The following is a 121896-nucleotide window of genomic DNA, read 5'->3' as shown; positions in this document are numbered from 1 at the left end:
AAGCAGCCCCAGGACTTGCGTGGGTCCGCGTCCCCTTCCTGGGTGGCACTGATGTCTCTTCATCTCAGCAGAGTCAGTTTTTCACCTCCTGACCCTCCTTGGTAGTAGGCAGCACATCAGAGCTGGGTTTCCAGCCAAGCACGGGGCATGTGAGCCTCACTGCTCTGCCAACCCCCCCAGACATCCCCTCATGTCTTCCAGCTTCCCTTACGGTGTGGGACCAGTGAGTTTGGCAGATGCACCAGCCAGGACATGTGGGCACGGGCAGCCTGGCATCACAGACAGGAGCAAGGAGGTCAGGAAAATGCATGTGTGCTTTATTCATGGATATGTTTGAATATTGACATGTACAGAAGAGATAAGTACAGGTTATACCCCAGTAGTATAGGCAGACATCAACCATCCTCCCCTACGTGTACGTGTGCACTCACACGCACACTTTAGCATCACCATGCTACCTGTGGGGTTATTGCTCCAGCATTGGCTCCCCACTGCAGTGTCTCCCTCCCTCCTCATGTTTCTGCTTTGATGACGATGTGGTATTTGTACATACACAATATTTCACTGGCTTTCAGGACTGCCAAACCACTGGGAACGGTGTTGAGTAGCCAAAAAGTATAGAGTTTGGTGGCTACAGAAATTTTAGCTGGTTCTTCTTTTCTTTTCTTTTTTTTTTTTTTTTCTTTTCTTTTCCCATGCCTCTTCTTTGTGCTTATAAAAGTCCCCGTGTATGGAGTAATTCCTAAAAAAATTGTCTCCCTTTCTCTCTCTTGGCTCGGTCAGTCCTTTGCCTTTACAAGCAGCTGCTATGACTTTGGTGGTTAGTCAAGAGACTTAAAAATGAAGATCCGTTGTTCACTTCACAGAGTTCTACAGAGATGAAATTACGTCAAAAAAAATTACTGACTTTTCACAAGGGAAAAGAAACGGCCTTTGCACGCATGTGTTTGTGAGTGGGGAAGAATGTAATTAAGTTTCCTTCTTCCAAAAGGTCTGCTCAAAAGCCATCCTTTTTTTGCAAAGTTTGATTTGTGAACAGGCTTGGAAGGAGAATTGACATTAAATATTGGCAAAAAGTGTGAAATGATCAGGAAAAAGTCATGCAGGTTTGGGGATTTTTTTTTTTTTTAATTCTGTGTAATATGATTGCCCATCCCAAACTCTCAGCCCTTTTCTGCTAGGCAAGAGGCTCACTGCTCTGTGCCTTACTCACTTCATTTCAAAGCATCCCCAGACCACAGGAAACCCCCGGGAGTGCAGGACATGGCCTGGGACAGTGCTTGAAGGATGCTGTATCCAAAGTCACAACACAGGACAACTGAGGGTCTCGTTGGCCTGTGATGCTTAGAGACAACTAACAACCTGAGGAGTCTTTAAAGCAAGACAGAAATCCATGGGAGATGATGATGTGTCTCACTGTAATTTTAAAAAATCATTTAAGATAAATCTGCCAGAAAGTGTAAACAGACCACTGGTCCTGCTGTGGGAGACAGGAATGTGCTAGGTAACCTCTGGAGGTCTCCTCCATCCCCTCTGGTCTATGAGTAGGATTCTCCACATCTATTTTTCATAGCATACCAGTCCTAAGGGAGAGCTGAAGTGGGGTTGCCAGTCATCATGACCACCTAGAAAAAGTCTATCTCTGCGGGCTGTCAATCAGAGAAGGAAATGGCAAAGTGACATGTCAACATCACCGCCAGTGAGCTTTAAGAGCCACAGGAGTGGAGCCATGAAGGACTGCAGGAGTGGGTACTCCTGGAAAGCAGCTGATACTTGATGCCCACCCTACGCAGAGACTCAGCCCGTGCAAGATCAAAGGCTGGTGGAGACAGGTTTGCCAGGGCTGGATGTATAGAAGAGCAGGGCGTGACTAGAGGACTTGAAAGGGAAGTGGCAGAAGAAGGCAATTCACAGCAGGACCTCATGATGTCGAGGTAGTTCCTTGCCTTTGAAGGGCTGAGCATCAGGGTTTAATCCCTTCCTCGCCTGTGGCTCAGATGACACAAGTTTTGCAGAGTTGCAGGTAGTGGTTGAGTTGCTTGTGATGGCTCCACGGTCTCTCAGAGGACACCGATGTGATGTCCTGGATAAAGGGGAGATGTTCACAGCAACTCGGGGCACGGCTGTGGCACTTTGAAGGGAGGGAAGAGACTTTCCTGCCTGTAGTGCTACCTCCCTGCCTGCTTTTCTGATCCGGGTGAGCCTCTTGGCAGCGAAGCTCTCACAGGCAAGTTTCAGTTCAGAGTGTGACCTGGCACTCTGCGCACAGCACTTGGATCTTGGCATGTTCCTTTGCACAGCCCTGGATTAGGACAACCAGGTACTACAGCCCCGAGGACCTCAAGGAGCAGAACTTTGCATAGGATGCAGCCAGGAGGATTTCTGTGCATGTCTTACACATCCACAGGTGTTCAACTGAAAACAAGAGTGGTTTCATATTGGACCCAAACCCAAGGAAGTTGCTGCAGTTTCTCAGCAACATCTAAAGCAATAAACAATGGAAGGTGTTCCGCAGGGAATGGGAATAAAAAGCACTGGACTCTGCTGCATCAGCTGCTGCTAAGCCTTTCTACAGATCCAAATGCTAAGGAACTAACAATGTTCCTTGGAGGAACACAAAACAAGAAATAAATAGTCTGCTTCAAAGCCCAGGCCTAAATAGGGAGAATCTGAAGCTATTCCTGTGCCTCCTGTGGCAGTCAACCTGGGTAGGCATTTATCGTGGGAAATTTTCTCACCCTTCCTTAGCATCTTCTTTCTTGGCTTGATCTAGTGAGGGGTTCAGTCTCCCAAGAAGTCAGGGGGAGTCCTCAGCTCACCTCCTCGAGGGAAGACCCCCAAATGCTCAGGTAGCCCAAGGTCACGCATCTACCCCTCTGTGCCCAAGAGAGCAGAGAGATATTTGTCCTCATCCTCCAGCTGGGCTCTGGTTGCAGCTCAGTCACTTCATCAGCCTTTGCTTAAATGACCTCTTGGCTGAGTAAATAGGACTTGGCAGAAGGCAATGTCCTTCATGTGCTAGCCTGCACACAAGCAATTGCCTCTGCCAGCTCTTCAAGGAGGGGAACCATAGCAATCCACTCCCTACCCATGACATGATTCATGACTTGGCCTTTCCACAAATTGGCTGGATATTTATGTCCCCAGGGTGGTATCCAGCAAACCTTTTCTATCTTATCTCTTCCTAGGGAAACTAATGAAATCCCCTGTCTGAAGACCCTCTACCTCTCTGTGAGACTGGCAAATGCACAGGTAGCATGTGAGAGTGGGTTGCATTGGGCTCACATCGAGTCCTGCCCATGGGCTCACACATTCATCCCTCATGGAGACAGGTTAGCTTGGAGTGGGACAACATTGGCCTCTGGTTGTTTGGACGTGACAAAAAAATACCTACCCCAAACACTTTACTGGACCAGTGAATAGAGATGCTTGGGTTGGGACACGAAGAAAGCCAGCTGTAAACAAAACGCAACACACGTGTTTCTTCCTGAACACCATCAATACATGACACGTTTCCCTAAAAAGGAGGGCCCGAGGGGTAGGTGACAGCTTGGAGATGCATGCTGGTCGCACACTGGCGATGGTTTCAAGCGGGTGGATAATCCCACCAGCCAGTTCGTAGCGTGGTTATTTGGTCCTGCCCAGAGGTGCTTCAAGATCCTCTCCGGTGAATAAAACCAACCACCTTCTCACCAATGCTCTGGTTTCTTCCATCTGAACCAGGTGGGCTGCCCTTCAGGTCCTGAGCAACCCTGGAGACAGTCTGAACTCCACATCGCTTTATGTGTCCTGTCAAGAGCCCCGCAACCTGGGTCAGGGCTTCAGGAAGCCTCCTGACAGCTCATCCATCAAAAGGCTTTCCCCTCTTGGCTGGGGCAGGCAAAAGCATTTCCTTTGCAGGTCTTATTTCTTGGCTCAACTCTTTCCTTCACCTTTTCCAAGGGAATTGTCCATAGTTCTGACCTCATCTGCAGAGAGCTGGAGAGACAACCACCAAGCTGTGGGGCGGAAAGGTGGCCAGGACCAAGAATGAGCCCATTGTCGATGATGCTGATTGTATAAAATCAAATAAATTGGCAGACGGATGAGGAGGAGGAAGGGATGCCCACGCACTCACGTCTCCTTCCCATCTCCTCCCTCCTTCCCCCCCCCCCCCCCTCCCCGAAAAGTTACTGGTCTGATTGTTTTGTAAAGAAACCAACACAAAGAGAGTCTCTGCCTGGCGTGTGCCCGCCCTGCTTCACATCACGAAGAGGCTCAGCACAGCAAGAGCAGGGAGAAGCCACATCTGCAGCGGAGAGGCTGCCCAGCGGGAGGGAGCTGCTGAGCTGGAGGTCCCTGATGACAGACGAGTGGAGCCCCGCAGGAGCCTCTCCTCTCCAGCCACCTGCAAGAGAAAGGAGACAGCACGGGGTGAGGCGTGGGGTTGTTCCCCACCTTGGTCCCTCTGAGGATTTAGGATTTGGGGACTGTGAAGCCCTCCTGTGTGTGTATATGTGCAGCAGGAGCCAGGGCTGGTCTCAACAGCTCAGGTCTAGCCTGGAAGTGAGCTCAGCTCTGTTGGAGATGTGGTGGTGAAGGTGGTGGTAGCATTGTGGTGTGCAGCATGGTCACCTCATGAGCACAGCACTGGGTGTGCAGCCCACAGGTTTGGACACTGGTTGGAGGTGTCTTTGTGGGTGTCTGGATGCCCACTCTGGTCAATGGAGATCCATGCAGCTTATGGAGCCACTGCTGGACAGAGGCTTGACATGGTGGCATCTGCGGGTGGAGATGTCCCCTGGATGTTGAATACATCTCCATTGGTGGACATTTCACCAAGCAGCATCTGGGAGCCAGGTGGCTTCCTCCAAAATCCAGTCCATGTGTTTATGCGTCTGAGCTGAAAGGCTGAGAGAGTTGGGATTGCTCAGCCTGGAGAAGGCTCCAGGGAGACCTTCTAGCAGCTTTACAGTACTTAAAGGCAGCTCCAGGAAAGGTGGGGAAGAACTCTTTATCAGGGAGTATAGGGATACGATGAGGGGTAATGGTTTTAAAATGAAAGAGGGTAGATTTAGATTAGATATAAGGAAGAAATTCATTATTGTGAGAGTGGTGAGACACTGGACCAGGTTGCCCAGAGAGGTTCCCTTCCTGGTAGGGTTCAAGGCCAGGTTGGATGAGGCTTTGGGCAACCTGGACTAGTGGAAGGTGTCCCTGCCCATGGCAGGGGGGTTGGGACTAGATGATCTTTAGGGTCCCTTCCCACCCAAACCAGTCTATGATTCTATGCTATGACTGACTCTCACCCTGGGTGCCAGCCCTTTGCAGACAAACTTCACCCTTCTTTTACAGTGCATTGACACCTATGTCTGAAAATTTGCTCACTAGAGACCTCTATTTGCATTAGTTGGTAACTGAGATAATTAAGAGCCGAGGCTCTGCACTGCTATGAAGATGGGAAGCAGATGGACTAATTGGTCCATCATACCTTTCCTCCTGAAATCCAGGGGCACCAACCTCATTAGACATAGAACAGGATCTGGATCTGAAGTTGAGTCTAAAGTCAAGACCCAGCTCACTGGTTTCTCTTGCAGTGTCGTCAGGGACCATGCTCCAGTAGCACTCACAGAGGGATGTGCTGCTGTCACGTGGAGGTGGGTGATGTGGTAGGGCCATCCCTTACTGCAGGTGCTTTCTCCAGCTTCCCACTTACTGGTGGCCGCAGTAGTTGGATGTCTGGGCTGGACTGTCAGTAATAAGGGAGGTTCACAGCTTCTCCATCACTTCCAAGATAAAGTTCTCAGTTCAAGGTCTGGACCTCAGGCCACTACTCGGATTGCACTAAGGTCTGGGGAACATAATCTAGAAGTAAATCTTCCAAATCTCCTGGATGCAGAGTTTATGGCCTGATGAAATTATGCCTGTGCATGGCCCCCAATGTCCTGAAAAGCAGTGAGGGAAGCTAAAGCCACATTTATGCACCTCCTAACTTGCTGCTCTGTGAAAACAGAGTGGAGGGAGGTGAATCAGATGTTTTCCCAGAAAAAGAAACAGGGAAGAGGCTTAAAAAAGCGTGTGTGGAAGCTTGCTGAAGGTATCGGCCAGCCCAGTGCAAAGCCCACGCTCAGTCCTTGGAGTCTAGTTAACTGACAGCTTCTGTTACCTGAACACTCAGCAAAACAGGGTCACTGTTAATTATTCAGTAATAAAATACTTCAATCTAAAAATTATTCTGGTACATGGCATATCAAGGTCTTTTTTTTTTTTATTTTAAAAATAAAATATTTAATGCCTACTACTGCCATCATCAGTAAATTAATTTGTTATTCGTTTTAAAGTCATTTCAGTTTAATATTATTTTGATACTAACAATTTGCTGATGACTAGAACCTTTCATCTGAAATTTTCTGACGCTTAGCAAACCTTAGTCAGTAAAGCCTCTACATTGTGACCTCCAGGATCCTCATCTAACAAGGGCAGAACCTGTGTCCCAGGCAGCTGAAATGTTTGTCTGAAGCTGTGTGGCTGCCCTGCATGAGGGTGAGGAGCCAAACCAGTGGTCCTGGCTCCCCTTTTACACTCTTGAAAAACTCATGAATTTCCCAGTACTTTTAAAAAACCCCATATCTCTCTGTAGCACCTATGAAAGAAAAGACAAGGTGACCAACAGGCAGGAGGGCAGAGTCAGGGATAGGAGCATGTTGCCCTGCGCTTGATGTTGGGGAAGAGTATGTCAGGGCATGAAGAGGAGGGTGAATCAGGGACTCCAGGAGGTGGAGGGGAGGTTGGATGTCTGCACGTAGCTGAAATGACACAGATGGAAGAGGGACCTGAGGTGAGGAGGGCTGGAGAGCATGGAGGAGGTATAGACACGGCCAAGAACCTCTTAGGTCAGGGTCAGCCTTCTCTTACCTTGGTGGGCTGGAGGTGCTCGAAGATGTTGTCTCTGAGTGTCGCCACGGCTCTGTTGGCATTTCGCTCCTGCTTGTACATCTGTGTGGTGGGGGGAATGGATGGGGCCACAGCTGCATTCAGGTAGGTCCCATTGCCAAAGGCCAGAATGGCATTTTCTTTGTGTGGGAAAGAGATGGAAAAAAGTGTTGTCAGGGCAGTATCTCCAAGGGAAAACACACGCATCCCTTCTCCAGCCTCCTTTGACTTCATCACCCAAATACATGCCTGAGGGTCTTCAGACCTCCTTTGTTGAAAGCACAGGGAGCTGGACACCTATAGACTCTTGAGAACCAGGGCATCTTCATACTCTCATTCACAAGAAGCCTCACCAGCTTGCGGGCGATGCTGCTGGAGCAGCAATGTGCCAGGTGATACTTACGGAGACAGATATTGTCAGTGAAGAGATGCAGAAAGCTTTCACACTCTTCCTGCCGGTTGCCGCTGGCATTGCACGTGCACCAGGGAGCTATGCTGGAAGTTGAGTTGTCAATGTAGTTGGGTGTGATGGGGCTGCCTGTTGGGAAGGATGGGTAAGTGTTACTGCCAGGCTGGTACTTCAAGAAGGGACAGTGATTTCCCACCTTGCTGCTCTCTTGGGTTGCTGTGCTTACAGCTTCAGCTGAGCCCCTCCGTGATGGCAGCACGAGAAAAACTGTGAAGTGCTGGTGTTACAGGTCTGGTTTGCTCCCAGGGAGGAGAAGAGGGGCAGTTGCAACCCTTTTGTTTACCCCACGACCACCAAAGCCTTCAGCCAATTAAAACATTCTATCAGTCCAAGGAATGGGCAGTTCATGGGAACTCAGGTTCGCTAATAACATTCAAAAACTTTATGTGAATGTGTGTAAAAGTTTTCCATGCTGTCATTTGTCAAGCCAAATTCAATCTCTGGAATGGTCAGAGATAACAAAGGAAGGATTAAACCAGAATGAAATCTTGACCCTGTCAAGCTGTCAATCTATCCCATCCATCAGGATGGACCAAGTCCAATGGACACTGGCACTTCTCCTTGGACTCTGTATGTACTTGTGCTAATTACTGCCAGCTGCATCTCTGCAACATCAAAAAAACCCAGTTTGACACTCTCTGAAGTCATCAAGATGGCAGTGGATGGTATTTTCCAGCGGCATCTCTGGTGGTGGCACCAGGGAACCCCTGGCAGAGCATATGTCCTGGAATGGCCAATCTATTTCCACTGGAGAGAGAAGTTGGGATCTTGCAGCAGCTCATGGAGCATGGTTCTTCTCCCTCTTCTGAAGCTATCCTGAAGTTAATCCATGCTCACAGCTTAGGCTCTTTCTCTAGTCCCTGCAGAAAGCCCAGCATCTCCCTGAGATCCCAGTCTCAGCTCTCCACCTGACTGTCCTCACAGCTTTCAGCTGGCCAGAGTAGATGTTTTCCACCCAGAGGAGATATTTCCCACCCAGAGGAGATGTTTCCCACCCAGAGAAGATATTTCCCACCCAGAGGGTGGGAGAGAGACCGGCCAAAGGATGCAGCCTCTCACCTATGATCCCTGTGTAGGCCAGCAGACAGGCAGCGTAGCTGTCCCGCCGGCAACCGCTCGCAGCCTGCGGGGACGGCTGGCAATTAAACTGGAACTCTGCATAGCGTGACCTGATGGAGTGAGAGCACAAAATGGGACATGTCAGCACAGATACTCGGGGCAAAAAGGGACATAATAACACACTGGTGGTGGTTACAGAAGGGAACACATTTGGAAAATCCTTTGCTGCTGTAGGTGTTGCTGAACCAGTGTGAATGAATGTCATTTTATACTCTCCTGGCCTCCGCACCCCAACAAACCCTGAAGAAGGTTTTATCCCTTTGAGATGAGACATGAATAGGTGTTGTAGTTAATGTTTTACAGGCTTCCTTTGGGACTGCAAGAAAGGGCCAGTCTTGGAAGAAATGTTTGTTTTCTGATGTATGAAGCTGTTTTTTAAGAGAAGAACTGTTGCAGATAGCGAGGGAATTCATTCTGTGTTGCCATTATCCGATTCTTGGGTAATAACTTCCCCTAGAGACCTACTGCCTTCATTTTGGGGCTGATTTGCTGGAAGACAGAATCACTCTGGTCCAGTTTCTCTCTCTTCAAAGACTGTGCTTAAATGTAGACAAGCTCAACTTCAGATTAGGGGAAATGCCCAAAGGCTCAGGCATGAAATTCTCTAACCAGGGCTGCTGCCACATCCTCTGCTTCTCAGGAGAAGATGGGACTCTGTGGTACAAGATGTGCGTGACATACAGCTCTCACCACAGAACTCTGTGCCTTCATTTTCACATTGTCTAGATCAACGCACCGAACCAAAGCACGTAGCACAAAGGAGCTTTGAGTCACACACTGGGCTTGTTGGGACTGTCTGGGCCATGCAGGGAAGTAGGTGCATCATTCAGACAGACTGCCAAATTGCTTTTTGCATGTGGCTCCCCTGCTAGCTTGGTTGGATAAACTCTGTAAATCATGCTGCCAAGCAGATATTTGCCAACTAATTCTTTAGGGATGAGTCAGTTGTTGGCACATAGGCATCTAGTGGTGCTTGGACATTGTAAGATCTCTAAGACATCCACATGGGGCTTTCAGGTAAGACCTAGGACCTACTGGAGGTTCAGATTCATCTAGACAGGCATCCCATGGCCAGGTGAAAAGGCATCTCACATGGCATTTGAACTGCTTAGCAAACTCAAGCAAGCACTAGCACTGTCAACACTTGAAGGCAAGGCCCTTTAGATACCAACCTGCAGTGACTGATCTGTGAACTGGGTACCTCAAATGTTTGCTCTGCCTGGGCAATCTCAGAAAAACTGAGCACGTTGCTCCTCCCAGACAGCCTCTCTCGTCCAGACATTTTGTCGGTGCTCCTGGTCAGTGTCAGCACTCCAACTCATGCTTTCCTGCCCGCTTCTCTCCTCCTCCCCACTCTTCTCCTTTTTTTTCTTTTCTTTGTTCCCATATTTGCCCCATACCAACCCCTTTCTCCTGTGCCATGGCCAGGCAAACTCTTCTTGCCCAAATTTTTGCTGCATTTTTAAGGGGAGGGAGGTGATTGCAGGTTTTGTACTATTCATGTCAGTAGAGCCCACCCCTCCAAGCTGGGAAATTCAAGGGGTTACAGCTGTGGAGAAGCTGCAGGAGGACTAAGCAGTGCGGGCAGGTTTAGCCATGGAGTATTTTCCTCTATTTCTTTAAAGTGCCGTGATTTGTTACTGGCTCTCCTTTTGGTTTCTGCTCTGCTAGCTTTGACCGGGTCACACATCAACCCCTTGCTCCTGCTGTGTCTCTAGAGGATGTTTTATATTATATATTGAGACACCAAGGAATCAGATAATTAACAGCTGTGCTGCTTGCAGGAAATGGTTTCCAGCCTCCTGGGAAGGAACACTCTCCCCTTTGAACCTCTTGTTCCCCCCTGGGCCCACTTGTCTTGTTAGGGAGAGGGCAGTACCCCTCCTTTTCAGATTCCCTCAGTAGCTGAGGGAAACCTGAGCAAGAGCTGGTGTGGCTCAGGGGATTTGCATCTTTCAGGGTCAGCTTCAGATGTATAGCTCAGTTGTTCTCCCTCATCCACATTTCTGGGGTGTACAGGGGTGAGGTTATTAGTATCAGTCCATCTGTCCAAGAGGATACTTCTGCTCTCACCTCCCTTCGTGAAAAGACATAATTTTTTTATTGTAATTTAAAGATGATGTGCTGGTAGGAGATGGCTGCTGGAAGTTCAGCTCAGGAAGTCCCAAAGCCCACAATAATTAGAGGCTGGGACAATACACAAAAATGTGTCCTACACTTGCTCTCGTGTTCTTCTCCAGGTGTCTGCTCATGGCCACAGCTGCACACAGGACACTGGGCTGGGATCACCACGTTTGGTGCTGTACGACTGTTGCTACATCTCCTACTAACTGATGGGCTCCTCTCCTGAGAGCTGTATGTGGATTAACCCTCTGGAATATCAAAGACTTTTTGAGAAACAGAGGGGTGAAAATAGTACAGCTGAGGGAAAAACTCTTAAGGAGCATGCCTGTGAGTGTGCATGTTGGGATGGGTCTGTGCATGGGCGCATACATGAGGCTTAAATGGAAATGGAGCAGCAAACCACCCTGGCCACATACTGTGTGGTGGATCTGGAGGGAGAACTGTGACTCTGAGACTCCTACTGCAATCACTAGAACATCTGGGCTTGCGGCAGAAGGGTATATTTTTCATATATATGATTAATTTTTCTAATTAAAAAAGAAAGACATGGGTTTAAGGTATCTACAAGTGTCTGCGACTGTTAGGATATCCTGGGTGCTCCTGTAGGATGCTCTGGGCTGGGGGAGATAGACAGTGAGGAGATTAGTGCAAGTAGCTGCAAGCACCCCACACATCCCTGCTTGGCTTGCACCTTCCTGGAACTATTTCCATAGCAGGTTTTTCTTTACAATCAAAGCCAAAAACCCATAGAAAAGGTCTGAAAAACTCCAGCACAAACATCTCAAATCTTCTCCTGTGTTAGCACCTTCTGTATAGAGTATGAGACAAGGACATGGGTCATGGGAAGGAGCCACTCTGGCAATGGCCTGTGTTGGTGGGTTGTGGTGGGATGGGTGCCTCCAGACAGCACCTTTCAGGTGAGTGACTTGGCTTTGGTCACCAGTGGATGAGCCTTAGGCTTGACCAAGGGACAGATCTCCATGTTGGCCACCCCGGTGCATGAACATTACCTGCAGACGTAGTTTTCCCGGCAGGAGTCCAGAGGCGCCAGGCAGTTGGGCTTCTCCTTGGACTCGTAGGAGCAGGCAGGAACGATGGTCTGCCGCCGGCGTTCGGCACAGGCTGTGTCATCGCAGGGGCAGAAGAGCAGCTCATGGGTGTACTCAGGTGGCACACGGTCAAAGAACTTGCGCAGAGCCTTGTGGCACTTGGAGCGGTTGCAGGTGTCGGCCCGGGCCAGACGCCGGATGCAGAAGGAGACGTACTCCGTCCGCAGCCGCTGGCACATCTCGTCCACGTTGCAGGCTTTGGCGGCATCCAGACACCGGTTCACCTGGGTCACCTCGTTCTCAGACCCTGCGGGGTGGTGGGAGATGCTGATGGGGTTTTACATTGACCTCCCTGCCAGCGGCACCACCCTGTGCTGAGACCTTCATCCCCATCCTGCTTCCATCCATGGCCACCTCAGTGAGACCACCACCCATCCGGGAAGGCTTTGGCAGGGCTGAAGTCTGCATTTGCTCTCTGTGTCCTGTCAGGATCAAATCCCCTTTCCCTACTCACCTTTCTCAAGAGGTGCCACAGCCACACAACAAACCTCACACCCCAGAGCCTGCTCCACCAAGCTCCTACATTTAATATAATGAAGCTTTTCTCTACCCTGGGCATCTCATAACACTTTACCAATGTGAATTAACCAACCTGGGGCCTGGGAAGACAACAGTTGTTAGAAAGTGCATCTACTTATGGCCATGACTGGATCCACCAGTGTGATGGGATCTCTTCTAATGGACCTTCTTTTTTCCAAAACGTTGCTCAAGATCAAGCACTGAGTCAGTGGCAAAGCTGGGTCTCCTGATACATGGGTGGCCTGCACTAACCTTTGCACCTCAGACTCTCTACTGCACGCAATGAGTTTCCTCAGGCCTCCGGAGGGTCAATCTTGGCTTTGGCAGCAGCTGTGCTATGTTCATCCCAGGACCTGTCTAGCTATGTGAGAGCTGTCTGGGTCTCAAAGCACCACAAAAGTGCTCTGGCTTTCCCCATTCAGACCAGTCCTGCCCAGCATGCCCATGTCCTAAGCAACAACAGTGCCTTCACAAGATGGGGATCAGAGCTACCATCCAGCCTGATGCCCCTCGGACCTTGATTCTGCCTGTGTGTGAGCTCATGTGGGTCTTTCCCCACACCTTTCGTAAGGTCACCCTTCACTGGTTTCAGTGAAATCACTTCAAATTTCCATCCTCTTAAAGAAGAGGGGAAAGAAAGTCCCAGATTAGCAGCCCTGGTGGAAGAGCTGGGGTGTGCTGGAGGAAAACTTGCAGCAGGGGAAACAACCAGGAAAATAAAGCACAAAAAATGTGGGGATGGATTAGAAACACAGTCTTCGGTACACAAATAAGGGTCTCACGAGTTTACATGCCAACAACCTCCTCCGAAAATGTGGGGAATAGGTAAGAGGGAAAGGTATTTGTATAATGCTGCTTTTAGGGCTCCTTCAAAGATGGGTGGGGCTCTGTTTTATAGAGGGGGGAAATGCTACAGAATCCCTGGTAAGAGTCGGTAGAGACTTTAGGCTCTGTCTGATCGGACAGATAAGATGAGGGTCCTCCAAGCGTGAGAGAGAAAATGAATTTGAAGCCGTTTTTCACCTCTCTGAATTAAGCCCATGACCTGAAGCACACCAGAAGGACTTTCACCCCAGCAGAGCAGGATATTTTCACAGAGAAATAATCCCCAGAATGATAAATTTCCAATGCAGAGTCAAGCCCTATCTTTGGCCAGGAGTTAAAACCAGCCAGTCAGTGCTGACAAGTGTTAAAACATTGACAGTCTCTCTGAGCACTTCAGAACTGCCCTCCTTCATTTTCACTGACATTATCAGATGGTCCTTCTCTGAGCATTTATTTTTCCTTTCCTGTTGTTCCCGCTGCTTACGGTGAGCTGGAAGTCAAATTCCAAGTTTTGCAGTTATTTTATGATGGGTGAAGCATTTGCTTGGTGTGTTCCCACCATGCAGGTACTTCCCTTTAAAAATGCCCAGAGATGAATATTGTTAGAGCGCTGTTTTACACTGGGGAGCTGTCAGCAAATGTGTAGGAAACAGTTACTTGGAATGGTTTCATCACCCATTCAGCTAATGAATCACAGGGAACACACTAGCTTTTCTCCTCTTCCCATGCAACAACAGAGAATGTGCTTTTTAAATCACCACTACAATTAGAGTGGAGGGATATAATTCCATTTGTACAGTTTTAATAGTGGCCATATATTGTTTATGTAAAATTGGGTTAAAAATATCTGTTACTCTGAGTTGGCATAGAGTCATGGTGATGTCTTATGTTTCAACAAGTTCTTGGGAATTTTTTCTTTTTTTTGGGTAGATTTGAAAGAGGGTGTTTTGGAAATGCTGACTGTATGATCCTGGGCCCTGGACAAGCATGGGGTGGCAGGTCATAAGTTATGTTATAGAAAGTGTTGATCAGTATAAATAGCTAAAAAAAAGGTTAAACCAAGAAACTTCATGTCCCTAGATGGATGTTGAGTCCTTTCGTACACATCCCTGCTGCTCTGGGCCCATTTGCTTTGCTGCCAAACTGGTTTCAGTCTGCTTTAAAAACCTGGCAATGCGTTAACCATGCATAAAAATCCCCAACCCTACATTTCACCATGCTCTGAAGAGCCCTGTAGGACTTTCAGCAAAAGGGGAAAAACTCTAGTAAAGAAGGCCATGACCCAGCAAACAGCTTTCTGCATGCTTCACTTTCCATGTTCAAATCAGTCAAGTGGAGTCAATAAGAAGATGTGAGGTCACAGAGCACCCCCCCTTCCCCTCACTGCTCAGATTGTCAAGGGCTGATGGGTTAATTTGCTCCTGGACATTTTCACCTAACAAGTGGCTCGCCATCGTGGGGACCGCAGACATCCGTCGGCTGCAGAGACCTTCCTCTCCTTCCTCGCTTGGGTGCACTCCAGCTGTGGATGGCACCCCAGAGTCAGTGCACATTTGGAAAGAGCTGCAACAAGATTGCTGGTTTGGCACATCTGCCAGAAACACATGGGGAGTACATAACCTGCTCTCAGATGGGAAGTTTGGTAAAAAAAAATGACCATCGGTAAAGCTTCCCCATGGCTGTGGTTCTTAAGCAGAGTCAAACACTGTGGTGGCAGCTGTGCTGTTGGTGATGGATGGCTTAATAGCTACTGCACTGACCTTTTAACTGCTGAGCCGGGGGTTCATGCCCTCGGGGGGGTTAAGAGGTGCTGGGCAGCTCTGCTCATGTTATTAAGCGGATTACATGATGCAGAGCAGAACATGGGTCTGAGTCCTGGGGTTGCCCTCAGGGCATGGGGTTAAAGGCTGTGACTGGGATCAACCAGTAGGTTGGGTTATTGATCTTTTTGCCTGCAGAGTTTGACCCTGTGACTGATGTGGATGCACATTCTCATACCTGACGATACCTGAGCAGTCCCTGCTCGGCAGGGTGTCTGCATGGCACAGGTCATCCACCTGCTAAGGAGAATCAGCCCACCTGTGATGGCTCATTGGAAGAGGCCTTCCTACCATGTCCCTCAGTCCCAGCCCTTCAATATGGACATGAAAAAGCCAAAGAACAAAAAAATCAAAAGTGCTTCTTTCTAGGACATGTTCTTCTACCAACAGTCTAGCACCAGAATCATAAGCAGCTCCTTGGAAAAATGATTGCAAGATCTCAGCAATGCTTTCTGAAGAGACCATAAGAGACCACAGAGGACTGCCTTGTCCATAGAGCTTGATCCCACAGCCAGTTCCCCCCTGTTTGAACCTATCAGTGTAAGAGTATCTTCCCACCCACCTACCTGCGGTGATGGATGCCAGCCGGACGTAATCAAAGCCTCTGATGAATGGCTCATAAGGGGAACTCTCCAGTACATTCATGCCTGGATTGAAAAGAAAAGTTAGTGAGAAGGCAACTGAGGGATGTCCAAGACATACAAGGTTCAAGAGACGCAGTTCAAGTTTGCTTGGTGAGCCCAAGGGGACATGTGCTCTAAAGTAATAATAAAATACTTAGTCACTCAGGAACTGATGTATGGCCATATTCTTAAAGAAGGGAACGGGATGTAACCAGCTTTTAAAAATATTTGACAAATTTGGAGTAGGACAGCCTCTTGGGGACCCGTTGAGTTGCAACCCTCTATAGCTCAAATCTTGGGCTCCTTTACACGGATTGCCACTGAGGACACCAGACTGCAGCACAGGTTATTGCTCATGGGCAGAGTTCAGACCACCAGCTCCCTAAATACATGGGGTTTCCATTACCGTTCTTGCTATTTCCTATATGTCCCTGTCTCTGTCAATGGTCCTCACCTGTTTCTAGGACACAGCCAGGGCTGTGCAGAGGTCTGTGTGTGTGACAACACGCACCCCCCCCTCATATTTATTAACACCTCTCCCCTTCTCCTTGCCAACAGCCCTTTCTTACTTGGCATAGAGCTAATGACCCACAATTCTCACAGAAACTTCCTCTCTTCATTTTTAAGTTGCTGGGAAGCTAATTGTATTCAATCGGTGCTTCCCTTTCATCCGCTCAATGGTCTGTAATGCCCCGTCATCCTGATGGATACCACAGAATATTATTGAAGCAAACAGCTCAGTATCATTTTTTTTTTTTTTATTAGACATTTAGATGGATATGGACAGCAGCAGCAGATGTACTGGCTGGGATAAAAGGACTATCAAACCTCATGCTCCGGGCATATGCTGATCACCAGCTGCGGTCAGGAAGAAATGGCTCCCAGGGTACCCAGCCCTGTGCAATTACCACAGGTGCATTACAAGGCAGCTTTACACCTTCATTGAAATATCTTGCATCGTTACTGACTGGAGAGGGGCCCATTTGTATGTTCCAGCGTAGCAGTTTTATGTCCTGATGATATAGCACCTTATCAGAGAATTGTTATCGGGTTGTCATCATGTTATTGTGTCTCCAAATGGGAAGGTGGCTAAACACAGGCACGCTCAAGAGAAGCTGAGTAAATAGTATGCTTTGTAAATTCCCTGAGCACACACTTTCACAATTGATTTTATAAGAGGGCTTCTAGGAAGCTTTTTACAGCCTCCTGGGTATGTATGACTGAGAGACAAAGCTCTACACGGAGCATGTGGATTGGCCTCCTTTCTCAGTCAATTAAACATGTGTAAGGACTCTGAAACATGACTATTATGAAGTATATTTCCCCGGGGAAATTAAGGTGAGGAAATCAAAGGTTTGGGAGCGTGAATCTGCATTACAAGTGAAGTCTGCTTGAAAAAATGTGGGGCTCAGGACATGACATAAGAGAAATAGGGCAGAGTCTTGGCAGTCTCTGATAACAGCCCTCTCACAGTCATCCCTAGGATGGAGGCCCAAGCCCCTGGGCAGGAAAGTCATCCAAGCTGGCCATCCAGCACCCATCTCCTACTCTGCATCTGGAGACCCGCGCCTGCCCCCTGCCTGCTCCCAGCACTGCCTGCCATCCTCTCACTGCTCTTTCAGCAGTGATCCCAGAGCTAGAAGCCCTCCCAACACCACTGTCCTGCAAAACCACGTCACAGATGAACCGTGTCCAAAACTTGAGGCCACAAAGTTCAGCCGGGAAGGAGTTGCAATGCAGGCTGTTAAGATGAATGGAGAGGCTGGATTGCCACCTCTTCCCCAGGCTTCACTTCAATGCAAACAAGTTCTCCTGGCAAGTAATTATGGGAAAGATTGGATCCTGGAGGGTGCTGAGCTCTCTTATTTCCCCAGTCAGTTCATAGCACCATGCTCTGCACCTTGCAAGCTGTCGCACCTGAAATCTTTCCAGGAACTTGATGAAGCAGTTCCCATTCTGGCAAGCCTGTGTATTATAGTCTCCATCCTCTTTGTTTTGCTTGGCCTTTTGGCCTGTGTTATCACCCCTGTACCTTTCCTTTCAGCTTTCAGCCAGTGGTGTTTTATTAATCTATTTCACAGCCTATGCCTGGAAGGTTCTGTTTTATTCTCCGTTTTAATTTTCATGGTGCATAAAATACTCACCAGCCTGACAAGGAAGAGTTATGGCCACTGAGGTGCACTTTTATGATGACTCTTAAAAAACGTCAAAATCCAAACTTACTAAATACTGGCTCTGAGAACACTCTAAATTCCAACTTGATATCACCAGCCCCAAATCTTCACTAACCCAAAGACACTGGTGCATTTGAGAGCCTCCAAGGGAGTGATTTTTTTTAAGTTCATGCTGGTTTTTCCTCAATGCCCATGATTTGTATAGTGTTTCTGTAATATCCATGGCTTTCATGGTCTTGGCTAGCATACTTAGATACAAAACTTACCATGTGTTTCCCCAGCAAAAGATCTCAAGGTATACTGGGAACATCGTGAAAAAGAAGCCAGGTTAAAAAAAAGGAAGAAAGTGTCTTAGGTTTCAAGGTTGCTTTCCCCAAAATGCCATTGCTGTGGGGGTCAGTAGGCCTTGAGAGGGAATGGAATACTACAGGAGTGACTTTTTTGGCAGCCACTTTGGTGCTGGGGAGCTCTGCAGAAAGCCCCATCAGTAATTCCCTTTTAGGAAGATCATCAGAGATGATCTTCCCTGCTCAACTGACCTTCCATCAGCGTGTGGTGGATGCTCCAGTAGACACTCAAGCAATGCTTCTCCTTTTTCATGCCTCGCTTGCACTTGCAGCCGTACAGCTGGCTGGAGAGCAGGGCCGTCACGGTGCTCCGGCACTGGTTCTTGGCATCGGGGCCCAGTTTGTTGGCTCCATTGCCTGCGATGCATTGCCGGAGGGTCCTGAATTTGGCGCTGCAGATGGGGTCGTTGGTACAGGACTCACCTGCTTGAAGGCAGTCCCTGCTTGAGCTGACAGCTTCCGCCATACCTTCTGCAAGAAAACCAGAGAAGTGGGAAATTAATTGTGTCGCCCATGAGCTGGATCAGTCTGGGATGTCCATCTTCACATGAGAGATGGAAATCCCTTTCATCATCCTCCAGTCTACCAGCAATGACCCTCCTTCGGAAATCTTTAAGCGGCCAGATCCCTCTGCAACAGGTCAACTGGAGAGTTTAAATACTCAGGTTTGCCACTCTACTCATGGAGTGCCCACATGATGGGGAACACTGGCTGCTCGAGTGTGCTACAGCACTGCTCAGCAATGTTGCAGGGGAACAGGGGTGGGTGAAAGGAAGTGGGAGGGATGGTAAGGAGACAAGACACAACCTGAGAGTCAACACCTCAACCCAACCCTCTCTTTCATATTGCTGGGCCACCAGCAGCAGCTGAGGAGCCAGAAGGAGAAGTCACCTCTCTCCTGGAGACCTGTTTTGTCCTGATTTGAGAGAGTGACCCTGGACAGGGTCAGCCTGGAGCCAGGATTATATGTGGCAGAAACTCATCCAAGCTTGCTCTTTTCTGCTTGGAGCACAAAAACCTTTTTAAACCCTTTGGTCCCCCAGGTCTCTCTCTCATTTCTGCCCTCCAAAGTTAACAGCAGCCCAACACTATGAAGACCCCAGTCTGTCCTCCTTGCACATGATTTAACTCTGCCTACACCTCCCTGAAGCTATAAACAGCTTTGTGTGTGCTGTTTTGACATGGAGTCAGCACACATGTGTCTCTAGAATTGGCCCTTGTTCACTGTCACCACCTCCCCAGGTCTCCCACTGTTTTATCTTGGCTTTTTCCAAGCTTCTGTAAATTGTCCTCAGATACCACTGATAAATTAGTTTAGCAGGGCTCAGTGGTCCTGTGCCCCCATGGGCTGGAACTAATTCCATGCTATTAAATGCATTTCCCCTCTAAAGCAGGCTGGCCACATCCACACTGACTCCTGGGGATGTGCTCACCCTGAGGCTCATGGCTGCATCACTGCACCCTGGCAATGGCAGGGCCAGAGGCTCAGCAATGCTCAGCAGGACGTGGTGGCACCCAAGTGATGGAGAGGAGATTGGAGGGGGGGTGTCAAGACAAGGCAAATCACACTCTTTCCAGTTGGTGTGATGCTCTGGAGCATGTTGACTTAGGTCAGGCATGACTGCACTGTGGCTTGGGGCAGTGATGAAGAAGGAAGCCTGGTTTATGAAGGGGAGAATCAATCCTTGTGCCTATAACATAATGTCAGATCCTGCTGTACCATAAAAACAGAAACTGTTGTCATGACCTTGAAGAAGGACATCTCAAATCCTTCCCAAAGGAACTCCTTGTCCCTAACATAACTTGTCTCCCTTTGGATAGGAACCAGAAGGACAAGGACACCTTACCCCTCACAAGATTGATAAGGTGGGGGCACCTTCTGGTTTTTGAGCCCCTCCATGGTCTGTTCCTGGTGAGACCCAACTCAGACAATATTAGAAAATCCTCTCTCCTGAGAAGAATATGGGGCCCTGATTTCCATCTCTGAGGACTTCATGAGATCTCCTCTCTCTCCAAGAGTCTATTGATCTCTCCATAAAGTCCCTTTTTCTTCCTTCTACCTGCTACCTCTTCTGCCCTGAATTTCTGCACCAGTCTCTGCTGCTCTCCCAGTTCAGCACTTGAGCCCAGTATATCCATTTCTCTCCCTCAGCTGTTGCTGGGTGTTTGCGAAGAAGGAGCTGCTTCTGTTGCTCTTGATTAGAGTAAAAGGTAGCAGCTGGAGTTCAGATATTTCAATTATGTTTATTACAAACTTTGGGTGAACCCACCAGGAGGTTTCCTCCTGAAATATCCCAATGGCATCTCAAATGCAAAACTTTTCATCAAACTCCAGACTATTTCAAAGTGCCTCATGGCCAACGTCAACCTTTCAGTTATTTCAAGTCTCACAACACCTCAAATTTGAGTTCTTCTACCCCTGATTTATTCATAGAGCTGGTTTATTTAGCACTCAAGGCTTGTTTGGATCTGCCAAATGCGGAGAGAGAAATTATTTCCAACACGCAGGAAACTCTGCCTTGGGCTATCATATCTTGAAGAACTCAAAACACAAGGAACTAGTTTCCTTGAAATATCATTTGGTCTGCAATTTCACTGGGATCCATAAAATGAGCCAGAGCTGCTCATAGTCGCTGCTTTCAGACACCATTGAATTTTCCATGCACATATCTGAGCAGAATCCAAGAAGAAGAAAAAAGTGTCTGACTTATTTTACCCTGGCTTTCTCCAAAAGATCTCTTCTGGACGAGGATAAAACATGGCAGGTTTTATTCTAGAAGAGATGACTTTGTCAGTGTCATGTCAGCTGCTAGAAAAGTAGGTTAAAATAGAAATTATGACCCTCCTTCCCCCTCTCTGCTACATGAATTGCAGAAGATACTCCCCAGGATGGTTATAAACACAGCCAACCTGTAAAAGCTGTAAAACACTTTGGGATCCTGCTTTAAATAAATCAAGCAGATTGACCATTTGAGAAATTTTTCTGCAAAATTTTAAGTAAATATATCCTCAAGCTGAGACTTGCTTCATAGAACAAAGGCCAGGGGTGAATATTTACAGCCCAAGCCCAAAGCATAAAACACCCCCATTCAGACTTTATGACAGAGGTGCTTGAAGTGGAGCGTCACGAATGACCCATTCCATAATCATGTCACTTAAAAACCAAATCATTCAGGGGCTTTTATTGTTAGCGATGTCTTTGCAACTGAGACAACATAACACCACGTTTTCCTCTTCACACTACCCCTGAGAGAGTAATTTTATGCAACATTAAGAGGGCGCCTCTTAGGGGAAAAAAAAAATATCTGTGGCTTATAAAATAGATGGTGCTTCCTAACAGGCAGGGACAAAAGCAAAATCAGGTCTTTTCTCCCAAAGATGGAGTGGCCTTTCTGGTTTTGCCTTCAAAAATAGTGCCTTGTGGACTTTCCACTATGAGATTTTCCTCCACCTCTGCCCCTGACTGACCAGGGGCTTTGTGATACACACCCAGTTGTGCATGGCTCGGGCTTTCCGTGCCTCTGCTTTTCTAATAGCAGACCTTCCAGCTCCCTCTGCTCTCTTTAAAAGGCCATTTGTCTGGATTTTTATTCCTTGCTTGCTGCTAATTTCACGCTGTTTACGGTGGGCAGATGGAGTAATGAGTTTATTTTCACATCCTGTTTGTAGCTATGCTCCACATCTGTTTCTGTTCTTGCTTACCTCAGTGACACTTACATAAAGCTACTCCTAATGTGTAGGAGTAAGAGAAAAATCTGGCTCTTCCCATTGCCTTAACAGACCCTCGGTTCTTCTTATACAGGTATCTCAACGTGCACTTTGTTGAACAAGGAGGTCTGACTGTCTTCCAAGGAGACCATTTCCTTCACTGAGGGAATGAAGCTGTGCCTGGGGTACAGAAGTGTGAAGGGTGACCCTATGTGGTCTGGAAATGGGGAGCAAAATGCCTGGGGAGCACCAACACGGGGCCCTGCCACTCTGTCTTTCTGGTCCAACCAACTTCAGCTGTTTTAGGAGGAACCACATTGTTTGTTATGGTGCTGTTTAACCTGGGGCTTGGGGATACGACCCCCTCCCTTCCAGTTTTTGTATGTATTAGATGTGAATCCTTTTACACCCCTGATTCACACACAGTCCTAGGGAGTGATGAATGCTGTTATTATTTCCATGACAAGCTGTTGACTCCAGAACATTTGGTGTTTGCTTTTACAATATATGTTGCTAAGAGAATAACCACCCAAAATCTCTAACAAAACAACAACAGGAGTGGTTTATTACCCCTTTAGGTTAGGTGGACACCTTTTACATAATTCTTCCTAAATCGGGCCTGCCAAATCTTGCACAATAACTACAAGTATGTTGCAGAAGGCTCCTGCCTCTCACCCCTCTCAAGCTCCGGCTGGATCTCCTGTGCTCACACATCCTCTAAGATGTGGGTTCCCTTCTGCTCTGCCACCTCATGTTCTTGCTGTGTTTCAGAGGTCTTCTGCTGATCAGACATATCACATGCAACATGTCAGGGCATGTGAGAGCCTGTTCCTCTACAAACCTTGTTTTGCCTGCAAAGGTGGATAGCTCTCTTCATGTCAGAGCCAGTCTTCCAGCCAGAACATAAGCCATGGGAACAGCTGGGAGAGGACAATACAAAGTGTATTTGCATCCTGCAAGAACTGGGGTCTAAATCTGAAGTGGGCACCCGACCATCCCTCTGTGTTCAGCTGGGAAAAATGGCCATCATTGGGCAATCTTAAGACCCTGGATCAAATTAAATCTTCAGGATAAATGTTGGTGATTGTTGATAGGCAACTGCCTGATATCCAGAAACTTTCAACTTACCCAGAGATGTCAGAAATAAGTTGTTACACACAGTTTTCTGGAGTGAAAAATGATGGGAAAGGGAGGCTGTAAGAAATATTCCTACTATTTCTCAAATATTCATAAACCAATAGTGATGCATGACTGGGGCCAGGTGGCTGATGCAGGCTGTCGCTGCTAAACCTTGTTTAGACTATGTTCTCACTCATGATTTTACAGCCAAGTGCTCAGGATCACCTAAGGAACAAGCCCTTGTATACAGCTCAAACTTCATTTCCCATTTACTGTTGAAATAGCCGCAGCATGTGCAGAGCTGCCCCAGTAAACACCTCTGCCATACCAATGGTCCTTCCCCAAAACCTGCTTGAGAACAGCCCTCCCAGGAGATCCCACACACCTCATCCAGAACTCATAGCTGTCATCTGGACTTTGTAGTGCCCAGCAATCCCCTCCGGGATGCTGTTCTTCAGGCAAGGGAAAGTTTCCTTCCTTTCCCTCTTTCTTGACCTGAGCTCAGTGCATGCTCAGTGCTCCAACACCACGAGCACTTTGAGGGCTGGCTCACCGTTTTGCTGGATTAGGTCAGAGAAGCTCATGTGAAGAGGATAACACCATTCATTGTGATCAGCCCTCTGTGGACTTAGATGGTTTTACAAACATAACACACACAATACGAAATCCCACAGTGCAAACTGATCTTCTTTTGCTATCGATTCTTCCCAGTCAGCACTGGGCAAATGGGGGGGGTGGGGGGTGGGGGGTGGGGGGTGGAATTTGCTGAGAACACATCAGGAATGTAATGTCTGAGGGTGTCAAAGCAATACTGGAAAGTTCAGACCAAAAACATGCTGCATGTCTTGAGCAGGCATTAAGTCTGTGCTGCCTGACTCTTTGTACCTACAGCTCTGACCTTTTCCCCCTTACTTTCAGGTTATAAACAATATTTAGCCTGTATTTGCTCAGTGCCTTCAAGCAGGACTTTACAGTCACTGGGGAAATAATGCAAATAAATACAACAACATTCACTAAATATTTCATTCTCCTCTAATAGCTGATCCACATAGAAGATAATTTACTCATTGTATGGAATAAAAACCAGAAGAAACCACACTCCTCTGATCTGTCTTCCTGCTTATCGTAGACTAATACCTGACACCTAAATAGCTTCAGAGAAGCCTGAAAACTTGAGATGTCCTGTAGGTCAAGATTCCTGCTGTGACAGGACTTTTGTGAAGCAAACCACCCCACCTGTCCTTTGACACGATGGCTCTACGCAAGTCAGATGATGTACAAAAGTTTTTAGTGGGCTATGCTCTGCCCTGTGAGAACTTACACTGCAAAATGGGAGGGAAAAGTGATGGCCATAAGTGTTAAATGAAAGCCAAAGAGGGCTCACTGAGTCAGGTTTTAGACATCTGCTGAGACGAACTCAATAATCCCCAAGTTGTCTTCGACAGCCCTTCTCATCTGTAGCTCTCTTAGCCATTTGCCAAGGAGGCAAGAGTCACTCTGACGTTGATGAAGCCTGAAAAGATGAAGCGATTTATTTGTCCCCCACCAAGTCAATGTCTAGAACCTGGCTGGAAAAAAAAAAATCATGGGCTGGGGCATTAGTTGTTGGATTGTGTCTGCAAACTTCAAGTTGGAAGAAAAACTGAAGCCCTCTGGGTGTCTGTGGTTTGGTGAAGATACATCATGCCTCCGTTATCCTTAAGGAGAAAAGAATTCTTTATGAAAACTCTCGTGATAATTTGGGGTGAAGTTTCCCTAGATATCATTACAGTCCTACACTAACACATCCTTTTGGACAAGGCTTCAGCCTTTGTTTTCTAAAGATGCCTCTGGAATGTCAAATCCTGCTGGACTGACTCAGCCAGACTAACCACCGAATCAGCTATAAAAAATATTCTTATGAAAGTAAGATGCAAATCAAACCATCACGCTCTCTGCATGACCCGGTTGCCAATAGTTGTGTACCTATTCCGAGTAAGATTAATCCATCTGACCGGAAAGAAAGATTCAAACTTTTGAGCACCCATGAAGCCTCAAACTGGGTACACACTATTCTGAAATCTGTACTCTGAAACTCATATCGTATAACAAGATATGAGTTTTGGCAGTGGATGAGATCCATGTCACATTCGTTGCTTGCCAAAATTTGGGCACACCATGATATTGATATATCAGGGAGCTTCAGTCCCTGATTTCTGGTGTAACAGAGGTGCTTCCCCCATCCCAAAGCTAACCAATTATACCACCAACAGGAGACAGTGGTTAGTGGGGCTTGTGATTACTAGGATCTTAACACGGGTGCCTAAAAATAAGCATCCCATCCTCTGGGATAACTTGAGGGTCTCTGGATATTAGCTCCTGGTCTGTGAAGATAAGAACACTTCTAGCAGAGAGCTGTAAGGACGACTGTATTAAAGACTGTGAGGTCTCAAGGGCTAGAGGTGATCTCTAAGTACTTAAAATAGATACATGTAAGACCACAAGTTCCACCGAAGTTTGACTTTAAAATGTCCTGGCCATGTGATAGAGACATAAAGATTCTCTGCTGAGGCACAGCGAAGTAAATTTAGACCCAAGACGGCTCCTTTTTAGGTCTAGCTCTGTCTGGGTCCACTCAATCACACCACCTTGTCTTCTTTCACCTTTCTGCCCTCTCAAGTTCCTTGTCCAGAGATCTCCTTATGTGCTGGACAGGGCTCAGACATACCCTTATTCACTCAAAAGATGATGGTGAATAAAGGCTTCAATTGCATGACTTCCTGTGGCTTCAGGTGTGGTATTTGACTGTCATATGCTGTAGAAAGCCAGTCCCAAGGAAGGTGACTCAATAAGAATATCGAGGATTCTTGATATTCAGAATTATCTTTACTCTTTTTATTGGGTTGATCCCAAGAAGACATCATGAGCATCCTGTCGCTAAGAGAGGAATCTATTATGCATTTTCCTGCAGAGACATGGCACAGTGAAGCGGTGTAATTGGTCATGGCTGCAAAGTGGGAAGCATACAGGTTTCCTGCATCCCTTGGAAAACCTTAATCTCATCTTTTCAGAGGGAAAGGAAGAGAGAGCCTTTGCATGCACGTGCATGTGCGAGTGTGTGTGTGTGTGTAGGGAGGGTTGTGGCAAATGCAGTGAGTGCTGTTCATGCCTAGCATTTATTTAGTCAAAAATACAGCTGATGGGAACATATATGGACTTTACAGCCGAGGCAATAAGTGTATTGCTTTGAATGTGTATTTATTGCTGGCATTTTAAAGCAACTCTTACTGGCATATCAAAATACTTCGAATGAAAGCTGCCACTGAAAGAGGAGTCATTATCACTTCAAATGGTGCTGCATTTGGATGAACTGAGAGCAATATAAAAAGGATCACAATCATCAGTAATGCTCCACATGCGGGTGACTTCTGTTTGCCCTGTCCGGTGCTGTGACATTTTCTCTTCCTCTTCGATGTCCTTGAGAAGAATGTGCGACACATCAGAGCTCTCCACTGCAACAGTGAAAGCAGTAGTCCTGGTCTTTATCTAAGCAAGTTCTGGCTATAGCAGCCCCAAAGATAGAAGTCCAGCCCCCACTGGAGGGAGGAAGGATGTTTTTAAGCATGTGCCACCCTGAATTGTGGCAAAAAAGGGCAATGTTAGATGGGAAGCTGGAGACTTAAAAAAAAAAAAAAATCATAGAATCATAGAACGGTTTGGGTTGGAAGGGACCTTTAAAGGTGATAAGCAAGGACATCTTCAACTAGATCAGGTTTCTCAGAGCCCCCTCCAACCTCATCTTAAATGTTTCCAGGGATGGGGCTTCTACCACCTTTCTGGGCAACCAATTACAGTTGCAATGTTGATGACTTGCTCTGTACCACTATCAAGAAGCCGATGACCTTGGTCGTCACCTGAGTTTGACACACAGAAAGGAAGTAAAAAGTCCCTGTCCTAGATACGAGTCTCAGGTAAGGAACGAGTGGAGCATTCTGCAAACAGATGCAGGGAACGTGGGACAAGGGTGACACAATCCTACGTAGAGACATGAAAAGACAAATGGAGGTCTATATATGGGGAAATTGATGGAATAAATTGATCAAATTTAACCAAAGCAGTATTCATGACATCAGCAACATGCTAGACATTTAGAACAGTTTCCCCTACTTGGGTTACATGCTCAAGTTCATTATCAGTAATAGTCATGAGGCTGGTTTTCCAGTCTTTAGAGGAAAGGAAGTTCTACATGCTCCAACTATTAGTACAGGCATTTGTCTGGTGCTTCTAATGGCTACATTTACTCTACTCAAGGCAGAGCAGTGATAAGTGTTTACTCCTTAATGACAGAGAGATCTGGACAGGCTGGAGCGATGGGCTAAGGCCAACTGGAGGAGTTTCAATAAGGCCAAATGCCAGGTTCTGCACTTGGGCCACAACAACCCCCAGCAGCGCTACAGGCTTGGGGAGGAGTGACTGGAGAGCTGCCAGTCAGGGAGGGACCTGGGGGGGTTGATTGATAATGAGCCAGCAGTGTGCCCAGGTGGCCAAGAAGGCCAATGGCATCCTGGCATGTATCAGCAATGGCGTGGCCAGCAGGGACAGGGAAGGGATCTTACCCCTGGACTCGGCACTGGTGAGGCCGCCCCTCGATGAGTGGGTTCAGTTTTGGGTCCCTCACTCCAAAAAGGCCATTGAATGACTCGAGCGTGTCCAGAGAAGGGCAACGGAGCTGGTGCAGGGTCTGGAGCACAGGTCTGATGGGGAGCGGCTGAGGGAACTGGGGGGGTTTAGTCTGGAGAAGAGGAGGCTGAGGGGAGACCTCATGGCCCTCTCCAACTGCCTGAAAGGAGGGTGCAGAGAGGGGGGATGAGTCTCTTGAGCCAAGGAACCAGCGCCAGGACAAGAGGGAATGGCCTCAAGCTGCGCCAGGGCAGGGTCAGACTGGCTCTTAGGAAGGATTTCTTTGCAGAAGGAGTTGTTGGGCGTTGGAATGGGCTGCCCAGGGCAGGGGGGAGTCCCCATCCCTGGAGGGGTTGAAGAGTCGGGTCGACATAGCGCTGAGGGATATGGTGTAGCTGGGAACTGCTAATGTTGGGTTGATGGTTGGACTGGATGATCTTCAAGGTCTTTTCCAACCTAGACAATTCTGTGATTCTGTGACAGTCACTGAGCTGTGTGATCCCCACAGAATTTAGGACTGTGGTGTTTGGGGATCCTCAACAGTCCACATCTGTAGCAAGATTTACATTTAAAAGAAATGTTTCACAGGCCTATATGGAAACTGGAGATCAGGGAATATGCTGTTAACGTGTTCTCTTGGTCTCTATTTTCCAGAAAGTAAACTGAGCATAAGCCCTTTACATCTTCTTATTTATAAACAGAAAATCTTCTCACATTGTAGCTTATGCTCAACTGCCACTAAAACAACATTCAGGGGTCATCAGCCACAAAGCCTGTAGTAACTGAGCTCCTCAGCTACCATTTGGTTTTGTATGTGTATTTTTATCTGTCTGTCTGTCTGTCTATCTATCTGTCTGTCTATCTATCTATCTTTCTATGCATGCCTCAAGATCACCTCAACTTCCCAGACCAGACTTGAATAAGCGAGGCAGTCTAATTCTCATCTTTCTGAGCAAAGTTTGAGATAGCAACAATCAATGCCTTAAAGGCAGACTTCTTAAGACCAGCAGAGTGAGATACAGATCTTTTGCAGAGCCTGTAATAGTTTCATACAAATATATATAAATATATATATGTAATTTTTTTAACTCCCTTAACTCCACTTTGCTTCAAATAATTTGACTGAAGAATTCTGGCATTCATCAGTTCCTCAAAATCATTCAAAGTCCTGTCAATTAAGTATGGGCTGATGTAAAACATGAACATTTCTGGAAGCCCATATCTGCCAAATAAAGGTTTATTCTTTCCTACAAGATACTTTAATAAAAGAGTCTCTAAAAATGCAGTCTCAAGTACCCTGGATAATCCAACAGCTCCACCGTATCTGACCCATCATCATTGTTTTTTCTCTCCAAGGTAGAAATTATTGACACATTTCATGCATATCCATCTATTAATTTTCTTCATCTCTATATTCATTTGTGATCACCGCAATATGTTTTTCAAGATCTCACAGATTCTATAGAATACCTCAGGGCTGTAGTATTTTTGGCACTACTAATTTTTGCATCTGTATGCTGTACTATCAATTACAGCAATCTTTGATCTGAACTGATATGTAATTCCCAAGCCTTCTTTCAGTGACACTGTTAACAGCTTTCTGCAATGTCTTGTCTTTTGCTGTGGCCTCCAGAAGTTTATTCCCTACTGCGTTTGAGATGAAAGAAATGTCTTCCAACAGATTTGCATGTGTTATGCTGTTCTCCACATAGCCTTCAAGACCAGATGCCTCAAACACTCTCAGGACTGTGCCTTCTCTCAGCTCTTGTTCTGCTGGTTTGCACACTGCTCAAACTTCATGGATGCAGCTGGAAAATGAAAGCTAAACACCCTCCTGCTTTCTAGAAGGTGAACGTGCTTTTTGCTTTGGGAACAATGAATTTGGGGTCCATTTTTTGTTGGGATCCACCTCCTCTACCTGATTTTTTTTTCTTTAACATCTTCTGCAGCAAAGGCATCCCTCTACATATTAAGATGCTGTTTCCAAAGTATTTCTGAAAACCAATGCTACCAGCCTGCAAAATACACAAAGAATTTTGTCACACTGTCCTGAGCCATTTACAGAAGGATTTACTGGCCAGGTGGTTCATCTTTGGGTGACACAGCTTGCCAAAACTCAGGTGTTTGCTTTGTTCTCTCTTTGGCTTTCAAAACTTCCTGTCCAGGTTGGCAGTCCTCTTTCTTTCTGAGTCCTTCTGCACATTCCAGAAAGAAGAATTGCCATCTTGTTTTATTCCAGGCATCAAGATCTGCGAATCTTTCTTATCTGTCAAAGCAGCATTTCTGTGATTATCTGACTTCGGCCAGAGTCTGTGTGTATGTTGATTCACTTATATTCTCTCCCAGATATCTTACACTTCTGATTTTAAATTAGATATCTCTTGCCATGCCCCATTTCCTGACCAATTTCTGCAGCTTTTTGTTATCTTCTCCTTTTGCTGTCCCCCACCCAGTCTTTCAGGATGTCATCTCTGTGTATTGCAATGCCCTCATTTCCTTCAAATAATTCTTGCACTTTCCTGTCAAAAGTCTCAGGAGCAAGTTAAAACCCAGAGGGAAATTTGTACAAGCAACATCTCCCATCAGGGGCATTGGAAATGCAGCCTTTCCAAGTCTTCTCAGTCAGGGCAATTTGCAAGGACCCAAGAGGGACAGCTAACAGCATAAAAGAAAACACACCTCCAGCCATTGTCTTGAAAGCATCTCCCTTGGCAGGCAAAGGAAAATATTTTCTCTGAATATTCTTACTGAGTTCTTTGGCACCTAATCTCAGTCCGAGGGACTTGTCCTTCTTTCCTGCTGTTCCCGGGAGCAGGCACGTTGCAGTGGCTTCTATTTTTAAAAATTATTTTCCGTGTTAGTAGATAGTCCAAACCCTTCCCTTAATTTCTGTCTCATGAACCGAGAAGCATTTCTGGAGGCTGAAGAACTGAGCACTTAGGATCTGACAGCACAGATTCCTATGCCTTGTTCACAAATGCCATTAAAGACATCTTGATATCGTTTTATTTTTCCTTTTTTCTTTTTTTGTAAACCAGATTCCTTCTTTTAATGATTTTACCTATAAGTCAGAACCTCACTTATCCCTTGCCTGTGATCCACTCACACTATCGATGTATTTTATTTTTCAGTTTACTAAAGTTTTAGCTTAATTTACCCCCCCTTAACCCCAGCACTCCTCTTTCTTGGTCTACACTTCTTTGCAATGTATCACTTTCCTGCTCCTGATACCATCTGGTGTTTCAGATTCTTTAAAGATGTAAACCTGAAAAAGAATTTACATTGGGGAAAAAATGAAAACAATAAAAAAGCTTTCCAACTGTTTTGGTCTCTGCCGTTAGTTGCCATGGAGGAGTTGTTAACCAAGAAGCAGTTGATGAAGCAAGGCTGAGGGTGTGGAGAGGGATGTTTGTGCTGATGATCCAGTGATGGACAGGTACATACTGCTAAATGAGGAACAGAATTGTAACTGGCATGCATGTCAAGGGCTTCTCCTTCTCTGAGAAAATGAAGTGCAAGACCCTGAACTTATGCTGTTGCCCAAGCCAGGACGTGTGGTTGGTGATGAGATGGGCAGCAGTTCCAAGGGGATAAAGCACTTTGAGGACCCTTTTGGGCAAGACCTTCAAAATGACATCCAGGCTGCTTCCTGTCATATCCCACCACATTTTCCATAGAATAAGAGATTTTCCCTTTAAGTACTGTTTTAAAATCCCACCCCCATGCCACACAACTGCTTTCAGAGAAATATGTTCCTCCAGGGGTTGCTGGTACCTGTCAGAGAGTCTGTGTGTATCAACTACAAGAAATGGTGGAAAAGTAAGATCTTTATCTTCCCAATCCTCATCAAGAATGAGATCCCAAAGAAGTGGAAAAAGACAAAGAAATGCCCTTTTTAAAGAAGCAAAATAATGAACCAGATGAATTATAGACCAATCTTGTGGATAAGACTGGCCAGGAGAGTAAGGGGTGACACAGTATTATTTTACATTTACAAGCTATTTGGCACAGGTCCATATGATGTGCCCATAAGAATGGCCTCTGAACAATCATGGTAAAGTGGGTGCTCATGAATACTGTGCTCCAAGAAGAGCAGCAAAGGCACATTTTCAGACTAAGAAGGTGTTCAAGGGTCTGTCCTGAGTCGGGTACTGTTCAATATTCTCATAATGACTCGGATGATGGAATAGAGAATAGATTTATGTAATTTGTGGATGACAGAAGATGAGGAGGGGGTCACAAGCAATGTGCAGGAAAAGACTGGAATTCAAAATGATCTTGAGCTGTTAAAGGCAGTGTCTGAAACCAGGAGGATAACACTTACCAGAAGCAAAAGCAGCACTGGGCAATGTGAGTGCAAAAGGACCGGAGGGAAAAGCAAACCTAGGAAATGGGTGGCTTTCCAGAAGTATGGGAGACATGACCATGGGGTGAGAGGTGGTCACATGCTGAACAAGAAAAAGCAACAGGATGCAAACCAGAGAACACAAGGTTTGGGACATGAGTGGTACAAATTTATCACAGGAAGCAATTATCCTGCAATTCTCAGCTCCAGTGAGGCTTTAGCTGGAGTTTGGGTCCACTTTTTTGATGGGGCAACACGTGCTAAGGAAGATGACAAGATCCCAGAGGAATTTTATTAAAATTATAAGTGGTTTTGCAACTGAGGAAAGTCTGAAAGAACAGGGTTGTGTAGTCTAGGGTGAAGGCTGTGAAGAAACAAAATCAGAGCACTTGGATATGTAAACAAGACAGTTCAGAAGCGGACAGTGATAGATAGCCTTCCACTGTCATGGGATGTAAGAGGAGAAGTAATTTTCAGGAAATGTGCAACAAGGGAGATTTAGTTAGATATTAAGAAAAATGTTATATGGGAAGTTAAAAAGTGGAACAGATTACAGAGGGTCTGTTTAATCCCCAACAGTGGAATCATTTACAGAAGCATCTGTCAGAAATGGCTCTTGCATCCTTCCCTTCTCTGCTGGAGCAGCTTGCTTTGTACGTGCGGTCCCTTCCTGTCCTCCATTCCTACGACACTGTAGATTATTGAAGGCCTTGTGGCTGGTGTGGACTTGTAAAGTGAGAACAACCACCTCAAAATCAAAGAAACCACACTGGAGTCAGACACAAATGAAAGGTGAATAAAGTCTGTATGAAGTCTGGCTCTTCCAGACAAGGCATCTCCCTCTTCTCACAGTTAAACTGGTGTTGATCAGCAGTGACATCGCTGAAGTATTCAACATAAAGGTGTGTAAAACCAAAGCTGAGAAGAAGGAAGCCTGGTACAACTGTTGTGAAAAAAAGAAGCAGTATTCCCTCCTCTGAGGATAATTATACAACTGGTGGTTAGGGACTCTTGGGAAACAAAGGAAACGGGTTTGGAATTCCTCCCAGCAAGAGCTGCAACCACCACACTAACCCATGAAAGACAAGCTGTTTGAGGCTGAATGCAGGGTTGGGCATGCGCTGAGCATGGCAATGGGGAAATTTAGTCATTTGGATTATCCTGGAAATGAAATATAATTCTATTTCACTTCTAAATGAAATATACTTATATTTCATATACTACCCACAGTAGCTGCCTGTGGGCTCAGCACAGAGCTCTGCTGGGGATGGTGGAAAACTTAGTGTTGGAAACATAGAATACTAGAATACCAGGTTGGAAGGGACCTCAAGGATCATCTGGTCTAACTTTTCTTGGCAAAAGCACAGTCTAGAAAAGATGGCCCAGCCCCCTGTCCAGCTAAATCTTAAAAACATCCAAATTTGGGGAATCCACCACTTTCCTGGGGTGATTATTCCACTGGATGATTGCTTTCTTTGTAAAAAATTATTCTCTTGTATTCAAGAGGCCTGTGTTGAGCAGGTTGACCAAGCCCCAGAGAATATCCGGATCCCAGGAGAGATGGTAGGATATTTTCCCCTTTGTATTTAACTTTCAGATCCATGAGTGCCTCTGCCTTATTCAGCAAATAGATCTGGCCAACGGTCCCTAAGTAGCTCTTCCCTGCTTCACCTGTCACAGGCTCTGTCACAGCTCTGTCACAGCTACTGAAGCTCTGTAGATATCATTGGCTACCACCAAACACTGACACTTTGCCACCAAAGCAGCAGAAAGGTGGCTGGTTTTTTAAAGCACATTTCAGCACCCGCTGGAGGTCTGTGTCCTCCTTTGCCACTCTTGCCAGAGAGCTGAGGGAACTGCTGTTCAAGGGCAAGCTGAGCCCATTTGTTCACTCTGCACCCTCCTTTGTCTCAACACCATCTCTGCAGGCTTGATCTTAAGGCAGAGCACGTAGCATCCCCTCATCCACTCCTGCCAATAGTAAAATAAGTGCAATGCCTTCAAAGACAGAGGCTCAGTACACAAAGTTCAGCAAGCTCTCTGAGGGAGCTGTGATGCCCACTGCATCAAACAGTCCTAAGAGCATGTCAACACTGTTGGTTCAGCAGGGGCCAGGACTCATTTTCAGGTTACCATCCTCACTGTAGAGAAGCAAGGAGAAAATTACATTTTCTTTGTTTGATCTCTGGCACTTTCTGGATCAGGAAAGTCCACGGGTGTTCAGTTTGAACTACTGCCAGACTAACAATTATTAGCAAAAAATGGACAGTATTTGGATCATGCCTTCAGTGGTTTCAACACACTCTTATCTATCCTATACATCATCACATATAGCTAAGCACTGAAAAACCTTCCAGCTCTGCCTGCAAAACAGAAGAGCATCTGTGATAGGCCAAGACAACTGTGCAGACCTTGAGCATTCTTTGGTAAGGACAGAATCTCACCCATTTTTAAAGGATCATTTATCGATGAACTCTCTTCTTAATGTACCTCTTTAAAACACTTAAATGATGGTGCATTCTGCACTGCACTGTTATGATAGAGAACCCAGACATATGTCAAGCAGGAACTGTGACCCCTTTTTGTGTGATTAAGTTCATTTTTGTTCCATCCACTTTTTTTTTTTTTTGTAAATTATTAACTGGTGAATAAAAAGGCTCTTTTTTATTTTTCTTTGCAAGGGCTGAAGCAGTTTTAATCATATATAATTCAACACTTGCTATGCGATTTGCATTCTGTGCTTTAAGATGAATTTGGCACTAAACAAGCTCTCAATTATACTCCCCCGCCTCTGTTTTCTCTGGAAGTCACAAAATTCATTCAAACAAAAGCTAAACCCCCCTGAAGTTTTATGAAGATGAATGATGATTAAAATCAAAGAACAGAGGTCCTTCTCCTGACTTTACAAAACCACAGGGTTCCAATATATGTTCTCCAGTGGCATTTTTTCAGGCAACCTTGGGTTCAAAGACAAAATTGTGTACATGTCTGTACCAGCCCGGGTCATTGCATCTATCTATCATCCCTTCTTCCCATGTCTACCCTGCTCTTTTGCTTCTGACACTAGATATTAAACATGAAGGCTGGAGTTTCCAAGTCCAAAGCATAAGTGAGGCTGAATAAGGCCGAAACAGATTAGAGAAGAAAGCCAAGTTGGAAAAACTGGAGAAGCTTCTTGCTGAAGAGGAGAGGAAGAGAAAAGGCAGTGAGAAATGAGCACTGATGCAAGACAGATGAAGTTTAGGTATGCAGTTATATATATGTATTTACATATATATAAGTATGTATTTAAATGTAAGTATGTATTTAAATGTAAGTAGGTATATAGGTAGATAATATATATTACAGCATCACTGCAGAGAAGCAGTCAACACAGAGCTGATTAAGAGTTAGGCGATCCATAAAGGAACCTGAATTAAGTGCTTGCAGTTACTCTCTGGCAACACTTCCATGCCTTCAGCAACTACAGGAGAGACTAGGGAGCCTCACTTAGCTGTGATCACTCCCAAAACCAGCAAGACTGATGGGGAGAGATGCACAACAGACACGGGGTGGGAGGTCATGAAAGGGAAAAGGCAGGATGTGTTGGAAGAGTAAAAACACAAACCCATGAGAACTTATACTGAAATAAATAAAACTCCGCATTAAAGGGACATTGAGGCTGTAAATGGAAGGATTCACAAGTTGGGACATACCATGAGTAATCCAGAAGGAGCTGAAATCCACCCTTCTCATCCTAAACCAGCATGATCGTATAGTCTCTACCAATACAGTCACATAACAACTCCAGTCTATGCATTACTACAACTTTACACACAGGAGTGTTTCTTATTATGTATATCTACATTGCCCAGAACATCAGGGGCTGACTGCAAGTTAGACCCAGAGGTGTTATTTTAATCATCAAACTCAGCTTAAAATCTACCTCTGGAAGCAATGCAAGCCTCATATTTGTACCTCATGTAATATTTAGAGTGCTGCGCAGAGCAGTAAGAAGCAACATTGAAAGATCTAAGCAGCTTTGGCAAGTCTTTTCAAATACATCTCATAAAAGGGAGAGCAAAAGAGATATTTCATCCAGCTAACTGTTAGCAATAAAAGGCATAAAACCAATGTGGAGGCCACAGAACAGGGAAACACAGTGAAAACAGTAGGAGATAGAGAAGAAAAAGTGACCATGTCTTGGGCTTGTTTCAAAACCAAGATGAGGGATTTGTTTCCCCTAGAGATGCTGAGTTGAGGCACTGGGCAAGAGGCAAGCAGAAATGGGCAAATAATGAATGATGAGGGCAGTATATTAAAAAAACCAGAATATACAGAATGAAAAGCAAATATTTAATTATTTGTCATAGAAGGGCTGTATAGAGGAAAGATGGGAGTTGTCTTGCATTCATTTAGTTGATCTAATCTGAGCTAGGTATCTAATGTTTCTATATCACTTGAGGAGCTGATTGCCCACCTGTGGGTGCATCCTGATGCCATTCAGGATGCTCAAGGGTATCTGAGACACAAACAGGGACTGCAGATGTGGCACAGTCCCATGGGAAGTCTGCACATTTCTGGAGCAGCAACTGGAAACCAAGCAGAGCATTAGGTAGGGCAACCGATTCAGCTGTAGGTAGACACTTATATGAAATTAGAGGGTTATAACCCTTGGAGCTTAATCCTGATCACATAGGAACAAGATGCTTGCTGAAGGTGTGCTGAAACAATGAGAGATGATAGTGAAAATGTAAGTCCCAGATGTCAAATGTGGCCACAGCAGGGATCATTAACTTCATTGTCAGGGGAAGTAGCAAGATAATTAAAAAGAAGACCTCTAGCTTGTGTCAGGGATTAAATAAAGCATCTGGAACCAGCCAGCTAGAGTCAGAGCTTGCTTAAGGTGGCTTTCACAGTGCAACACACCAGCAAAGTGCCAGTAGTGTCATTTGCTATAAACACTGGGGCCCCTGGAAAGCAACACTTCTGAAACACCAAAGAAGGAAACAGCATCCTGAAGTCAGGATGTCTTCACCTGAATTAGACCTGCACTTACGGCTATTATGTGTTCCTTCCACCCAAGAGATCCCAGGGGATAGAAAGAAATTAAATAATAATAAGATATTAAGCAAGGTTTGAACCTTCATGCTGAACTTTCTCCTTATGCCCTCCCTATTTCTGTCCTGGAAATCTCTTTCCAGTCTCAGCTTAAATAAACAAAGAAGAATTTTCCTGTAAGAAATGATCTGGTAATCCAAGACAACTTGATCCACACAAAGGTCTAGTTACTTGCTCGAAGGCTTCTCTTACTCTTGTAAAGCAAGAGTCCCTCCAGGAACAGGAGCAGAATCCTAAAATTTAATTACTGGCTGCTGTACACTTGCAATTATTTATAACTTTCAATGGTTATTCATAGGTTTCATATTGGGCAGCGGGGTGAAGGGAGGTCAGCAGGTTGCAAACAAGCCTGAAATTCAGAAAAGCTTGCTGAGGAGAGCTGGGGGAAGGTGATTATCACGGATAATATAAAAAAAGAGTGTAAGGGAAACTGATTATGAAAGTTTACCAGGAACATGTGGACTATTAAAAACTCTATTGCACATCAGTGAATTTCAGACACTTAAATCAACAGGACCTTTAAAGGGAAATCACGTTTTCTATCATCTAATCAATGTAGGTAACAGTGTGGTTGGTCTCTCTTCCCTGCTCTCTGTTGACTGCAGTTTCCCAGTTTACATAAGTTTAACGTTTAATCTGATATTAAGTGTCATGAAGCTTGAATAGACCAGAGGCAGCTAAAAAAGCCAGAAGCAATAAAGTTCAGCTTTCCTCCTAACTGTCTGCATAAAGCCCAGCTAATCATAGCTCTCCTTGAACGGCATTTGTTATTTCAATAACCCTTTTTTAACCTCACATGGCACATTGAGGCGGCTCTCAGCCTTGTGCTGCTCTGCTGAAGACAAATTGTGCCAGCAACTAACTGTGAGGACCCCCTTCCTCCATCACATGATGAAAAGTGATTCAGAGCTGTCTGGGACCTGGCCAGAGACAATACTACCAGTCAAGTCCAGTTCCTCTGCTGCCTTTCACCTTATAGAGTCATGCTTCTGTTCACAAGTGCTGTTGCAGTCAGGGGCCAGAGTTCCTGGCTCTGTGCGGGGATAAACAATAAGGCAAAGGGCTGCAGCAGCTGCTTTTCATCTTTTTTCAGCTGTGGGTGAACTTGAGGTTCCTAGTACCCAAGGAAGAATTAAGCTCCTTGTGCCATGGTAGTAGTTCTCCATGGCACCCAGCTCAATAGCAGAAAGGTCCCATTGCAGAAGAAGGTTGGGAATTACCAAAGGAGGCAGTGACTGCAGTGCCGTTGGGAAAAGAAAATTGCTACATCCATTTAAAACCACAGAAACCACAAGGGAGAGATGGCAGCTAGGAAGGAACGGGCATGAGCCTGTTTCCAGACCAGACCCACCCATGATCCTCTCAGAGGAGGATCCTGCTGGAAATGCAAAAGATGGGCACTTTTAGGATGTCCGTGTGAGTTCAAGCTCCCTTGCTTGTGTGGTCTCATACTGAGTTGTTAGCAGCTGTTATGAAGTAAACGAGGTCAAGGAGAGGCAGCAAATTAGGGTAGGCGTTGGGATTGTAGGAATGAAGGGTCTGTGTTGGATGAACAGAGGGTGGATGTGGTTGTTGATCAGAACAGAGCTAATATGCATAGTCTAGAAGTGGGTCAGTATAAGGTTATTTGGAGCAAAAAACACCCATGGGTGGAAGAGGGCAAAGGTCTGAAGCACTCGGCTGCTCCTCTAACAGGACCTGCATTACAGCCAGGATGCGCGAGCATCACCGTTCTGCTGTGGTCAGCAAGTAGTTGATTAAATCCCTCAGTGCTGCCTGTGTGAGCGAGGCAGGGGCCCTTCAGAAAGCAAAAGGAATATATGATTCATGAGTTCAGAGGCCAGGAGGTCAGAGCTGACCTCCCTTACACAGTCCAAAGGATTGCATCCACTTACAGTGGTAATGGCCCCTATAATTTGTCTTTGGCTCAAGTATATTTTTCAGAGAAGAGCCCCCATAGATTAGAAGACCTCAAGAGAGAAAGAAATCTGTTATCATCCTGAGTAGTTTGTTCCAATGGTTGATCACCCTTCTTGCCAAAATGTGCTTCTCTTGGCTCCCTGGGTTGTATCTGGCCCAGCTTCTTCCCCCACCTCTTATTACAGCTTTCCTTGTGAGGTTAAATTTTTTTTCCCCTCCTCTTGAAAACAGAATCACTGCACCACTCATCTCCCTTCTGCAACAACTTCATTCCTTAAAATCTCTGCCCCTAAAAGGTCTTTGCAGAATTACAAACTATTTCTGTAGTTCCTTAATCCACTGACGCAATAATTCAAAATCTGCCCTCCAGGCATGGGGAGGGGGCCTGTCCCCACTTTTTTGGCATCCCCCCCAGCTGTGCTGGTCTGCTGTAGCATGGAGTTTTCACTTCTGTGTCTATGAAGGGTTTGAGTCCTCCATACAATATCTTCTCAGTAAATCATCAGGATTGCCTGTCCACCATGGTCTCTAACTCTTCTCTCCACCAAAATATCATCATTCTGTGACAAGGGACTGTGGTTTTTCTCCCATTCTGGAAAGCTGGACCATGCATTCAAATAAAGAAAAAGCTCATTGCATCTGCCTCGCTTATGTACCAATGATGGGGATTTGTGTCTTCAGTTACTCAGTACCTCCACACTACAGATTGTAATCTTGTCCAGGAACAGTATCAATAATTTTAATCATGCAATTAAAGACCATATCAGAATGGATATGCACCAGGGGAAAGGAATTAAATTGCACAGAGAGCCTTGGATCTGTCATCGCCTGTCTTTTGACTGCTTGGCTTTTCTACCTCAACCTTCTCTAATAAGATCAGACCATTCTCCCTCTCCTCCCCCACAAGATACCAGCAGGTGTAATGTACCTGTGAGATCTCCCACTTCCTCAGTATCTCCAAAATGAACACTTCACAGCTTTGCAAATTATCTCAGAGAGGGGCACAGGCATCTCTAGGCATTGCTGAACCCCCTCCCTCCCCAATCCTCTACATCTAAAGAGCACACATGGGATCAGTAGTGAACACCACGTTGTGCACTCTATGCTTCATGAGAGGACACGTAGCCTCTTTTGGAGAGGTGGGATGTATGCCTGGTGGGATGGTGTGGTCTGTGCACAACACATGAGCCTAAGATGAAGGCTCCTGGTCTCGTTCCTAACAATGGCACTAGAGGTCCCTCAACTTTTCCATGCCTTGGTTTCCAGAGCTGGGAGGTGGGGTTGGAGATGTTTGTTTTGATCATTTCAACCTGGTTTTGACTGTTTTATGGAGCTGGATCCACTTTCTTCTAAGGTGCCTCTGTGTCACTAGTGACCACAGCCATCCCCTCTGAAGTGCTCATTTCATACTTTACCCAGTTCCAGTTTTCTTGCAGCTCCTGTGGGGCACTTTTCAGGGACAGACTTAATAGAAACAGATTTGAGATGGGTTGAACTTCTCTCTGCCCTGTGAAGTTCACCTGGGTTCAGCAAGCATTGTGCCCCCAACCCTCCTGTATCTCCTACAAGTTTAAGCTGATGGTTGGGGGCCAGGTATTGAACTAGAAGATCCTCTTGTTAGTGATGCTGGCTGCAAACTTAGTTGTTTACTGGCTCAAAATCATGAACCAGGCACCATTCCTCTTCATCCACCCCCTCTTCAGACAGTCCCACTCTAGGTTGCTTTTGCAATCTGGGAATTTTGTACTACACTTGTCCTGTGTATTCCCAGCTCCTTGCAGTGCCATTCTCTACGGAGAAATCCCCAATTTCATGAAATTAGAAGCTGGCACAACCGACTGAAGACACGGCTGACTCAGATGACTGTACTGAAGTTATGCTGATTTACACCAGCCTGGGGGAAAGCCACAATAATTTTCCTCTCCTTTGACTGAGTAGCCACGGTGACAAGAGACTGAATAGATGACAAAATAAAACAGATCATGAATCTAGAACATGCAGCTGGAATTTCCCCAGTGGACTCACAATGTGAAATATCCAAAAAAAAAGCCTGTGAAATATGAATTAATGTATAGACAAGGTTTTAATCACAGTTACAAAACTGTAAAGCCACAGTAATTCCATGGAGCTCAGTCTGGTGACTCTGGGTTTTTGCAAATATCACAGATGTCTCTAGTGCACAAGGAGCAGACCAGACCTTGGTCTTATTTTTGGTGATGTCAATTCTGCAGTGAAGTCAGTGGTGTATAAAAGTATGAGATTAAAGATAAGTTTCATGAGCTGGATGATTTGCTGGTGGGACCGGTCATCCCTGCTTCTTCTTCTGGACACATAAACATCCATACTGGGGAGGCTCCGGCCCTGACAGTGGTCAGTAAGGTTGTTGCTGAGTCTCTGCTCTGAATATTCAGTGATGTCCTTTTTTTGGTGCAAATCAGGAGTGAAGGACATGAAAATGAACATCAGGTTTTCATTTGCCACTTGCTCATGTAGGATCAAATGAAGCACCATGGGCTGACCTCCTGCTGAACACTGCAGGTATTTGGCTGCTTCGAGAGCAGAGCGAAGCCCTCCAAACCATCCTCAGCAGCAGATAATCATGGCACATCCAAACCAGCACACATGCCAGTCACATGGGAGTCGCACGCTGCAGGCCAGACTCTTCCTTGGTGTCACCACAACAAGGCCACTGGGTTGCATGTGGGATCATGCGTTTTGGCTTGGGAGTAGAGGAAGCAGCAGCTTGAGGCTGATCTGCCCTGCTCCTTTCTGAGTGATAATGTAGGAACATCTCATGCCCATGTTGCCTCTTGCTAGAGTCCAAACGACACAGAGATGTGCACACACACCCCGAGTGACTTTGTACCATGGTTGCTCACACCCATGACTAGTCCCAGCAGCCAACACCCCCGGTAACCCCAGAGCACACAGACTCACAGACTTCTACACTGCTAACTAACTCATAGTTCATCGAGAGAGGAGAGGAAGAGTCACAGAAATGAGCAGTCCTGGCTTGCATGCTCCCTGGGTCCTTCCAGGCTGTGAATCCAGGTTTCCTTCCTATGGAAACCAAAGTGTAGGTCAAAGTAGAGCCTGAGGTGTGCTAAAGCCTTGATCCAATGTTGGGCCAGACCAAGGTACACCAATGGGCACAGGAATGAAAGATTTCTCCTGATCTTGTAGTCTGGGACACACGCCCTTAAAATTGTAAAACACTTCTGGAAATGAGGCTCCCACGTTGCATAAGTGCTTTTGAATACAGAGCTCATTATGTGAAAAACACAGTGGTGCTCAGGTCCAGAAGAATAATAGATCAAGTGGGAAATCAATGTCACTTCTAGTAAATTAAGGAAAAGACTCTATTGACATTGTATGTGCATGGCTGAGTAAAGGCACTGTCTCATGGCTACCCATGGAGAGGATAAGAGACCCCCTGTTAGCAGGAAAGCTTGTTGCTCATGCCATAGAGTGAACAGTGAGTTTGGGGAATTAGTCCCGAGTTCAGCTGCAGAGTCACTGTACAAAGCAGAATTGGTTAGAAACCTCTTTCAAACCAAAAAGGAAGAGTTTTCCTCAAATTATCTAACCAACCTTTCCCTCCCCCCGATGGAACAACCTCTTCCTCGCATTTTACTTTGGGCAACGCCTATTTTGAGGGGGAAAATGTTGTCCCAAATGGCAATTTTAAAAATAAAATCCATTCTCATTAATAAGAAGTTAATCCTCATATTGACAGAAGCTCTGACCATTGAATTCATTCCTAAACATGGATTGGGATAGTCTAGGGTCAAAACCAAGACATCTTTTAAAGGAAAGTGGAGATACTCTGGAGATAACAGGACTCATTCAGCTGGTGATTTAAGGATAGTGGGACGCTAAGAGAAGTAGCCAGCTGTAGCATTCCTGGGGAGCGAGAGCTGACCATCACTTAAAAGGTGTCCCCTTTCATCAGCCCAGCCTTATTGCACAAACTGAAACCCAAGGGCAGTGCAGGGGTTTTGGCGGAGAGAATCCCTGAGCTCGGGGGATGCAGAACAGCAGCGGGACACATATGACTCGCAGTCTCCACATCAGTCTTGCTATGACATGTGGGAAACTTGGTGGCTGTTGCCGCTTGTTTGCAACAAAGCTTTTTGTCCAGGTGATTTAAACTGGTTCCTTTCCCACTTTTGGGGAGATGCCCAAAAATAAACTCTCCAAGCACTTTTTCCCAAACTGCTGTGGGATCAGGAATTTCTTTTTACCCACCCAAAGCTCTGGCCTTGCACAGAGCAGATGGAGATTCACAGACAAAGACCAGATGATAGATACTTTTGTTTTTAAATCCAAAATCCAAATGCCCCCAAACTAAGATAAATGTGGCCTCTGAACTGTGGCCATGGTGAGTCCTGCAGTCTGGCTCACTTCTGCTCTGAGTTTTGCAGCTGGAGTTCATCTCCCAGCATACACTACAGATGCAGCTCAGGATCCAAATCACCTCCTTTTCGGCCAAAACCATTTTCTCTTTTGCCAAAAATTCAGTGGGCTGCTGGGATTGTCTTTTTTACCTCTGGTTTTGTCAACATTTCCCGCAGAGGGGAAACTATCTCCAAAGGTTTTGCAACCTGCTCTGCTCGGTTAGAATAACGGCCTGCTCAGTGGGTTTTGTTTTAAGGCTGAGGCTGTCCCAGGGCCTGTGTCTGGACTGCTCAAAAGCAAGTTCCTTCCTTGGTTTTGAATTGAGTCATAAGCTGCCCGGGTGGCCTTTGGATGCAGCCTACAAAGGGCTCTTTTATCAGAGCGACCACACAGGGCCACAGCTGAAATGCTCTTTGGTCGAGCATATGCAATAATGCAAATGCATTATACAACATATACAATACAATGTATGCAATACCCATATGCAAAACAACGTGTGCAATACAGCTTATGCATTATAGCATATGCAGTGCAGCCCTTGGTGTGTTCAACGGCTGCAGTGTTTGGTCACAGGCTCTACACAGGTGCCATTTGTTTATCGAATCCCCACTATGTTAGAAGGATATTTCTTTCAGTCCTTTCTTATGCAGGTAAACTTGGTTTCATGGTCACTGAGATCCAGGTGGGGGGACCTTTTGGTTTTGCAAGAACAAGAGAAGGTTGAAAAATTTACTGGAGTCTGGACAGATTTGAAACCTTGTACCTGAGCTTCTCTGAGACCTGAGTCAAAAACAAAGGGTTTGACTTGAAATCACACTCATGTCTGACAGATGACAGATGTGCATCTAACTTGCACTTTACACACCTCCATGAGGTCTACAGCTCCAGTGTTTCTCTTTTGTAGTGCTCAGAAAGTGTTTCCTAACTCCTGATCTTGCTTTATATTAAGCCCATGACTTCTTGCCCTTTATAAAAGGATGTAAGGGATGGGCACAAAGTCCCAGGCAGGGACTGGGAGAGGGAAGAACTGACCATTGTAGGAGAAGATCAGTTTTGAGAGTTCGTACCTGAAGGTGTACGACTCCATGGGACCTGACGAGATGCATTTGTGGATCCTGAGGGAACGGGCAGATGAAGTGTCTAAGCCACTATCCATCATTTTTGAGGAGTTGTGGCAGTCCAGTGAAGTTCCTGCTGACTGGAAAAGGGGAAGCATAACCCCCATTCTTAAAAAGGGAAAAAGGAAGACCCAGGGAACTACAGGCCAGTCAGTCTCACCTCTGTGCCTGGCATGGAGCAGATCCTCCTGGACACTGTGCTAAGGCACACAGAAAATAAGGAGGTGATTAGTGACAGCCACCACGGCTTCACTAAGGGCAAATTGTGCCTGACAAATCTGGAGGCCTTCTGTGATGGGGTTACAGCACTGATGGATAAGGGAAGAGCAACAGATGTCATTTACCTGAACTTGGTCAAAGCATTTGACACTGTCCCGCACGACATCCTTGTCTCTAAATTGGAGACACATGGATTTGATGGGTGGACCACTCAGTGGATCAGGAATGGGCTGGATGGTCGCACTCAAAGAGTTGTGGTCAACAACTTGATATTCAGGTGGAGAGCAGTGACGAGTGCCATTCCTCAGGGGTTGGTGTTGGGACTGGCGCTGTTTAACATCTTTGTCAATGACATGGACAGTGGGATCGAGTGAACCCTCAGCAAGTTTGCTGGTAACACCAAGATGTGTGGTGTAGTTGACATGCTGGAGGGAAGGGATGTGCCATCCAGAGGGACCTGGACAAGCTGGAGAGGTAGGTCCATGTGAAACCTCATGAGGTTCAGCAAAGTCAAGTGCAAGGTCCTGAACATGGGCCGGGGCAATCCCAAGCACAAATACAGACTGGGAAATGAGTGGATTGAGAGCAGCCCCGAGGAGAAGGACTTGGGGGTGTTGGTGGATGGAAAACTGACTGTGAGCCAGCAACGTGTGCTCACAGCCCAGAAAGCCAACTGTGTGCTGGGCTGCACCCAGAGCAGTGTGGGCAGCAGGGCGAGGGGGGGGATTCTCCACCTCTTCTCCGCTCTTGTCAGACCCCCCTGCAGTGCTGGGTCCAGCTCTGGGGGCACCAACATCAGAAGGACACGGACCTGCTTGAGCGGGGCCAGAGGAGGCCATGGAAATGCTCGGAGGGCTGGAGCACCCCCCTGTGAGGACAGGCTGAGAGAGTTGGGGGGTTCAGCTGGAGAAGAGAAGGCTCCGGGGAGACCTTAGAGCAGCGTCCCAGGACTTAAAGGGCCTACAGAAAAGGGGGGAGGGAGTCTTGATCAGGGGTGTAGGGATAGGACGAGGGGTAATGGTTTTAAACTGAAAGAAGGGAGATTTAGATGAGATCTAAGGAAGAAATTGTTCCCTGTGAGGGTGGTGAGGCCCTGGCACAGGTTGCCCAGAGAAGCTGTGGCTGCCCCCTCCCTGGAAGGGTTCAAGGCCAGGTTGGACGGGGCTTTGGGCAACCTGGGCTAGTGGAAGGTGTCCCTGCCTGTGGCAGCGGGGTGGGACTGGATGATATTTAAGGTCTCTTCCAACCCAAACCAGTCTATAATTCTGTGATTATCTCCTCTGCTGCTCAAGGCTGTGTCCCCTTGCACCTCCTTTTCAGTCTAAATGAACCCTACTTCACCAATATTTCCTCTTGCCCTTTAAAAAGTGCTGGGGCCCAGTGATAGCCAGGGATGTCCAAGTGTATTGAAAATGTACCTTTCTTCTTGCAACCCCAGATATTTTCAATTGTTATCCCATTTTACTGGTACCACTGAGACCCGTTTCCAATCACCAATCAGCATCAGAAGAAAGAAAACTCAGGAGCTGTAACTGTTTTTTGGTGGGTCTATCTAGTATAAAAAAAACTAAAGCCGATGCAAGGCAAGGTTTAGCATGGCATCAAAATAGCTATAGCTTCTCACTTTTCACCATCATTTTAGCTAGGCCAGGGCAGATCTAGTGAAGGGTCCATAGACAAATCATCCTGCAGAGGTGCTTGCTGTCAAAGGAAAATCCCCCTTTTCACAACACATGCCCAGCTAACCTCCAAAAAAACAGGTACAGAGAGTGCACCTTACATAGAGAATTTGGTAAAGCAGAGCTTGCTGAAAGCAACTTGGTGTTCCCTTCCCCCCGTGGTCATGTGCACTTAGTAAATGTGCTTTTAATCTCATTAATGTTGTTTGAAAGAAGCAGTGGTGGATGAATCATCTGATGCAAATGGAATAGTTTAGGGAATACATGCATTTTCATTAGCCTAACTTCTCCTCCAGCACTATGTATTAGCACAGAATTAACCCATTAATTCTATTGATTTCTATTAATATTGTGCATTCCATCAGTGCTCAAATCCCCACAGACTCCTTTCCAACCATCTATAGGAACTGGCTTGTTTAATCAACATTGCACAACTAATCGAGGCAACTGTTTGGGTCATGAAGTGAAGAAGAAAATTGTTTCTAATTGAGAGTACGGGAGGAATTTGGGGAGGCAGGATATAATTATTACTGCTGGAACAGGGCCAGGATACCAGCGATCACACTTTGCTGATCTTGCTGAAGGTGCCATGGGAGTTGTAAGCACAACCGGTGGAGGCAAGGGCAGATATCTCACCTGTTCTCCTGTCCCAAAATCCAGCCAGCATCACACTGGTGGGAAACTTGTACCCTAAAATCCACTGGGATCTTCTCAAACATCTCCTGTCTATCTGTTGCAGGCATTCATCAATCTCTCTATCACAGCAGTATCTCATTACTTTACTGTATTCCCCAAATCTATCTTCACAACACCCTCTTTACCCTTAGCAGACCCACAGTGCCATTTCTGGCCACACTCTTCCCATCATTGATGGACGTTATCTGGGATCGGGTCACCGAAGGTGGTGAGAGGAGGTGGTCAAAGTGCCATGTCCCCATGTAGGACAAGGAAAACTTCCCATATCTCTGCAACACCAAACATCTCCCCACCAGTTTAGTGCAGTTACATGAAGGGATGGCATCACTCAGAGAATCGCAGTAATCAAGGGATGGGGAGGATCTCCAGAGACTGTCAAAGTCAAAGCAGGGTCACAAAGATGGTCTTTCATGTTTCTAGCTCAAAGCCGCTGGGTTTTCGTTACTGCTCAGGTAGCAGGATGGCTTTGCCTCTTGTAGCCTTTTGCTTGGAGGGGAGGATAAACGAGGTCTTTGATGTAAAAACCCAAATGAAAGCAAACACAACAGAGTTGCTCTTTAAACTTAGCTTATTCACCAACACCTACTTCTGGCAGTCTCCTCCCTGGGCAATAAGTGCAGCGAGCTCGCCCTCCCGTTGACTATGCACGCTGAGAACATATCCATGACATTTTTTACAGCACTCTTCCAGCAATATTTCCTCTCAAATTACCTTTGCAAAAGACTCTCTTTATTCCCCTCATCATAAGCCCTGCCTCATTTTCAGCAACAAGCTGAATCCTATCTCTTGCATCCTGGCCTAATTATTAAACAACCTTGTCGAAGTATTCAGTCGTTTGCTGATCTTTTACTCACAATTAGAAGTATGAATGTGTTCCATTAGGCTTCTAATATCCTTTATGCTCTGCCTGACATTTGGGGAGCTATTTTATTACAGCTGACACTCTGGGAAATGGGACTGCCATAGTTAGCATCAGTAATGGTGTTATTGACCCCAATTTTATGAATGCAGGAAGATGTTTGAATGTTACACACTCAGGTATCCAGAGGGTTCTCACTGTCTCACACCAATGTCTTCTCTGGGAGCTCACATCCCTACCTTTCTGTGAAAGTGTGGGGTTTTTTTCTCACTGCTTTAAAGCTCAGAGACACTTTTCTGATCAAGTAGTCAACACACACAAAAAAAAAGCCCATCAAGATAGTGAGGATTAGGGTTAGTTTCTCATTGACAAACCTTCTGGCATGTTGATAAGCATCAAACACAACTGGGAAACGTCAGGGTTGTTCCCACTTCTGAAACAGGCTGGTGGCACAGTCCTCGGCAAGTTAGTTCTCTGTCATTTCACTCTGGGTCTGACCATGGTGGCATCACCATTTCTGCAGCACAGGAGACTGTGGAGTCCCCCTTCATGTCACCACCTCTCTCTAAAGCATAGGGAGATATGGTCCCTGCCGTGTAGGTCTTCAAGACCAAGGCAGAAGGCCCTGATCCTAACAAAAAGGATAATTTGAAAGCTGAGATTAGGACATGGATATTTGGAGCCACAGTAAACAGTTGCTCACACCTAGTTCTTGCCATAGAGATTGGGCTGGCTCTAAAGTTGCTTTTCTGACAACTCATTAAATGGATCTCAGTCAACAGTGGGTGATCATGGGACTTTTCTGGTGCTCATCAGGCAGCAATCCCAGAGCAATACCTACCAAAATAAAGCTGGGCAAAGGGAAGCAGCAGTGAGCTACTGTATGAACATCTGTTTTGGTTTTGAGCACTATCACACAAGTCCTCCATCCCCAACCTGCTCTGACTAACACTTGGGTCCCTCTGACCACCAACAAGCATCTGCAGTAGCTCTTTGAAGAGGTTCTGGATGGGCCTACATGGGCATAACCCAAACCACCATGAGACTGCATCTCGGGTGAGTTACAAAAGGAGGGTCTGAACTTACCGGGTCTTTAAGCAGTGACTGCAAGAGCAGTCTCAGTGGCAAATCCAGATGGAATTTTCAAAAAACATGTCTGACTGATGCTTTTCCCCTTTCTTAGCAGTCACAATGCACAGACTCTTACAATTTCATACAACAAGGAAATCTTTTCCTTTTCTCTCCCCTCTTTTCCCAGCACCACATGAGCACCTCGGGACAAAAAAATGGGCATTTTGGAACAAAGGGAAACACCCAGTTCTCATCAAACTGAGGCTATTGCTGAATTTTTGCTCCATTTCAGTGCTAAAAAAGTGGAATTCCTTGCATTGAGTGTGGTTATAGTACTCTAAAGCCTTTTTGAAATAATAAAAAGGAGGACCCATTCATCCATCACTGTGGGGTTTTTAATGCAAAGAGACAAGGCAGGCATGGACCTGACAGGGTGAGGTGGCTTTCCCAGGGAACACGAGAAGTCAGTGGCAGAGAAGGGATAGCCTAAACTCCCCTGAGCCCCAGACCAGTCCTGTGGCTTCAAGTTTTTACACATTCCCAACCTGAGAAACTCAACTGAGCCTTGGGCTTGGATCCAGTCTGCCTCTGCTTTGCAGCTGCTGCTCTGCCTTCAGATAAATGCTTGTTGGGAGGAGTAAGAAAGACAGAGACAAACTCTTCCCAGTGGTGCCCAGTGACAGGACTGGAAGCAATGGCCAGAAACTGAAACACAGGCATTTCCACTAAACAGAGTAAAACCACTTTTTAGTGTGAGGGTGACTGAAAACTGGAACAGGTTGCCCATGGAGATTGTGGAGTCTCCATCCCTGTAGATATTCAAAATCCAGCTGGACATGGTCCTGGGAAACTGGCTCTAGGTGACCCTGCTTCAGAATGGGGATTGGACTAGGTGATGTCCAGAGGTCCTTTCCAGCCTCAGTGATTCTGTGCAATGCCACAGCATTATCTGTAATCATAATGGAGAATTGCCCAGAATGGGTTGGAAAATGTAGGCTCTGAGCAGAAGTTGAAAGGGTGGAGAATGTGAAGGAGCTACACAGGTTCTCTTGTAATTCCAGGATATTTGGCGTCCTGAAGGTGGCTGCCTGCAACCACTCCTGGCATAACAGTGGTCTGCCTGGCAGAGGTGCCAAACATTGTCCTTGTTCCTCCAAAATCAAGGTATAGAAGCAGGGAAGAAAACACCTCTCCACATCAGGCTGCTTGCTTGGTGTCTGGGGATTCAAACTGGGCTGCTGTCTGGAAGAGTTGGGCTTGCACTGTGTTGTGTATCTCCAACCTTCCTCCAAAACTGGCTAACTGGCCAAACGTCCTTGAGCATTTCATCAATGACAGAAGGTCCTTCCAGCCACCACCAGCCACAGGGACCAGGAGAGGGAAATCCCAGTGTCACAAGCAAGAAGGGACTTCTTTAACCATTTTGGGGTTGGAGCATGGAGCTCAGTGTCACATAGAAGATCTGTGAGGCAGTAACGTGTCTGGGAGCTGTCTCAGCTCCCATTGTAACCAGTGGAGAGACTGGGCAGGATCCACAGGCCTATACAGAGGTGTTCCATGCCCTTTGGATGCCTTGGGATGCCATAAAGGATGCAGGAGCTATATCATTAGGAGCAACCACACCTTCCCAATAAGGAAAGGAAGATTTCAGACCAAATCGTCATCCAAAAAACCACAGAAGTAGTACTCTTTTTTTCCAGCTGGGTCTGCCTCTGACTGACCACACAGATCCAGCCCTGTACCGCCCTGTGCTGATACCAAGTGAAGTCTAAATGTCTCTCCTGCTCGCCATAGACTCCCCGCAACACACACCCCCTTCTGCAACAACAAAGCTCCAGCTTCTGCCTCTGAAAATTACATCTTATCTCCTCAAACCACTCCAGCTCCGCACACCTAGGATCCCATCTCTCCCTCTCATCTGACTTTAATAACAACACCATTCCCCCCTCAGAAGGAGGACAGAGCCCAGATTAAAAGGAGCTGTTTAGCTGACAGCAATATTACCTTCCTTTGCCCTTTGATTTTTGATTTTTTTTGTTGTTGTCGCTCTTGCATTTTTTATTGAGCACCCGGGCTGAATGGCTGAATAAAATCAAACTTCCCAGCTGAGACTGCAGATGCTCAGCTGTGCATACCTTAGGGAAAAACGTGTGCAATTTCCATTTTGGCCAATTATTATGCGGGGGAATCTTTTATCCTGGTGGGAAGGTGGACAGGAGGAAGAAAAGTCTTTGGAGGTGCCGATTATCTTTTAAAGGAACGCTGGCCATTTAAAATTGTTGAGCCAGAACTTCAGCAGACATGAATCAGCAGAGATCCTTGATAAATACGGGGATGAAGAACTAAGAATTTAGCTGGGAATCTGGGCTTTGGGTGTGGATAAGCCTATGTTTATTTATATATCACTGCAATTCTCTTTAATGGGTGTATTTGGGGTTTGTACTTTTTTGCTTTTTTTTTTCCTTTTTCCCTGGACATTGGAAATCAACTGGTTTGCTTGGGATCACATTTCTATGAGTTAAATTAATCCCAGGAGAGCAAACACTCCTTCCTTCCACCCTTGCCAAGCGTGCATAAGTCCTGCACTGCTAGTCTTTGCACAAACACAAACTCCAGACTGACAAACCTAAGTTTTATTTTTCTTGTTTATGCTTAGTTAGACTTTTCAGACCACCTCCCTTTCCTGCTTTCCCTCTCACCCTTCTTTATTCTGTTATTGCACAACAGGGTCTCAGCCTCGGGGCCTGTTTGGGGTCCATGATCTCATCCTGAGATAGGTTACTTCCCTACATATTCAGTGACTCAAGGAAAACTTGTCAAACACAAACCGCTACATGAGGCAACTTCGCAAAGTTGGGGTCTTGCAAAGTTGCTACGAATTCCCCTGTTTGAGTCAGCAAACGCAGATGATATTTGGGTCACAAGAAAATCTGTTACTTGGGGGTGGGAGCTGGTGCTCTTGATCTCCTGCAAGATGTAGGATCATTTTGAACATTGTAGAAGAAATCAGGATTAACTTATCATGATGCACTTGCTCCCTGTTGGATTTCAAAGGTTTCAGAGGCAAGTTGACAAAGCTTTTTTGGGAACAAAATAGTAATCTTCCCTCATCTGAGACCAAAATTAAACCACTCCTAACAAAATAATTCTAAAGAAGTTTATAAAAGCTGCTTTAAATCCACTCCAGCCTCAACTATTCAAGCACTATTGATTCTATCCTTGCACACACATGCTGGGAAAAGTCCATCCCGGTGCTGCCATGAAGTCCTGCAGCATCTCTCCACCCTGAGCATGTCTGCAGAGCTGGACTCTTGCAGAGGTGGACTCCTCCACCTTTTCACCTCCATGCTGAGACAGCCCAGCAAAGACCAGTCTGTCCACCTCGGTGGGCCCTGAGCAGCCAGACTGGGATGGGAGGGGGACAGCATGGGGCTTCTGGATTCAGAAAGGAGTCATTAGCTTTGTTCTGGACAAATGGGTGAAAAGCTTATCCTTAACCTTGATCAGAGTGACTAAGAAGTATTTTGACTCTCCATCCCTCCTGCCCCTGAGTTATTGGCTCAGGGCTCTGTGCTGCGAGTGGCTGCCTTGGACTTGAGGTAGCAGTGCTTTTTCTCCCTCCTCACTTAGCAAAGATATCACATCCCTTCTTACCCTGGGAGAGAGGCTTATATCTTCATTTTTCCCTCACCTGCCTGATTAGCATCAGAAAGCACCCTGGGCATGAATACCCCCAAGGACTAATCTGGGCAAACTATCATCTTCTAGTATGCTGACACCCTCCCCCTTGCTTGAATTTTTCTTCTCCCTTCCTCCACCCTCTTCTTAAAACAGTTTCTCCTCCTGCTGCGTTCGTCTCTCCATCTGTTGTCTGTCCATTTTCCCTCCCCACCGGGCTGGGAAGACGCCTCAGGGTTGCGACACAAGACCAGGCTTGTGCTCAAACCGAGCCTATCCTGCCAGCATCCCCAAACCCCTCTTCTCCCAGCATCTCCTCTGGGGAGCGTGGGTGCATTGCTGCTTGTAATTAATTTCTTATAAAATCAGAGTGGTGGCTGCAGAGGAAGTATGAGTCTGGGGAGGCTGATGCTTTCTGTTCAGTGGTTTGGGGTTTGCTGTTCCAGCTCCCCCATAACTGAATTGCAGCCTTAACTCTGTCCATCCTTGGAGCTTGGACTGGAAGTGCACACAAAGCAAACAGCAAAGCAGGAGTCCTGGATCAGACGCCTGTCCCGGTGGGATAAAACTTCAGTATCTCCTGGGGCTATTAAACAGGAGGGATTCGATACAACCTCCGAGTTAGGAAGTTTTTAAGCTGCTGATAGTGTTAAACTGGAAGCACAGGGAAGGATTGTGCTGGACAGACCTTTATTCTGTAGTCCTTAAATCACACACTGACCCCACAAAGTGGCGTTTAACCTCCTCTGACCCAGATTTACATAGCAGCAGCCGTTCAAAGGTGCATCTCACCCAGCAGCCTGTGTGCAGCAGTGACTAACAGAAGATGCCTGGGGAAGAGTACAAAAATGGGACCAGCGCATGATACTATTCTCTGATACACTTCCAGTCTTCAGCTATTTTTATCCTGTGGACATCCTGAGCAAAAAGTGGTTTCTATGCAAGGCAGTGACTCTCAGCAGATTTCTCTTTGGGGAACTTGTCCAGTTTCCCCACAGACCCACGTAAACATCTACAATATCCTGCCATGAGCATTTCCATGGGTCATCTACCCGACACCTGCATGATGCCATCTTGTACCACTCCAGAAGACCCAGCTGGCTTAAAACATTGACAAAGTGATCCTCCATGGAGTAACAAGGAGGAGAAGCATCAGTTAAAGATAAAGGAGGGGGATACCATCCCTACCACTCTAATTTTGAGAGCTGTTTTATGCTGATATTCACATTAGGGAGATTCCATCCTGGGTCCCTGGGGGTCCTCTTATTGCAGCAGGGTTTCAGCTACCATGTCCCTCCTCTGTCTGTCCTATGTCACCCGACACCCAAAGGGATGGCTCACCAGCCTGCAAACCTTCTCCCTAAGCAGGGGTTAAATCATAGAGTCATAGAATTTTGGGGGTTGGAAAGGATCTTAAAGGTCATCTAGCATAAATAATAAAAAATTATTTTCAAATTAATAAAGAGGGTTTTTCAGGTGCAGGGTCACACTTGCAAAAGCAACATTACAAGAGCCTCTGCCCCCCTCTCCATAGGTACTGCAGAAGTATCTGCAATCTGAGACATCTTCTGATAGTGATATCTTCTGAAAGACCTCTAGCTAAAAGCAAGGTCTTCAGAAGACAAAGAAGATTGTGGGACAAATGTCCCCAACCAGGACACATATCATTGCATGACATGGAAAAACACAAGTATAAAGTAGGACTGACCAGAAAGTGTGCTCAGCTTTATCCACTGCCACTTTCAGATACACAACACACTGCTCATGTTAAACTCAAAACCATCTGACCCCAGGGCTGTCTCTATTGAAAGGTTATTTGGGAGGATAAAAGATCCCCTGACTTTTTAAGTAATATAAATACAATACTGATGAGCTTTTGATACCGTGTGCAAAACAAATGGTGTGTAATGGAGAGCGTAAAAGCCTCCTTAAAAGATTTTAAATAAAGAAAAAAATATGGAAAGGCTGAAAATGGAAATAAAATTTTGTGATGATAACAGACTTTTCCTGTGCAAACAAGAGGAAAAGGAGGGAAAAAAAAGAGTTGGATGATTTAACTACTTGGCATTGGTTACTGGATCTTGTCTGTAAAATTTTGGAAAAAGTGAAAAGAGGAGAAAAAATCAAGAGATATTTGGAGTGGCCATATAACAACAGCCCTGGGCCACAGGACAACTGCAACCATGAGTAAAATTTTCAGTATCACGCTCTCTGCCCTAAGATCAGACCTTTGAGGGGAAAAAGAGTGAAAGTGACAGTGCAATTACGATGGAATACATTGCAAATATGTAAAACACATCATGGTTTATTAGCTGCTTGCTTTTGGCTTTGAGGAGAGACTGGCCTAGAGCAGTCTCTGCTTCCCATCAGGACGTGGAGACCTGGGGACAAACAGACAAGAAAACAACCCGGAGAGCAAAACCCCAAACTCAAAGAGCCCTAAGGAAAACCAACAGCAGCCAGATTCATGGACTGGCACAAGAGACATCAAACCCAGACCCTTAAGCAGGGAACCGTGAGAGCCCTTCGCCCATCCCACCACCTCATCACTGCCTTCACGGAGGTTAGAAATCCCGGTGAGTGCTGACTACCACTGCCCTGGTCCCCAGTGCAGAGGGACTAGAAGTATTAAAAAGGGTTTCCCTTTTGCTGGAGCATAGGGATGCTCCTTTTCCTTTCAATATCATTAAGTTTCTAGTCTCAGGATGGTTGAGAATATCTGCATTAAATACAGTCTGACAGGCCGCCTGGGTATAATCTTGAAAACAGTGGCTTCTCCCCAACATCTACTTGCTATTAAAGGAGTATGAAGAGTTCATTTTAATAAACCAAGGGGGTGATGCTTTTCCCGATGCTAAGAAATGAGTGGAATATGAGGAGTCTCTGAGATGTCCCCCAAAAACCTCAGGTGTCCGCACAGCCCGTGCCCATTTTTGCCCATTAACTGCTGTGTTTTCGCTTCACTTGGGTTTTCAGTTTAGTTTAGTTGCTGAGCTTAAAATCCCTGCTTTCGACTCATTTGTTCCTCTGTCCAACCCGAACCTCCCAGAGTGAATAGCTGCTCCTGCTACGGCCCTGGAATACCTATAACCATTATTATAACTCAGTTTGCAAACACAGCACTTGGGTTTTGCATGCATTGACTCTGCTAACCGAAGTCCCTATCTTTGCTTACAGAGCAGATAAAAACCTCCTTTAGCAGTAGCTTACAAGGAATTGTGCACGGCAGCTTTTCTCAGACAAAGTATTTTGGGGTTATACAAAGAATATTGCAAATTATTCCAAACCTAAAGAATAATATACTGGCAGATTAAGGTCTAAATACAAGCAAAGAAAACCCAAAAAGTCAGAGGCCACCTGCCTCGGATCCTGCATTAAGAGATACAGTTCCTAAAAATACACACGGGTGTTTGTATCAGGTGAATCAGGAGTGTGGAAGGTTTCCTCTGCTATTTGGGAAGGAGTTGTGTGTTTTAAAGGAAAACTTATGACTTTGACAAATTTTATGCTGATAATTTATGTGGTCATTTTATCTGATTTGGAATAATTCATCTTTACTGTGATAGTGACACCAGAAGCCCTTCTGAGTATTAATAAACTTTAAAATGTTTCTAAAAGGAAAAATTCTTTCTTTTCTTTCAGACTGATGAAGAAAAGGGGTCTTATATAGGCGGCAGGAGCACCGGTTCCAAAGCAGGTTTTGTGGGTTCCCTCCAAGTAACACATGGAGGAGTAACACAAGTGGGCTGGGGAAAGTTAAAGGTTTTCTGTAACACCCCCGACTTGTGCTGAGTCGTGTTCCTCCCCTCCTCCCACCTTGGTATCACCTTTGCTGAATGCTCCGTGTGAGGGACGTGATGGTTTGGGGTGGTTCAGGAGGGAGCTGCTGGTTTGGGTGGGCATGGGGAGGCATGTGAGTTGGGGGTCCAGGGTGGGAGTTGAGAGCTGGTAGTGGGGTGCAGAGTGGGGCAGAAAAGGGGGACATGAAGCAGATCATCTGGGGGTGATGAGAGGCATACAGATGGCTACTTCTGGAAATTAGATAAATTTTTTGTTGAGAAAAAACAAAAACAGTGACTAAAGAGCTCAGGCTGTGGTGAGGGGTGAGGGTATGAAAAATTGCCAACCAAACCACAGTAGCCCTGGAGAGGAGCAGGAAAACCCTCCTTACTTCTCCCTACAGCACTGTCAACACGTCCACACCCAGGCACATCAACAACCGTTTGGCCAAGCCCTTCCAACGCCCATTTCTCCTCCAAATGCCCATTTGTCCTCCTACATTCAAATCCAAAAGTAGGGCTTGAGAAACAAGCAAACAGCATCTATCCCTGGGTAAACTCCTGGTGATTAGTGAGCAGAGCCTGTGCTTTACTGCCTTCATCCATCATTAAGCCTTGTGGCAGCCACCAGGATCTGACCACAGGTCCCCTCTCCAAGCCTGGTTGCGGGAGTGTGGCAGGGGGTTGTTTTCCCCAGAGGTCAGTGCAACCAAATGGATGTTACAGAATCATAGAATTACAGAATAGTTTGGGTTGGAAGGGACCTTTAAAGGTCATCTAGTCCAACCCCCCTGCCATAAGCAGGGATATCTTCAACTAGCCCAGGTTGCCCAAAGCCCCGTCCAACGTGGTCTTGAATGTTTCCAGGGAGGGGGCAGCCACAGCTTCTCTGGGTAACCTGTTCCAATGTTTCATCCCCCTCATTATAAAAAATTCCTTCCTTATATATAGTCTGAATCTACCCTCCTTTTAGTTTAAAACCATTACCCCTTGTCCTATTGCTACAGGCCCTACTAAAAAGTCTGTCTCTGCCTTTCTTATAAGCTCCCTTTAACTATTGAATGTTGTAAGAATTAAATGGTGCAATGGTTCAAGTTGAAAGAGCTTAACCTTAGGAGACTGCTCTTTCTTCCTCCGTGACTTCTCCTTGTCTTTCCATATACAGCTGGTTTTATAGCTCCCAGCCTTGCTTTTAAAAGGCTGGCAATCTGTTCTCCCATTCACATTTCTCTGCTCCCAACCAGTGCACTAAGAAAATTTCATCTGCAGACATGTGCTCTGAACCTTTCCAAAGATGCTTTTGCTTTCAGACACCCTGATACCTCCTGTGTGCAACAGCGTCTTTGATTTGAAAAGGGTCGCCAGAAATGGCCCTCTGTCCCTCCAGGGACCAGGAGGGTTCACAGCCTCCAGGAGGCAGGTACGGTTCTGTGAAGGCTGATAATAAGCCAGCGCAGCCAAAGTTACTTCAGCTATAAAATATCACTTGCATCATCAAATGTAAAGCTTGGTTTGAGGTGCCTACAGCTTTCATGGTTGTATGAGTAACAAAACAGCCACTGTGGTGTTTTAATTAGCGCCTCAGACTTCCTTCATTTCTTTTGCCAGTTCAGTCTGCAATTTTTGGAGTACCTATCATTCATTAAAATAAAAAGTCTCAAAGACACGAAAGCCTGCAACTCCTTTTTTGTACAGTTGAAGATCAAGGCTCAGACATTTTAGACATACTGCTAAAACATACTTAAAACTGCCCCTCCCTGCACATCAGCCAGCATGGTCTTCTCCATCCACACCTGAAGCAATGGGTTTGATCCTCTCTCGACATCTTTGAGCCAGCCCGTGTGCTGTGCCTCCTGCTCAAATCCTTAACATATTTTTTTTTACTGATCTTGAAATGCAGCAGGACCAGGGGTGGCTGGTCACGACTTTCCCTTCCTGAAAATTGCCTCTTCAACTGCATTTTCTTACAGTATAATGAAAAATCCCTCAACTGAGCTCCCCAGCCTCAAAGGAGATGTGGAAACCACCTCTTCATACTTCATTTATTTAGGAAACATATTGAGTTTTCCCACGTTTTGAGTGCTTTGAAAGAGGTCTTCTTGATGGCCTGTGGCTGAGAGGAGAAGGATATTTTTACAGGACAGAGGAGATGCAGTGGGAGAAGCAAAGTCAGGCTGGACATGCCTTGAAAGGGATCAGCACAAGGGAAGGGCTGTTTGCATCCCAAAAGGGATGGGAGGTCACAGTCTTCTACATTTTTCTTTCTAGCATCTCTCCCTGTGCATGACGTGGCTGCTCAGGGAAAAGAGGTTAAATTCTCCTATAAGGATCTGATTGTAGGAGCTGAGGCTTTCAAGGAGAAATGCTGAGTCTCAAGGGCAGGTTCAGGAAGGGGGAATGCATAGAGACACTGGGGCAGCCCAACAAACGGTGCAGCAGACATGGGTGAGTCTTGTGGGGGTCTCCAACATTGAGATACATGACAGAGGAATGCATGTCCCCTATTTGATAATATTTTGGGGCTAAAGGTGGGTAAAATTCCTAGGAAATGGAATGGCATGTATTGAGGCTCAAACAAACAACCTGATCCATTTATAAAAATAAACAAACTAATCAAGACCTTTCCATAACAAAAGGATTTTCTGTTGTTAGTTGATTTATTTATTGCTTTTAAGTTTGATGAGCTTTAATAATGACTCTGTAGCACTTTCCTTGTTTCTATTCTGTTCAATCAAGAAATAAAATGGGGAAGATAAGGATTTCTTCCTCCCATACACAGAAGGGATGAGGCATTGCCCCACTTGTCTTTTCCACTCCAACCCAGTAAAACCCAGGATGGGACTCGGTTTTTGCCTGTACCACTGTGATAAAACCCTGAGATACTCTGGGTGTAAGCTGCAGTGACTCTGACAGGTACCTGCCCTGTTATTTAGTGACTGCAAGGAAGAAGAACAATTGCTATTATCTTTTGGATATTTTTTTAATCCTACCCTAAACCTCTTTTCCATCACGAGATGGAGTTAGAGGAATTCAGACTCTGCAATGAACATGGGATGGGAATGTCAGCACTTGACAAGAATTGTGAGGCTCTGAGTGATGTGCTGGGTAGTTAATGAAGCCACCTAGAAAGGCTGACGTATTTGCATTCATGTTAAAAGAAAATAATAATAATAATTTGAAGCTGTTGAAAAGTGCTGCTCTGACAGCCCTGGAGAATGCCTCTCATTTACCCACAGGCACAAAGCAGCCTCTGCTCCTGCTGTGCCACCACTGTTTTGAGAGAGATCAGCCTGGTTTTGGGCACAGTTTCTCCCTGCTGTGGATGAACCCCAGCTCACCCTCCAGCCCACGGCTCTACCACCTGCAGACTCATCGCCCAGGCTCAGAGACAGCCGGGGCTCCTGCAAGCTGCATGCCCAGACATCCCTACACCACCAACTCATGGCCATGGCTCATGCATGGGGCTGCTGTAGGGTCGGACGTGATGCAAGGGGACCTTCCTGGTCTTGGGGTACCCCAGGCCTTTCCTGCTAAGCCAGGGAAAAAAAAAAAAAAAACACCCCAGCACATGCTTTCTATTAAGCAGCATCTCGCAGCAGGCAGGGGATCTTGCTGTCTCTACTTCACATTGCCCCAGCCTTTCCTCCCTCGGCACCACGTACTACCCCTAAGGATTACACCATGTCCTGCCTGCACTTCAGTATTTTCCAAAGCATCAAAAAAATCAGGTGAGGCATTCTGCAGCAGCTGTGGCTGGTGATACAAAACCAACTAAACACCATTTGTATTTGCTGATGTGTGCTTTAGGTCTTTGGTTTTGAGTGTGCTGGGTTTAGTTTTTTCCTTCCTTCCTTCCTTCCTTCCTTCCTTCCTTCCTTCCTTCCTTCCTTCCTTCCTTCCTTCCTTCCTTCCTTCCTTCCTTCCTTCCTTCCTTCCTTCCTCCCTCCCTCCCTCCCTCCCTCCCTCCCTCCCTCCCTCCCTTTTCTAGGAGCCTCAGAAGCTCTCAGGTCAAATCTCAATCTGCCTGGAGGGCTTTCAGCACTTCCAGAATTCAGTGGCCCCCATCACAGTGGCTTTCTGGGTCACTTTCTCACTTGTCCCACAGAAATAGCTCACTGATCTTCCACCAATGTCAAGTCCGAGGTGACAGAAGAGCCCCTGGGACCCTGACTGCTGTAACCTGCTGCTGCCCAGCCTCAGTTAACTGCATGGTTTCTGGCCAGGCTGTGCTGAGATCTTCTTAGGAACCTCGACGGCAGCAGGGCTTTGGGCTAGGAGGAGTCTTGAACTTCCACTGCACACTAAAGAAGCTCCCATTCTACATCAGGCTTCACCAGGACATGCTTCATTGGTGAGAAGGACAGTGGGGAGGAAAGCAAAAGTGAGAAACAACAAGGAGAAAAGCAAAGAGAACTCAGGACTGAGTAATTTCTGGCCAACGATTGTCTCTAATAAGGTTTGACTGTATTAATTAATTGAGATGTGCCTTGGAGAGCTGAAGCTGCTCCTGGAAGTCAGCCAGGAAGAAAAAAAAATCTCATTTTCTCTGCAAACCTGCTGATTAGACCAGATCTCTGAGGTTCACTGTAGCAGGCTTTGGGGAGATGGGCAGCCTTTCAGGGCCCGTGACAAAGCTACAGGTAGAAACTTGTTGTCATGAGCTGCCAAGAAAGGTGGCCAGGGGTGGAGGAGGAGAAAGTTTTGCAGTGGGACCAAGCTGAGTCGTTTCTTCACATAAGCTTTTGATAAATTTTCTACATGAAACCAAAAGACATGTGTTTTCCCTGTCTGTGTAGGAAGAAAAACATAAATAAGGATATGTGTCATTCAGCAGAAGTTCAGGTCATTGGTAGGGCTAAGACTACTCTTGAGTCCTTACAGACCTATTGTCCATGCTGTCAGTTCCAATAACAACTCCCACATGGACCTCTCTGGGAGGCAGAGACATCGGTGGACTGGGTGGACCAAGACCACAAAAGGTGACCTCCTTGTCTCAAATAAGCTCTTCCAAACCACCATGTAGATATTGTGAATCTCTGCCCCAGCTGGGTGCTGAGCAGTAATTTGGGCAACATGGGTACAAAGTCCCCAGGGAAGAAAATACTTCAGTTTACTCTTGAGCCTGTCCTGCACTTTGTGTGTGCAGGAAGAGTCACCATGTGTCAGGGGGTACAGGGAGCATGTGCTTATAGTTCACACCACAGAGTTTTCGTAGGTCTTGGGAAATGTGCTTGAAAAGATGGTTTGTGCATCTTTCCAACCTAAATTATGAACTGATCGGGATAGGACAACACAGCCCTTTCACACTTTGCTTTTCTGCGATGCAGAACAGCTTTGCTTCTTGCTTTGAACACAGTGTGAAGGAATCAACAGGTAGTCTTTGTGCCTTTCGTCCCCCCATGAATCTGGACTCCTGTACATCTCCAAGAACAGCCCTTCCACTGCCAACACGAGAAGTGATGGAGCTCAAGAAACATCCTGCAGCCTTGATGACCTGACACAATCTGAGGTTTAAACACAGTAATATTGACCCCCCCACCAATCACTAGAATGGAGACATGTCTATATTAGACTCAGTGACTCCTAGTTGTTTTTTCATATATTTTTTTTCTCTTTGGAGTTTTCACATGGGAGCAGAAGGAATCCCTTATATAGATGTTCATTTTTCCTATTTTTTTCTAAAAAATATAACTCCTATGGCTTGGATATTAGGGGTGGTGTTTAGACTAGATAGAGTAAAAATGCAGCTAACAAGCCTGATAACTCCTATTATAATTCTATAGCCAGGATTTGAGATGCTGGACAGAGGTGGGTAGTGAATGGCACAGGGTTCAGAAGTGCAGGAGTAAGAGATGTTGGGCCAATGCTGGGATTCCCTCATTTTCTCTTTGAATATGTTTTCAACACACTCAGAAAGAAACTGTCCTAGTTTTCCACAGATTCTTTTTCTGTCATAAGAGGGAAATAATCGAGACTGAAACTACTTCCACTAATTGTCTCACTATTTTAATTCTGAAATGCTGCCAAGTTGCTGCTTGGGAATTGTTCAAACAGCTTTAGTTATCCTTCTGTCCTGAAGGCCAGGCTCCCCAGTAGGACTTTTGCACACCAGGAGGTCATTGTGCACCTCAGGAGTCTGGTCTGGTCACACAGCCCACTCCAGCTACAGCCTCAAGTTAATCAAACTGGTGTTCCCAAGTGCTGCTCTGCTATCTTCCCACTGAAAATTTTGAGATCCGTAAGGGCTATTCTGTTCTTTTAAACCTCAAAATAAAAACAAAGCAGAAGGAAAACACTTTCCCCCAAAAGACAAATGATTCTAAGTGGTTTCAGATGACTGAAAGACATTTTTACACAGGAAGAAGTGAGCTGAAATGTTTTCAGGGACCTTTGTTAAACTTGAGAGAAAGACAGCTCACAAGCCCTTTGTTTGCTTCAACCATCGGTGCTTCCTATGGTGTTGTCTGGAGCCATTTGACTGATGTCTACACCAATGTCTCAAGCAGGTAAGGACACAAACCTTAGAGAGACCAAGCTGCAGAGAAATCATGGTTATGGGCTCAACTCAAGCAAACTCACCCAAGATCTAGACATACACTAGATAGCTGTCTCCAGATCCATAGGCATTCATGACCTACCTCCTTCTAAGGAACCTAAATCTCCCAGAAAACTATGGGAAGCTCAATGCCCTAATATGATGAAGACATCTCAATATTATGGAAGATATTGTTCAAGCCCTGATGGGTAAATCAACCCAGCATCTGTTAATAATCTCATGTAACATCAAAGTGATCGGTTTACCTATGAAAGCTTTGTGATTAGAAATGGAGCACTTTTGACTAGTTACCCAAAATGGCCTCTCCCTTGTCCCTCCTGGCCCCCACTTTTCAGTCTTGGACATCGATGCTCTCCCCATGCTTCAATATGTCAATCACTGGCTTTTCCAGCAGCCCCTTTCACAAGCATTGGGTTAATTGGATAGTTGGCTGCATGGGGGTATGTACAGGTAAAACCAGTAGAAATTCAGCCAGAAGAAAAGAAGAGGAAGTCCCTGTCCTTGTCAATGTTTGTGAAGAAGCAGGAGGTTAAACATAGACTTACCCAAGCAAAGCCCTGTGGCCCATATATTTCCTATTCACATTTGCTGGCTGCTGACCCAGTTATAACTTGGCCTCAGTGTTCACCTTGAACTGAGGAATAGCTGAGAAATGGCTAACTCCTGGTGGGAAGCGTTTCTTTGGAAACCGAGTTTAGCCCTTTGCTTCTGATGGCATCTTGGGTTTTATCTGTACTACTGCATAAAACAAGCCTGGACAAAATCTTTGGCCTTGAGGTCAAAAGGTACGTTCTGGCTTGCCTGTGCCCACATGCTTAAACCTTTCCCCCACCAGCAGAGACACCTTTACCCGTGTGTCCTGGATCTACGACACCTCCTAAGTGTGCTAAGGAACTGTTTGGTCAGGAGGAGCCAAAACTATGCCAGTGAGCTGATAGATAACCAGATCGGACAACAGTAGGGCAGGGCTTAAGGATGCTTAGAATCACAGAATGGTTTGGGTTGGAAGGGACCTTTAAAGGCCATCTAGTCCAACCCTCCTGCAGTGACCAGGGACATCTTCAACTAGATCAGGTTGCTCAGAGCCCCGTCCTGCCTGACCTTGAATGTTTCCAGGGAGGGGACATCTACCACCTCTCTGGGCAACCTGGTCCAACCTGATCCTGGCTCTATCAACTATTTCACATCGACAGACGTGGCTTGTGCCTCATTTCATGTGTACATGTGTTTAACTTCAGACGTGTGAGCCATGTGAATATGGGATTGGTGTGGGAACATGCTTGAATGTAACTATGGCCATGCATTCATGCGTATGTGCTCACTGCGAGTCTGCTGTCCCCATGGGGAACCTGTTTTATACTAAAAATGTTTTTGCATTAATGCATAAATTAAAACATGACTGCAATAATAGTCAAAAGGGAGACCAAAAGAGAACAGAGAAGATTGATTATGTGCATATTTTAAGTGCTTTGTGTCTGTGAATGTTTATTTGAAAAATAAGAGTGCAAGAGAAGCACTGACACTACAAATAAAAATAATATAGGGAAATACATCTCTTTTATTATTAAATTATAGATTAAAATAGGAAACGTGGGGGAATATAGAAACATATATCTCTTTGTGGAGGCTTTCTATAACAATCAGCATAAAATAACGTAGCAGTACCTGACAGCTTAAATAAAGATAGGAGCCTCAGCTCCTATCTACGCATTTATCTCCTCTGATCCAGACAGGGTAAAGAGGCATAAAAGGCTCAGATAATAGCATCTTTTCTGCACACCAGCTCCCAAACGATAGGCAGATTTTATACTCGGTTACTCCACATAATGTCAACATTGTTAGAAAACAAAAGCACCATGAAGGAACATTTTTTTCCCTCCTTCTCTTTCACCTTTTTCTTCCTTTCTGATCTTTTACCTTGTGATTTCTGTATAAAATGCCATGGGGCAGATGCGAAACTCTGCACCCCTGAACCAGCTCCTGAATTTTTGGGGCAGCAGTACATGGGATGACGAGCAGTGAGGTTCAGATGGGCGCACACAAATCATATGCACAGAAGCAAAGAAAGCTCCAGCCAATTCACTTAATCCCTGCCCCTTCCACGCTGCAGGCTGTCACAATATCTATTGTAGTTGACAGCTATTGACCATTGCATGCCATGCCATTAACCTTTGCCACCCAACACGTCAGATGACGGAGATCAGGAATGTTGTGTGTCACATCTGAGTCAAGCAGCATATGGGAGGTGCAAGCAGAGCTGCACCACACACTGGAGCTGGTGAAAACTCTTACTACAACCAGGTGTTCTCTGTTGTCCATGCTTTGTCCAATGAGGTGGACTTCATCTTGGGAAGCTCTACCCTGGCCCCATGGACCCTCTGAAGACCAGCCTATGCTTTCCCCAATTCCCTTCATCACCAACAGTTACTTGCTGCCCCTTGAACAATTCTCCTGCATACCTGGCATGTTCAAGGTGACATCACAGCAAGCAAACACAACCTGGGGGAGTTCCTGCAAAATTCCATGCTAATATCCATCCCTCTGGAAAATGTAGCCCTCCTCGGAAGGTGCAGATGGTCCAGGACCACGGTCCTGGGCATTGCCTGTGAGATGACATCATGTTAGTGTCCACAGCTATGCTACTTTGCGATGGTTAACATCCACAGGACCATCCTTCCCCTTTGACAGTGCTCAGCTGCTTTTACCTCCAAGGAACAGTCCTGAACCCACGTAAAGTTCTTACTTTTCTCCCCAGACTTGCAGGCTGCATGGCCTTTTATGGCCCTTTATGGCCCCAGGAAGCCGCTTCTTTGACTCTACGTAGATCTTCAGCAGACACTTTACTGCTTAGCTGGGAAAAAATAAGTGGCACTATGAAAGGAGCCTGGATTTCTACATCTCCTTTCACATGCACCTTTTCTGCTATGAACTTCACTAACTTCTCCCCCAGTGGGCAACACTAGGAGCTCATTCCCTTTTCCACAGCCAACTTCACATCAACTTGTGGGATCTGAACATCTCCTGAGACTCCTATCAAACCTATGTAACCTGGCCAGGGGGCTCAAAAATTATTGGAGGTGGACAGACTGACACACATACACAAGATCCATTTTCTCAGGAAACCACAGTCTGAAGAACAGCATAATTAGCTTGTTTACCTTTAGTTGAATCAACTCGTTAATTCTTACTAGCCTGAAGGGTTTTCTCCAGGGACACCTATATTTGGCTAGTTGATTTGTTATGAGAAGAAAGAGTTCTTGGCACTTGCTTGAGGAGACAGGGAAAAATCTTGGCAGCAGCTACACACATTTTTTGGAAAACATTTGCTTTTGCGTCCCAGTGTAATGGAAGGTGACAATAAGAATGATTGTCCAAGCCTGACTTGGAGCCAATCCCTCAGGGAGGTTGTATCAAAGCTCCTGCCTTCCTCACCTCCATTTCCAGGGAGGATGGGGCCAGGTCTCAGGGTAGGAGGCCTTGTGTCCTGGGAGCAGGGTGGGTCTGGGAGGTGGAGAGGGTGAGCCCAGGCCTAAGGCACCAAGAACAAGGCTGTTCTACTGCAGAGGAGGAGGAGCTACCTCATCACCTATTAACAGGTAGAGCCCAGGGCTACCTGAGACTCTTGGCTGACCCTGACTGATCCATCACTGAGCCAGCTCCCAGCTCTACCATCAAATGACCGTTAAGACCCTTTATTGAGCAGCAGCATCTTTCCATGGTACCTTCAACATGAGTGTGGGATATATGGGATGCAGGGAAAAGGGGGAGGGGTGAAAGAACTTTGGCCAATCTCCAACTGTGTACCAGGCAGCAGGGTGACCCTGCACCTAGTGACACTGTTGCTGTCTCAGAGGCTACACAGGCCCCTTGTTTAGTTCACAAATGCATCTAAGACCTGCAGATCTTACACATCGATGTACCATTTAATCCTCATGCCCATTACACACAACTCTCCTGAAAAAAAAAAAATTCATCAAGCCTCAAGCCTAGCCCAAACTGAGGCCCTGTAATTTATTTTTTCCAGTAAAAATGAGAAAGAAAAATAGCCTAAACATTTTGCTCCTAATACTCAGCTTAAAACTTTTTCTTCCTTTGCTTCATGCTGTTGCTCTCTCTCCTCCCCTCCCTGTCTTACAGAAGTGTGACTAATCCTCTTCCTTCCCTTGCACTGTTACCTTGAAGGTATTTATAGAGTGTGATCGTGTTCTCTCCTGTGCCTTTCTTCCCTTTTCAACTCTGGATAAATCAAGCTTCCTCAGACCTCTCTCATGTGTCTTATCTTTCACGAGGTCATGCTAACTGCAATGGTAAGCCAAGAAAGGCTTTGCCTGTTGGAGAGGACACTTCAGAGCTGATACAGCCACTGCACAGGCTCTGCAAGAAACTTCTGATGGACTCGCTCTGCGTATGCGCATCCCTGGCCCCTTGCCGGGTCTACGTGCTTGTGGGTTTGCACACACCTGCGTGCATTTGGAATGGGGATTTATCTGTTCCTGAACAAATTAGCCAGTGCTATCATTTATTTTATATTATCTCATGTCATTGTTAGTGTTCTGCCTTCTGAGCTGGAAACAGCAAAAAGGAAGATGAATGTAGGGGGTTGAAAGAGATTAAGCTGAAACATGTTTATCCAACATCTGCAGGCTGTCTGAGAAGCGGACGGCGTCTGGGAGGGAAAGGGTGGTCTCTCGTGCTATGCCTAGGTTAGTTAATTAATGAAACTCAAGGTGCTGGTTCAAATGACCCAGAACTGCCTCATTTGTGCTACGAAACTCTTTTCCCCTTCAAAACAGAGCACCAGCTTTCAAACCAACTGAGAATGGTCCTTGGCTTGTGCTAGCTCCTGACCAATGCCAAGAAGATGGCTAGCTGGCCATGGCCAAAACCACTTCAGGGTTTTTAATAGGTGTGACAAATTTCCATTGCTCCAAAGGCTCCTGGGCATTGTGATATATGAGTGGCCTCTGTGACCCCCAGCAGAGTCAGCAACTCCAGGTACTTCCAATCATCACTGTGACCGGAGCTGTCAGGTCTGTGAAACAGTTGGAAATTTCCCATTGGATTTCTTTCTTTCTCTTTTAACCATGGGAAAATGCATTCCCTGAGAAAATCTGGGGTTTGCAAGTAGAATAATAGTGCTAAATAATGTTTTAATATTACTATCTTGTTTGTTGTTTTAGTTTTTTTTTAGTTGGGTACATTGAAATGATGGCTCCTTGACTGCTCCCTCCATCACCAGCTTCTCTCTTGAAAGACAAGAAACCTTGGTGGCTTAGGTGGGGTTCATCTCATTGAACTTAAAGCAAAATCAAGGAAAGGTCTAAAATTGTCACCTTGATTCGCTTCGTAGACCTTGGAGATAACAGTGATCTGCAGAGAGGGTAAATGTCCCTCTGGCCCTGTCAACCTCTCTCCATTGATTTAAAGGAAAAGTTCAGAAGAACACGTGAAAACCAGGTGGGGTGAAACCCATCTCCTGCAGCCTACTGGGACCATCCCTATGTGGTATGTGGGCAGGGGACAAGTGAGAAACAGGGTCCATTTCTCTTCCTGTCCGGGTCCCTCCAGGAAGATAATTTTCTGTTTTCTTAATAAAAGCAGGCAAAACAGAACAGAAACATCTAAGGCTTTATTTTAGTCCTCATTTTTCTTCCCCTGGAATTATCCTCAATAAGTATTTTATTTTCCACTCACTATCTTTTATTGCAATTTTTACAATTCCTGATTTGTCACTGTTGTTTGGAAGCCAAATTGTACAAAAAGCTCAGTATTTTTCTGGGGGAATGAATTCCTCTTTTCCAGCCTGCTGTTCTATCGGAGGCTTTTATTTTTTGCACCCCATGGCTGCTCCCGTCTCTGTGGTACATCGCTGAATTCAGCCCCTTCTCTTTAACAGCGCACATCTCTAATCCTGGTGCAAAGCAGGATCACTGATCCCTGTGTAGGGGATATGGGAAGATTTTCAGACCAGATTAGTCAGCTACTGCACTTGAATTCAGTTCCTGCCTGAGTACCAAAATAAGAGCTCGGTAGATTGTGTGCACAGCAGGTGCTGCTAAAAGTCACATTGTTCCCAATATGCTGATGAGAAATTTTGATCCCAGCTTGTAGTTAGCTGCTTCACACAATCACAAATACCCCAGGTCAAACGCTGCACTGTCTCCTGGTTTTGCCTCACAATAATTTCCCTACCGTAAAAATATCCTTATTTTACACCGTGATGCAGTGATTTTGCATCATTTTCCAAAACCTGAGAGACACCCAGAAACAGATGACATAATTCCTTATCTCGTGGGACAACATCCAACCTGCAGATTAGGCACTTTTGGGGTAGTTCAATGGATTTCTTTTATTTGGGCTTTTTTTGTTCGTTTGTTAGTTTGTTTTTCGCTCTAGTCCTTCCAATTATAATTAAAACTTATTGGTAATGTGATAGCATATAACGAACTCAACTAGAGCTCTGGACCCCCTCGAGTCAGGTACTTAATTACTAACAGGCTTTCCAGCACACAGTAAGAATCGGTCTGGCTGGGTCTGTAGGGAGGAAGAATGAAGCAATATCAGGAGAGGAAGATAAATTTCCTTGCATTAGTCCCAGGAGGGTGGTAACTCTGAAGCTGCTTCACCCAGCGCGTATGCCTCCACACTCCACGCTGACGGATGGGTCCCCGAGCTGTCACTTCACATGCACTTCGCTTGTGGAGACTCACATCACCTTTTGCAGATGGGGGAAGCCAACCCTTAGGGCTTCCCCAGCTCCAGAAAGACTCTCAGAGTTTTATGGTCCTACACTTTCCTCCTCCCAGCTCCTGGATTTCCTATTAAGTTTCATTTGCATCCTCTATCCAACCTCTCAGGAGTTGTTTTTCCTCCGTTTCTCGCCTCCAGACCTTCTGGTCGGGACCTTCTCTGCTGTTCCCTTCCCACAACTTCTGGCCCTGATAGAGAAGTTGTGTGTCGCAAGTTTAACGCAGTTTCTGATCTTTTTCCCAAAACAGCAGGAGAGCCCCCTAAGGCTGGATCCTAGAGGAGGTTCCTCATCTGGGTGTCAGGACATTTCCTTTAGTTTATCCCTGCAATTAACATCCTAAATCATCACAAAAAGGAGATGACCTTTCCAATCAAATAGGGAAAACCAGGAAATTCTCTGGGAATGGGGCACCTGACCACCTTTCAGGAGTTCCTTTGGGCAACACTACTTGTGGCTTTAAGGTTTACTAAAGCCTACAAAGCTTGAAAAGCTCCCAAGTGATCCCATTATCTTCCCAAAGGGAAACCTACACTTCTTCCTTCCTTTCAGTAATCAGATGTCCTGGCTGAAAGCAAAGCTTTTATTCCTAACACCCAGCTCGAGTCCCTCTTCATTCCAGCTCCTTGCGAGGCGGAGAACAACTCCTTCACATTACCTTGAAGGTATTTATAGGCTGTGAGCACCACGACCCCTGAGCACTTTTTCCCACACTAGAAGGAAAACTCAGCTGAGATGACTCTGCCCGTGCCCTCTCTCCAAAAGATGATGTGGCTGTGACAGGCAGACCAAGGCATGCAGTTTGTCTCTCAAGCAGCCTCGCTGGCTTATGTTCTTTTACCAAGAGGAAAAAACAAAACGAACGGATTTGGAAAGGGAAAAAAAAAAAAAAAAAAAAAAGGACCTATGTGAAATTGCTATAACTCATGTGTCAAATCATCTAACCCTTGCAAGGAGGAGTGTAATTCCTCACCGTGCAGAGGAAGCACTTAGGCAAACTCAGCCTTGTCTGGGGCTTTACACAAACAGGTCAAATGGCTTTGATTCATTCCGAGCCCTGTCTAATAATTCAGCATGCTGGTTTGCTCTCCTCTCCATTAGTAGATGGCAAACACATCGTCCTAACCTGCAGCCTTTATTACAGCAGATTCAGTGTGCATGGATTTATGTCGCCTCAAGCCTTGTGACATCTTTTTAAGGTGCCTTCTGCTGTACATACTGAACATCAAAGGAAAACACAGACAGCAACAAAGAAAAAAAAAAATGCACGGTGCTACAAGAGACATCTGCTACCTATTTCCACATTGCAGGTAACCGAGTCAGCTGTATAATATCTGAGAGATATTGCCGTGAAGGCTGTCATGGGGAAATGCATTTTTCTTCACATGCATGGAAGTTAAAATCTCAGAAGAAATAGCTAGCCTGTTATTAAGACTTGTTTATCCAAAGTCATAGAGACAGGTAGCCCTGAGAAGCTATGAGTTTCCTCCTGGCTTTTCTCTCTGGGGGAAGTCTGAAGAAGGGGCCAGGTTGGCTGTAAGCCAAATCATTGTATCTATAGCCAACATTTTGGGAGCCAGTCTGCAGGTCCTGGGCACCAGTTATGGGAGATGCAGATGTCCGATGGACAGTAAGAAATTCAAGTTATAATTATGGTGGAGCTGATACTTATGGAAGGTCCAATATGGGCAGCAGGAGGGAAAAAAAAATTGATCAAAGCATTCAATAAAAGCTGCCACAGTAAAAGAAGATGAATTGAGAAATTCAAAACCCTTTACGATTGATTTGACTGTTTATGTAAAATTCTCAGAGACAGGACCACATGAACTCTGAACGAGTGGTGGCCCAGACACCAGGTTTGCTCCAAAAAATTTACAGCCATCATCCAAGTGAAGGCTCCCTTCCCATGAGGCTGTAGCTGCCCTGTGTTTCCTTTGCTCTGATTAATCAAGGATGATGGGATTTCCCAGGTGGCTGCTGCAGAGGCATCAGCCAACCTCGTGTGATGCAAAGCTAGAAGCAATACCTGATTATTTTGCAGAGATTGTGTTCAATCCGCCATCTCTGAAGGCACCCTGGAGCTCTCCCAAGATGTGTTCTGAGCATTTGCTGAGTCCAGTTCAGCTCTGAGCCTCCCGAGACCTCAAATCATGCAGACAGGTACTCCCAGAGATGCTCCCATTGCTGCCTATCTGAAGAGTTGAGCACTTCCCACAGGCACCCCTACTCCTCATGGGTTTTGCGGCCGTTAGCCACTAAACTCCCTCGAGGCAGAAGAGATGTGAAACCCATGTGTACAACGCCTCCTGCAAGGCAGTCTGCAGCACAGACCGCTTGCAGGTAAAGACCTGCAGCTCAGACAAAAACATTAAAGTTGAGTCTTGACTCGAATTATGTGCTTGGCCTTTTTCTTTGTTGTACAAGTAACAGGAAGAGCAGAGGAGAGCAAAACCCACCAGTTTCTCAGGTCTTCACTCGCAGCCCTTTAACATCTGGACCTGTTTAAAATCCCATCCCGCAGTGGACTGCCATCCCCCTGGGGGCAAAGAATAGATGGCTTAGCCTGGTGATGTATGAAAGATGAGCAATTTGATCCTCCTTTTGGAAGAAGCACCAGAAAACCTGCCCCATCCCCTTCTCCTCAATAAACTGGACCCATGAACTTGAAACCAGCTGCCTGCACTTGTGTGTCAAAATGACCCCCTAACCCATATGTCAGCAGTAGCGTGGGGAGTGCTGCTAATTACGCTATCAAAGCCCTCAGTGAGGGCAGGTATTGCAGACAGGATTTTCCAGTTGGATTCAATAAATCAAAACCACAGCGCAACTATTTTTACTGCATCTTTCATGAAAACTGCTTTCCAGATGGCTTTGGACAGAAAGAGGAACATGTGCACTGAGGAGCTGCCTGTGGAGGAAGAAGAGGGATTCGCATGAAGGGAGGTGAAAAGAGATGCGACTCAGGAGTGACCAGATGTGGCCAAGGCAATTCTGAGCTGGGGAACATATATCTAATCCAATGGGATACAGGGAAACACTTTTTTCCCTATGAGGACAGTCAAGCTGTGGACCAGGGCCCCGGAGAGGTTTATTCAGTCTCTGTTTCTGGGAGTCATTCATTCCTTCAAGCCACCTGCTGCAGGCAGCTAAATCCCAGTCCCCCCAACAGCTCCAGTCAGGTGGACCAGAGGGTGCAGGAGATGAGCAGGCTCTGAGGACACACCAGAGGTCTGGCCATGCCCTGCACCTTCCAGGGATGCCATTCCCAGTGGCAGAGAAAGATGTGTCACTGCTGAGTGACTGAAGGACCCCCAAGGCAGATCGGCAGCTGGGGTAGACTTCTTACCAACTCAGCTCTAGTAAGATGCAGAGAGATGCCTGGAAATATTCATGAAGATAACAACCTTTCTTAACACCTATCAAGCTCACTACAGCTCAGCAGCAGCCAGCTGTGGCATCACTTGTTATTAGTCCCAAATCCTGGAGGAGTCACAGGTGATTTAAATGTGATGTGACCTTAGAAGATACCTATCCTTCCTGTATGCTCATTTTTCTTCCCTGTGGTAGTCCCAGGTTCTCCTTACCCAGGACAAATGGTGGCTTCACCTTCCAGAAACCCTTTCTGCTCTCCATAAGACAGTCCTGGGTCCTTGTTCTCCATCACCTTGACCACCACAACCCCTGGACACACTCTTCCACCCAGTCACACTAAACTTGGTTTTCCTCCTTTCCTATCTCCAGGACATAATGCCCATCCATGGCTCCACTTCTCGTCCACCTCAGCCTCTCAACCATGATTTTGCACTCTGCTTTCACCAGGAGTCCAGCCCCAACATGCCCATATTTGAACCTTTACAGCTGTGATGGCCAAAAGAGATGAAGGCAATCCACATGAGGTGGTGGAAATGTCTTCCCGGCCCTACTCCCCCACCCACAGTCACACAGCTCCCACCATCAGTCCATCCAGGCGTGAAGTTCATTGCCAGGAGGTGTTACCAGAGGGGATTTTGACAGATGCATTTGAAACAAGGGAGCTGCACTGAACTGAAGATTGACAGGAACAAGCTTTTCATAGTTTTGTTCCTTTTTTTCAGTGAAATGTGTCCTTTAAAAAAAAAAAATGTTTTAGCAGAACTACCTTTGAATTTGTCCTCTTCCACTTTTGGGTTGCGAAGAAAGAGGTCATTTTTTTGTTAGGAAGCAAAAGGAATATAAAATCCACTGGAGGGAAAAAGAAATCATGGATATCTTGGTAGCAGAGTATTTTTATCGAAAGGTGGCAAACCTTAACGACATTAAAAGTCATGTTTAAAAATGACCAAGTGGAAAGTTATAAAAATGAACAAGTCTTGTGTGAAAATGATGAAGGAAATTTCAGGCACAATAGAAGTCGTCTGTGAAAATTGCCAGGAGAGCAGAGAAGACATTTCTGTCTCCAAAAGGAAAATAAAGCACTATTCACTGTAACTTATACTAATTATTAGACTTAACTAGTACTAATTTTTACCCAGCAGTAATTACTATCTAAGGCTCCAGAGCTCTGGAAAAAATACTCTCTGGGTGTGGTGAGATCCTTGCAGAGGAATTTGCAGAGTGTTTGAGGACAGCCTGTTGAGGGAGAAGTTTTATTTCTCCTCCACACCAATACAGAGAGGCATAAATATCACATTCTTATTGATGCAAATAACGGATTGCTCCTGTCAGAACTGACAAAGGCACTAATTTAAAGAGCATTTCCCTCTCTCATACACACAGACGCATTTTTCAAGAGATTTTTGCTCTCCCCCTGGGATCTGAGTTCCCAAACCAGGTGAAAAGCCGCCAGACAATCTCTTGTGTTTGATTGCATCTGTGAAAAGCCTGTGGGAAACATATGCCAGAAATTACACTAACGACCAAGTGCAGTAAAACTTGCCAGGTAAATGCAGCAGTTGTGGGCAGAAGACAGCTCAGATGCCATTTCTGGACCATTGCGATGGAGGGCAGGATCCTGAAATTACTCTTGGTCCCATGGGGACTTCGTAGCAAACTACTGCTTTCAACTCTAGACCAGATTTTTGTTCTCATCCTTTAATTATTATTGTGTTAGTGCTGGGACTGATGTGTCCTCTGAAAGCTGCACAAGGGATGGGCAATGCTTTGGGGGCTGGTTACAAGTGTAACCCAGTGTCCTTGTAAAATAAATTATACTTTAAGTATATCAGTGCTTTCTAGAGCATTGATTTTCCATAAAGTCTTCCTGAATGCCTCACCACTGTCCTGTGGGTAGGATTTCTAGCCAATACCACGAAGCAAATATCAGGGGACGCTACGGCAGCAACGAACTTCCCCAAAGCCACATCCCTGGTCCCAGCTGCGTGCTCCTGTTCTGTCCTTGCCACTGGCACTGGCATTCATGTGGCTGCTGGTTGAGACGGGTCAAGCAGCTGATCTGGCTGAAAAGTGGTTGAGGAAAATAAAAATGATGTTCAGCTATGTAGGTTGGGCCTGTGCCACCAGGGAGCTGGGTATGAAGAGGCAGCAGGAGCTCTCCCTCCAGGCTGGATGGTGGTGACGATGCCTAGTCCCACCTCAGAGAGCCCCAATTTCTCCAAGCCCTGCCTCCTCCACCCAGGATCATCCTAAATATGGCAGGGGGGGGACACACAAAAAGCAAGGCTCTCACACTGCAGCCCTCATGGTGTGCAGCCAGCGTGGATGAAGCTGGGAATTGCCACGCTGGCAGTTGTAGAGGCTGCCTTCTCCAGCCCGGCACCCCAGCACCTCCGATCCCTGCAGGGAATCTCCCCAGGCACCTCGAAATGAGCAGCCCTTGTCCATCCATAACACAAATATCTAGAAAATATCTAGAGAGCAGGCTGAGGGCATTGAATGGCATCTGCTGGGATGATGCCGAGCCTGCAGGGTCAAATGCCAGTTCAGAGATTAAAAGGTCCTTCTGGAGACACTGAGATCAGAAGGCCGAAACATGAATACTAGCTGATGGCTTTGCTCTGGCTTGGGCTGGAGGTGATGAGTGTGTCCTTAACACCTGCCCACTATTCCCAATTGCGTTGCTGACAGTGGAGAGCTGGCCATTTGCTCTTTTCTTTAAGTCCCCTTTCTCTAGAGAAAATCAATCAGTCCACCAGCCAGTCAATCAGGCAGTCAATCAGTGAGGCACTTGGAAAATGGATCCTGCAGAGACCTGGACTCCCACCCAGAGGCCCTGTGAGCCCTGCAGGAAAAATCCCCAGCTCGGAGGGAGGCTGAGACCTTCCCCAGCCCAGGGCACAGCTCCAGCCCCTGTGAGGCAGCAGCCGCCCCAACCTGGGGCATGTCCAGCTCCCGGTGCTCCCCCAAACCCTTGGAGCAAAGCACTCCCTGGTCAGAGATGGGTCCTTTTGGGGTGTCGAAACTGCCTCCCCCCCCCCCCCCCCGCCTTTGGGACTTGCAAGAGTTGCTGCTGCTGCTGACATCTAGTGACAGAGAGAGCCGGCGAGAAGAGTTACCTGGAGCTCTGACAAAGCCTTCCCCACCGAGGGAAAAAATGACTCGGGGTCTTCCCCAGGAGGTGGGCTGGCAGGAGGGATGCTCGGGGTGCGGAGGAAGCAGTGCCGGGATGTCCCAGCCACTTCCATACATCCCAAAACCTTTTCCTCCCCCAGCGGCCACCCGAAGAGGACCGCCGCATCCTACCCACTGCCTCCCCACAGCCTTTCCTGGGCTATTTAAGTACAGACTCATTCTTGGCTTTGCTATCTCAAAGAAGCACAGGGAGGGGAGAAAAAAAATAAAAATACCCTAAGGGGAGCTTGGTGGGTTGCAACCAGGCAAAAGCAGGCAGGGAGGCGGCTCCCAGCCGCGGTTGCCCGCTGCCGGGAGCTGCCAGCCCCCGGGCACGGCTCTGCCCAGGGGTGCGGGGAGCCCCGGGAATGGCACGGAGGAAAACCAGCTCCCAGCTGGGGAGAAGCGGAATGCGAGAGGGCTGCTCAAAGCAGGGGTGCTGCAGCTCACAACCCCCCCCGCCGGTACGGCGGCATCCCACGGGGGGACAGCATCTCCCAGCCGCGACAGAGGACGAGGGCTGCCTTCAGAGCGGACAGGGGGATGGGGGAGGCATCTGGGGTGCTTAGCCCCCCGCTCCCGGTGCAAAAACCAAAACAAACAGAACAAAAAGCCCTGAGGACAGCCCAGGTCGGCGCTCAGGACACGGTGCACGGCGCTGCGCAGCACATCCGCGGAGCTGGGGCTGCCAGCCCGCTCCCACCGCCCCGAACCCCGACATTTTCCAGCTTCAGCACCACCGTGGGGCTGCCCGGCGCCGTGCAAAATCTGTCCCCCCCCGCCCCTCGTCGAGAACACATCCCTCCGAGCTCCCCTTCCCCAGCAAAAAGTGCTTTAATGCCCGGGGTAAATTTAGCCATTTCCGCGGCAAACAGGACTCTCCGGAGTGACAAGGAGGAAAGATCCCAGCGCTTAGGTCCAGAGCAAAGGAGACAACAGAAAGCTGGGTGCTGCTCCCCCCGGGGCTTGCCACTGCTTCTAGGGTGCTGGGGAGGGGGACACCTCCCGTGCTCCGGGGGTGGCCGAAATGTCCCCGCAAGAAAAAACAAATGGACCTCCAAGAAAAAAAAAAAAAAATGGACCGCCAAGAAAAAAATAAAAGGACCTCCAAGAAAAAAAAAGGAATGGACCTCCAAGAGAAAAAAAAGAAATGGACCTCCAAGAAAAAAAAATTTCCCCGCAAGAATGTTCCCCAGCAGAAAGTTGTCCCCCCCCCCCCGCCCCCGTGCCGCCGCGCTACTCACCCAGGAGGATCAGCGTGCAGAAGTAGAGGATGCCCCTCATCCTACCGCTGGCCACGGCTCGGATCACACCCACTCGGCACGGCTCGGACCGACCGGCCCGGCCCGGCTCGGCTCGGCTCGGAGGATGCGCGGAGGCTGGGCAGGGCGGGAGGCGTCCCCGCCGCCCCGGCCCGGCCCCCCCGGGGCGATCGCTCACACCGCTCCCGGCTCAGCCCCGCTCCGGCCCCGGGTCGTGCCCGCAGCCGGGCTCCCTCCGGCCGCTCTTCGCCGCATCCCTCCGGGAGGAGGCACTTCCTTGCTTATTTTTTATTCTTTTATTCTTTTTTTTTTTTTTTTTTGGTCCCTCTCTTCTTTCAGCACCAAACTTCTACCCGCCGGGCGGAGGCTCCGCCGTGCCCGAGCGGCGGGGCAGCCCCTCGCCGCCTTCCCCGGGCTGCCTCCGCCGCCGCCCCCGCCTCTCCGCCGCCCAGACTCCGCGGGGAGGGGCTTGGCGGCCCGGCCCCGCTCCTCCCCGCCCCCCCCCCGGCCCCGCATCCCTGTCCCCGGGGAAGCGGAGGGGGGGGGGGGGAACTCCCCCAACCGAGAGCAGCTCGTGGTCCTGCGTCTTGGGTGAGCCTGAGGCGCCCCGGGGCACGGCCCCTTTCACCTCTTCCAGCCCCGGGATGTCCTTCTTCCTGCCCCGCTGCACCCCCGGCACCCCCACCCCCCCAAACCCTCATCTCTTGCGGCTTCAGACTCGCTCAGGGTGACAGCGCCAGCCCCATCCTCTTGGGACCCGTGTCCTGGTCTTGACTGTTTGCTAGCAGAGACACAGCCCCGAAGTCTTGGGCCACATCCTACCACCCCTCCCAGCCGTCATCCCTTCCATTAATCTCCCACAACATCACCTTCCAAATCTCCTCCAAAAAGCATCTCTGTAAATTCAGGTTATGTGCTTCCATCGAGGCCCCCACACCTCCCTCCCCACGGCGCACTGAGCCCATCCAGTACCTAAAAAGGTCCCTCGCCACTGGCCCCTGGTGCTTCTCCCACCCCCCAGCCTTCCCCACCACTGACCCCCATGTCCCAGCGGGTCATCCTCTTTTAGGAAGCCAAGCAGCAGAGCCTGGCTTCTTAATCTTGATGATGATGAGCGAGCATCCTTTTCTACTACCTCCATTTCATGCATGGAGTAGCTGAGACACAAAACAGGGAGCGATGTCTTCGGGTTCACCCAGTAATTAACTGACTGGCAGAGTAAGAAGCCTCATCCCCAAGTCCATGACCTGTAAACACGGCCACCTCTGTTCGACCTCCTAACCCAGTCTTGCAGGAAAGGTCCTTTCCTCTTTCCTCTCTCTTTCCTCTCTCTTTCCTCTCTCTTTCCTCTCTCTTTCCTCTCTCTTTCCTCTCTCTTTCCTCTTCTCTTCTCTTCTCTTCTCTTCTCTTCTCTTCTCTTCTCTTCTCTTCTCTTCTCTTCTCTTCTCTTCTCTTCTCTTCTCTTCTCTTCTCTCTCTCTCCTCTCCTCTCCTCTCCTCTCCTCTCCTCTCCTCTCCTCTCCTCTCCTCTCCTCTCCTCTCCTCTCCTCTCCTCTCCTCTCCTCTCCTCTTCTCTTCTCTTCTCTTCTCTTCCCTTCCCTTCCCTTCAATTTCTATCCCATCCCTTCCTCTCCTCTCCTCTCCTCTCCTCTCCTCTCCTCTCCTCTCCTCTCCTCTCCTCTCCTCTCCTCTCCTCTCCTCTCCTCTCCTCTCCTCTCCTCTCCTCTCCTCTCCTCTCCTCTCCTCTCCTCTCCTCTCCTCTCCTCTCCTCTCCTCTCCTCTCCTCTCCTCTCCTCTCCTCTCCTCTCCTCTCCTCTCCTCTCCTCTCCTCTCCTCTCCTCTCCTCTCCTCTCCTCTCCTCTCCTCTCCTCTCCCTTCCTTCCCTGTCTCTCTTAACACAGAGGCTCCTCTGATGATTAAGAGAAGCACCAGGGCACTTTCTCTACACTGAAAGCTCAGACAGTGCTTTTGAACATTTGCAGCAAGAGCTTTTCTTGACTGCTGGTTCAGGTATTTTAGCTAAACAGGTATTTAAATGCTCTCTGAAGGTTTTTTCACTGGAGCTGTTCAGGGTTCTTAACTTGCATTTTCTCGTGGCATCACTTCATTAATCCTCCAGCAAGTTCTCCTAGAAAACCAGAGGAATTGCACATTTTTATTTTTCATGACCAAAACAGAGAAGGGAAATAATTCATACAGTGATTTGCAGATGTTATATATAAAGCGTAAAGAAGTTGAGAAAATATGTCTTTTTCTTTTAGTTTGGTGGGGGGTTTTTTGTTTGGGTTGGTTTTTTTTTTTTTTTTTTTTTTTCCTCTTGGCAAATCAAAGGGAAAGTGTGATCCCCTGGCCTTCCTCTCCTCTTGAAAGTTTCTACCATGTTCCAGTCTGGAGCTGTTCATTTAGTGAGTTTTCTAGTCCTCTGTCAGAACTGAAAAGTTGTAAATAAATGAATGTCTTTAATAACTGTATTTCACATCCAAAATGAGCATTTCCTGAGCTACTCAGTGGGGAAAAAGAAAGTGTTAATAAAACCTCATTCAGAGTAAAAAAAGCATTACTCTTCAGCTGGTGTTTTTTTACTTCTTAAGAGTATGATTATGTTTAAGCAAATTTCAAAATGAAATCACTATGAGATGCAATTGAAACATCTAGCTGGCAAACTGGGGAAATGATTGGATTTTTCTGCTTATTATTATTTTTAATTATTTTGCAGATTCTTTTTTAGTGTTCTATTTTTGAAGTAGCTGTTAGCCCAGGAAAAATAATATCACTGGAACACATGTGAGGTTTTGTGGGTTTTTTAACAAATGAAAAAAATATTTTCCTTGGAAAATGTCTGCCTTCTCCTCAGGAATGAGATATTCTGATGCCATTGGACCAAGAGACGTGACCAGAGCCCCATGTTAAAGAAGGGATGGTTTCGGCTCGGTGTCCCACCTCACACAAGGGTGCTGAGAGCAGGGATGTGGGGACTCACTTCCCCTGGCACAATGTCTTGACCCCTTGTTGAGGTCTGAGCAGCAGGAAAACCTTCCTTTTGGTCAAATCAGGGAAGCTGCATCAACCTCCTCCATCTGCACAGCTGGAGCTGAAGGAGACAATGTGAAGGCAGCCTTGATGGTCCCTCTTGGGCTAAGGACAAGCTACAACCTCCCCCTCTAGACAAGGACAAGCTGTCAAGGAATCAGTGCCATGAAAACAACATTTCTTCCTAAGTTTGAAGAAAAAAAAAATAGCAGGGGGTTTTGGGGTGGGAAAGTCCAGGCATAGACAACCCCCATCACCCATCCCAACAGGGAGCCATTTCCTGCCTTTTCTGTAATTACTTTCATGAGGGGGGGACCCATGCACTGGGAAAAGCCATCCAGAAGAGAAATGCTGCAAATACTGGGAAGAGAGAGGGATCATTGTTCCTTGCTGCCTTATTTATCAGATCTGAGCTTTCTCCTGATCTCTGGGTGGATACTGAGATGAATAGAGTTAAGTAAAAAACACTCCTTCCATGCACATACACACATCCCTCCTAAAATTACCTGCTACCTTTCCTTATAAATGAATCAAGGTATTGATCAGTCAGGTGTAAAAATATCCCATTGTTGCTCATGTTAGACCTATCCCGAGAAGCTGCTCCCCAGAGCTCCAGACAACAGATTTAGCAAAGGCAATGAAAGAAAGAATTGTTTGGGTAGGTCCGTTGAGAAATCACCAGGCAGAGAAGGCACATAAAATATGCTGATTAAAAGAAATGCTCTTGTGAGAGTGAAACAGGTTACAATGGAAACTAGAACACAACTTTGGTCTGTCTTCCTTGAGTAAGATTGCTGTGGAGGACCCTACCGTGCACACTCCTGTGACAATAAATGATCCCTTAAACCAAAAATAGCCATAGGAACAAGGCAAGAGAGCTGTAGCTGTCTCTTTTTATGAACAATGAAGTGATGACTGAGAGATTAAGGGATTTGTGCAATTTAGGGAAGTTGGAAAACAGCCAGAACCATTCCAGAATATCCATCCATCCATTGACAACACCCATGCACAAATGTCTCTTCCTTCAAAATGTCCCTCAGGGAAATGGTGGCAGACTCCTGGCCCGTGACACACAAGGGACAAGACAAACCACTGCTGGCCAGGAGACATGGGGAGGTTTAGACAAAGAAAGAAACCGTCTAGAGAAGTGGAGTGGGAAATATGAGAATCTGCGGAACCTTCTGCCGAGGTAGCAGAAAAAGCCAGGCAGACGTGGGGAGGATGCACCAAGCAGTATGAGGTGGGGTAGAAGCCCCACACCCTGATTATCTTGGTCTCCAAAACTGGGAAAGACCAGAGTAACCCCTGCTCAAAACACTTCTAGACTTCACTGTTTGGAGTCAATTGGAAAAATCTCAAAATTTAGACCAAGATAGGCCAAAAAAAAAAGGCAACACGCTTTCAGGTCAGCTATGCAAGCTTCCTTGATGTCGCTTCAAAAAAGCCTGCTACTGCTGATATGATTGATAGGTTTGTGTTATAATCACTCAAAACTTCTGGAAATCCATCCACCCTCACATCAGCTGTGTATAAACCCAGAGACCCAGCCCTTCTTCGCTTTAACAATAATCTGAGTTTCAAAACCAGACTCTATTTTCCTCTCAGGGTCAAAGCATACGGGCCCTAAGCAAAAGCTTGTGTGCAAAGAGAAATATTTACCAAAGCAACCTGCAGAACAAAACAGGAATACACTACCTGCTGTGCCCAGGATGTTCAGGAACAGGAAGAAAAAGGATGAACTGTTTTTTCTTCACCAGAAATATGTGAAAGTCTAGCCCAGGAAAAACATCCATGAAGGCAAATCCAGTTGGACAGCCCTAGGGAGGGAGGAAGGAGTGATGGGCACCAAGGGAAGGCAGACCAAACCTTGTTCTATAGGAGCAAAAATTAGGAGGTCACCCAAATGAGGTGAATCAGAGATAGGAGGGTTTTGCTGGAGGTGTTAAAGCTCAAGGAGTGAGGCGATAAACTCAGAGGCCAAGGGATGGCTGGCACCTTTCCTGGAGGCACAGGAGAATGTTTCTGCATCAGCCAGCATGGGATGTTCTGAAGTAGGATGATTACTGGACAGGTTCTTGGGTGACACCCCTCCCTGTGCACATACACCTGTAGAACCCTCATTTGATGCCCTGCAGGGGGACAACATGGAGCCACAGCAGCAGTTTTCAATGAAAGGTGGTAGCACACTTGCCACTGGGATTTTGATGCTGTTAGACCTTTCCCGAACAACTTCCTTGAAAAAGCATTTCCACCTGCAGAGTCAGGTGAGAGGTTATTCTCACTCACCTCCTCTATACCATATGATCCAAGGTGTGGACCAGCTTCTGCAGATGGAGTGACTTTAGCCTGACTACCTTGTCTCTTCAGCAGGTGTGAGCAGAGGACAGAGATGTGTTTGGGCAAGGTAGATGGAGATCACCTGTCTTCTGCCTCATCCCACACCAGAGTGAGGGTCAGGAAAGTAAATGAGAAGGAAGCAGATCCAAAACTGATTGGGAAAAGTGGATTTTTGGTGTGTTGTTGCCTTGACACAGGATTTTGTTAAAAGCTAACATGGTTCCAAAAAAATCAACCAATCTCACAGAAGAGCTCTCCAGCAAGGGTTGTTATTACAGAGACCTCACCTGTGGCTCAGGAACTCCGAGAGCTGCAAGGTTGGAGGTTAGGGGAGTATTTTGAAAGGTTTTGCCCCGTGCTGTCCTCATTCTTATCCTCTTTCTTAGATATCCATTACTGGTCACTGTCAGAGACAGATTAACCTTTTCCTGTTCTGGAAAAGTTACTGTAATGTTCATCCTTGTCTGTTGTGCTTGGGCATCAGTTGTAATACCTGCATCACCTCTTTAGTCAGGTTTTGTAGCTGCTGGTTTTAAGGAGAGGGCAGGAGGAGGGGCTTGGCTCTGTCTTATCAGCTGTTGATGAGAGTGTAAGAGCTGTGAATTGCAAATTTGGCTGGGCTTTGCCAGTTTAGGAAGTGTTCCCCTTGCTCCTCTCTATTGCTTGTTGATGTGTTTTGGGACTCTGGTTGCTGAACTTCTGGGATAATGTCACACAAACCTATTAACTGAGCTGACAGAAGAGAAGGAGAGTTGCTTGCTACCATTTAGGAGTAAACAAAAAGCAAAACAAAAGAACAATAATTGTGGCTGCTGTGAAACCTTTCTAGGAAGATCTTGATACTTCAAAGGACTTCAGAGTCTCAGCACCTGTGGGGTGTTTAAACTCATTGCCAAGCAAGTCTGACTTTCCAGGAAAAAACAAGGACCTTGGGAACCTTTGTATGTATTGCAAACGCTGCTCCTTTGGTGAGATCTTGGGAAGCTTGAGCTCCCAGCCAGGTCAGTTGGAGGACCACACTACCTTGCAGAGTTACACCATCAATAAACACAGCAAATCATACTCCTCACCTTGCTGAGTTCAATCAAGCCTTGAGTGGGATACAGCAGGATTAATCTGCCACAGTTTGCAATTATTGTGAGGTAAGCAAAAGGAAAAGGGAATCAGAGTGATGTCATGACCCAGATCCCCCTGTACTCTTCATATGTCTGGTCATGGAATACATTGAAAAGAAAATGCTGATGGGCAGACATTATGCAGTGAAATAAGGGAAGAGGTTGTGGCTGATATCCAGTTATATGTTCTCCCATAAAGTAGGTAAGATCCCTTGGAAGAAAAAATAAAATTTCACCTTTGCTTTCAGTTAAGATGAAATATTGAAGAGCGTGGCAAGAGCAAAGTATACTGAGAAAGACAATGCACTGAGAAATGGGAAGTTCTATCCCAAAAGCACCGTATCAGAAGGACTGGCTACTCTCCATCACCAAATCTCCAAGGACCAGCATGTGCAACTTCGGATCTGGGGGCAAGGACACAAAAAGAAACAATCAAGTCAAGGTGCAGCCTCTGGACTGGGGACCAGCAAAAACAGGGCTTATATCTGAAAGAGAGAGATAATACAGGAGACATCAGAGATGTTTGTTGCTGCTCAGAACTTTGCTGGGCTTTATAACAATACGGAGGAAAGGGGCCGCTAAAGACATAGGGAATGGCTAAGAGATTGTAGCATGCAAACCTGGTATTTTCTTGGATAAAATAAATTTTTGCAGGAAAAAAATGGGCATGTGAAAAATCTCCCTTCTTTGAATTTTAAATGAAAAATGGATGCAGTGCCATGGGGTAACCTCCTTACTCCAGTGAGAGAAGACAGACTTTGATGAGGGAACCATGTCAAAAGTAAGGAAGTGGCTAATGGGGAAATGATATCGAACAGTGCTGGATGGGGGAGCACATCTATTAGTGGAGCTTCTCCTGAGTCTGTCTGGTGATTGATTTGTTTAAGGTTTGCAACAACAATTTTGGCCCCCAAGGTGGGAATGAAGTGTTAATGAAGTCTGTTGAGGAACAAAGCTGAGAAATGTCCATGAAATGTGGGAGGAGCTGAATATCAGAAAGAAGATCTTGAGAATGAGCAGAAACAGGATGAAATAGTACAAAATGTAAAGTCATGAACCTGAAAGTAAGGATTTCCTTAAACAGGGCACTTGTTCAGCCATTTCTCTGTTGGAAATCTTCCCAGCTTGAGCCATGGCAATACAAACTGGTGATGGACATACACACATCGACTGAGGGGCAACGTTTCTCTAAAACCAGATATTTAGCCCAGGTGAAAATGCTGGAGGTACCACACCAAGGTGCAGAAGTGCATGATCATCTTAAGAATCAAACATCCTGCTGCTGGGGGCTTTATATTTATCATACCATCACCTCCCTTGCAAAGTGTGGGGGAGGAAGGACTATTTTGGGAAAAATCCCTGGATTAGACAGACCCAACCAGGTGCTGTCCCTGCCAGGATGTGACACAGTGTCTGGTCCAGCTTCCGACTCCTGAAATGGAACCACTTCTCCTAAATCCACTTAAGATGTGCAAACAGCCCTGTCAATAGCAGCTCGCCAAGCTGTGTGCTGAACTGTGGTTTTCTCTGGGCTGCAGTAGCCTTGGTAACTCTCTGGGAAAAAAATAACCTAATTTTCTCTTTCATCCATAAGCCGAACCCTTTAATTTGCTTTCAAGTGAATTAAACATAAGCCTCCATTTTTCTAATTCCTTTGTCCTAATTTAAAAGTACTGACATTTATCAAAGGAGTTTTCTAGATTTCCCGTTTGCAACTCATTGTTTTAATATTTTTTAAATAAACCAGAGATTGACATTTTTATTGCTGAAATGCTTTCCTTCCCTCCTCCTTTCCTTAATAACATGGTGATATTGTGTTCATTTCTAAACTTTTTCTAATAACAAGGAGAGCAGCCTGTGTCCTGCTGCATAATCAAGGTGACCATATTTAATAACTGAGCTACGTTATCATTGACTTGTGTAATGCAAGAGGATCTTCAAAGGCAACCGACCTCATTCAGTGGCCTGAATGCCACCTTAGTCCCTTTCATGTCATGACGACCCATGGTTCATCCCATGAAGTTATTAGAGGTACCAGACACTAGGGAATAACCACAATGCTGTAAAAACAGCTATACACCAGTGCCAATTTGTTTGCATTTCCAGAAGCAGCAGCTGCCTGAATAACTTTCACCCTGCAAAGCGGGTTTGGTGCCCTTGATCTGGCTGCCCAGCTTTTCTGAGAAAGGAATGTCTCTTGTTGAGTGTTTGCACAATACCCTGCGCATTGAGGCTGTCCTCTCGGAGTCGGCATGAGCATAAATGCAGCATAAAATGCATCCTGGGGCAAAGAATCTTATTCCTTGTGGCTGGGGACCTTCTTGGAAAGTCTGTGCATTTGCTTTCCAAACTTGTTTTTCTTTTAGTAAATCATAGTGTTAGGGGAATGGCGTCAAAGCTGATGGACAGCCCCTGGGGACTAAAGCCCTCTGTTTATCCACTGGCATGGAGGGTTGACACTGGAAATATTTCCCACATGGCTTTGCTAGCATGTCTCAGAGCTTTCTCAGGAGGACAAGAGGACGAAGATCACCAGTCTCTAGATGACAGCTCTTCTCCAGACAATGTTATTCTTCATTCCAGCACCAGACTGGTTTTCAGTGGCTCATTATGCATGTCCATTTTCCCTCAGAATTTTGGGTTGTATTTTCTTTTGCTTTCTGACACTGATAGCCATTCCACCATGCATTACGTTATCTAAGTGCATCTGGTTTTCCATCAGTGTCAAACTTGGGTCTTGGCATCTGGGGAGAAATGGTGGGAAGTTCTTAATGCCAGACCTAATCCAACTTCTCTCATGATTTGGTCCAGTCAGGGTCAAATCCTGAAGCTCGCACTCCAATGACATGGACAATATCCCTGTCTGTACTGAGAACTAAAGAGATCACCATTATAATAAAGTTTATATAATAATGGATTTATACTTTCAACATATGGAGCAGGTAGGGATATACTAAGCTCAGGATGTACTAAGCTCAGGAAAGGGACTAGATGTCAGCAGAAGATAGGTTGTATGCAGGGAAGAATGAATTTGAAAGAAAGTTTAAACTGAGATTTTCTTATCCTTTTGATGGGATTTGGGAGCATCTTCCATGAAAGCTTGGGACGCAATTTTCTGGCTGCCCCACTACCTTATCCTCTCACAGACACCACAGTTTCCCCATGGTGTCCAGTCTTGCACACAGTACCTCCTGTTTTGGATGGATAAATGGAGTTGAGCCAGTATGTGCAGGGTTGGATTACTGTGAGAGAGTGGATTAAGACTGGGAGTAAAGAGAGCTGCCTGGAGAGACAATCTCATACCATAAAGCAAAGTGAAGAAATAGGTTTGAGGGCAAACATAAGCATTGAAAGTCCCATAATTTCCTAATTTTCACTGGCTGTAGCTTGAGTTCAACCCTTCACTGCAGAGGAATGGAAGAAGAACTGAGCATGAGACCTTTGATCAATGTAGTTTCGTTGCTACTGAATCCATTTAGGTTGCCTATTGCCAGGAGTTGAACTCTAAAAGGAAAAAACATGTCTGTTGTTTTTCAGTGGGCTTCTGTCCCTCATCCCCTGATGGACATTTTCTGTGGAAATGCTTTGCAAATAAAAAAGTTTTCTTTTTGGAGTTGGAAAATACCCTTTTAAAAGTAAAGTAAGATTTCAGTCTCTTCTGGTAGCAATTAGAAATACAGGGTATTGGTACCTTTGAAAATTGAGCCTCTTATTTAACTGTCTAAATACAGATCTAATTTTCCTGCTTTTGGCACCTAAGCTTGAAAATTTTCTTCTTACAGACGAAAACAGAACATTATAGAAATTGAGTCTGTGCCATTTTTTTTCTGTTTTGTGAGAGATAAAAAAAAAAAAAATGAAGAGGATCATTTATCAGTATTTACACCTCTTTTATTCTAACCGCTTTGAATCAAAATCCCTCATGGATATCAGCTCTGGCCCTTTCTGGATATACCAAAAAAATTTTTTTAACCTCAGAGCTAGAGTTAGACAACCCATGGTAAGTGGGCAACTGTTAGTTGAGGTGTTTCCCTCTGGGGTTTCAGTTGGGTTGTGCTGAGACGGTAGCTTCCAGGTGGGAGGGAGAGGAGCAGAAAACAGACCCTGTAAATTTCTGGAGAAGACATAAAACCTTAGCAGAATCCTGTTACAACAGAGGAGGCTGTACAAAATAGTCTTTGGGAGGTCTGTGCTTCCCTAAGCCCTGTTTTCCATCCCACTCCAGGTCTGGGGATGTCACCTATTCAGCATAGTTCCCTCACCCTTCACGGTGACTGTGCTACCAGCTGATGCACCTTTCTAGCCCTGACACATCAACTCTTGCAGCTCCAGCCACAGCAAGTCCACTCATTACATACAGCACAGCAACCAATTCAAGCCCAAGTCCTGCAAGACATCCAGCAACATCTCATCAGAGTTGTGCAGCAGATATAGAGCAATAAATACGGTTTCTCCTTACCATACCTTGTAAAGCTCTTTCTGACATCTACATTTGCCAGTAAAATTCACTTATGCCTCAGAAGAAACCATGGGAGATGATTCAGAAGAAAGGATGGGAGATGTAGTCCAGGCTGTAACTCAGCATTTGGACCCAGGGCAAGACAATTTGTTTCTGCAGCCACCTTCCCCTACCCTTTCACAGCTTGCATCAGCAGTTCTTTGGGGTAGGGTCTACTTATTTTTCCAATGACATGTCTAACAAGGCTTTGATCTCAGTGGTAGTCTTTAGACACTCCTGGAATTTGATTAAGAAATCAAGTGCAAAGTGGAAGCGTGGGGTAATTCACATCTGCATCCCCTCAGCCTCTTGCCTTTCCTCCACCTCTTGTGTGGGGTGCCTTCCCCAGGGTGCTGCATGGGGGACGGGGGCTCAGCTTTGAGGAGCAGAGGAGTGGACCCTCAGGGTCCATCGCTGCAACCGCAGCTCCAGGGTCTCTGCAGGGTAGATTGGTTTTCCAGCCAAGCTGTTTGCTTGAGGGGTGAGTGAAGAGGAGGGGACAGTGGGGGATGGGAATCACCACGTTACAGAAATTGGAGGAGGATGCCTTTGTCAGCTTCGATGATAATGGGGAAAACAGCAGCCAGGGCTGCCTCTGGTAAATGCATTCCCGAGGAGTGATGGGCTGCCATGTCAGTATGTTGTATTTGGTTTTGCTCCCAAAGGCTGATTTAATGAAGAAAAATTCAGCAGGGAAAAAGGAAAAACACACACAGAGGGAAATGCCTCTGCTGCTGAAGAGGCTGCGACCATGGCGGGAAGGGAGGATGAGGTGGTCCTCAGAAGTGTTTCCATATTTCTGGTTAATTGGACAGGTCCAGGTGGGTGAACTTGCCAAAATCATTGATGAGGTGAGTTGTGGGGACCTCTGAGGTTCCTCCCACACCACCACCCCTCCAGCCAGGTGGCCCCTGGACCTCAGACCCCTTTTCATAACTTTTTATGGAAAGACTCAGCCTCAGGTTGGTCCTTGGCACCCTACAAAAATGCTGGCCTTGCTCTCCACGACCGCTCAGGGGAGCAGGCAAAACCAGCTCACACACATCAGAGACATTCAGCCAGGGACAGGAAGAAGCAATAACATGTTGGTGTTTTCTGTAATTTTCTCATCTTTCTTTTCCTCACTCTTTTCTCCTGGAGGAAGGGAGTAGAGAGAGGAGCAAAGGCAAAGTGAGAGACAGAGCAAAAGTACAAGAGAAACAGAAAAGAAAGGAAACAGAAAAGAAAGGAAAGACGTTTCCAAATCTACCCTTTGCATTTTCATACATTTATGATATCTACTCTCCCTCACTCCCAGTCCCACTGGCTGGTACGTCTTCCCAGTCATGATTTCATGCCTTGAGGAGCACCCTTCCATGCAGCAGCTTTGCCCTGTGTGTGCTGCCTGACAAAATCTGCCTGTTTGTCCCCAGAGCCAAACCTCCAGCTTCCCGTACCCAGTGAATTCACTGTAATTGCCATAATCTGCTGCCTATTAAATCTGATAGCTCTGTTATCACAGTTAATAACAACTAATTAGTGAGGCTGTCATAGGGAGTGGTTCTGTAAGGGAAGGTGTTTGTCCTTAACTTCACATAAAGGCTCTATATTAAATTAGAGGAAGGCACACAGCTTCAAGGGCATCGGTACTCAGTAACTTTTAGTCCCTAGCAGTGAAATGGAAATGCTCTGCTGACTTCTCCCTGAGGGGCTGGCTTTGCACATTTGCCAAAACAAAAAATTCACTGGAAAGGAGTTACCAAAACTTCTAAATGGCAGAAAAACAGAAAAAATAATAAAAAAACCCCCAGGCAAGCTGCAAAAATGCCAGCAGGGCAGAAAAACAGGAGCTGGGATGGAGAAAGCAGCAGGGTACAGGCAACTCTGGGGAGATGCGGGCAGGCAGGGGAGGATGTGATTAGAAGGTGGAATAAAAGGGGAAAGTACTGTCTTTTTTTGACGTTGTTGGAAGTACCAGACCTCCTCCACACCTCAAAAGATTTGTTGAAAGACGACAAAGTTTGGCACTAAAGAGTGAAGGATGTTTCCAGTTTTGATGATGAAACGTGAACACTTTTCCCACAGTCATTTTTTCCTGGTGAAAACCTGCTCAGTAAAAAGAAAAAAATAACTCACATTTCTCATTCCTAGTTCTATGATTTCCTCCATGACCCAAAACCTCCATAAACCAGAACATAAACAGCTGCTTTGTCAGGAGAGGGGAGGCATTGGAAAGGAGATGATTGCTCACCCCAAACCCTGGCGTGCTTGACTTTGCAATGGGATTGCCTGAGACCTCACTCGGGTTTCTGGTTTTGAGAAACACTCCCAAAGCTGCTGCAGCAGGAACAAGAATTGAGAAAATGGAGATATTCAGAGGAAGAAGTAACAAATAAATACACCCCTGAACCCTTTTTTTTTTTTTTTTTTCATGTGAAAAGATATATTAGGGTCTGTTTCACATCACAGCTAGATGGGAAATGAGCATCCCCTCCCATAAGCCATTGTTAAACTAGAAGGTTACAAAAATAAAACCCCTTCCATGCTCCAGTCCATACAGAATCAGGCCCTTTTGCTCCTCAGCAGAAACAACCCTTCGTCATCTATCATAGGTGCTTATTGAGTGAAACTCCTACTTATGAATAACAACGAAGACCTTAATCACTTTGGCAGTGAGTCCCTTTGCTTTCCAATATTTGATAAAAGAACTAAATCTTTACAGTCTCTCTTTAATTAGAGCAGCAGCAATTTTGTGAAATGATGGATGGTCCCGTGATGACTTTGCTAAGGTGGCCTCATGCTGCTGCCAAGTTCAGGAGGTGAATCTGCTGCTTTGGTTTGTTCTACTGCTGCGGCCACTTCTGGGGCTTTGGCATCTGGTTTCATTTGTAAGACAAAAAAGGGCTGATCCTAAAAGCTTCCTTAATGGATGTTTGGGACGTTGTAAAGGGAAACGGTTGTGTAAAAGATGCCACAAGGGAGGAGCTTTTGGTTCTGTCCTTTAATCTTCCTCCTTTTCCCTTTCCCCTTAAAACTGCTGCTGGCAGGTCACCTGCAGCCAATATTCTCCCTCCCAAGTTGGAGAGGGAGCGATATCAGATCCAGGCGGGCATATTTTGTACATTTTGCTCAAAACACTGGCCTAACCATTTAGATATACAGGTTCATCCCTTTGCTTTGCCACCCAGTGCTTAACATCCTTGGAACCATCACTTCTGCTACCACAGCCTGCCTCAGTTTCCTCAATTATATAAAAAAAAGTAGTGCTTAGGAGAGGTGGCAGAGACTAAAGAATTATCTGAGAAGCCTTTACATGGAACATGCTTTTACAGGAAGACAAACACATACTCTGTACAACTGTCTTGTTGTTTTTGAACCTTTTTGCTTCCCAGGATTCACCGGAGATCTTCCCTTCATATGTCATTGCTGTCAGCACATACAGATGTTTGCGAAAGAGGCAGGTGTTGGCAGTCTCTGCAGATGGTGAGCCAACTGGCAGCGAAGTGCCTCATTGCCAGGGCACTTCCTTCCTCACATACCTCTTTCTTGCCCTGACTTGTCTCGGGGGTGTGCCTGGTGGTGTGTCTTCCCTGGTGAACAGGGAAGACCAGATTGGAACTCGAAATGTGTGGCAGACTGTTTGCTGGAGACAATCACTGAGATTTCCCTTAGAGTCAGAAGGAAGAAACACGCGTTTTTAGGGTGCAAGTATTCTTGTCCCAGGGTGCATGTCTACATCTGTTCACATGAACCATGTCTTCTCAGCTCCATGGACTCTGAAGAGCAATGGTTGTGAATAGTCACCTGCACTGCAAACATCTGAAGGCTGATCAGATGAACCTTATCCTCTGGGTCTGTAACAGCAGCTAATCACTATAACAAATGAATGCCACTTCTAGAAGACTGTGAGTCCACATAATAAGACAGCAGCAACACGTATGTTTGATGTCCACAGCTGTTTGTCCCTGTCCTGCCAAGCAAGTCCCACTGTAAAAGTTGTTTCTGAGGTGTGACACTTGTTCTGGTCTCAGTCTCAAAACACCCAGTCACTGCAAAAGTGAACAAGACTGTTGTGTCACCTGTCCACACAGGACTAGGAAAAAAATAGTGGCTTTAACAGAAACAGGAATTTGCAAAGCCACAGCTCCACTGGTGCTGATTTACAGGACACATTTACATATATACAGATGCCTCCTTTCCAAAAAACAGAAGACCTGATGGTTGTCCCGGTTGCCACAATATAAATCAAGACTGGCTTGGACTGTGATGGGGTTTGCTGCCCCAAGCACATGGGCAGATGTTCTGCCTGCAGAATTAGCAGCCACAGCTAGAAAGCTGTGCCCCACACGGCAGTGGGAAAGGAGAGATTTCGCTGGGAAAAGAAACTTCTCCGTTCTAATACGGCCAGATATATGCTTTCAATTGCAGACTACAAAGTGAGTGATTTTAGGTGCTGGGTTTTGATATCATAATGTGCCCTATTTTCCATCTTTCAGGCATGAATAATGGAGTGTTGTGTCTGTGAATGCACCAGTCTTTCAGGATGCTGGCAAAGGAAGTGCAAATCTCCAGAGCTCTCCCGTGACCGCTCTCCTTTCATCTAATCCTGGGGCCAGGCAATTGCTAGAAATGTGCTCGGTGGCCAGCAAAGAGCTGGCCTTAATCCTGACAAAGGAGCTGGGAATGGAGGGGTGTGCAAGCATGGGGAAGGAGCCAGCCACGCCGCATACAGCAACAGTGGAACTGTAGTGGGGTTCACATCGTGCAGAAACACTGCATATAAATCCATGAACAGGTTTGGCTGATGGTGTACACAGCTATAGAAGGTGAGTATTCGCTCCCTGGAAAGCATCAGGTGGGTTGTGCAGGGATGAGGTCAAAGTGCTGCGTTGGGATGTGTCTGGGGCTGTTCTGAAGCCTGGTGTAGGTTTGATCCAGTTATGATCCCATCCCTTCCCTGGTTCAGGAGCATCTGGGCAAGCAAATCTCCAGGCAAGTAGCTCTTTTGTACAAGAGGACAATCCACTGGACTCATCTGCTCCAGGTACCCAGGCACTGGCTGTTGTTTGGTGTCACCTTTCATCTCTTGTGCTTGACCATAAACATGTCACCGGATCTAAGCTGACCATTATCCTTGGGCTAGAAAAGAGCTGGGATGCATGAGCTGGAGTGACCACTTCCTTGGGTACCTTATTGAGAGCTGAAAAGGTAGTGATATGCTTATCTGGAAGGTCACCAGTCTGCCAGAAAAGTCCTGACTCCAAGCATCATAGAATCATAGAATCATTTAAGTTGGAAAAGACCCTTAAGATCATGGAGTCCAACTATAAACCCAACACTTCCAAGCCCACCACTAAACCATGTCCCTAAGCACCACATCTACACATCTTTTAAATACCTCCAGGGACTCAGAGAATACAATATTTCTCCTGGGTTTCTTCACCAATGCCCCTGACCAAGGAGCTCTTGGTTTTTTTTTTTTTCCCTGGTGATAATCTCTTCCATGTATTGTGCAAGAACAAATTCACCTTTCCACCTCCACTCCTTGAGATGGGTAGCTGGTTGAGCAGGTTCTCAATCTGGAACCCAAGACCCCTAAAACCCTGGAGGACATCAGCCCCAAATGGGTCCTTTACAGGAGACAAATGTAAGTTTTGAGGCCTGAAGCATGTCATGCTGACATGTGAATGTGTCACAGATTGCTCCATGCAATGGAAATTTGAAGCTTGGTTGTCCTCCTGTTGCACATTGCCCATGGCCACGTTTCTCCAGCATCGGGGTGAGGAACATTGCAACCACATTTCAATTGTGTGCTTGGGAGAGATTCATCTACTCTTTGACAAAATCTTGGAATGGTACAAAGCATCAGGGAACCAACCTCCATTCTCATTGGATTTGGGAGGGATCATCTGCACCTGAGGGCTTGCTAGTGTCAGTTCCCTACCTGGCCTCAAAATGGCCTCCAGTCACTGCAGAGTTTGACTGTCCTAGTAGTGTCTGTGGCAAGGAAATGCTAAAGCAAACCAACAAGTCTGTCACAGAGCAGGCAACCTTCTTGTGTATTTGTGCATATTACTCTTGTCACACATCTTGTCCTCCCTTTTGCTAACCAGCAATGAAAAATAATCTTAAAAACCCTACTCAGCTGCACTAGTTGGATTTGTCCTGATTGGATGTTCTGGTGCCTCTGAAGCTTTTTGAAGGCATTGCTGGATAAGAGGGAGGTGTTTGCAGCAGAATTCAGATCCAGGTTTCGAATTGAGTTACATTTCAAAGTTCTCAGATCTTGTCTTGGATTAGGAGGAATTTGGATCTGTCCTTGGCAGCTGTCTCCACAATTTGGAGAATTCAGAGACAGATATTGGCACCGATTTCAAAGCTTGTTTCATGACTGTTCAGGGCCTTGATGTTAGTACCATCCATTGATTCCTTATCTCAGATGATGTAAGTACAGCCCAGAGGCAGGTTTGAACTGAAACTTTTGAGACCACTTCCAAGTTTTCTAAGATATTCCAAGACTTTGACCTTACCAACTTTTAAGGTGAATGTGGCTAGCAAATGTTTTGTTCTTTCCTGAAAACAGAGATAAAATCAAAACAGAAAAGCTTCTGTTCTTTCAAGGATAAAAAAATCAACCTTTCACTGAACCCGGTGTTTTGTGAGGTTTTGGCAAAAAGCTTCCCTGAATTCAGTCTTCGATGAGAAATGTGAGCATTTTCAAAGAAAGCAAGCACTTTCCACACACAAAAAATAAATAAAATAAAATTGTTTCATTCCCCTCAAATCACTCTTAAAAATGGTGTAATGGTAAACATTTTAACAGCTACCCCCTGGATGCAATGCCACTTTTTAATGTATTGAATCACATTCTAGGAGAAATCCTGCCAAACTCTGCTTTTCTTAAATCCTTACTGTCCAGACTTCTTCATCCTGAATCAAGTGATTGATGGATGTCATATCTACTTCCATTCACATTTAGGTAGCTCACAGCATCACACACCATGATTGTTCCCTTTGGCACTTCATACTTTCTGCAAAGCCAGTTCCCAGATAATTGTTCCTTTGCTGGTTTCCCTTCTGACTGCTGGGCCAAATACTTCTGCCGTGCAACCCCTCCTGGAGGATGACTCATTGTATTACTACTTCAGAGAATGCTTTCCAGTTTATTAGAAGGGATTCTTCCATTTCATTAACCAGGAAGTTCTGTGTGTTTGGGTTTTTTTAAGCATCATAGCATCCCAGCTCTTACCCTGTGCTCTCCAATTAGTGTTTCCAATAACCACTCCAGTAGTGAGGGAAAAAGTTATTTTGAAGGCCTGTATTCTCCCACAACTTCTCTCACAACTTTTAAAATTACATGCTATTATGGCTTTCCTCCAGGGAAGCACTTGAGGATATTCTTTGCTTCCAACCACAATTATAATATACCCCCTTGTAGTTCATCTCCCCCCTGGGCTGGAGGATAGGAGCACAGAAGCACAGCTTCCTATCCCAGAATTTCACGAGGCATGATAATATTCTACCTGCTCCAGGAAGCCAAAGGAGAGATAGCAGAGAAGGATGCAGAAGGATCCAGAAGCAGAGAAGGATGTCAGCAGATCTGCAGAGGTATTTTTCCTCCCTTGTCCTCCTAAAGATCCTTCTGCGGTTCAAGGGGAAAGCTGCGCAGTTCTTCCCCTGGTTCTCACATGACACCACTTATCAGAAAACCTGATTCTCCGGCACCATACTCTGGACTAATTGTGGTTTTCTTCAAAATCTCTGGTTCCCATGACCAGGGTCTTCCTTCTGCTTAATTCTGCCACTGGTTTTCCAGCCTTGTCAAGATGTGTGCTAAGATGGAAAGCCAGGAGATACCTCTATGTTCACTCAACTCAGCTGTTCAATCCAGTATTTCCCAGACACAACCCCATAATACCTGGCCAGACTAAAACATGTGGTCTATAGGCTTTGGTTTTCCTTCTGAAACAGGAAATCCCTGGGCCAATGATGAGGATGACTCCCTTCTGTGAGATGGTTTATGATACCCACATGTTGCAGGGCAGCATTTCCTAAAGGTCTTGCTCGGAGCTCTGTGTCAACGTGCATCTTCCAAGCTTTGTTCCATGAATGAAGTGTCTGCTGGGGTCATGCCTCATGGTCAACTAATATTGCTGTGTGAGAAGATAGTTGCACTAAAATTTCCTGTTTATTGTGGCTTTTTTTCACCATACTGGACAATACAGGAATATCTCTTTGTCTTGTACTCTCTTTTATGTAGAAAAGGGTAAACCCACCTAAATCCTCTTAGGAAGCCAGATGTTGCAACTTTCAGAGCGCTATCGGCACACACAGTTTTGCCAATCCTTTTCCATCCCAGAGCCAGTGTTAAGCTCAGGGCTATCATATTTGCAGGATGAGTCCACAACTCTTGTTGGGGGCCCCAGAGCTGGACACACTGCAGGAGGAGTCTCATGAGAGCAGAGCAGAGGGGAGAATCCCCTCCCTTAACCTGCTGGCCACGCTTCTCTTGATGAAACCCAGGATATGGTTGGCCTTCTGGGCTGTGAGCTTACATTGCTGGCTCATGCCCAGCTTTTCATCCACTGGTACCTCAAAGCCCTGCTTTGCAGGGCTGCTCTCAATCCCTTCATCCTCCAGCCTGTATTGATACCGGTGGTTGCCCCAACTCAGGTGCAAGACCTTGTACCTGACTTTGTTGAACCTCATGAGGTTCACGTGGGCCCACTTCTCTAGCTTGTCCAGGTCCCTCTGGATGGCATCCCATCCCTCCAGCACATCAACCACACCACTCAGCTTGATGTCATCAGCAAACTTGCTGAGGGAGCACTCAATCCCACTATCCATGTCATCGATGAAGATATTAAACAGTACTGGTCCAAATAATAATGGGGCCCTGTGAATCTCCAAGCAACACCCTCTTGCAGATACAACTCCCACTCGTGTCTGTGTAGAGGTTTGTGTGATCTTTCCCCACCGTCACCCTCATCCAATTTCCAGAGCATGGAGGGGCTTCTCACAGTCCCATCAGCCATACTGATCTCCTTGCCTTGCTCCCTGAGGGATGCGGTGGAGGCAGTCTCCATCCCCTCTGAAAACCTAGCTTCACTCCCACCACAGGGCTCCAGGATGCTGAAAAGGGAGGACTCCTTCACTCCCTGATGGTGTTGAAGGAAGATTTGCCACAGTAAACAGGTTGTTTGTCCTGAAACTTTAGCAGCACTAGTTGTCCCCAGATGACTCCCCCCTCCTATTTATTTGGATTTTATGCTGTCTGACCCTCCATCTCCCTCCCGTCATTCCTGGGGAGCAATAAATCAGGATTCAATGTTGTCTGTATAATGAGAACCCCAGGCCTTGTTTCTCAGCTGGCGTAAATGAATGTATGTACAGCAGCTCCATTGGAGTCAATATACACTCGGGGTGAGCACCAACCCCCTTCCCCCAGTCCATTTTGGTCCTCCCTGTAATGCTGTAAAATAAAATGCACATGTAAAAAGATGTCTTTCCTTTTCTCTTTTTCCCCGACAGACATTACAGACAAGCAATTTCCCCAAAGTGTTCTCTAGAAGCAGCATAAAGTATGGCTTGATTAGTTTGCAAGACTTTTTTTTGTGGTGCAGCTGCCCAGAAATCAGGCTGAGAGCATGGGTGGTAAACTTTGTAGCTTACAGCCTCAGTGCAAAGAATTTCGGTCTGCTTAGCTGGTCTTTTGCCTCCAAAGATCCTCTTTTTCTGTGCCTTCCCTCTGGGACTGGAGAAGCAACTCTTTTCTTAATGATATTTTTTGGTTCTGGTTTTTGGTTTTGTTTTTTCTTTTCCCTTTCTGTCTTTCTTTTTACATGTATAAAAATGGTGTATATAGAGAGGGAGAGGTTTTGACCACAGATTCAATGCTGAGTTGACAGGACACAGAACAGAGTCCTCTCTCAGGAGAATACAAATGTGTCAGGAAAGGAAATCCCAGATTGTTTGAATTTCAGTGCTAACAGCCCCAACATATGTGTGAGGTTTCAAGGGAGATTTACAGAGGAGATTTGCATTGGGGTGGCTGGAAATCATCTCTTTCCACCTTCCAACTACCACTAAGAGCCATCAGCTCCCCATTCATGTGATTGGGGAAGTGTTTACACCATCACCTTTCAGTGGCAACGTGCCAGATCCTGTTTTGGTCCTGGTCCACCTCTGGAAAACTGTCACAAAAAAAATCACATCTGGTGTCAGCAGGGTATCTCAGGCATCCTCAAGCTCCTTGGGTCCTGACAATGGACCAAGTAAGGTCCTGTGGAGCTCAGCACTGAAGTATGTCCTGTGCTGGAATACACTGAGTAATGATGAGGCAAAGGCCAGGGCCAGAAAAGCCACTACAGCCTTGTTCTTTGGTGAGGAATCTAAAACATGTCCTAAGTGCCTGAAAACTAGACTGGATTATGTTGTTGAACTGTATGAGCAGGGAAGTACAGAGGCTCAAGGTCATGAGATGTGAACATCTTTCATAGAATCATAGAAGAATAGACTCGTTTGGGTTGGAAGGGACCTTAAAGATCACCCTCTGTAGGCTTCCTTTTCGTGTTTGAGCTTGTCCATGAGCTCCTTATTCATCCATGCAGGCCTCCTGATATTTTTGCCTGACTTCCTCTTTGTTGGGATGCATTGCTGCTGGGCTAGGAGGAGGTGATCCTTGAATATTAACCAGTTTTCTTGGCCCCCTCTTCCCTCCAGGGCTTTATCCCATGGTACTCTGCCAAGCAGATCCCTGAAAAGGCCAAAATCTGTTCTCCTGAAGTCCAGGGTAACAAGCTTGCTGTGCACCCTCCTGATTGCCCTAAGGATCTTGAACTCTACCATTTCATGGTCACTGCAGCCAAGGCTGTCCTTGAGCTTCATGGTCCCCACCAGCTTTCCTTGTTGGTGAGAACAAGGTCGAGCATAGCATCTCTTCTCTTGGGTCCCCTATCACGTGGAGAAAGAAGTTATCATCAGCGAATTCCAGGAACCTCCTGGATTGCTTATGCCGTGCTGTGTTGTCCCTCCCACAGATATCAGGGTGCTTGAAGTCCCCCATGAGGATCAGAGCTTGTGAACATGAGACTGCTCCTATCTGTCCATAGAGGGCCTCATCTGCTTGGTCTTCCTGGTCAGGTGGCCTGTAGCAGACCCCCACTATAATGTCACCTGTCCCTGCCTTCCCTTTAATCCTGACCCATAAGTTCTCAGTCAGCTCCTCATCCATCCCCAGACAGAGCTCCATGCTCCTCAATCAATCACATCCCTCTGCAAACAAATCCCTGTGTTTGAGAACAAAACCCACTTTCTCTCTTTGCTTATAACTATGAAGACCAGGACCTTTATCTCTTTCTCATGGCTGACTGATTTTTTTTTTCTACCTTTGGAATATATTTAAGGTTTCTTGCCTCCTGTGGGTCCCTCACCTTGCTGCTTCTTTTCCCAAACTTCCTTGGCTCTGAGAACTCTCCCTCTGCTTTGAAACTGGTTGAAACTGATAGACAGATTCGGGAGTTGTTAGGAGGAGGATAGGGAGGAGGAGGAAAGGAAAGACCTAGAAACAGACAGAAATAACACCAGTTCTTTAAGAACAAAAGCTGTGGGTATATCTGGCTGCTGCAGTGTGGAGTGGACAATGTGGAGGCACTGTAATCACAGGAAATCTATAAGGAAGGTGACCCACATTCCCAACTGACATGAGACCAGAATCGAAGCATTTGAGCTGCTTTTTTGGTTGCCGTTTTTGGATGTTGTCTGCTCACCAGGTTCTGGGCCAGACCCTGCAGGTCATACTGTAGGTCTCAGTAGGAAGCACAGACAAGTCAGCATGTTCTTATGAGCGTATTTAAATAGAGACTGCAAGTCCTGGGAGGCACTGGGCAGTGTGTTAGCACAAGACACCCCAAGGGAGCAAATTCTGTTCCTTTTCTGTGCTCACTGCCCCATTCCCAGGAGAGAAAAACAGGAGAATGGGATCAGATGAAGTGCAATGGGCAGAGACGGTCTCCTCAGGGAACTAATGTGAACTAAGCTCTCTCCTCCCCTGATGCTTCTGCTGCTGCGGGAAGAGAACAAGCTGGCAGTGGCACGGTGTCACGCTCATTAAAGCGACCCCAAGGCTCCCTGCTCATTGCCTTACCTTTTCCGCATCCAGCACCTTGCCCCAGCGCTGTCTCCAGCCCTGCCCATCTAAGAACATCTAAGGACATCTAAGGAGTGATGTTCTTCCAGCTAAAACCCCAGCAGTGTCGAGGGCTGACAGTATGCAGGAAGCTGGCGAGAAGTTCAGAAAGCTTTTCTTCTTTGTTTTTTTCTCAAATCTTTAGATTTTCAATTACTGTCTATAAGCACAGACTATTTATAACCAGGAGAAGGTACTCCACCCACACTACCAAGAGATACAGCATGGTTCAGAGCAAGGTTCAGAGTTTGGGAATCATTCTTCTTCTGGTTTTACTGGAAAATCAATAAAAAACAACTGATGTAAGTCAAGCTCAACTATTTCCCCTCTTATTTTCAGAGAAATGAAAAAAAGCTGAAAAAACAATCATTTAGGGTCAACCCAAAATATTTCCCTTGACCACCTAATTAAATTTTTTTGCTTCATTTCTAAGTTATTAAAAATAAACGGTCCACTCTGAGAGAAATTCCACTTTGAAATGACAAATAGAAGCTGAAAGGTTTTGCTTTGAAATTGCTCTGGTGTTTCTGATGTGAAACATAAGACAGGTTGAAAAGAAACATTTTGACATTTCCCTTCCATCATCCCTGTACTTTTATTTTCAGCTGAAGCCACCAGCTACACTCAACCCATATTCACAAATAACACACTGCCCCCATCCCTCCTCTTTTAATTGAATTAATTCTTTGTGAAAAATGACTCACTGGACTCTACACGACTTTTGGTCCAAACCAGTCAACAACTTCTAATTTCTGCTTTTTTCCTTTGGAGTTTGCTGATCAGCCAGCAATGGTGAGGACAGCCATGATGTGGTGATTACAGCCCAAAATGAGAGGGAGAAGAGAAGAGGTTGCTCCCTTTCTGTGTGGGGAAGTGGGTAAAAGAGGGGAGAAACAACATAAAAACCTTTCCTGAGCAAAAGTCTCAGAGCAACCGCAGAGCTCAATCCATCATCAGAGGTATGTTTGAGCATCAGGACCAGGCACATGACAGCACCCAGGTGTGGGAGCAAACCAGCAGCCAGATGCAGGTGGAGAACCATCGCTGGCCACCTCGGCTCTTAAACTAACTGTAAGGAAGAAGAGCCAGTGAATTCTCCCGAAGGCTGTCTCAGGCATGGGTTTTAAAGGAAAGTCTCTTCGTTTCTTTGTGAAAATCCTCTTTTTAGCATCCTTGTTCAGCCAGAACTTTCACAGACTGCAGTTTAAATTTGATAATCATCTGGGTTAAAATAAATCTTCCTCTTGATGCAAACCGGACATTGTTCTGCTGGTTTTCCTGCTCCTTACACACATCTCTATAATTTCATCAGAGAGTGCAGGACGTTCATTAGATAGACCCACAAGGAGCTCAAGAAGACATTGTTTTGTGATACACGTCATCTACCGCACAAGCACACACGTGTGCCATGCCCCAGCATAGTCCTCTAAGGGATTTTAGGTTGAGGTATATTGCTAGGAGGAAGAATTTTCCAGGAGCAGAGGATCTTGCCTATAACACTGATATTTCCAAGGGCATGTGGAAGTGTGTCTTTGTTAGTCCTGACCCTGCAACAGCCCCAGCTTTGCTCAGCTCTCACTTTAAATGAACTGTGATCAATTAAAAGCTGTGTTCAGTGCTTATTCAAAGAGCATATAAATCTTCAGAGTCTGACTTTTCCTGTTGGACTGCCTTTGGAAGTCTGAAAATAAAGCCAGTGCCAATTCTAAATATTTCATGTCTCCATGTTCTCAAGCTGAAATGAGTCCGGTGGCTTTGGTAAGCTGCAAGGAAACAACCAGAAGAGACCAGAAATCTTGGGAAAAAAAATTCACCTCCTATCACCTCTGAAGAGAAAACATTCCTTTTGGTTTTGTTCCTTTTTTAGATGCATGTGGACTTCAGGGGGACAAACTGGAGGGCTCCAGCGCTGTTTGTTGTTAGGTTGCTGTTGAAATCCAGCTGTAAAGACCCAAAGGAGCTTTTCACTCATTTGAAATTATTTCAAGCCTGGAGAGGAGCCTAGCAAGCTCCTATGAAGCAGCTGCAAATTGGCTTTAAGAGGTGGAGGATAATATTCTACCTGGAGGTGCATCTTCCTAAGAGGTTGAACCTCATTAAAGAGGGTGGGCAGAGAAGATTGAGCCTGTATGGCTGTTTTCTCTCCTGTCCCTATTTTCAGGGTAAAAGCAGGTCCATGCATTCCCAGGCTGTCAATGTGGCACTTTGGAATGTGTCCCACATTCACTTAAAATAAATAAATCTGTGTCAGACCAACTTTCTCATGCTCACTGGAGACAGTGAAGACAAATGATGCAGGACACTGTCTGTGCTTACCAGGGAGAGAGTGGCACTCCTGCCCCTTGATAAGGCCAGATTCATAGTAGAGGGCCTGCAGCCTTCCCTGAATTAACACTGTTGGGTGCTTTAGGACTGTGTTTAAAACAACCACAGGTCACTGTCCAGTCAATCCTATCCTCAAACAAGAACCAGTGCTGGCTAGGGACTGAAACTTGATCTCACCATTGGCTGTTGGAAGTGTAACCATGAATTTCCTCCATCTGTCCTCCTCTGACCCATGGTTTCAGAGATTCTGATGGCCACATGGGCTATTAGATCAAGTAGAGGGTGACTCCTTTCCCTTTGTATATATGGTCTGTCTCCCATATCTGAGAACAAAGGGCTGCTTCTCTTCCTAGACCCTTACCTTGTTGACACCCCTATCCATGAAAGATACTGGACTCATGCAAACAAACAACATACAAACAGCAGCTCTAGTGCCCTGTCTTCAGGTAACTCTGCTGTTCAGGATCCTCCCTGACAGTGTCCCTAAGCCAGTCAAGAAAAGTGGCTTGATTTACATCAGGTGATAATCCAGTCTGGTGTCTAAAAGCAGAGGGAAGAGGCAAAGTTCCATAAAACCAGAGGTGGATGCTGGAAAACTCATTAAAAGCTCTCAAAATATAATGGATAATGAATCCTCAGTGGGCCATAATGTCTGCGTAACCCAGTGGGCAGCTGACACCGCATTTATCTTCCAAATGTTACCTCTGGTCCCTTAAAACACATTATCAGAGCAGATCTGTGTTGCTGGAGGACTGGAAACATAAACACTCCAATTAAAATCTTTATCAGTCAGACAATGCCTGAGAATTAAAGTCCTGCGCTGAGCCTGTCCATCTCCCACTGATGCCCCCTACGATACACTGCTGAAAAAGCTTTGCAAAGTAGGTTGGGGAAAACACCGTCCTTTTGCTGCTTGCCAGCTAATTGTGGGTTGCTGTGGCTTTTTTTTGTTGTTATTGTGTTTTGGTTTTTCTCTATCCCCCAGCATTGAAAATTCATTAGTCACAGGGGCGTGAGGTTAAACGGCACTGCGTGCAAATCACATTTTATTTTAGGTTGCATAAGCTTCACAGAATTTCTGCCTAATGCTTTTGCATTCTCTCGTGCCCTCTCCTCCTCCTTTCCATTATTCTTGTCAGTCTAACAACTAACAAGACTGATCTTGCTCACTGCTTTCTGATCCCTGCTCCCCCTCCCAGCTCTCAGTTTACAGTAGTTTTCATTGTAATACAGCTGAATAGGAAAGATTCAAAGGCACAAAGGACCATGAGGGATTTGCTTCCCGTCAGTCTCCGTTGAAGCACAGGTGTCTTTGTGCCCTTGAAACCTCACCAACACTGAGAAACTGTTGGCTTTTACACTCATCTTCAAACTAATCCTCACTTTGCTCTTGTTCTACCTCCTCCCAGCTTCCTTTTGGTACTCAGGGTCATTGGTCAAGGAGTATGGAAGTTAAAAGAGGTAGCCAGTTCCCACCAGCTGGGAAGCTGACCCGTGATGCCTGTTTAATAGCAGAACATGTGGTCCTTGCTCTGTATTTTTATTCTTGTGCCTTATTCCACGAGCATCATAATGATGCTGGAGTGTCTTTCCTTCCTATTTACGCTGTAATTATGGTCATTTGGATTCACATCATCTGAAGTCTTTAAACTTTAAATCTCTAAGACTTTAACTCGGTGTACACATCTCCATCTGAATTAGCTGCCCACCCTCCATTTCTAAGCAAGGGAGCAAAATGGGTACTTCTATGAATGACTCATCGCCTCCTAAGTAAATTTCTAAAATAAACCAGATGGCTTGTATCCTGTTTCACCCCACTGGCTACAAAGAGAGCCCATAGAACTTGCTCCAGTGAGGACTACTACATTGCAGACCTGTCTACTTGGCCAGAGGAACCCCACTGTAGACAACCGGCTCAAGAGTGGGCAGGTAGACTCACGGTGTTTAATATTAGGGGACATTCAAGCAGAACCAGTTTCTGGGATGGATGCTAGGTCAGACGAGGCCCACTGGTCTGGATTCATGTGCTTTAAGAACAAACAGTGATAAAAGTCCTTTCTGGATATAAGAACTTGTCAGCTATATTCTTGCCTAAGGCCGCTGGGAGATTTGCTGCAGTCTAAAGAGAAAGGCACAGTGACAGCTCTGGGTAGGAAACCATGAGGTGTTTAATGAGGATATAGGGTGGGTTGTACATGGAAGGAAAAGTCAAGGCAAAGAGAAGGGTTTCTATGGCATGTCTGCTAATGGTTTGTTGGTTTTGACTGTTCACCTACAGTTGTCAAAGAATCTCAGGAAGTTACTGGGGGTACTCATACTTGGGTGTATTCTTGAACGTTGGGCTATATTCACTGCTTGTGCCAGGATCGGGAGTTGGTGACAGTTAATACGCACTCAAAAAAAATAAGGAAGGGCGTCCACGTTCATCCCAGCAGTGATGCAGTGTTGACACTGGTGGGACATGCTAGCTAGTGGAACACTGGTGAGAGCCTACCCTACGCAAAGCATAGGGATGGTGAACATGTAATACACTTGTCTTCCAAGGAAGTCTGTCCTCTGGGCCAAAGTGTCAGGCCCTCTCATGGAACCAGGATGCAATTTTTTTAACCCTTATTTTGACCTTGGACAAACAGGATCAACAGAGCTCCCATATTTTGCTGGTGTCCAGTCAGCTTGCTCAAAACACAGTTCAGGAAGACATTGTCTTCTCTCTACTATGATGGACGCCAACCTAATCCCTCATCTCAGGGCATAAAAAGAACTCAGAGAGACTTGATCTTTTGTTTTTCAGCAGAAATAACTATTTAGCATAAATTGACCTGGACGTCTACAAGCCATGGAAATTCCCCTTTGGAAAATGTTCTTGAGGAACCAAACAGGGGAGGGAGATGAATGGGAGAACAGTTAGAGGCCAACCATGCATTCTGTCAACCTTAAACGAATGAGCTGTCACATGGATATATAGGGAGAGGGACACTGGTTAGTAAATTAAAGCCCTGACAGCTCTTGACTCCAATCCAATGTGCTAATTGGAAAGACTTCAACTGTTGCTGTCCCCAGAGACCTATATCTCAATCACAGACCAGCCTTCCCTAGGTCAGCCCAAAGAGCTGTTATCATCTACTGCCTGGTCTTTTCCAGGAAGAGGCTCAGGAGTATGAGAACAGGAGAAAATATGTTTTCTTTGCTTCTACATGGCTTTTCTGAGCTCTGCTGTGCCTGAGTAGGAGCACACAGAGAAAGGCCTGATCCTCAGCTGGTTGTGAGTCAGTGTCTCACCATCGTAGAGTTGTTATCACCATCCAATAAGCTATGCCACTTTGTGCAGACTGGAGATCTTCTGGTGGTGGCTGATGGCAAGAGTTACTCCACTTTAAACTGAGATGGGATTAGTCTTCATTACACCGATGTAATAAACACTGAAATTTCACACTCTTAATTACAGCTGCAACTGATTCCACTATTACTGATTAAGTACCAATTATGCAGATTTACAATAGCCTGTGGCATTGTCTATATCCAGCATCTGATGACCCAAAATTACTTGGATAACGTTGTATTAACCGTTAAGGTGACATCTGAGATATTGCTCTTTCTTGATAACTTATTTACATGCAGCAAAAACCCGACTTTCTACTGGTGGCTACTTTGACTTTGCTAGTTGGATCCATCTCAACTTGTTTCATAAAATCATCTTGTTTCCCTTACAGGATACTGAAATCTTTGACACTCGTTGGGTGCAATTCTGGGCAGGCACATTCCCAACTGGTTTGCATGTAGCTATCCATCAGAGCCAGACCCGGAGACTTTATTACTAAGCCACATACTCTTACACCCTCTTTAACAGAGAGAAACTACATCTGGCTCTCTTCGGTGAAGCTATATGAAAACTCAGCAATGCACATTTTTTATATCATATCATAACAAATGCACAGATGTTGACCTCGGGACAGGTGCTCTGAAGTTATTGGAAAGTCTGTCCTTCCCCAGAGGAAAATGCAATCACTTCATGCAAAAGGGGCCAAGAAATGCAGACAAATCCTCTAATTCTTCCAAGAGAGCCCCAAGAGCTACAGTTACCTCAAGAAATTAGGGCCACAGCTCTTCCTCATCACCCAGTAGTAGCAATTGAAGAAAATATTTCTCTGAATGTCTGTTTCAATTGAGACACCTCATCAGTAGCCCCAAGCGATGTAAAGTTTTCTTACCAAGTTATTGTAATTTCATCTTATTGAAACACTTTTCCTGTGGTCTCTTAGAAAAAGAGCATTTTTGGTAAATCCTTGTTCATCTAAGTAAGAGAAAGGAGAGACATTTTTGTTGCCATACAATGAGCTATAGAGACACATGGACAATGCCACCACAGTGGGACGGAGGAGAGGAAGGTTTCCTGCAGGAGTATTTTTCAAGCCATCTTTTCAAATGTATTGTTGCCAAACAGTCAAGCTACTCAGAGGGCATTTGATTAACTGGTGAGTGGACAGCTTGGATCTGCTATTTGGGGAGAGTGGAGTAAACACTGCTCCAGAGGAAGTCAGTGGGAGAGCATCTCTGGGAGGGTTCAAAGAGAAGATGCATCTGGTGTATAACATCAGGATGGAGGATAGCTAAAAAGGCAGTTAAATGTCACTGCACCATGTTCTGACCTCACACCAATTTCACACAGGCAGATTCAGACTGAAAAGGTCTGGTAGTAAAGTGAGGGGGGGTGAAGAAAAGAAAGGGGGACCTGAACCCAGTATTCAGGGTGTTTCAAGCACCAAAATCCAGAATAGCTGGGACCCTGGAAATGACCTCCAGGTGACAACCCTGGTAAAGTATATATAAATCAGACTAATGAAATAGAAATACTCAGGGAACCCTCACCCCTCAGGAGCTTCCAAAAAGCCTATCCGATACCTCCATGACATCTGTGAAATTATTCCTGATTTGCACCCTAGAGTAGAAGGATCAGGCCAAGGTTCTACAAAGCTGTGCTGCGTAGCTGTGCCCATCACACATGTCCCAACAGAAGGAAGGTACATTCTCTGCGGACAGACCTCATCCTGGATCATCTATCCGTCTTGTCACAGTTCCCAACACAGCTTCCCAAGGACAGAAACATCTCAGGAAGGAAGCTTTGGCTGTCTCTTGGTCCCTGAGCTCCTGTCATGGTGCCATGCAGCCTCTGGGTTCAAGATGTGGCCAAGCTGTTGCTACCACACGGCTCCAGGTGAAGAGCTTGGCTCAGGTCTTGAAAGCTGGGCAGCTCTTCTAGCTCAGTGCTCCTCCAGAGGCAATTAGCTCTGCGCTGCTGAGAGCTCAGGCATGAGGCACGTTCCCACTCCTGAAACAGCCACTCTGCTACCGTGCCTGGGACTTCACCCAAGCTGACCCTTGACTGAGTATTCACACTTGGCTTTTAATTACGGTTACAATTAGCATTAGTTTCTTGGCTTCCTTTTCATGCAGCTTTGCAGGGAACAGAAGCACTGAAGCCACTGCTGTAAGCTCACTGTGGAGGAAGGGATATGCCTTAAAGCCCAAGATGATGGAAAGGCAAGGGGAAGAAATGAGCTGAGCCGAGAACCAACAGAAGTGAACCTGTTAGAAATGCCAAGGGTCCTGTTCAGCACCTGGACAGGGGGACCAAAAGTGGTTTGAAAGAGATGTATAGTTTTTTGAATGCAGCTACTTGCACTGCACCTGAACACAGGGACATGAATAAAATGCACCAGACCCATGGTGGAAAGCACAGTCCATTGCTTTCACATGCCTATTCAGTTCTGTGATGATACACTCTCAGGATTTGTTCCCTTCCCTGGAAAGAGCAGCTCATACTTCATTATTCGTGAAGGTCTGACATCCATGAAGGATTCAGGTCTCAGATGAGTAAAGTTGCTGCTGCCACCACACTCTGTGAACATAAACAAGACACATAAGGAGAACTAGCAACCATATCAACTCTTGCTTTGCTAACATCTCTGGTCCAGTGATACCAGCTCCAGTTGTTTCACTGATCAGCAAGTAAAACATGGAATAATCCTTTCCATCCTAATCTTGATTTAAAGTTTACTGCTTTTGTTTCAGACCTACAAAAGGCCTTGGGAACCCAAAAGCTCCTCCATTCCTCCCACACACTTATATCTCATGCATGAGTAAGGGATGCTGCCCTTTTCATACCATCCTACTTCATGACTCAGCTTTGGAAATCAACCTGAGTTTACATTGGGCAGTCAAGCAGTGATGATGCATTTGTGTGCTTTTCTCAAGGCCTCCACAGTGGCATGGACTCTGCAGCATGACCCCAAACCACAGCAGACTGCAGAGGAGGATGGTCCTTGGCTATTTCCATGCTGAATGTCTTCCCAGACTTTCTGGGCTCTGTCCAGATCTTCTCTGCTATTGACTTAGGCAGCTCCTAGGTGGCCCTTGCCCAGATACATTCCCACTGCTGGGGCAACAGAGGCTCCTGTAGGAAAACACTATGTCCTGCAAAGCCTGTCTCCCAAGCACAGCCCTGCAGAAGCTGTGTCCACAGCCCTGAGAAGGTCCAAAGCTCTGGTATGCATCATCTTTGCCAGCTCAGCCATTTCAAAAACATGATTTATAGCACAACAGTCATGCAAGGAGCCTCAAAGTGAGCAATACTGTTGGTGAGGCATCTTTCTACTACTAGAATTATTTTATCAGATCCCACTAGCCACTTGTTTACTAGGTCTTAAGGACTGTTACTCTAATCAATTCAGCACACACTCTTGGTCATGGGAGCCCAGACTGTCCCCCAAATCTTCACCATGATGGGTCTAGATTTGACACCTTATTGCTGTGTGCCAGACGTGTCTTGCAGCACTCAAAGGGTTACTGGGCAATGAAGGAGTTCCTTGTGACAAGGACATACAAGGAAAACATTAATCACAAGGAAAAATCTGAGGAATGTCACCCTCTGTAAAACCAAGCCCTTGTTATCAGTTTGAAAGACCACCATTCTGGCTCAGGCTGGGGTTTGTTTCCCTCTCAGACCTCCATCAACTCAACACCACTGACATGAGGCATGATTTACCTTTCACTCTGCAGACTTGGTACTTATGTGGTCACTAGTCACCCTCTAACTACAATGACAGAAACCTCACTGCCTTGTCAGGCGTCCTGGGACTTTGCAGAGCTAAAGAATTTGGGGTCTCAAAACCCAGGGTCACAGCACGCCAGGGAAAGCAAGCACCACCACACTTGGGAGGACTGGCTTTTTCAGGGCTGAGGAGCCTGGGTGCAGGTAATGAGGCTGAAGGACAGAGGAGAGAGACCATTAGCTCCATGCTTGGGACAGGTGGAAGAGCAAGGGTGGCACAGCAATGATGATGAACTTGGTCAGGTTGTGGGGCAGTTGTGGGAAGGAACAGAGCTTCCAGGGGCCAGAAGGAAGGTTGCACCAGTAATGTTGTTCCTGAGTCAATTCCAAAGTCTTCCTTTCCCTGAAATGCTAACTGTTTCCCCTTGCTGTGGGTCACTTTAGTTTGTGGGCTGGTTAGATGGGAACATTATTACAATAGAAGTAGCTTCTCATAGTCTTCTCAGTGAAATAAGAATATACCTGAGAAACTTACAGGCACGTAGAGGACCTTCAAAGGGTCGCTCCACATTCCCAACCCACTCTCACATCTTTTCCTCCTGAGTGTTTCAGCTTGCACCCCATGAAATACTCTCAGTTTGGCTTCTGTTCTGGTGATTGCTGCAAGTGTCACTGGAGGAGGTTAAGGATGGACATCTGAAACTGAAGCTTTCCCTGTGGCCATGTTTCTCAGTCCTTGCCATCAGTTGATGGGCAAAAAGCAATCCTCTGTCTGGAAGGTTTGGTCCTTTGTAATTCTGGCTAAACACTGAGCAGACATAGTGCTGTGACTCCTTCCCTCCATTCACCATCAGATGGCAGAAGGAGCTTCTTACTCTCTGAGCTTTAAACCAGAGCTCTGATGTCCCTTTACACCTAGAGAGGACTTGGAGAAATGTTTCATTCGCTAGCAGAAATGTTTTTTCCCGGTCGAGAGTTTCACCCAGTTACATAATTTCTATAAAACATGGGTTACACACCTGAAGATAAAGGTATTATAGAAGCCAAATTGTGTTCCCTGGCTGCTTTGAAGCAAAGCTAGTCCCAGCTTATAAATGAAGAAGCTGAGACACTGATGAGTAAATGGTTTTCATGTAATTCAAGCCCTCACTCTCAATCCCGGAGTAATCGCCTAGATTATAAGAATGGCAGCCTTGGAGGGACTCACTAGCACCCAAATATACTTTCCCCTGGCTCTGGAGTGCAAACACAGTTGGCAGTTGGCCAACAACACGGGTCATTAGTGCTACACTCTCCACTGTCCACACTTGCTTTGGAGCAGGGAATAGCAGCACCTCTCTGCTTCCAAGCACTATTCACAGCCTGAGCCAGGATCCAGCCTTGGGTGCCCAGCCAGCATGGCACTGCTTCTCCCCCCTCGGGGGTGCCAGGACATCAGAGGAAAGCAGCAGAAGGCAGGACCAAAAAGAAGAGAAGGAGGTGCTTCTTCACACGCATCGTTAGCAGTGGTGGTCCTTGCTGCAATATGTGGTGTGCACTGAAAACTTAGAGCAGTTGGAAAGTCGATTGGATGAGTTCCTGGTGGGAAATCCAATGAGGTGTATTAATTACACCGAGCCATGAATTACTGTGGGTTGGGGGAGTATTTTGTCGTAGTGTCATGTGTGTGCTCCTGTTCATATTCTTCTTATAGCTTCTACTGTGTCTGCTCTTACAAGCAGGATAATGGACTAAGCTGTAGGACAGTTCTTTCATGCCTGTGATCCAAGGTTTTGGGGTCATTTTTTTCACTGTGGACTTAGGTGAAGCCATCATTTTTTGTAACAGCAAAGACTTTTACAGCCAGACACATGAGGGCAGAAATGCAGCATTATGTTATTCTATGGACCTGTAATCATAGCCCCAGACTGATCATTTCAGGGTTGCTGCATTTTTTCACAGGTGGCAGATAACAGCTGACTATTCCCTAGGACAGATTCTTTGAAATAACACCTTCACACCCAATATATATGTGAAGATAGCAGCAAGGAAATCATCCTCCAGGACTGGAAAGGGCTGAAACACCAATGCAGTCTCCATCATTGGAGGTTTTCAAGACCAGACTGGACAAAGTCCTGACTAACCTGGTCTTATCTTGTAGCTGACCCTGCTCTGGGCAGGAGGTTGGACTGGAAAAGTCCTGAGGTTCCTTCCAGTCCAGATGAACCTGTGACCCTTTGGGCTATGAATACAAAAACCTGGTGTGAACAAAAACATCTCCGTTGCATCTTGCAGCTTCATGGCTGTGGCTGATCCAACAGCCCAACCTTCTCAGTGGTGTAGATCTCTGAAAAACAGGGGGACTGTCTGCAGCAGTGTTACCAGGACCAAAGGGAAGTCAAACCAACCTGCAGGGCCTTAGTGCTTTCCCATGTGGCTCCTTTTGCTTCTCTGACCCAAGCCACAACTATAACTAGAAGCTGGAGGAGACTTTGCTTGCTTAACTTGCTCTGTTGGAGATATGCTGAGCCAAAACATGAAGTCTTTGTAGGTTCATTGGCTTCTGAGCTAAGGGAGCCAAGGACGAATTCTGCAGAACAGTGGTGTAGTGGGAGAAGCTGATGGGGGTTGCTTTCCTTTTTCACAAGCCAAATCAGTATAGCTGGAAGCATGCAAAGAGTGGGAATGAGGACCCCAAAGCTGTAGATTTACTTTGTGGGTGGATATAATTACAGATTTTTTTTGAAAGAGAATCTTTCACCTTTACTCTCTTGTGAGGGAGACTTTCACAAAAAGACAAGTGCAAAGTCAAAGGAGCAAAGGCTTCTCTCCTCTGATTCATCCAAGTGGAAACGGGCTTGGAGCATTGCAACCCTGGTCAGTTTTTCCATGTTTCTTGTGTGGTATTGCAAACATTCTGATATTTATTATGTATGGGTTGTTCATGATATTGGACCAATTTAGTGAAATTACGATGCGAAAAAAATTGACTATGTGCATTTTCAAATTGTAATGATTTAAAACTGCACAGATCTTATATGTTCAGTGACCCCAAATGGCCAAAAGCAGCTTTTACATCTCATTGGGAATCACAGTGATTCAGAACTAAGAAAAATTGATGAGAAAATTGATTTTAACAGAATTTCAATGGGGAATAATCCAAACAAGTCTTCTCATTTTGCACTGGCACTCATCTCTGGGTCTACCAGTTCCTCACGGAAATATTAGTTCTCAGTGTTGTAAGTCCCAGGTTTGCTTTATGTGCTCCTCTTTTTGCCTGGATGGTAGCTCACAGGGTATCTGGCATTCCCTTTTGTTGACTGAGCTAAATCTTACCACCTTGGAGACAATTTTTTCTCTTGCTTGATCCAAATGCTTTTTAATATATTGCTTTTCTTGGCTCAGTTCAATAGAAGAACAAATGTCAAAATCAGGGAAATTTTTCAGAAGGTGAAGCTTCCCATTTTTAAATCCTCATTAATTAACTTTCCCTTCTGGCTTCCTCCCCAGAGCTGATCTAGTCACCTTCTTGCTTTGCTGGGAAAAGCTGATGAGGTCACGGACCAATCTGAACATAAACTCCCACCTTACACCTCTTCTATACGAAGGAAATGACATATTGCAAATCCAGTTGAGTTCTTTAATCCCAGGGTAGCATGAATCCAAGAACAGGACACAGCTTGTTCCTTGAAACTAGACTAAAACAATTATTACTGAAATGTTTCAGGAATGATTCTTGTTGCTAAGCTCCAGATTCATGCTAATTTCTTTGCTTAAGTTTGCAGGATTGTTTTCTTTTTAAATTTTTTTTTTAACCTAAGCTGACATTCTTTCCTGTCTCAGGAGCAATTTCTGTATCGCAGTTAAAGCAGCAGCTGCAAGCTGAAAGCTGCACATGCAAAAGGACATTTCAGCAAATCAATCCTCTTTGCTTTTTAAAACAGGCCAATCACTTAACCAGGAAGCCAGCAGGACACACATTGAAAGCCGGCCTGTTTTGGAAGGCAACGGGGTTCAGGGCTGGCCTCTGCTGCTCAGACTGTGTGACCCCATGCACGTCACTTTGGGTCACATCCCCAACTCTTTGTTGGCTGTTGGAAAGGTCTCAGCCCAGCCATCCCTCATCACAGGGGTTCCATCATGCTCTCAAGAAGCCTCGCTTGAGTCCCAGCAGCTCATGCCTTCTCCTCACTTCTGTGTCAGGAAATCCCAGTGGTGCATCCCCATCCCAGGACAGTGAATTTGATGGCTGCTGACCTCGATCATACCTCAAGCAAATTAAAGCCAATCTAGTAACAGATGCTCTTTATAACTTTACTCCCTACTAGTGGGATCCTGAAGCGTGGCAATCTGAGTCAGCTGAGCAAGGACTTCACTTCATGCTCCCCATTTGAAGAGGGAAGAGGTACCATCTCAGAGACATAAGGCATCTTGGCCTTGTAAACCTCAGGTGTCTCTCAGGCCATACCTTCCTCAACACAACTTCCACCCATATGGATAAGATTGACCCCTCCCTCAGACTAGACCAACCTTGTCTCCACTGCCTGGTGGAAACCATCCCTCATCTTCACAAGGCCCTGAACCATGCCTGGAGTGGGAGGCTAACATACCTAGCAATGGGGATCCTTTGGTAGATCTGTGGGACAAGAATGGGATGCACTGTGCAACAAGGCTGTTGGTCCTTGTGTTCAGAAATGTTTTCCCTTGAGGAGGTGGGTGTCTCCATCCATTTGAAGAGCCCTAAATAGATGGCTTGGGTCCATTGGGGCTTAAAGATAGCTGTACCACTGTCCTTTTATGAATGACTTACCTGGGAGAGAGGTTGATCTAACAAAGAGGAAGATCTTTCACCTTCTGTGTTAGGCCATGGGCATACCCATTAGAATTACACAATGTGTCTCACTCACCAAACCTAAAAACACCTTCCTACTTGGGATGGGAATCCCCTGGGCCTCACTCCTGCCTTCAATTACACTTCTTAAACAAATTGTTAGTGGGCACCCCTTGCTCCAATGCTTTGGTGGCCTCTAGATGTCCAGGGTAGGCTCACAGATATGTAAGCATTCATGGATGTCCAGCCTAGCCTCCTAGACATCGCAAACCAGAAAACCATCGATGACTCCTACAGGGACAGTCTCTTTGAGATGTGCCCCTCTCATTTGAAGCAGCCCACAGGCAGTCTGACCTGGTGCTGATTTACTCTGTCTTTTGCCTTCGAGGAGAAGGCTGGGACAACCCTACACTGAGGCAAGAATGAAACCTCTGCCAGGCCAGGATGGATGTCATGAAGCCCCCATCCTAGTCGTGAGTCCCACTAGGATGGGACTAGGATAAGGCATTTCTAAACCTCCAAAGAGGATCTGTTTGGACCTCCTTGTTTTAAGCTGTCCATCTCCTTGTCCTCAACCACCACCTTGGTAAGGAGTGTGGCGCAGAAAGTGCAGATCCAATAGCCTTGTTTGTTTGTGTGTCACAGTGCTGATCACATCACTGGCCAGGATTGTTCCAAGAGCACTGTGGGAATTATGTACCCTGGAGAAATTCATATAAGCCTGGCCACATTTCAATAAAATCTGGGCTCCTATGTTCCTTTGGCTCCCTTTGAAGATTTCAGCCTTTAACAAATTAATAACAACAGTGAGACAAACATAGCATTTTAAAGCACACTATGTCCAGTCCTTAGCAGAGGTCATAGGATGTCTGTCACTTTGCAGCAGCTGAGGATCTGACCCAGAGACAATTTGCTTTGTTTGGGAAAAAATTCCTTCCTGAGCATCTCAAACAGGTGGACATTGGACTTTAAATCCACCCGATTACCTTCAGCACAAATGTCCTTCAACCACAAAGGAACATTAGAAAAAAATGCAGGAAAAGTTCCCTAAGTCCAAAATGAATTTAAATAAGCCAAGAGTCGAGCAGCAGACTCATTAGTCTCGCTGCTGTGTGTTGCCTCTTATTCGTGTCATGGCTTTGCACTTTCCAACAGCTGCTTCTGTCAGGGGAGACACCTCCCTTCCCGTCTGGGCTGGAGGATGGAAATTTGGACCCCCAGCCCTGCCTGTTCTGACCAGCATGCTGTGCCGTAATTGCAATCTGCCATCTCAGAGAAAAGGACAGATTTGTTTAAATAAAGGTAGCCCCGAAAGCACCTGTCCCCAGATGAAAATGATTCTGTCTCCAAAGCCAGTATGAAAGGTGCAATTTGTGCCCGTGACTGAGTTTTATTAAAAGCTCCCCCAGACTCCCTCATATCATTATCAGAGTAGGCACTGTCGCACTTTTTCTTCAGATATATCCGTATCGCTTCAGGGCTGGAAAGAGAAGTAGTTTTGGGGTATGTAGACCAGTATTTGGGTAAGTTACATGTACTACAGAGTTAAAAGCATGCTCACAGGCTGTCATTTTAGAATAGCTCAGATTAGTCACTTCACAGCTTGCTTTGCTGACAAATTTTTATTCCAGATTCAGGGATTAAATCCTCACCACCATCTCTCTCTTTGTTGATTCATCCCAGGAGGACTTGTCCCCACACCTTTGCTGTGCACCTACGCTGGAGATGTCATTGAGTGGTACCCACTGACTCTGGTACTGACTCTGACCATGGAAGTGTGGAAACTGCTTGCAAAGCCCAGAAGTGTGTCCTCCCATGTGACGGTTCCTCAAGGGACACTGGAGAATGTCCTCCTCCAGATTATGGCCTCTCCATCATACTGTATGGTGTGATAGGAGTCGTCTTCCCTGCATTGTTGTTCTGTGCCTTTCTACAAGCATTTGCTGTGCCCATCCTTGACAATTTTGGGTTCAACAAAAGTGTTTCACAGCTGGGATGACACAACAAATGCCCACCTGAAGCATGAAACACCCAAACTAATTTGAGCCATGGTGTACAGCAGCACAACATGGCCCTTCATGACCCCTCAGCACAGCATGCTGGGCCTGCTGCCTGGGTACACAGTACCAAGCTGGAAAACCAAGAAAATTCCCATTATTCCCTTTGAGGGAGTATCGACTGCTTCCTACCTGACCATTTCCCCACTCCAGGATGATCTGTACAGTCCTCAAATGTCACGTGATCCCATGTTTGATCTCTGCTTCATGCCTCTTCTCATCCTCTCCCTCTACTCCTGTCTTTCTTCTTTCTTGTTCTCACCCTGGTGGTGTTTTCTCTCTTTTCCCCTTCAACTACCTCCTCATTTTCCCCTTTCACATTTCATTTTGCATCATAACGCTTTTGTCAAAAAATGGTGGCTACTCAGATAACTGCAAAATAAAGCTCTTGAAAAACACCTAAACTCTGTCTTAGGGAGATCAAAGAAACTTCTGAATATTTTAATTTACCCTTGAGCCAAAAAAAAAAAAAAAAAAAAAAAGCCAGCAGATGTAGCAGCCTGTATTTTGTTCATCAGAGGAGAAGGACTCTGGAGGGATTTGAGGTCTGATCCTGCACCAGATAGGATGAGTGCTCATGTTATACAGGTTCAGATACACAGCTTTTCCCTCTCTGCCTTCACCAGTGTAATCTTATTGATCCAGGTGTAAAAAGCCATGGAGAGGAAAGAGGATGCTGAGGCAATCAGACATTAATGCAAAATTATAGTTCCTGCAAGGTTTTTCTGCTGTACGATGTCAGTGAGATGCTGGGGAGCTCAGGAAGTGCTGGTGAGTGCCGGCGGCCGGAGGACCTGCCCACCTGGGCAATTTGCTACATCTGCATGTTTCTGATGAGGTCCTTGGCCTCTTGTTTTCTTTTCCCACCTTTTCGCAGGCAGCACTGAGTGGTATTTGCCACACACTGGCCCCGACAGGAAGTTTTCCGAGGGAGGATCCGTACTGGGATCAGTAGGTGGTGAGGATCAGATGCCAGGTGCACAAACGTGGGGGATGTGACAGTTCTGGTCCCTGACATTTGGTACATGGCAGACTTTAATAATGCCATTGCCCACCTCCAGCAAACGAGTCCTGGAGGAGCTGCAATTCTGATTATCAGAGAGGGAGAGAAAGGGTAATTAAAAGGCCCGGTGACAGGTAATGAGAAGGATGGAGCCGCATCTCTGCTGAAAGACCTGGTGCTCTCCCAGTCCCTCTCTCCAGCACACTCCCCCGTGCCCATGCAAGTGCCTCCCTCCACACCTCCCTCTCAGCCTGGGACCAGGAGTGACCTTCTCCAGAAACACAGACGGAATTGGACATCCTCAGCTCCCACTGCTGAAAGCGTCAATTAGCGCTAATTGGACGGTACTAGGGTGAGTGCACATAGCGGGGGAGGAAGGACAGGGACTGTAAGGCTTCATAGGTTTCTTTCTTCTTTCACTTGAAAATGCAGAAAGCTATGTGATGAATGCATTTCCATGCGAGTTCCAGCAGGACATTTTCTCAGGATGGAACTTTTATTCAGCCGGTGAATACCAAAATCTCCTGATGAGACACTGAGTGAAGCACCCATGGTCAGAGAAGACAGAGGTCTGGATTGATGCCTTGCACTTGCATTTCCCTTGGAGCAACAATAAAACCTTTGAAGTGCCAAAAATAAGTGAGAATCAATTAGATTAGGTAACACATGCTTTTATTGGTCCCTCAGTCTCTTATGACTAGATTTCTCTCCTCCAGCATTTATGATAGCCCTGGTTGGTCTTCTCCCACTGTCTTATATGTGAGTGTCATTTCACTTCTAATGGTGAAGGATATTAGAAATTTAAGTGAAAAAGACTTGCTTTGTGCATTGTTATTATTCTTATTGCCATCAGACAAGTGTTCTGACCTCTAGTGCGTCTACATTTTTTATGATCACCTACATTGAAATCTCCCCAGATTTATGTACTGTAAATGGTAAGTGCTTTGTTCTTTAGATCATGTGCCCAGGATCCAGATGGCCATGTTGTGATGGTCTGTAAAGTTTAAGGGCATTTGGGGAGCTAATAAGAAGTTTTGTGCTGTTGCATTCAAAACTCTCCCAGTAGGTAACCTTCATGCACCCCTGACTGCCAGGTTTCACATGGGTGATGCCTTCATACACTGGATTTCAAACTTTCTAATGTTTTGTTTAAGAAATAAGTTCCAGATTCTCTGAGGATGCCTGCATGAGGATGCTAAAGGGGCAGCTCCTGAGCTAGGCAGTTCATCCTTTATGTGGCATAAACAAGACATTTCCAAAATGCATTTCATTCTCCGGTGGTTGAATCTCAGTAGGAGGGGAATGATGGCAGAGGTGATAGGGATACTGAGCCAGAAATAGCTGAGAGATAAAAATCCTTGTTTTAAATCCATCTGTAATAGCAAAGACAAATTGCAAAGCTGCCTGGAAAAGCAGGATGGCTATTGATAAAGAGGCAATAAGGGGATTCTCAGATGCTGTGAACAGACACAGCACAAATCAACCACCCAATTTTGTGCTGCAGAGGATGCTAAGAAAATCCACTAACAAATTTTTAAACTGGAAATTGCAGAATTTATGAAATAATGTGGAGTCAATGATGTGTCCCTTTCTAAAGAGAAAGGGACAGTTCTAGCAAGGATCTAATACTGAGGAAAGAGAGTCACTTCTCACTGCTTTTGCTTTGTCCAGCTCAGGTGATTTAGAAAGATGCTTCATGTTTTTTTCAACAGCTGTGGGAAGAGATACGGTATCATGGATCCAGGGGTGTACGGGAACAGTCCAGCTGAGCTTAGGAATTTAGCATGATCCCATGAGTGGCACCCCCTTACAGACTGATGAAAACGAAGGGAGGTAAAGAAATTCTAAAGCAAAAATAGAAATGCAAAAGCAAGTACCAAAAAACAAATGTAGTCATTGAAAAAGAAGAGTGATTCTGGCAATTCTAAGTGTAACTAATAGAACAAGTACTGAGCAAAAGCAGTACCTACATAGTGGATAAAGAAAGAGAAAAAGGCTCAAACCCACAAGCATATGCCCAAGTATGTAAGGAGTAAATCTCAGCAGAGAAATTTGTTGCCTATTTTTAGCTGAAACTATTAGTGGATAAAGAGTTTCTGTTTGGATTTTATTAAAACCCTTGCAACCTTGCTGTCCGAATGAATTCAAATACACATTGCTTAGCCAGGCTGCAGTGGAGGGAAACTGGGGTGTGAAATGTATTAACTGTCTATGGAGACTTGCAGAGGAAGAATACTGCTCTGGGATACTAATGAGGGTGTAAATAGAAGAGCATGGGTGGAAATATGGCACAGATAACTCAGCTGGATTTCAGAGAAGAAGTTGGTCCTCATAAGATCTTCCAGGCTGCTGGAAAAGAGAGAGAAATGGGAATACAGTTCTTTTGGATAACTCCTGTTAGAATACCTGAGACAATGCTGTTTCTTCTCCAAACTCCAAGTCAAATCTTGTTTCCTTCAGCACAGCTCTTAGTTCCTAATCACATTTTCAGCTTTACCTTTCTCAGTGCAGAGTCACATTTTCCTGATTTAACTCAAGCAAATCCCACGAGCCAAGCTTTGCGTTGCTTTGGAGCAGGAATCCTCCAGCTCTGCTCTCTGTGCTACTTCCCCGTCAGACCACAAGGCTGCAGAGTGGGATGTTATGAACTTTTAGGTGTCTCCTCCAAAATGTGCTCAAGTGCCTTCAGATAAGTTCTGTCTGCTTACTCCTGGTTGTCTTCAGGGAAGACATCTCTGTCTGAGCACATCGGCCTGGGAAGAGCTTGCTGGTGTTGCTGGTGGAGTCTAGGACATGACTCATCCCATGCTAAAGAAGACGCCTTCATTCAGCCAGATGGATCACACCATCATCTCCACTGACTTCACCAAAAACATTTCCATGGAGAGTTTGCACACCTAGAGAACATGGAGACACCTACAACTTTTGCTGTTTTGTTTTGTGACATGTTAACCTATGAGCTGGGTCAGGTCCTCCAGGTAATGCCACCTGGCCATCAAAAGGGCCTGGGTCTCCTGTGGGTCCTCTGTCCTGTCAGCCAGAACTGCACAGGTGTCTCAGACACCCCAGGGTTTCTCAAACAGCACCAGACATGTTTACACAGTCAACAGAGCATTAAATAAAGTCTACTAATTTCTCTCTAGATGCCTCTTCTCCTTCAAGTTATAGCAGGGACCTGGACACCTCGTATGTAGGCACCTGAACTTCAGTGTCACATGTGAGAGCTGAGTCCCACAGCTAATGCAGGGAAAGGTGGATCCTGTCTGGACAGGATTTTTGATCTGGAGGTACCAGATTATGCTCAGGTGCTATGACTCTCCAGATGTGAACATTTCCTTCTCTGAATGGTCTTCTCCATATCCAGCATTCAAGTCCCTGGAAAAACTCACAAGGATTTCTACCACCTTTGGACCTGGTCTTCACCTCAAGCCAGTGTTCGGTTTCTTTAGGTGCCCCAGAGCAGCTGAGGGGATGCAGCACTTCGCAGCAGCTCTCCCTGCCACTCCAGCAAGAAGCCGTGATGGAGTGCCACAGGGCACACAGAGAGATTAAAAGCAGAGGCTCCAAGTCAGAGACGTTTTAAAAATGTGTGTGCTCAAGTAAAGGACTTTTTAATGTTTTAATAACAAATATTACAAGATATTTTTCTCCATGCCCAGTGCCTGCTGAGCCATCATGCTGAGCCTATATTTATGGCACTGTAAAGCACAATGAAGGCAACAGCGCTAGGAATACTAATAGCCTCAAGTTTATTACACTAAGGCTGAGTGCTTCATTTTAATTGCATGGAAACATTTAATTTGTTAGATGAGGTGTCATGTAGTTTTCCTCAGGCACCAGTAACTCATATCCACACTGGGACAATCTAACAATCTAGGGGAGGCTTTAAAATTAAATGGATTTTACTATTTCTTACCTCTTTGGTGTGCGTGGGTGGCCAGATTCTTGGACCTTGTAGAGTTAAAATATTTCTGCCTCTTTGTTGTAAGGCTCGATTGAGGAAACCC

At 46.0% G+C, this 121896-nt stretch overlaps 1 protein-coding gene across 1 annotated transcript; it reads right to left on the bottom strand.

Annotated features, from left to right (window-relative positions):
* Positions 1 to 296: 296 nt before the first annotated feature.
* On the bottom strand, positions 297 to 78327 carry GFRA4 (GDNF family receptor alpha 4). Its single transcript, XM_074865422.1, has 8 exons — positions 77484 to 78327; positions 18234 to 18512; positions 15464 to 15544; positions 11635 to 11980; positions 8441 to 8550; positions 7316 to 7450; positions 6895 to 7052; positions 297 to 4387 (listed from the first exon to the last, which is right to left on the bottom strand). The coding sequence occupies exons 1-8, from the start codon at positions 77521 to 77523 to the stop codon at positions 4241 to 4243; spliced, it is 1296 nt and encodes a 431-aa protein (XP_074721523.1). The 5' UTR covers positions 77524 to 78327; the 3' UTR covers positions 297 to 4240.
* Between the last annotated feature and the right edge of the window lie 43569 nt (positions 78328 to 121896).

This window comes from Strix uralensis, chromosome 4 (assembly GCF_047716275.1).
Source record: "Strix uralensis isolate ZFMK-TIS-50842 chromosome 4, bStrUra1, whole genome shotgun sequence".
Taxonomy (NCBI): domain Eukaryota; kingdom Metazoa; phylum Chordata; class Aves; order Strigiformes; family Strigidae; genus Strix; species Strix uralensis.
Note: the sequence above shows the minus strand (reverse complement) of the source record. Positions and strands in the feature narration are given on the sequence as shown.

Bases quoted from the DNA above. Each gene is read 5' to 3' on its own strand.
- GFRA4 (XM_074865422.1), bottom strand. From the start codon at position 77,523: ATGAGGGGCATCCTCTACTTCTGCACGCTGATCCTCCTGG. The intron at 18,513-77,483 runs GTGAGTAGCGCG...GTTTTCTTGCAG, and splicing joins CTGCACGCTGATCCTCCTGG to AAGGTATGGCGGAAGCTGTC. The intron at 7,053-7,315 runs GTAAGTATCACC...TCCCACACAAAG, and splicing joins CACTGACAATATCTGTCTCC to AAAATGCCATTCTGGCCTTT.